The sequence below is a fragment of the Eublepharis macularius genome, chromosome 2 (genome assembly GCF_028583425.1).
Source record: "Eublepharis macularius isolate TG4126 chromosome 2, MPM_Emac_v1.0, whole genome shotgun sequence".
In the NCBI taxonomy this organism is placed as follows: Eukaryota; Metazoa; Chordata; class Lepidosauria; order Squamata; family Eublepharidae; genus Eublepharis; species Eublepharis macularius.
In genome coordinates, this window is record NC_072791.1 from 214,033,383 (window position 1) to 214,177,561 (window position 144,179).

Consider the following 144,179-nt stretch of genomic DNA (forward strand, 5'->3'; position numbering starts at 1 on the left):
CACTATATCTTCAAAGGCAGTTAGTAGCTCTACAGTATGTATTTTGTAAGAGCAGAGTTGCATGAAGAATTATAAATGCTAATTAAAAACCTTTTAAATCTCTGTTTTGCGGAAAATTATTGCCTGCTCTAAAGCTCCTGTTCCAAGTTGGCTGGAGCCCTGAACAGGAGCACTGTTGATAAGGACTGGGGATACACCCTAACATTTTCATGTGATTCATATCTTTCTGTTACTAAATGTTGCATTTTATGAATGTAAGGGGACTTCTTAAGCTGGCGATGCACCAATGCACGAGAAGATTCCTCTCATTGGTGAACACTGGCACTTTCTCTGAAGGAATTACATGTTCCAACTATTGTTGTTACTGGTTTTGAGCCGCCACGCAGAATAAATTTTTCTAGCGCTCCAGTGGCTTTTTTTCAGCCGGACCGCAGTGGAACGGAGTTCCGGCAGCTCTCAAAGAAAATCAACCAACAAAAAGGGAACGACTTCCCAATATACTCCAAGCCAAACCAAAAGAGCACACAGGCTCAAGGAAGTCACAGCAACGTGCAATTTATGCAGTGCAAATTAAATAGCTATATCATACAGTCCCAAGTTGGCAGAACCGTAGTGCCCAAACAATGAACTGGTATACTACAAATTCATACAGTATGAGTTCTGCTATTGTAGGGAAAATGCTCTATTAGCTATATACATGCATAATCAAAGGTGTAATGTCCACGTTTAACAGTTCTAGCAGCCGAAAAGCTGTCCACGGCAAAGGTTATATCCACAGCGGCGACGAGCTGCACCGGTCTTTTTCTCTTTTTCGCTCGTTTCATTGTATTACTGATTGCTGTATGTTTGGAGTTTAGATTCGTGGCTAGTAGATGGTGATAATTAACGGCCTGAAGAAGAAAGTTGGTTGAAACGAGCGTGTTGCTGTGACTTCCTTGAGCCTGTGTGCTCTTTTGGTTTGGCTTGGAGCTCTCAAAGAAAGTCACATGACTTGTGGCCACGCCCCCACTCTCCAGACAGAGAGCAGTTCTGCTGCATGAGGGATGGGTTCTGGGCCAGGAGGCAGGGAAGATCCTCCGGCTGAGCAGGAGAGCTTCATCCCTGGCAGGTGCCACACAAAGGAGAGACCAGGTAGGTTGGGGCAGAGTGGACAGAGGCCGACTGGTGGCGGTGCCAAGACCATGCAGACCTGTGCTGACAAGCCTCTCTGCCGCAGCGCTGGGAGCTGGAGAAGGAGGCAGTGGTGGGCAGGCAGCCAAGTGGGAAAGGAAAGACAGGATTGTCCTTTGGAAATAATGGGAGAGGCTTGGAGGCCCATTGGAGATAATGGGAGCCACAAATGCCAGTTTACTTGTATGGGCTCCGTTGAAAAAAAAAGTTGCAAAGAAAATGTGGAATGGATTTGGCAGGAAGGTTTCTGGGCCCAGATAGACTATTCAGGGACTGGACTGACAGGTCCCAAAGTGCAATGACACACCCTGCGAGTAGCAGAAGCACACTGGGACTCAAAGGATAGGCCCCAGAGTAGAATGACAGCCCCTAGAAGTATCGGAAGGGCTTTGGGACTGGAATGACAGACTATGGAAGGGGGCTCTGGGTCAGTGGTCAATAGAGTGAGCAAAAGTGAACAAGGAACTCAGGCAGGGTGTGACATGTAATGGGAATATGGAGGTCTGGAAGGCTGCAGAATTGGACAGGGGGACAGGAAGGGGGGCAAGGGCAGGACTTATGCATGAAAATAGAGGAGGTAGCTGACAGGAAGGATTAATATAAAGATGGACTGATTTGGTGATAGCTACACATATTCCAGAAATAACAATTAACAGATAAAGTATTAATTCCACTCTATTGTTTGTGACTCCAGTTACAATCTCTACTCCCAGGGGCTGTCATTACACTCGGGGGCTGTTATTCCAGTCACAAAAAAATTCTGTTACTCCCAGGAGTTGTGATTCCAATCAGAGGCCTGTTATTCCAGTCCCAGAATGCTTCTGCTACTCCCAGGGGCTGTCATTACACTCATGGGCCTGTCATCCCAGTCAAACACCCAGGGGCTATCATTCCACTCAGAGGCCTGTGATTCCAGTCCTAGAATGCTTCTGCTACTCTCATGGGCTGTCATTCCACTGAGGGGCCTTTCATTTCAGTCCCAGAGTGCCTCTGCTACTCCCAGGGGTTGTCATTACACTCTGGGGCCTGTCATTCCAGTCCCTGAATAGTCTATCTGGGCTCAGAGACCTTCCTGCAAAATCCATTCCACATTTTTTTTTGCAACTTTTTTTTTGCTGTAATGTATTTCAATGGAGCCCATACAAATAAATTGGCATTTGTGGCTCCCATTATCTCCAATTGTAAGCAGTAGGCCCAGCCTTTGCCATCTTTAATAGCCATTTAGTATGGCTACCTGTGATATAAAATCACAAGGCCCCTGGATTTAAAATGGCAGTTTGGTTTGCAGCCAGGGGAGTTCCAGCTAACAGTTGCTGAGTCCTACCCAGGGGGTTAAGGCATGAATGGAATGCCACATGTAAATATGGAGAGACTAGCGGTGATTAGTTTTACAGTCTCCTCAGCCCCTAAAGGAATCCAGCGCAACAAAGGTCTCACAGAGTCACCCCCACTTAACACATTCCTTTCCCTCGATTCGTTTTCGTTTTCTCGGTCATGTCAAATGCTCCTCTCCGCAGGTCTGGGAGGAAGCGCCTGAGCAGCCTGACCGGGAGGCTGATCTGCGAAGATTAGCCCCCAGGACTCCCAGTGAGGGAGGCTGGGTCCAGAGCGCTGTGGGAAGAGCCCCCTGAAACTGATGCAGGGGGTAAATTGCCCGTTTGCTCCTATGGAGTGCTGTCGGGCCATGGAAAACGGCAAAGAGCAGAACTAGGCGAAAGCCTGTAAGTAAGCGAATCCCTTCTGTTATTACAAGCGTACGTGAAGGATTGGTGGGATCTGAAGCTAAAAAGGCTCGGGTTTCTTCCCCCTCACTGAGTTTCAGAACTTGGTCGGCGGTCTCCCCCCCTAAAATGGCGACGAAAAAACAGAGTCCCACTTTGGGCAAGTCAATTTCGGCTGCCCTGCAGGGAAAAGGAGAGTCTCTTGAGGACTTAGTGAAGAGGTCAGTTATCGAAGCCATAAAGCCCTTTGTTGACAAGTTAAACGAAACGGATCAAAGGGTGGGCTTAATTGAGAGCAAAGTGAAAACCATTAAGGAAGTAGCGGGGGGGCAGAGAAGTCTGCTCGGGAAAATGCGTCACTCGTGAGGGCAATGAACAAAGAATTAAAGCTGGTGGAGAACCAGCTGATCGGGCTACAAGTGGAACGAACACAGACAATTTTGCACCTCCAGAACATGGAAGAGGAGGAAAATGAGGATTTAAAGGATCTTGCCTCGGAATTATTGGCGACACCCGCGAGGGCAACTAAAGAAGAGGTAAAAAGCGCCATTTTGGAGGTCCGTCGGACTTCTTCAAAATATGCAATGAAGCGTCAGCTGCCTCACGAGATCATCATTGATTTTTCATCTAAGAGGATCCGGGACACTATCCTATATAACTCATACAATGCGGATCTGGACTTTTTGGGGAACAAGGTCAAGATACTGAAGGACGTTCCATTTTTAGTTCGGAAAAGAAGATTTAAGTATAAAAGGTTTGCAGCTCTTCTGAGGGAACGTGGAATAAAGTATAAATGGCTATTTCTGGAAGGTATCTGGTTTAGTTACAAAGATCAAGCTTACAAGATAATATCAGAAGATCAGCTAAGGGACTTTGCGGGCAAAAACCAAGAATTTGAGCAAGAGGCCAAGCAAGAAGAAAAGGACTCGAAGTCTGAAGGGGAGGGGAGGAGAGAACGAGCATGGCGGTTGCAGCTGTTCAGAGAGAACTGTGTCCGAGGCCCAGGGGGGGGGGAGGAAGATTTAATTTGGATTGTAATCTGTATTTTGCAAGGTCAACCATTCCATCAGTATTTTACAAAGTTTTAATACTAAACAATGGCAGTATGAAGGGAAAGCATTATTTGTAGTGTAGTGTTGTTATATGGTGTTTTTTTTCTTTCCCTCCCTCTGCCCCCCTTCCTTCCCTTTGTATTGTTAGTTATTGTAAGCAATTAAAAATAATATATATATATATATATATATAAAAACATTCCTTTCCCTCCTTCCATGATGAGATCTCCTGTCCATGATTGAAGAGAGAATCAACTAGCATCCATAAGTATTTATAATTCATTCCTGGGAAGGTACATTCCCCAACTAAATTCATTAGCTCCAGTGGACTTCATTAACAAACTGCTCTTGTGTGCAGAGCCAGGACAAGTTTTGCATTCTCTTTCACACGCCCTGGCAACTACCAATCAAGGTAATCAAAACTTTTGTTACTCTCAGGAACTGACCGTTGGGGTCCTTGTTCCAATGGCCAGGTGGGATCTCCCATCTCAGGGCACATTTTACCCTATAAAAGTTGTGCCCTGGTCCCATTCAAATTGTGCACACTTATTGGATCCAAAGTACTTCTCCCTTGAGTTTGCTCCAAGCCTCTTGCTCTCCTGGCTGAGAACGCTGGCGTTTGAAGCTGCTCTCTTTCCGCATGGACTGGACTACTCTTCAGGATAGGTAGATATACTTTGCCCTCCCTCACTCTATTCCAACTTCTGCCTAGCTTCTGAGGACTCTGTACATGTGTGACCATTTTTACTATTTACCCTGTGTGTGTGTGAAAGTTGGACAATGAGGAAAGCTGACAAGAAGACAGTTAACAACAAGAAGAACAACAATAATATAACATTCAGGACAACTTAATGCCACAGAAAATATATTATTACCCCCACAACAATCACCCTGTAAGGTGGGTGGGGCTAAGAGAACTGTGACTGACCCAAGGTCACCCAGCTGTCTTTAAGTGGTGGGGAATCAAATCCAGTTCTCCATATTAGAGTCCTGCCACTCTTAAGCAGTATACCAAATTGGCTCACCAAAATGTAGTGCTGGGAAAAAGTTTTATGGATATTAAGGATGGCCAAAAAGACAAATACGTGGGTTCAAGATCAAATTGAGCTTGAATTCTCCCTAGAAGCTAAAATGAGTAAATTATGTCTGTCATACTTTGATCACATAATGAGAAGACAAGACTCACTGCAACAGACAACAATGCTAGGAAAGGTGGAAGGCAACAGGAATAGAGAAAGACCCAAAATGGTGGCTCAGTAAAGGAAGCTGCAGCCTCCAGGTTTCAGGAGCTGAGCAAGGCTATGATAGGACATTTTGGAGGTCATTAATTCATAGGCCACCATAAGTTGGAAGTGGCTTGATGACATATCCTCTTTCACTTAAAGCCAGCTGGGTGACCTTGGGCTAGTCACAGTTCTCTGGAGCTCTCTCAGCCCCACCCACATCAGAGGGTGTTTTGTTGTGGGATGATAATAATGGCATACTTTGTAAACCACTCTTGAGTGGGCATTACGTTGTCCTGAAGGGTGGTATATAACCTGAATGTTGTTGTTGTTGTTGTTGTTATATAACACAGAGGGAGAAGAAGCAGAAACTTGTGAATAAACAATCAAATGCACATCAAGGCTTTTTTATTTGTAAACTGTAAGCCATCATTTTAAAGCAGAATTTTGAAATGTTTTTGATAGCTTGCTATATGTTGCTAAAGTTGCAGCGCAATCTTATGCACAGTTACCGGGCTCAGTATGTAGTAAAAGTCTGCATAATATTGCATAGTAAATTCATTAAAAGCTCTTGCTACTGGACATGTTTTACTGACGGAAGAGCAAGATCAGAGTCCAGTAGCAACTTACTGGTAGCTGCTGAAATGACCGCTATGTATAAGCATTATGAACTCTGTTTCATACCGCCAGCAAAGCTAGTCTGTTTTACATCTCCACCACACCTCTTTTTTATTTCTTACAAGAAAATGTTTGTTGTTTCTGATTGTGTAACTTAGCAACCCAGAAACTAAAACCTCAGATTTAGGCATAAATCTGTCTAGTTACCAGGTAGAAATTCAGCTGCAAAACTTGGATTGTGATGGCAGGGTGCCTCTTCAGTTTTTCCCCATCTGTCCAAACCCCAGTAGCAGTGAGCAAGCAGTTTGGGTTTAGGTGTGTTTGCAAGTAGTCAGTAAGGCTAAATATGAAAATAACTGTGCTGAACAATGTGTTACAGTTACAGATGGGGGGCAGGAAGTAGCACAAGTATCAGATAATTTCTATCCCCCCCCCTTTTTTTCCTGGAATGATTCACGACACCTTCTTTGAACAACTCAAGAATAAATAAGAGTTTATGACAGGCAAATAAAAGGTTGTACCAGTGCAGTAACTATTTACTAAGTTTACTTATTTATACTAAAGGGAGCCCGAGCTCTGCTTTTGAAGGGTTATAGTATCATCCATGCAAGGTTACAGAAATGACAGGCTGTTCCTGTTGGAGACAGAGATGGATGGATTTAGCTCGGAATGGCTCACTAAACACAGGAATTTCAGATTCTGGAATTAGTGTTCGCTTGTCTCTCAGGATTTTTCAGACAATCCTCTTACAAGCCACTAACACACTTTTTCTTGAAAGCTTATACCCTGGAAATTTAGTTTTTTTAATTTTATTTATTTATACTCAATTTATATTCCGCCCTCCCCTCATCAGCAGGCTCGGGGCGGAATACAACCAAGTTTAAAATCATATTTCATAGTATATACAATTTAAAACCATAGAACATCTTAAATACATGGATTAAAATTAAATACATACATACATAAATACATACATACAAATACATGTATATACGTGTATGTGTACATACACATACATACATACATACGTATGTATGAGTGTGTGTGTGTGTGTGTATGCATGCATGCATGCATATAAACACAGCGGCACACAATCTAGACAACCACCTTTTTAGCCATCTCTGGAGCACTTTGGCAGAGAAATATGAGAGATGGAGGCATCACTTGTAGGGAGGGCATATGTTGTACTCCCCTGGCTAGGGGGCACCACCTGGCATCAACCATATGCCTGGTGGAACAGCTCTGTATTACAGTCCCAGCGAAAAGCTAACAAATCTCACCAGGCCCTGGTCTCCTTGGACAGAGTGTTCCACCAGGCTGGGGCCAGGACTGAAAAAGCCCTGGCCCTGGCCGATGTCAGGCAGGCCTCCCTAGGGCCAGGAATCTTTAATAGTTGCTTATCACTAGAGCAAAGAGTCCTCTGGGGTTCATATGGGGAGAGGCAGTCCCGCAGATAAAGTTGCAGGGCAATCTTGGTCTTTAAAGTGCTCCTGGAGCTGAATCTTGCTCTTCTACTACAAACCAACAAGGTTACCCACCTGAAACTATCTCCTGGCATGAGATACCTAAACTAGTCCCGACTTTCTACAGGTGCTTGAGCCCTAGCTACTGATTTCTATCTATTTCTGATCTCTAACTACCTGTAACAATGCTTGGACCCTATTTACCCAGCTCTATCAATGCCTGAGGGCCAAGCTACAAGTGACGAATGACACTTGAACAGCAAGTGTATTTCTCCCTGTTCACTTGCCCTCAATCCACTTGCCATTCAAGTGTCATTCGTCATGTGTAGCTTGGCCCTCAGTCCATCTCCCTCTTTCTTTTTTCTGTGTACACTGTAATGGCTGCTTGCCTGAAGTTTACATCATCCAGCTAGGGCTACTCAAGTCAAGGCTGGTCTAGCAAACAGGTGACCAACACCGTTGTGAATGTATAGAAATAGCCTGAAAGAGAAACCTGGTCAATAAATCACTGTATCTGTCTCGCCCTATGAAACCTCCTTAATACAAAGCAAGTTTGCTTTTTAGCAATATTTAGTATTTTTTTGTGTGTTTCATGCTGTTATTCAAATTTCCTGAGTAAAGTAGCTATTTTTGTCTATTGCAGTAATCAGTCTCTGAATTTTAAAAAGTCTACTTTTGTGTTTATATAAATACATGCCATCAAGTTGCAACCTGCTTATGACAACTCCAGTAAAGAGCTTTCAAGGCAAGTGAGAATCAGAGGTGGTTTGCCATTGCCTTCCTCTGCAGAAAAGCCTACCAGGCCTGCTTAGATTCCTAGATCTGATGAGACTGCGAGCCAAGCTACAAGTGGTGAATTACACTTGAACGGCAAGTGAACAGACACTCGTGTATTCCTCCCTGTTCACTTGCGCTCCACTTGCACTCCACTCGATCACTACGTGATCAGACATTGTGCCTGTAATGTTTTGCATAAAATTAAGTTTGAGCATTTTGTTTATGCTTGCTAATGTAGGGTTTTTAACGTTATTGCTGTGGGTTTAAATGCAGGCCTCTCTGAGGAAAGCAGGAGGGAATTGGACGGGTGTGTGGAATGTGATCTGAAGGGTGGGGTGAACTGCAGGTTTTAGTGCTGAGGGAAAGTTCTTCAGTCACCCTTAGTATATCAGAGAGAGGTTATTCTAGTTAAGACAGGCAACCTGTGTGGAGCCTGAGAGTGTCCATGTCTGTTTGTTTCTGAGAGAAAGTATCCATTCCGCCAAGACCAATGGGAACGTGTGTTCCAGAGAGAGTCTGTGTGTTTCTCAAAGAAAGTGTTCTGTCTAAATCAGTGAGCTACAACCCATCCTGGAAAATGATACCTCTCTCTCAGAAGCCCTGGGTGGAACCTTTCCTTGCCTACAGACAGCCCCCCAACCTTAAACGACTTCTCACTCACAACCATGAATCGGCCAGCAGAGTCACCAGCACAGGTACCAGGCCCTGCAACAGACCCAGATGCCAGCTCTGCCCCTATATCTACCCAGGGAATACAATTACAGGACCCAATGGCATCAACTACACTGTCTCTGGCTCTTACAGCTGCTCATCCTCCAATCTGATATATGCCCTCATGTGCCAACAATGTCCCTCTGCTCTGTACATTGGACAAACCAGCCAACCTCTACGCAAAAGAATAAATGGAAACAAATCTGACATTAGAAATGGAAACGTCCAGAAACCAGTGGGAGAACACTTCAATCTACCAGGACATTCCATCAAAGACTTAAAGGTCACTGTAGTTCAACAGAAACCTTTCAAAAACAAAATCCAACGGGAGGCTGCTGAACTGGAATTCATATGCAAATTTGACTCTGTCAAGCTGGGACTGAATAGGGACTATGGATGGTTATCACATTACCACAGGTAACAGATTTCCTTTACAGAGGTGGGGTCTGGGGGAGCTCAGTGGTACCTGGCGTGGGCTTTCGGGAACCACAGATCTCTTTGTCAGATGCATCTGGCAGGGAGAGCTGTGGTTACCGAAGGCCCATACTGCATTGGAATTGGATGGTCTAGCTGTTTGGCTTCTACAAACTAACAGGGCAAACTCCTTTGAAGCCAACTGATACACACACCAAAAGGAGATGTTTACATTTACTAGCAAAGGAATGTTTTGGTTGCATCCTCCCTCTCCCCCACTAATTGCATCTTCTCTCTCCTCCCCTCCTCCCCCTCCTCTTCTATATTTGACCAGTTTCTGTACCATGCATCTGACGAAGAGAACTTGATTCTTGAAAGCTTATGCTAAAATAAAATTGGTTAGTCTTAAAGGTGCTACTGGACTCTTTTTGATTTTGTCTAAATCAGGCAAGCCATGTGGAAGACTGAGCCTAATTCTGTCTAAATCAGGCAAACTCTGTGTGTGCCTGAGAGAGAGAGATTAATTTATCTAGGTCAAGCATAGAGTGGCCAGATGGCGCAGTAAAAAAAACAAGCAAACTTACCAGTTTAGAACTCCATGTGTGAACTCCCAGGGCCAAGCTACAAGTGACGAATTACACTTGAAAGGCAAGTGAACAGACTCACATGTTCACTTGCGCTCCACTATGTGATCGAGTGGAGTGCAAGTGGAGTGCAAGTGAACAGGGAGGAATACATGTGATTGAGTGGAGTGCAAGTGGAGCACAAGTGAACAGGGAGGAATACATGTGAGTCTGTTCACTTGCTTTTCAAGTGTCATTCGTCACTTGCAGCTTGGCCCCCAGTGCCAGCATGATGATTAGGGTTACCAGGTCCCTCTACTCTCCTGCTGGGAGGGTAGAGTCCCTGGCACTTACCTTGTGCTGGGCATGAGGTCCTTCTTCCAGAATTGATTCCCCTGCACTGGCCATGCAAGTGCTCCCTTGCTCCATACGGGGCCTATTTGGCCCATTTGAGGCCCAAATCAGCCCCCAAATCAGCCTGACAAATTCTGTTCCATTTCGCATCCCTGTAGGCGGTCATATAAGGCAATAGAGATAAAACGTTACTGTGCCATTAGGCACTGGTACCAAATGGAGTTGGGTATTGAAACAATTTGCTTCGTTTTTCTTGATTTTAAACCTTTTTAAAATCTTTGCCTTTGGACCTGTAGTTCAGCTTCTCCTGGTCCCAACCAATGCTCTTTTATCTTCAATTTGTATCCAGAATACAATCCAAATCTAAATATTTGTTCCATTATATATTTCAGAGAAACGTTTGGGTTTGTCACTAATATAACAACATCACCTGCATAACTTTTCGTTTTATATTCTTCTTTGCCTTCTTTTATTCTGACAATTCTGGTGTATTGTCTAATTTTCACAGCCAGTATTTCCAAACAGTAGTGGTGATATTGGACACCCATACTGAGTTCCTTTTGCTATTTCAATTTTCTCTGTTAAGGAACCATTTACTAATATTCTGGCTTGCTGATCAATATAAATGCTTTGCATTCAATTAAAAAAATCAGTCCCACAGTTCATATTTCATAAAGCTTTCATCAAAAATTGCCAAGACACATGATTTAAGGTTTCTCTCCAAAGGGGCAGTGAAATTGACAGAGCCTTCGGGAGGTGAAGATGAAATTAACAAACCCTCTGAGGAATGATCTCTGCTGGCTCTGTGTTTTTAAACTACGCTTCCTGGCTAACATTGCATTTCCCTCCACTTGAGCATCCTTGTGTAAGAGGTCTTGTGCAGAGAGACTCTGTGTGATTTAGTGCACAAAACAAGGCTACTTAGATCATCATTTAGGAAATGTGTTTCCTTACTGCATTCTTCCTTGAGATACCCACGTCAGCTGAGTTATGGCCTCAAATGAATTAGATTCATTTTTTAAAACATTGCAGAGTTGAAGAGATTTTTAAAAAGGGTAGGATGGAACATAGTTTACAGAAAGGATTTGTTGTAAATTTAAAAGTCTGCCTTTTCCAAACGCTCCAAAGCACTCCATGCATCTAAATAATTAATGCTTCATTTGAAATTCTCATGGACATGCAGTGATAATTTTAATATCCAATAACATCTGTTGGTAAAAAGGTGGACATTTTTGCATTGTCCTTTTTGTCAAGCATGCTAATGTTTTAGTAGACCAGGAAGGTAAGTGATGTCCAGATAAGAGAACTAGCCCAGTGTTGATTCTCTCAGGTGTAGCAAGTAGGGTGAGCTACCTACCCTGCTTCAGTCCTGCTCTATAGCCAGTGCACAGGAGATTTTGGTGGCTTTGACAATGACTAGTCTCGATTGCTTCCAACTAGCAGAGACCATTTACTAATAGAGAACATTAAGACACTTTGGCACATAAATATGGAATCTTTTTTTTCTCATTAGCAGCTAGATCCATCAAAACTGAACAATAGAAATTTACAACAAGAATTGCAACTATGTGGTATGAGCAGTTGTGGAATACAGCTTTGTTAGGAAAATTAACTTATCAGATTAGATCCACAAAAATCCAAGCTTTCTGTGCTGTTTGGAATCCCTTTCGATCTTTTGTCAATGAACACTGACAAAAGATCTAAATGGACTGGACGGGAGGGGCTGTGGCTCAGTGGTTTAATCTGGCAAACACTGCTGCAGGCTGGCTTTTTTTTCTTTACAGCATGGGGGGGGGGATCCTTCAAGCCTCCATCAGCTTCGTTTCAAATTCTGCAGCTTGTCCAGTGAGCCTCACCCCCTTACTTCAGTTTGGGATTCTCTGGTTTGACATTGGTTCCCTTATAGTTTTGTTCTGTTGGCTTTTTCTGGTTCAGCTTGCATTGGGAGTGGGACTCGTATTAAAAATGGCTTTTGGTCAGCAGCTGCCTTTCCTAAGGTTGCTACAGAGGGTGGAATTTCTTTTTTTTTTAATTCTCTTTTTCCTCTTTCAAAAGAGGATTTCTCTTTGATTTCTCACTTTTTTATTCTCTTTTTTCTCTTTCAAAAGAGGAATTCTCTTTGATTTCTCACTTACTTATCTTTGAGTATTTTAACCATATGATAGTGTAGATTTCTTCACGTGTGAATTTCTGCTTATTGTTATGCCACTGTAATATGCCACAAAAGGTAAAAAGCAATCCAACTCAGCAAGGATGTGTTCCGACAAGACCTGGCTTGTGTTTAATTGTTTCTTTAATGGCTCACCCTGTTCTTAATTTTTCAGCTATGCTCACAGTATATAAATGAATAAATACATTACTTCTTAGAGATCTAAATAAAATCATCCTCCTCATGAAAGAAGAATGGATTTAAAACTGACTTAAATTCCTGAAAAGAGGAGTTGAAATCAATTGCTGGATTTCAGGGAGAAATTTGGAAAAGGGGAATTAAGAGAATTCCATTTAACAACCGGAGGCTTTGCTTAAGGTTTCTCTTTCCCTGGAAAGCTTTGGAAAAGTTTCCCCCATAGGAAAAATGGAGAGCAGCGGAGGGGGTTTTGTCCCATTATTCTGGGACCATTTTCCACAGGTGGTCAGAATTCTAGATTGATATGGCATGAAAAGACATCAATTGTCCTAACAACACCAATTTTGCCACTAATTGTTGGTGATTCAACGTGCAATCATCACAAGGAACAGCGGGTACCCACTCCTATACCACTATCTTGAACAGAATCTAGTTGAGATGCGTTTGTAACAAGGTAATAAAACTCTTGGCTGTGGATGGAAATTCAGGCCATAAGACTTTCAGAGGTGGTTCCATAGACGTACATTGATTATTCCTAAATTTCACTCTTTAAAACAGATTTTTCCTCAGAGAATACCATTTGTTAGAGGTCAGAGGCAAAGCCAGACCTTTTATCGTAATGAATATCATTTCTCACCCATAGCAATCAATATCTTGTCTGCCCTGGGACTGGAACAAAGCCATTACCTTGAAATTTTCATTCCCAAATGAAGCACGGGGATCATCAAATTTCTCATTATCCTGCAGAGCTGAATGCTCGAGCTAAGAAAGTGGGATCGGAAAGCTTTCTCAATCAATAGTGGAAGATCAGATTTCCATTCCCAGATCTTAAGCTGTAATGGTAGCGAGTTGCCCTTCACAACTTGCCTTTCCACACAAATCGGGAACGCTGAGATTTTGACTAGTTTAGAATGTTAGCAACTTGTTTCATAGTTAATGTCAGTCTATGGAAGACAGGATACGTTGAAGCTGACTCTAACCCCTTGCAGCAAGAAATTCAGGTTCTTGAGTAAATGGGTTTTATTGAGATATCTTGGCTTCGCCATACATATGTCCATAGGATACACAGAAGCACAATAAAGGTGTCTGGCTGTACACAGGCTCCTTGTTAAGAATGATGCATTGAGTACATGATACACTATAACTACCCCTCTACATGCCCCCCACCCTCATAGCCCATCCAGCAGAACATAATCAGTAGCGGGGCGGATGGAGCTGTCCCAAGGCCGCTGCGGCGAGCCATCCGAGATAAGGGCTCTGTTGCACTGGAATCTGGAAAGCAACAAGGGAACAGGTGCACAAGGCTATTGCAACATACTATCTAAAACTGTGTAACAGTATGGAGGGACTGTGGGCAACGGGCCTGACAGTTAACTCTTCTTTGTATTGCAGCATGTTATCTTCATCCAACTTCATCCTGGCAGAGGAGGGAACTGAGGAAGATCCAGCTGAGCTCTACCTAGGCTAACTTTTCTCCTCTTCTTTCCGCAGGTGTTTAACCTGAGCAGGCTGGGGCCTATAAAAATCAGCTTTGCCAGCAGCAGCACAACCCAACCCCAATTTGTCTGGTTTTCTTTATTTTTGATGCGGTGGGCATCAGTTACGTGGATGTTCTATTGGAAGGCCGAAGCTGGTGACAAAGTTCTTCATATAGTGGGAGATGTTCATAACCTGGGACTTCAGTTGCCACTGTTGTACCTATACAAAAAAAAAAAATTGGAGGCTTCTTCTTGACAGAAATATCTGACAAATGTTGATACAAAGAAAGAAGTATCTCCAAAACGACTAACTCTCTTGATAAGGCGGTAGCTTACTGATACGTATTTCCAATGAAAATGAAGAAAGCAATGTTAAAGCATAGATACCGATATGTGATTTTAAAACTGTGTTTAAAAAGCAATTGCTATAGCTGCTCCCTAAAACTATTATCTTCCCCATTCCCAGAGTGTCTCATTTGTCTTTAGCTAGCTAAATCAATTATACATGTCTTAATCTTTGGCATAATCTATGAAGATCCCATTTCCCCAGGTACAACTTATTTGTCTTCATTTCATAAAGACACGTCCTAAATTTACATCACCCTGGCTTCTCACACTTTGCATTTTTACCTGTTTCACTACTGTGTCATATTTTTTTACACTGATCCTGGCATCAAAAGAATTTCACTGCACAATTTATATTGCATGCAATACAAAGAAAGACAAGGAAGACAGAGGGAACAAGTCAATCTAGTGAGACAGAAGTCCATGTGCAACTTGGTCTTTGATAACAGGGCTGCTGACAAGCACTCTGGGCCCCAGACAAAGGTCCCCATTGGGCCCCTTTGACACCACCCACGCTCAGCTCCAGGGGTCATTTGGAAGAAAAAGAGCTGGAGCAACTCATTAGCATAACTCATTCACATGACTCATTAGCATATGCCATGCCCCTTGCCACCGCTGGAAGTGTGTCATTAGCATAACTGATTTGCATATGCCCCACCCCCTGACATCACCTATTCTGGCTGTTTTGGGCCCAATCCTGGCCATTCAGGGCTGAAATTCAGCCCATAATGGCAAAAAGAGGCTGAAAATGGCTGAAAAGGGGCCCAAAATGGTCAGGATTGGGCCACTGCTGAGTGGGAGCATGATCCACCACCCATCAGAGGCCTGATCCAGGCTGTTTTGGCCCCAAATCCAGGCTGAAACAGGCACAAAATGGCCAAGTCAGGTGGGTGGGGGCCACCTCTTTGTGACCTCTTTTGGGAACTGCCAGAACTGCGTTCCTGCATGTTCCCCCTCAAAATGACCCCTGTTCAGTTCAAAAGTTTATATGAAAACAAATCACATGACTTTAAATACAACAATTGGATTTGTTGTACCTTTTATTGGGATGACACTGAAAATGGGTCAATTCGGAAAATGGGGAAGCAAAAAGTAAGGATATGTTTCAATTCAAGTATTGGTACAGAGAATGGACAAAAAAAATATGTTAAACATTCAAAGGAATAAAAGATAGAGGTATCATGCTGTTTCGTAACAACATATCTAATTCTCAAGAAAGCCCTATTCTGTGGATACTTAAATCCATAGATCAGGGCCATGGAGAGAGAGAGAAGACATTTCTATAAACTTGGGAGCTTGCAGAAAAATCTGAACAGTTTAAAACAATGGATGGGGGGGGGGTTGACATGCTTCCCAAAATAAAGGAAGTGTAGTGTTGTGCAGTGTTGGAGGGGATGAGAGACTAGCCAGGTCCAGTTGCCCATTCTGGAGAAGTCCTGAATTGTGAAGGTGGCAGGAACTGAAGAGGAGATGACAAAAGCCAAGGATGGAGTTCTTGGTGCCCGTCTGGCCACGGATGATGAGTGGGGCAGCTCAGTGTGAAAGGAGCACCCTAGGCCAACTGAAGGAGAAGAAGGGTCTCAGAGAGGAAGAAGGTTATTGTCCAACTTTCCATCAGTGGAAAGGAAGAAGAGCCCACATGCCCTGAGACAGCACATGAATGCCTCTTCCTGGAAGGCTGATGTGAGGAGAAGGAGTGGGAACCAACTAACCCCTGGTGGCAGCACCAAGGATGGGAATGAGCAGGAGCTACTGCCATGACTACCACCACCCCACTTTAGCCAGCTCAACAGCAAGCAGGGGAGCAAGAGCTGCTGCTGCCCTTTAACCACCAAGCAGAGGGCAGGAAAAGATGGGGAGAACAGATGGGAGCTGCCACTCTCCCCCACCACACCCACACCACTGTGTAAGCCAGAGAGAGGCAGCGGAGGAAGGAGCAGCCAAGTAGGAGGGGAAGACGGGCTCTCCCCAAGAGTGTTGTGAGTCCATTATAATTCTAAATTATAAACACAATATGTTTGCTAGACAATAAAGTCCAGTATATTGGCAAAGAGTGCTTATCTTTTCTAGAGAGGACGACACTTAGCTCTTACAGAGGAGTTTGCAAAAGGCTAGTGAATATCACTGTTGTCCAAACCCTTTTCCATTCTCCTAAGCCAGGAATTCCCAGCAAGGAAAGGACAGGGCTGCAGGCACACAAACAAGGAATTCATTTATGCATGCTTGTAGGCCAGCAGTACTCTTGCTGATGCATATACTGCACAGGTGCACAACATTGCTGCTCAGGCTGCAAAGTGGCAGTTACGGCACACGTGCCCATGTTACAAGAAGGAGCAGCAGTGCTTGCAACTCTTCTCTGTGCTCCTGCAGGGCAAGTGATGCCTGTTCCCACCTTGCCACTCAGACCCAAATCAGCCTGGATTGTGCCGGATTGTGCTGCTGCAGAGTGTGGGAGCACTCCCACACTCCACAGCTGCCTGTTCCAGGCTGATTCAGGCCTGATCTGGACCGATCCGGGCCTGATTCAGCCCAAATCAGACCTGATTACCCCCCTCCCATGGAGCACGGGAGCATTCCTGGGGCAGCTGCAGCCTGCATGATGACATCACTTCCTGGAAGTGACATCATCGCACAAGCCCAGGAGTGCATGCATGCAAAGTACACATGAGATGGGCACCAAAGCAGGTAGGTGCCAGGGCCCCCACCTCCTGCCAGGAGGACAGGGGGACCTGGCAACCCTAACAGGAACAGGTCTTTCAAAATGATACATAGCTGTAAGGTTCTGCCAGGCAGACCTCCACGACTTCACTATATGAGGGCCAAGCTACACATGACGAATGACACTTGAACAGCAAGTGTATTTCTCCCTGTTCACTTGCCCTCCACTCAATCCACTTGCCGTTCGTCATGTGTAGCTTGGCCCTGAGTCCAGAACTGCATGAGTTAAAGCTTTATTGATAATCTACTAGTTCAGCAATAAATTACAGGTTTATTGCCAGGAATGAAGTTCTGTGCCAAGCCTCAAGTCTAAATTGAATTCTAAGTACAGCCCAGTTCCCAATCCCCTGGTAATTTCCGGGAGCACACACACACTTTGCACACACACATGTGATAATAGAGAATTCCACCACCTCTTTTCCCAGAAAAAAAAGCCCTTGCTCTGGACATGGTGATCAAGGGTTCCAAGGCATTCCCAAATGTTTACAGAAAGTTGGCAGGGCTAGGCAGGGCTTTTGCCCATGAGGGCAACTGGAGATTGGATAGACTAAGCAGATTTTAAAAAATGTTTTGGAAGCAGCAGCCACCACAACACAGGGATCTTAACTGAGTAGCTGAAGGAAAGCTGTGTGTTTGCAAGAAAATATTTTAAATGAGAACATCTGCCTTAACTAAAAGTTACTCTGATTTTTTCATAACCTCACTCTCTGACGTTTTGTGGTCTCCTCCACCTCCTACAGCAGCCATTTTGTGGTTGTGTCCACCATCCTGTGTCAGATTTCCAAAGGTACCTTCAGTTTCAAAAAGGTTGGGAACACCGGCTATAAACTTACATAACAAGGAGCTGCAAAATTATACCTCCATCCTGTCTTTTTATGAAGTGCACTGAGGAACACTCCAGCAACAATATTTGGAAGTCATAGCTCTTCAGGGCTCCTGAATCCAAATTGAATGTTGGGGGTACCCAAGCACAATTTGAACAATAACGAAGGAAAACAATTGAAGTCACATTGGCCCATTTAAGCCCCTAGCAGGTTAAAGTATACCAGAAAGGAAGGGCTGTCAACTACCTGGAAGGGGAAAGAAAATGAAGAAGTAAAGGGACTTACTATGTGGCATTATTGAGGATTGCCTGATGCCTTCTATGCTGTCTAGGTCAAAACACATTCTTTTGCCCAAGATTTTCAATAGGGGTTTTATCTTACCAGCTTTTAAAAGTTATCTGCTTCTGGTCTCAGGTCTGTTTTATTTAGGATTGCCAGGAACATGCCTTTTTTTAAAAAAAAATGTAATTCTTTTTATTAAATAAAAAGAAAGTGTAACAATACCAAACCAACACCAGTGTATATACCATCTTCACCTTTGTACACATTCAGTTAAAACATAATCATAAGAAACCCGGAGCATAACAATTTCTGAAGAGTTCTATAAATCTAGAAATTGAATAGCTCTTGACAAAGAATGTCAGAAGAAACAATTTCTTTTTCCTGTAAAAACTGCACAATAGGAAACCAGATTGCTCGAAAATTTTCCCCATGAGCTTCCACATTCTGAGTGCCCATGAAGCAGTTCACTTTACCCAATAAGAAATGGGTCCAAACGGAGTCGTACCAGTTTCTTAATGAGGGCCGTTTCTTGTTTCTCCATTTCTTGGCAATCTCTATCTTAGCAATTGCTAACAAAGTTGTTATTGTAACCAATTTGTTTTTATCAACTTGTCTTAACAAATCTATTTCTAAAAAAAATATTTTCTGGGTTTTTTGGTATCTGTTGGCCCACTATACTCTCTATATAGAGAGCCAGTTTGGTGTAGCAGTTAAGAGCGCGGGACTCTAATACTGTAGAGCCAGGTTTGATTCCCTACTCCTCCACTTGAAGCCAGCTGGGTGACCTTGGGCTAGTCACAGTTCTCTGGAGCTCTCTCAGCCCCACCCACCTCACAGGGTGTTTTGTTGTGGGGATAATAATAACATACTTTCTAAACCGCTCTGAGTGGGCCTTAAGTCATCCTGAAGGGTGGTATATAAATCGAATGTTATTATTATTATTATTTGCAGTAATACTTTATTCCAAAACCTTTTAATGATGGGGCAAAGCCAAAAACAGTGTAAAAAGTCTCCTGTCTGTCCACAACCTTTCCAGCATTTTGAATTCAAGTTATTTTGAAATTTGGCTATTCTCGGCGGGGTTATATAGCATCTATGTAATATCTTAAATGAATTAAAATGAATTGTTAAAATTTTAGAGTTAAAACTTGGAGCCTTCCATGCTTTTTCGAAATCCTCTTTAGAAATTCTGCCTTTACAATCTGCAATCCAAGCTCTTTCAGATGTTATAATAAGTTTATTATGTGTTGATAGTAATAATTTATAGATCTTAGAAAGGAGACCTTTATGGCTTCTCTCGCTTTGCTTAAAAAGTGCTTCTAGAGCCGTTAAAGGCATCACCTAATTTCACACTATACCTAAGGTTTCTAAAATGTGTCTAATCTGTTAATAATTTAACCAAGATATACTTTCTTGCATTACAGCCTCTGTATCTGGTTTAGAAAGAATTTGACCATTTGAAATGAAATCTACCAGTCTAACAAAACCTATAAGATACCATCGTCTAAAACTGGAATTTCCTTGGGCAGGAGGGAACCAAGTTTGATTAGTATAAGGCATATCTAGAGGTTATATGCTTGAAACTCCTGGGAGAACATGCCTGAAACTCCTGGGAGACTTTTGGTGTGTGCGTGTGGGGGGGGGCATGAATGTCAGGCTATGGATGACAGGATATAGCAGACAGATCCCTGGCCCATTTGCAGTAAGACACAGGTACTTAGTCAAATGGATTTTATTCAGAAATCAGATCATTTCTATATTCAGGTCCATAGGTCTACTTAGGAGCAAGACAAGCCTCTAAGCAGCTTGAGTAGAAAATTGACAGGAGTGACAACATGGGAAAAATACATCTCTTTTCTAGTTCACTTTTCCTCCCCTTCCCAATTCCAAACAATCTTTTGCCGCTCTTTCTTTATGAGAACATTTTACATATTTTGTGATATCCCGATGCATTGCTAGGAAGAAAGACATATCATAGTCTGAGAGGAAATACAAGGTCATAAACATTGGAGTCCAACAAATAACCACCTGTGAAAGCCTGAAAAACAGTTAGAGCACTAGCAAAAGGAAACTGAGTTACATCAGGATCATGTTTACAATAACTGGTCTAAGTCTTGGAATCAGAATTAGAATCAGAATTAAAATTGGCATGGATTAATGGGTACAGACATACATGACAATGAGAGAAAAGATGTTGGGGAAGTTACCTCTGAAAAAGACATCTGTGACCACACAAAGTGAAAAAGACGTCTGTGACCACACAAAGTGAAACAAAAAAGTACACTCACAAATAGAGATGGGCACGAACCACATTACGAGCATCAAAACCCCACAAAAATGGCAATTGTGCGATCATGACCCGGCGGATCGTGATAGTCCACGGCCAATGATCCAGCGGTCAGGAGAGGCCTGGATCATGGTGTTTGGGCTCGGTTCGGGAATCCAGACACTCAGGTTCCAGAAATCTATTCCCCTGGCAACGGAGCCAGGGGATTGCCTGAGCTCTCTCTGCCCTCCTTCTGTCGCCCTGGAAACCCAAATGGAAGCCCAGCTTTCCTTGATCAGCAGGGCTTCCTTCCAACCATGGAGCTGCAAAGCAGTTACAAGTTGGGAGAAGACACCCAGGGGAGGGAGGGGGAAGCGGGTGTTCTGTAGCCATGGGCACTCCAATCTCATCCCTGCAAACCCTGATATTCAGCTCTGATGGCTAAACACAGACTTCCTGTGTTGCTGAATGGGACCCATGCTTATAAATAGCCATGGATTGGGAACAGCGGCGCGCCCCGCTGTGTTTTCCACGATCCATGATCCACAATCCGGGTTCGGTTTGGGGAGGGGAGATGGTCGTTGCTGTTTGGGAATTCGGGATCGTGGTCCGCACCGAACCCCAATCTGCTGGTTTGATAATTTTTTTTTGGTTCGTGCCCATGTCTACTCACAAACAATGAAAAGTCTATCTGTAGAAAACTTAGAAAATTATGCACCAGATATAAATCAAAATGAATGGAATGGCTATTTGCAAGAAATCATAAATAGAAAAAATACATGAAACCTGTAAAAATCATTAAAAACACACACTGATCCACTTCATAAAGCCTATGAGAAAAGACAAGAGACCTGGTAAACATCATAGGAAACAATTGCATATTCAAAGCCATGTGGCTGCTAGCAAAGCATATTTCAAATATCTTCTTCAGATAATTGAACGTCGTCCTTGTCTCACTTCTTTTCCTCTTACATGAAGCCACTTGAAACAATTAAGCACTTACAGTTTAGCCATCTCCTATACCACCAAGAAAATAAAATATCTTTAGGACGGAACCCTGATAACAGTCAAAAAGATAACATTCACATACTTCATTCATGTCAATTATACAAAGATAAATAACAAGCTAGAAAAGCCATGTAACCACCCATGAATTCAAAAAGCTAAAGAGAACCAGAGTTCTCCTGCAGGTCAAAACACTGCAGGGTCACAGCTGTGAGATACCTGCTGACTCCTGCCTATTCGTAAGAGACACTGTTTGCATCTTAAAAGGGCCAAAATTAATTCAGATAAAAGGTGACAAATCAACAGGTCATTCAAACCACTCCGTTGTATAGTGTCAAGAATATGTATCAAAAGGCCTCCCTCTGAAGCAATATGAGATTAATATGCCAAGGTGTAAGTTTTAAATGTGTAGCTTTTCCACATCAAAAGGGTGAAAATGCCAAAAATGAGACATGTGGTGCTTCCTGAGATTTTTAAATCAACTCATTACTTTGTTCTGTAATTCTAGTTCTCAAGGGATGCCCTGTGTTGCCAAGAAACAGAAGATGGCATGGACTAAAAATACATAAATACCACAGGGAGGTTTGCAGTTGGAGAAACGTCAGTTCAAATATTCTACCTGTAACTGGGTGCCTAAAGCTGTATAGTGTGAAAGCAATTAACAACTGCCACACTTAAAATGTTTCTTGGGAGTCTACACTATGTTCCTGAACTCTGAGATCTATATCTATTGAGGCATCCCCAACTGACCGAGCTCTATGAAAATCTACTACAGGGCATCTTCCATGTACAGGTATTTCACTAACCGGACGCCAATATTTCAAAATGACATGTTTGACGTTGTATGCTAAGGAAGAGAATTTCATAGAATCTCCCCTCTCCCAAAGGTCTCTTATTTTTAATCAACAGTTCTGATTTCTCTTTAGATTGTCCTAGTTTTAGCTGCCATTATTACCCATAAAGGATATCCATGGGCTAAAAGCTGAGATATTACACATTACATTCAGCTGATACCTATCTGAAGATGTGGTATTACAATACGTAATAGAGCAAGTTCTTAAATAACTGGGCCGGATGATGGCTGACATATTGTAATAAAGAATTCCTGTCCGTTCATTTTTTATAATCTTACCTTAAATGACCGTCATGTACATTTACCGCTGTCAATTCTACTTCACTCATATACTGAGTACATTTTGTGGAGGAATGAAGACTATTAATTCATCCAATAAATTCTTGCACTCTGTATTTACCTTTAAAGACAATAAAAGTGCAATGGTTGAAATGTAAATATACCAACTGTGCTGAACACGAAAGGACTGGAAAATTCCCAAACATGTTTTCTCCATACAGCAGATGCTCCTGATCTGCCCATGGCTACCCCTCGGATCTGGTAGAAAAACATGCTGTGAAATCTAAAATATGATGCTCAGGGCAGATCATATCATTTAAAACAGAATAACATGATTACACACATCAATAAGAAACATTTAAAAAATCCGATCAGTTTTCATAGAAAAATATGAGATATAAAATGTTCAAGATGGCAGCAGTCAATACTTACCTAACTAAACAAAGGATGGTGAACAGACCTGGTGGGGGAGGTTTGGGTCATTCACTTCCTCCTCTTTTCCTCTTACTGAGCCAGTGGTGGCCTGGCTCAGCTGCCACCTGGTGGAACATCTCTGTCTTACAGGCCTGGTGGAAAGATAAGTCCTGCCAGGTCCTGGTCTCAATGGACAGGGAGTTCTACCAGGTTAGAGCCAGGACCGATAACAACAACAACGACAACGACAACGACAACGACAACGACAACGACAACGACAACGACAACGACAATGACAACGACAACAACAACATTCCATTTATATACCGCCCTTCAGGATGACTTAACACCCACTCAGAGCGGTTTACAAAGTATGTTGTTGTTATCCCCGAACAACAAACACCCTGTGAGGTGGGTGGGGCTGAGAGAGCTAGAAGCTGTGACTGACCCAAGGTCACCCAGCTGGCTTCAAGTGGAGGAGTGGGGAATCAAACCCAGCCTTGGATCAGGTTGAAGCCAGGTGGGTCTCCCTGGGACCAGGGACTACCAATAGCTGTTTGTCTGCTAATCAAAGCATCCTCTGGGACATATAAATGGAGAGGTGGTCCTGCAGATACACTGGTCTCAGTCTGCGTAGGGCTTTTCAGTCCACTCTGCTTTAACCATCCAGTCATGGCTTCAAATGTACACTCCAGAACATCTGGGGCTGAGTCAGGCCAGCCGGCCATCATCAGATACAACTGGGTGTCATCTGCATATTGATGGCAGCCAAGTCCAAATCTTCGCACCACTCAGGCAACAGGGTGCATATAGATATTAAACAGTAGCACGGAGAGTATTTGGTGGGACACTGCACACCAAAGAGTGGCAGGATGACAATCTTTCCCCTAGTGCCACTGTAAGGCTGTCTCTTGTATCCCCATATCAGCGAGGCAGTGGGTCAAATGATTGTGGTCGACCATATCAAATGCTGCTGAAAGAGCCAATACTACCAGCAGTGTTACCGGAACTGCTCTTTTGAATGGGGAATTAGCTGTAGCAGTCCGGAGCTAAATTTAGCGCGGATCTAACCAACGTTTACGGAGGTCCTGATTCCAGAAACTCATGTGACAAAGAGGCAGACTACAAATAGATTCAATCAACACTTGTATTTACTAATAGTGTGGCGTAAGCCTGAACTTGCACATACATACAAGAGCTAGGAAATGCAGAGTAAGAAACACAGAGACGGTCGCATGAGCAGGTACCCACGATCGCAACAGCGAGGTGGTCCAATGCCAGCACTGGATCCACAGAGAGACAGCAAGGGGGTCTGGATAGGGATGGCGTACGCGCCTGGCTGGGAACAGGATAGGGATGGCACGAGCACCATGTGGTCTGAGAGGCCAGCTTAAATACCCCAAAACGTACCCTGGAGGTGGTGCTGTACCTTGTGGTTCTCACGGGTTAAAACAAAGGTTTTAATGGTTTTCTGAATGTCTTGGATGGGCCACTTTAGGAATCTGATTGTGTTATAGTGACACCTCAGGAAGAGGGGACAAAGGAGGGAGGGGGAGATCTGGGCATGTTGAATGGATGTTCCAGCGGACAGGGCTTGTCCTGATGTCATCAGCTCTGGAATGCGGAGGCTTCTTTGAGATGCATTCTCTAAGTGCTTGGGATGGTCGGCACTTAGCTTCTTCTCTGGGGCGGCTCTTAAGATATGCAGAGCGGGGCGAAGTTCTCTCGCTGCGGACATGGTGTGCCCGCTTCTCCCGAAATGGCTTCCCAAAGCAGGCTTCTTCTCTAGGTCTTCTGGCTGCCTAAGAACATGGCTGCCGGCTGGGCATGGCTGGGGCTGGCAAGCATGCTGCCCGGTAGCGAGGGCAACCTCGGCGACCGGCCTACAGGAGACTCCAGGTGGGAACTGGCCAGGGAGCACCTGGCCAGGCTCGCTGGGGGTTTCCCCGGCTGGCACCTGGCTGCTAACAGCGCGGCTTGGGCCCGGGTGAGGCAGGCTTCCATGGAGGCAGGGAAACAGCACATAAAACACAGTCCATAGCAGGGAATGGGCACAGCTCGTGGTAGATGGCATGGCAGGCGTGCGGCACACGTGTAATAAAGTCCAAACACACACTGGGAGGTCCAGATATAGGTCTGGGCAGGGCTGCCCAGAAAGAGAGTCCTTTGTGGAGTTATCCAGACATGGTGTCAGGAAACTAACACAGTCTATTGCAGCAGCAAGGTAATTAACAAGCAGGCAGGAAACTGACACGTGGAGGGCAATCTTTGGTGCAGCAGTAAAACAGCAATGCAGGAAACTCTGACACAGTCCATGGCAGGCCTTAAAGCAGGAGAGGGGGCCTACTTGGCAACAGCAGTGTCAAGTCACCTTGACCAGAAGCCTGCAAAGATCATCTGTGAAGGCAACCAGCAGCGTCTCTGTCCCATATCCCAGGCGGAAACTGGACTGGAAGGGATCTAAGGCTGAGATATCCTTCAGGAAACTCTGCACAACTGTTCCACCACTGCCTGCTCAATCACCTTGCCCAGAAACGGGTGGTTCAAAACTGGGTGGTAATTGGGGTGCAAAGATGGTTTCTTTAAGAGAGTTCTCAGCATGGCTTCCTTTAATGCTCTAGGAAAAACCTCGGAGTCTAAGGACAAGTTAACAATGGCCTCCAAGGAAGTCCATAGCCCATCAGCAACAACTTTTACTAGCCATGATGGGCACAGGTCCAAGGGGCATGTGGTGGGCCTCACCCCTCACAGGGTCCTGTCAATCTCATCCTCAGAGAGCAGATTGAAATGATCAAATAATGGCCCAGAAGGCAGCCAAAGGACTCTAGTTCATCCACTCTATCCATTGTGGCTGGCAAGTTGCAGCAGAGAAACAAAATTTTATCAGCAACAAAGCTCCCGAAAACCTCACAGCTGATATCCGAATTCCAAATTTGGTGGTCTCCCTCTGATAGGGAGACCAATGACCGAACCAAATGAAATAGTTTTGCTGGGAGTGGGCTAGATGATGCAGTGGAGGCTGCATAAAATTCCTTCTTCGTAGCCTTCACCACCATCTCATAGGCTCTTTGTCTAGAGATTGTCACCACACTCGCTCAAGCCACCTTAGCTCCCGCTTTTTCTGTTGTGGCTCCTCACTAGCAGAGGACTGGGCTTAGAAAGGGGTGGCAGCAGCAGGGCAGGGTTACCAAGAACACATGGGAGATGGAAATGTCCTAGAGACTTCTGTGGAAGGCGATAATCCCATCACAAAAGGTGACCAACAGTCAGGAGCAGCCCTGCATATATGGCTGACAGGTTCCCCAGTGGGGGTCAGGGGATCCCCTGTTCCCAGCTTCTGCCCCCCCCCATTCACCTGGCCGGCGGAGGGGAAAGGCCTGGGGGATGAAAAAAAAACCTCCCAGTCCAGAGTGCAGTGATGACATCTGGAAGTGACGTCATCATCACACCCTGAAGGAGCATGTGTGCATGAAGCATGCATGTGCAGGAAGAGCAACCTGAGAGGGTAAGGAGACCTGGACACCCTATCTACTTATCAGGAGAGACCAGGGAGCAGAAACTCAAGGGCTCACAGACAAACTCTGAAATTACTGGCCCCTACCGACCAGGGAGAATAAGAACACCACCAGAGAGATTAACACTGTAGATTGAGTCTTAGAAGGAGCCAGCTGTTATATCATGGGGAATTGTGAATTCAAGATGTTCCTTTACTGTATGGTATAGTGATTGTAACATGATCCCTTAAGAAAGAAGCCTTTGTTGTAGTTTCTCTTTTCACTTGCTAAGTTAGTTGCTGCCCTCTATTCAATACAGACCAGGCCTGGCCTATATTCAACACTTTTTTGGTACAAGGTGGTGTGAAATTATTACAGGGGGATTATGCACTATCACAGGAGGGAACAAGGCACCTCTGACCCCTATGCAGCACGTTGACTCCATTTGGACTACTTCCACAGAGGAAAGGTAACATGAAATCCTATTGAAAGTTACTCACTTGGCCCAAAGCACTAAAGCCAAGATTTTCTCTCTTAACTGTCAAAGAAGGACACTGCAAGCGTAAGATCAAAGTTCAAACAATTTCTCCTTTCATGCACGCCTGGGCAGAAAGCACTAATTCAAAATATCCCAGAAGTCTGTACTTACGGTTCCCTTTAAAAGCAGCAATTATATCGGACTTCATCATTTAGACAAAGTGACATGAGCGTGGTTGCTCAGCCCCAGATCATGCCTAGGTATCAGGAGTTTTTCACAGTGCTATCAGGAAGAAACAGCAGTCTGAAGTACAATAATATTTGTTGGTAAATTGCACGGCAAAAACATAGTTTCAGCACTTACGTGATAGAAAATAGGTCAAGCCTATCGAACTGCTTCTAAAGTTTAAGGAATAAAATATGCACCACTTTGTAGGAGTGTATGTTGTTCGGTTGAGGTTTAGCTATGGTAGCTATCAAACAACCAGAGGAAAGTGGTCTCAAACACAGCAAATTTACACGGAGGACCCCGTACAAAGACACAGTCACACTGGGAAATGAACCTTTGAAGGAATACCTTTGCCTGTTTAGAGGATCTTGTCATTGATGATGCAGTCATGATGAGGCTTGAAAAAGCAATGCGAAACGGGCTGTGATAAGGCTGCCGCACCCGTTGCCAACAGCCTGGGAGAGTTTTTCAACCTTAGCTCTCCTGGAGCGTGTCCTCCCACTGTCAAGTGCCGACGGGAGTTTGCCTGCAGAGAAAAGGAAAAGAAAAAACTGGATCATCATATGGTTATGTTGAAAGAACTGTGAAACTCACCAGCGTTGTTTCTTCAGCGACAATTTATTGACAGTTATTGGGACATTGGCTGATTATGAACACTGGTATTAGGCATTGGTTAATTTTTTGTCAGAGAGCTTTGGAATATGATTAAGAGCTTTGATACTGATTGGGATTTTCTTGCACTTTTCACTTTCACTGAGATATTAAATTTATACTTTATGTATACATGTAGATTTCTTGATTTGGTTACACCTTCTGGAAGCTGCTTTAACAAAACAAAACAGCAATTTCCAAGAGTATTTTCAGCTCCTTTTTTGTTTGTTTGTTATGCACCCCACTAGATGTGACATTGGCTGCAATTTTAAGAACATTTTTCTGGGAATAAGACCCATTGACTAACATGGAAATTACTTCCATGTAGACCTGCTTAGACTTGCTCCCATAATCATGGAATTGGCTGCTGCCCAAAGGGCAGGGAGACTCAGGACCTGAAGAGATCCCATCCCACATTGTCATAAAAACATGCATGCAAAAGCTGCAATTGTTGAATCTTGCCCTATGTGCTACTCAAATCTCTGTGCCTCACTCTCCCTGATGAAGTTGTGTGATGGCATCCTTGACTGGAGGCTGAATGCTGTTCTTTTGGTCAGTTTTACCCATTGTGCCCAAGAAAGAGTTTGTGCTGAATTAAATTCTGGAGACTCAGCGTGGCAAAATGAATTTTGCATATGTCACAAAAGTTAAGTAGCCAAATTAGGATACTTATTGAGAAAGACAAGTAACCAAATTCAATTTGTCAGTGTAAAAGAGTCAGTATATTTCAGCTCTAATTAGGTGTTTGTGTATTAAAATCAGTAACTCTGCTATTTATAGTAATATAACTCCTGTATGTAGACCAGATATAGTGCTGGAAAAAAGATAGTGCTGGAAGACCAGACCCTTAGGTGGGATGGCACACAGTTGGCTACTGGGGAAGAGTTGAGAACAAGTATGAATAGCGCTGTCCTTAATTATAGGACTGGATTAAAGCCAAAAGGACATCTAGTTGCGGACATGAATAGATGCAAAAGGAACATCCAAAGCTGTGCAACACACACAATAGGAACATGGAATGTGAGAAATACGCAGCCAGGTAAGCTACAAATAGTAAAATAAGAAATGGAACATTTAAACATTGCAATCCTGGGTGTGAGTGAACTAATGTGGACTGACTCGGGACATTTTCAGTCAGAGAACCACAAAGTGTTTTACTGCAGAAATGACAAACTCAAAAGAAATGGTGATCAGCTGAGAACATGATTGTAATACAGATCCTGAGTTGCTAATATCAAAAATTAGAATAAAGCTAAAGAAAAATTCTAAAAGAATCACAGTGCCAAAATACAATCTAAACAATATTTCTGAAGAATTTAAAGGCCATGTAAAGAACAGATTTGCAATACTAAGTTTAATTGATCATGAGCCCAAAGAACTGTGAGCTGAAACCAGAGATATTATCAAGGATGAATGTGCAAAGACTATTCATGTAGCCAAAAGAAAGGAGAAGCTTAAATGGATGAGGAAACTCTTAAAATTCCTAAAGATAGATGAGAAGCAAAAGATGACAGAAATCGGGTCAAAATTCTAAATGCAGCTTTCAGCTACTTGCACGCAGAGGCAGAGAAATCTTATTATAATAACCAGAGCAAAGAAATAGGAGAAAAAAAGAAGAACAAGAGATCTGTTCCAAAAGATCTGAGAAATCAAAGGGAAATTCAAGCCACGGCTTGGGATGCTAAAAGATCAACATGGAAATACAGTATCTGATCAGGACAAAACAAAGGGAAGATGGAAACAATACAATGAAGAGGTACACAAAAGAGATGGAAGGATGACAGATACCTTCGATGAAGAATCTTTTGATAAAGAACCAGAAATCGTAGAAAGTGAAGGTTGCGCTCACAGCATTTGAGAGAAACAAGGCATCTAGATGTATTGTCGAAGGCTTTCACGGCCGGAGGACGATGGTTGTTGTGGGTTTTCCGGGCTGTATTGCCATGGTCTTGGCATTGTAGTTCCTGACGTTTTGCCAGCAGCTGTGGCTAGCAGTTTCAGAGGTGTAGCACCAAAAGACAGAGATCTCTCACTGTCACAGAGAGAGACTGTGACAGTGAGAGATCTCTGTCTTTTGGTGCTACACCTCTGAAGATGCCAGCCACAGCTGCTGGCGAAATGTCAGGAACTACAATGCCAAGACCACGACAATACAGCCCGGAAAACCCACAACAACCAAGGCATCTAGAGTAGATGGAATACCAATAGAGTTATTTCAAGCTACAGAAATGGAGTCCATCAAAATCTTAACAAGAATCTGTCAACAAAATTGGAAAACAAAACAATGGTCCACAGACTGGAAATGTTCAGTCAACATTACAATTCCAAAAAGGGGGATGCCAAAGAGTGCAGCAAATATCAGACTATTGCACTAATTTCCCATGCAAGCAAAGTTTTTATTTTTATTTTCATTTTATTTTATCAAAATAAAAAAGGATACAGAAAGAAAAAAGGAGAGGGGAGGAAATAAAGATTTTACAACTGTTCGCTACAAGAGTTGTTAAAATACAGCGTGCACAAAAACTTAATCTTTTTCAATGTTTGTCAGTAAAGCAACGGAGATTACAACCTTTATTAAATCCGGTTACTATGTATTTTCCCTCTGTACTACACATACTTAATGCATACCTCCTCCTTCTCAACATTCAGTAATAAAAATTAATGCTCAAAAAGGAAAGACTTATTTCATTATTACTACAATATTTCAACTTATTGCTTAATATAACAACTTTTAGTATAAAAATCATTTCTACTTATCATTATACCAATATTTCCATATCTTACTATCTATTTCACCAATCCCATGCAAGCAAAGTTATGCTCAAAATTCTACAGCAAAGACTCTTACCATATATGGAATGAGAAATGTCAAATGTTCAAGCTGGATTCATAAAAGGAAGAGGCACTAGAGATCACATTGCAAATTTATGATGGATACCGGGGAATTACAATACCAGGGAATTTCAGAAGAAAATTAGCCTGTGTTTTATAGATTACAGCAAAGTTTTTCAGAGTGTGGATCATGAAAAAAAATGGGGGTGCCACAACAACTGATTGTTTTGATGTGCAACCTGTATTCTGGGCAAGAGGTTACTATCAGAACAGAATTAAAATGGTTTTCACCTGACAAAGGTGTCAGACAAGGATGCATATTATCTCCCTACCTGTTCAACCTCTATGCAGAGCATATTATAAGGAAAGATGGATTAGATCTAGAAGAAGGTGGAGTGAAAACTGATGGAAGGAACATTAACAGTTTGAGATATACAGATGACACCACGTTACTGGCAGAAAATAGTGAAGACTTGAAACAACTACTGATGAAGGTTAAAGGAAAAAACACCAAAGCAGGATTACAGCTGAATATGAAGAAGACAAAAGCAATGACCACTGAGAAATTATACAATTTTAAAGTTGACAATGAGGAAATTGAAATTGTTCATGATTTTCTATTCCTTGGCTCAATCATCAACCAAAAGGGAGACTGCAATGAAAAAATCAGAAGATTGAGACTCGGAAGAGCAACAGTGTGGGAGCTAGAAAAGATCCTTAAAGATCTTTTCTATCAGAGCGTCATCAAGGATGCAGTGGCAGGTGGGCAAAACATTTTGGGTAAGTGTTAGCAGCAAGCACCCCCCGCCCCCAAACACCCAGATGGATAAGTCTCCTGCCTGTTGCCAGCCTTGGTCTGGAAACCCTACTGTAGACTAGATGTTTGGGGACATGGAACAGTCCCGCTCCAGCGTAATGTTCACTAGATATCCTCTCAGTCTAGCCACAGCTTGTTATGAGCCTCAAAATTCTTTAGAAAAAGGGTGCAAAAAATAAAGCAACTCTTGAACCTAGACTGCAATCACGTTCAAGACGTAGCTGCCTTTGTCCCTGGAACTCCCTTGAGGTTTACTTCATCCACAACTTGTAATCAGTGAAGCCACCCTCTCTGCACAGAGACACTTCGGAGTCTGTGCCCATCTCCAATTGCAGACAATGTCTCTCTCCCCCCCCCCCTCCCAACTTCTTTCTGTAGAAGCCACGATTTTTAAACCATCGGCTTCTTTAATAACCTCACGCTCCTTCTTCAACATCAATCAAAAGCGTAAACTGTGCTCAGGGTACCTGTTTCATTTTCATCTTTACAGTGGTATTCCATTTCCAATGTTCCACCAGAGGCAGTCAGCTTTGGAGATGAATTCATCTCTCTTTCCCTAGTTACCTTCCACTCTCATCTTTCAGTGTCAAAGGTTTTTTCCCCCTCTAATCTGCTTTTTCCTAGTGAGCTGTGATTTAAAACACACACACAACTTGTAGAAATAAAGTTTCTGTGACTTTTTCCTTCTTGGGAAAAACTGTTAAATTAAGAAAGAAGTCCTGACTTCCTCCAAAAAGTTCCACTTCACATTGCATCAGTGCCCTCAGGGGAGGCCCCACCTGGGCTCCCTTGGGGCCTGATGGGCTGGGGAGGGCAGCTGGAGGCTCATGTAATGTCCTTTCCTTGCCTTTTTAATACACCTACAAATGAAGGTGTGTGTGTATGTGTGTGTGTGTGAGTCCTTGGCAAGTAAATCCCCAAGTTCTCCACAGCAATCATACACGTGCTTTGGTTGAAATAACTTTTATTAGAGATCTATCAGGTTCAAGGTGCTCAGACAGTAGAATTGGCTGAGGTGACGTGTTGAGGGAAAGCCTGGTTAGTAATAGGGTAATGTCCCGCCCTGGGTTAGTAGCCCTTTGAAATTCTGGCATGAACGCCAGAGACAAAATGTATCAGAGTTTAGACTATGATAGGCAACAATGGCAAATTGGGAATGAAATCATCCCTGTTCTCAGGGAAGATACAATTCAGACTAGCTGCCTCTGGCCTCAAGGCCGTCGGCTACAGAAGCGAAAGTATTTAACTTCAAAGGAGAGAGAACACACTGAACTTCCAGATAACAGGCATTGAACGGTACTCTGAACGCTCCATAGTGTCAGAGGATCAATAGGTTGCACATAACATACTCATGGCATGTACTGCAGGTGTGAGGGGTGTCTCCTCAAGGGTGAGGAGTGTGTGTGAAGGGTATCTCCTCAAGGGTGAGGCTGAGTCCAAGTAGCTTAGTGATGCCTTAAAAACTAAGTTTCAGGTGGGTAGCCATATTGGTCTGCAGTAGCAGAGCAAGATTCAGGTCTAATGGACCCCAAACACCAACAAGGTTTCCAGAGCATATGCTTTCAAGAGTCAAAACTCCTTTTGTCAGATAAAAAACTTAAAAATGAAGAACGTTCATTTCAGGTTGAGCTTTTGTGAGTCACCGGCAACCTGCTTCCTCGGATATGTGGAAGGAAATTAAAGTGGGAATTCTATTTAAAGGGAAGATTACAAGAGTGAAAGGGATGAGATAGAGTCTTCCAAAAAGACTTCCACAAAGTCTTCCAAAGTGTAAGGCTCTGCCCAGTAACACTCAAAAGGACTTCACTGTGATCAGTAAAAGTATCTTTGTTGATAAGCCACTAGTATCACGAATGATCTTACTCCATCTTTGCCAGGAATAATGGTTACATGTAAATATCGAGCAGATACAGATTCCAAAAGCGCGGGTGACTTCTAAGCTCCTCCCCGCCAGTCTAACGTCATCTAGCACCAGAGAGAAAGCAGCTAAGTGGGCAAGCAACAGGCAGGATGGATGGGGTGTTCAAGGTCATGCCAGTGTCTCTTCCCAGACTAAGAAAACAGTTTCTGGGGTAGTCCAAAGGAGTGTACAGATAATAGCAAGAACAAACACTCCCCCCTGCATAGTTGCCCATCATGGGTCCGAGAGACAAGGCTAGCAACACCTGCATTTCAGCATTTAACCATAATATAAAGCATCAGAAGCAGGGCTTTTTTTCAGCTGGAACGCAGTGGAATGGAGTTCCAGCACCTCTTGAAAATGGTCACATGGCCGGTGGCCCCACCCCTTGATCCCCAGAGGGGAGTTTAGAGTGCCCTCCTTGCCAGCTGGTGCGGAGGGCAATCTAAACTCCCCTCTGTCTGGAGATCAGGGGGCAGGGCCACTGGCCATGTGACCATTTTTGATGAGGGCGATTTGAACTTTAAAAAACTCCCCCCCCTTGTTCCAGCTGACCCAAAGTGATGTCATTGTGTGGTCCTGAGTTCCACCACCTCTTTTCCCAGAGAAAAAGCCCTGATCAGAAGTATCACCACAGCAGCACTGAGCATGAGCATGACAGGTGATTACAAGCACCTGACACAAAGGTGAATAAGTACAAATGGCACTGTGCCTATGGCTGCAATCCTAAAAAGATTTCCTTCGGCAGTGAGCCCTATGGAATGAAAATTGGCTTACTTCTGAGTAGACCTGCTTAGGCTTGCTTTTTGTGTTTGCGTATGACTGATTTGGATAGCCCCCTTGCACCCACCATGGATTTCCCAACCCTGCACTAATGAGCTGTGTTGCTTATCATATGCCAGGAGTGCTGTGGGAGAATGTGGGACCCAGAGGTCCCCCCTTCCATGAACAGCCACACACACACAACCTAGACCACCTACCAGTCAGCAGAGTGTGTTTGTGTGTGCGTGTGCATGTGTGTGTGTGAGTGAGATGGGACCTTCGAGTACCACTGGACCACTGCTATGTGTGGCAGCTGAACCAGTGGCACCAGAGAGACCAACCACAGCCAGCCCAGCATGGGAGTCAGAGCCCACCCTCTCAGATGGGGCAGCCCTAAAGGAAGTCACAGATGGGGGGAGGAGGAGGTGAGGCTGGGAAGGGTGCAGAGCTAGTCTCATCCAATCACAGTCAAACAGACAAGGACAGTGTTGTTGCACACCCCAGTTGTTATCGAGCTGCAAATCATAAGAGGGCTGATAAATTGGGTTGCTAATTCCCTCTGTTCAGTATGGCGCCTGTGTCTTTGTGAGCTGCTCTCTGGGCCCATAGAGAGAGAGGCCAAGGCATTTTTAGCACACCATGCCTCTGAGTGAGGTGGACTCCCAGGTTGGAAAGCTACCCAAATCAGGATCAGAGATGGGCTGGAACCGGCAGCTGAGCAGAGTGGCAGTAACTGCAGTGGTTGAGCTTCCAGGTCTCCCAGGTGAATAACCACCTGCATAGGTGCAAAACAGAGACATCTGCAGCAATGGCACAACCATACCTATTGGGCACCAGCAAGGTCCACAGTCCCATCCCATGGGAGGGCATTTGCCAGGGGACCCCACTGAGGTTTTTGCCATCCAAATGCCACTTACCCCACCCTGCTATTGCAAATGCTTCATCAGTGCTGCTGCTGCAGCACTTGGCTGGGACTCCGCAAGGCAATGGGTCCCAGGGTTGCTTGGCCAGCTGATCCACGCAGCACAGTGGACAGCTGCCAGGCACCCCCAACCACAGTTGTGCCCTGAACCCTGTCTGGGGGGGGGTCCCTGGCACTGGGGGCATCCCTGGCACAGGAGTGTGCTAACAACCTGGTGCAAGGCTGCTCCCCAATATAGGCAGCTCTTCTCAGGAACATTTCCCCAGGAGTCTCCCCTATGGCACAACATGGGCCATGGAGCCAGGAGGGGCTGCCTCAGCCCACCCCTGCATACTGCTGGCCTCTGTTTTGGAAGGCAACATGACCTGGCAGTGCCCAGGGAATAGAGGAGGCAGGTGCAGACTCCTTGGACAGGCAGTTGGATTCCCACACCTGCTGACCCATCAGTGCATGGCTGCCCATTCTTTCAGGGCCTCTGGAGATGGGTAACCCATTGGGGTTCTGCAATGAGACACGCTAGCCACCCAGTCTGGACTTCACTGTCTCCCTGGTGTGTTACTGCCAAGTGCTCCCTCAACTATACTAAGTATCTTTTCTGTGCTTCTCCATCCATCAAGGTGCAACACTGCGTGCTGTAACTTCCACGTGGCAGAGAGCTCTGGGATAGAGCTCCATGGTGCACCAGGGTCCCTGCTGAATTATGGGTTATTCTTGCTGTTTCTGTAGTGATGGAGGGGCAACGATTGCGTGCCAGAGAGGGGGATCGGCCACTGCTGGAGGGAAGGGGAGTGGCTGTAGTCGCCTTCCCATGCTCCACCATGGCTGCAGCTCTCTCTCTCTCTCTCTCTCTCTCTCTCTCTCTCTCTCTCTCTCTCTCTCTCTGTGTGTGTGTGTGAGAGAGAGAGAGAGAGAGAGAGAGAAAGAGAGAGAGACTTGGCCTTCTCCACTGCATTGGTGCCTATAGGCTATGCCATTGTTGGAGGGGCAGTCTTCGGCTGGAGTGGCTTAGAGAGCCAGTTAACTCCTGCCATGCCCCTAGGTCTACTCCTTTCGTCACTGGCACTGTCATTTGCATGAGTGTTGGTCTGCGGCATGCTGCCCTGGCCTGTTTGTTTGGGAGATACGTTGACATAGCAGCTAGTCCTCTTCCTCTGCATCCACCCCCACAAGATTGCACTTATTTCAGGACTCGATAAACTTATTTCCTTGTCCATGTTTGTAATTGTGACATGAGAGGGTACCGATATCCCAATTAACTCAAAAGCAAGGACTGAATGTTTGTTTACAGATTTGTTAGGACTCCGGAGATAAGCTTTTGTCCTTCTAATTAACTCAGGAAGGAAACTAGGTTGTTCTCTTGAATGTGTTAGACATTTACCTTAAGAAAATCCCTTTTTGTCTTCTGTAATATTTGTCCACTACAGGCACAAACACTGACCGTTTATTGTGGCTGGAATCTAAAATGATCTCAGCAAGTTAGAATTGTTTGCTTTTAGGATAAGCTCTTTTGCAAAAGGATACCTAGAAACCTTGTTTTGCATGTGAACAAATTTTAGCAGATATTTCCACTGCTTCATCTCTTGGCTTTTTGGTAGCTCTTTTCTTGATATGAAAGCAAGGGGGGCTTTAGCTGGTCCCCCCCCATTCTTGGGTGGTTTGAGGCCCTAGACAACTATGGGTATACTGGTGTAACAGCAGAGTTCTCAAAACCTGCTAATCACAAAAAAGTTTACTAACCTGTCTCTATGCACAGAAAGGTCAGTTATTTATATTGGCAGAGTGCCTTTGCAGCAGTCAGGACTCCAGACTGATGTAAGATTATCAAAAGCTTTATCGTTACAACTGACAAAATTAGATACGAAGGTGGAGAGATAAGTCTAGCTGCCTAGCTAGTTTGAGAGAAAATGCAAGTATGGAAAGTTCTAGAAGGACAGCCTAAGATTAACTTTAAGAATGAAAATACTCTGTTACAGTCCTGTATATCTAGAGCTTGCTGCCCCCTGTGAGATCTTCTCTTTTTCTTTGTACACAAAGAGGCAGCTATATTCCAACAATATGGTAGAGTGAAACAAGTTTATTTGCAAATTTGAAACAATGGATCCCCCAGGGTTGAATCAAGATACAGAAGGTTTTTTTCACATTACAGATGCTAATTTTATGCACTTCGCATCAAGGCTCTGTCAAGCTAACTACAGGAGGTATTACATCTAGCTTCCTGACACTAATTTATGATACCCCACTTACCCTCTGCCTGGATTATAAAGACTCCTTTCTTTTTCCACTCTTCAGATCTGGCAAAGGGAGTATTGACTAGAGATGAGCACGAACCAAAATACAAACCAAAATTAAGCACGAGCCAGGCCGGTTCATGGCTCACGAACCACTGTTAATCAGATCCCATTTCTGACGAACCACCATGAACTTTTAGGCTGGTTCATTTGGTTTGTTTTTTGGTTTGTTACTGCAGGAAGCCTGGTGCCAATCAATCAGTTTCCTAGGCAACAGGGGATGGACTTCCTGCAGATCTTCTGCTGACCCAGAAGTGAACTTCTGCTGACCCGGAAGTGATGATTTTCTGACCCCGGATGTGATATTTTCATGAACCAAATGAACTGATTCGCGAACCAGGGGCAGGTTCATAAAAGTTCATGGTTTGTGGTTCATGAAATTTGACGAACCATGAACTACATGGTTCAGTTTTTTTCCGGTTCATGCCCATCTGTAGTATTGACTCTCAAAAGTTCATATTTTGAAAATTTAGTTGGTCTACAAGGTGCTACTGGACCCAGATCTTCCTATAATTTACAGTTTAAAAATGCTCCCTTATATAAAGAACTGGTGATATCTGCACTTGCTCGAAGATCCTGTATCTGTAGTTTGTTTTTGAAAAAGACTTAAAGACTGTTGTGTAAGATATGTTTAGTTGCTGTTTATATTAAAGTTGTTAGTATACTAAAGCCTTTCCTTACTTCCCAGAAATATTACATTTACAAGACAAATCCAGTTTACCAAAGCTTCACTTTCCTGGTTGCTTGGATTATTCTTCATCTGAGGTGGCTATACTAGTGTCTATTTTCAAGCTGGTGGTGGCAGCTCCTTGCTTACTTGTGGTAGTACATAGTTTTGTCTTCTTTTCATTGCAGGCAACTGATGGCAATTCCATTAGGGTTTCAAGGCAAGAGGCATTCAGAGGTGGTTTGCCATTGCCTGTGTAATGATTTTAAGTGTATGCGTGTGTCTTTAAATGCTTGGTGTGGTACAGATGAAGAGTGGGAGAGAAAGAGAAGGGTGAGTGAGTGAGATGACTGGTTGATGACTGAGTGTGGGTGGAGTGAACTGCAGATTCCATTACTGAGTGGAGAAAAAAAGATTCAGGCTGGGGAAAGCTGTGTGCAGTCTGAGAGTGTCTATGCATTTCTAAGAGAAAATATTGAGTCTGGGCCAACCAGACAACCTGTGTGGAAGCCTGAAAGGATTCTCATTCTAGTTCAGTCAGACAATCTGTGTGAAGCCTGGACTGTGCGTTTCTGTGAGAGACTATCTGTTCTATTTGAAGTAGGCAAACTGTGTATGCACCTGAGAGAAAGTCTATGTATATTTGAGTGAGTGATCAATATATCTGAAGCAGGCAAACTGTGTGTGTGCCTGAGAAGGAAAGTTTATGATGAGCGGCTTTAAGAACTGATAACTATCTTTGGAACTATCAAGCTTAATTAACAGTATGAAACCAGTATTCTTCTTTTGATAATAAAAGTTTCTTTTGTTTTTTTCCTATATCCCATTCCATTCCTCAGGGCCACATATTCCCATGAAAAAGCCTGATGCTTGGGCACGTTATTCAAGAGGAAATTTATATGAAATAATTCGGAATATAATTCCTGGTGGTAGCAATCTACCCAGAGGGTGTAAGAAGAGGGTTAAAGGCAAAATCTAACTGAGAAAGAAAGGGGCTCATAACAGCCTGCCTCTGTATAGGGGCCTGAACTTCATTGGTGGTCTCCCACCCAAGTACTCATAAGGGCTGACTCTGCATAGCTTCTGAGATCTGATGTGATCAGGCTAGCCTAGACCATCCAGGTCAGGACATCTTCTCTTTATACTACAACAAAAATATATATTTATGTTTTATATATTGCTATAATTTGTTTGCACAGGAGAAAAAGCTACTTAATAAAATGCCATCTATTAAAAGAGCCAGCCTTTAGTTTGAAATATGGGTTTCCCATACCCCGATAAGGATCATTGTACCTCTGTCAGTGTTCACATTTCTGAGACCTTTTGCTTGAATTCAGAATTGTGAGACAGTCAGCAAATGGCACGAACTACACTTTTGGAAGAATCTGGCTGCTAAATTATATCATTATGGAAGAATGGCAGAAGGTAGTGTAGCATAATTTGGATGATGTAACAGTAATGTGGGACCCATAGCAACATCACAGCGCTCAGTTCAGGTAATGGACATTGGAAGTAGTTTCTAACTGGAAGAATCTTTGGTGGCAGTTACTAATAAGGAGATGGAAACTAAGTAGAAATGTAATTATCTGAATGCTTTCAAATAGTCAAACCTTATATCACATTTCTAGTTCAACAGCATATGGGGAAAGGCCTAAGCCGCCTCTCCCTGTGACCTGTAGCCCCACACGACTGGCCCTCCACACCCCAAGGAATTACATTCTGTGGATGGAACTGTCAGGCCACGTCTATCCACACAGGATATGGAGGACCCAGGGATTGGTGAATTGTCTAAAATTTCAAGTAGGTAACCAGTGACGTAACAAAACCATCTTGCTTAACAGAGGGTTGGCCTTGATGACAGATTGAATTCAGGTAAATGAATAGATACAGTGAGGTTATTTCTAATTGGGCGGATTCTATGGATGTCCAAGTGGCAGGTTGATATTTTCCACACTTGCCTTTCAGCAGCAGCCCAGTCACCACCCAGTGCTCTGTGGAGAGTTGGAAGACACTTGGGTGTAAACTGACAAATGTGTGGACAGCTGCAATGAAGTGCAGGAATGAGGCAAAATCCCTTACTGCATGTAGCGGAGAAAGCATGCCATCAGTAGAAAGAAAAGGGGAGGTATTGGCCCAATAGACCCTCCACTGTGTGTTTCCCATGCCATGGTGTGTTTTTTTGGGGAGGTACAGGCAGCCTCAGCTGAAGAATTGAGATGCATGAGGTTGCTGTTGGGGCACAGAAGGCTGCAGTGGAAGGGGAAAGTCAAACAAGCTGTCTCTGTAAGAAGATTCCACTCACACTGCTTAGAGCTTGTTATTTCAGCAGTTAGTAGGATGCTACAAAATTTCATGACCCTCTTTTGATTCCAAAATCCCACTTTCAAGGGTGTAAGGGTCTTCCAGGTAACCCTCAAAAAGATTTCACTGCATGAGTTAAAAAACTCTATTGATACACTACTAGTTTCAGGATCTTACTCCATCTGGAGTGGAGCCAGTTTGGTGTAGTGGTTAAGAGCGTGGGATTCTAATCTGGAGAGCCGGGTTTGATTCCCCACTCCTCCACTTGAAGCCAGCTGGGTGACCTTGGGCCAAACACAGCTCTTTCAGAGTTCTCTCAGCCCCACCCACCTCATAGGGTGTTTTGTTGTGGGGATAATAGTAACATACTTTGTAAACCGCGCTGAGTGGGCATTAAGTTGTCCTGAAGGGTGGTATATCAATCAAATGTCGTTATCGTTATCGTTATCGTTATCGTTATCGTTATCGTTATCGTTATCGTTATCGTTATCGTTATCGTTATCGTTATCGTTATCGTTATCGTTATCGTTATCGTTATCGTTATCGTTATCGTTATCGTTATCGTTATCTTTGCCAGGAATGGTGTTTCTCTACAGGCATAAAGCATATAAAGGATTCTAAGCACGGGTGAATTCCCAAATCCCCACCCACTTGAGGTAATGGTCAGCTAAGTTTAAGAGGAAGCATCTAGGTGGAAAAAAGCAGAGCTGATGTAGGAAAAGTCTCAAGGTCGTGAGTGTCCTTGCAAGTGTAGGAGAACATACAGATAACTGTGGAGACAGCCCCTCCCTTGCATACTTTCACCTCACAGTCAAGAAATAGCTTCAGCCTTTAGTTATACCCATAGCATCAGAGCACAAACAAACATTACACTTGATCTTGTTGGGTATGACAGGTGAACACCTGACATCAGGTTGCCAGTTCCAGCTCGGGAGACTGAGAAGGGCGGAGTTTGGGTAGGAAGGGGGACATCAGCAGAGATGTGGTGCCATAGGGCCACCCTACAAAGCTGCCATTTCCCCTGGGGAGTTGGTCTCTATTGTCTGGAGATTAGTCATAATTCCAGGAGAACTCCAGGATGCAACGAGAACTTGGCAACCTGACCACTCTCTGATGCAGCATCTCCCACCTTGAGAGGAAATGTTTTTCGACAGCCTTAGTTACACAATTTGATAGAACTATTATTGTAAAAAATGGACAGTTGGTTTTATGTCAATTGCATGTAAATGGCATTAGGGTCATAAAATGTCACAAAAGAAAAAAAAAATATCTAGGAACACGAGAAACTAAAACTGGTAAAGTAACAATAGCAATGAAAAAAAGATACATCTTAGGATATATCTCTGCTTACTGGACTGAATAAAAATGGATTCTGTTGTATTGTTCTGGATGGATATTTTCACACTGCTCGCTATTCTTGATGCAATTTTTAATGGCTATACACATGCCATCACAATAGGAAAAGTTGTGAATGATAGCAACAGAAACATGTATGTGTCTGTGGCAAGGAGGAGAACGACATTTCTTTGCTCCTCCTATTTACTGCTCCTGTTACAAGATTCAGTAATTTATTGCTTTATATTTTGGTGCCTGGAACATTTCCCCCACTCTTCACGTATAGATTTTGTTTTGATGTGAAACTAAGTAGAACTTCATGCCTTAAATTCATTTTCATCCACATTCCTGTTTGTCTGCAGCTGACAATGTCAAGAGAATAAATTGGACAACTTTCCCCCTTATTTGCCCAGTTTTTGCAGGTATGTCACATATGGCTTGCGGCATACAGGAGCTGTCAATTGTGTTGCAACCACTATATAATGTCCTTGTTAGGAAACAAAGATCTGTGGACGATCCCCTGGGCTAATGGGAACATAGCTTAATCCTGATTTTGGTCCCTGGTGGGTATGTTTTAAAAAACTAATAGCAACTTATTAAATCTTCAGTTCATCCATCTAACAGATTGTGGCTGTTCTAAAACTAGGAAGGATTTGATCTCAGTACAGAACAATGAGAAGGGACAGGGGGAAATCCGATAATACCCCAATACAAAATCAAATAAATGAGAGTATGGGTACTGGATGTGCAAATACTCTTTTGAAAATGCAGGGTTGGGGCCACCTGTATATGCCGCTGTCTATTCAATATTTTTATCAATGATCTGGATGAAGGAGTGGAAGGGCTGCTCATTAAATTTGCTGATGATACCAAATTGGGAGCGGTAGCAAACACCCAAGAAGATAGAATTAAAATTCAACAAGACCTGAATACTCTGGAGAAGTGGGCTGCTGTGAATAGGATGCAATTCAACAAAGACAAGTGCACAGTATTACATCTGGGCCACAAAAATGAGAAGCACAAATACTGGATGGGGGATACACTTCTGGGCAGTAGTATATGTGAAAGGGATCTTGGGGTAAGAGTGGACTGTAAACTGAATATGAGCAGTCAGTGTGATGCGGTGGCAAAAAAGGCTAATTCAATCCTGGGTTGTATCAAAGGGGCCATAGCGTCGAAATCGCAGGAGGTCATAGCCCCTCTCTATACTGCCTTGGTCAGGCCACACCTGGAGTACTGTGTGCAGTTCTGGAGGCCTCACTTCAAAAAGGATGTGGACAAAATCGAGAGGGTGCAGAGGAGAGCGACAAGAATGATCAGGGGTCTGGAGACTGAGCCCTACGAGGAAAGGCTGAGGGCCTTGGGAATGTCTAGTTTGGAGAAGAGGAGGTTGAGGGGGGACATGATTGCTCTCTTTAAATATTTGAAAGGCTGTCATTTGGAGGAGGGCAAAGAGCTGTTCCAGTTAGCAGCAGAGGGTAGGACGCGAAGCAATGGGCTAAAACTACATGCTCAGAGGTACCGGATGGATATTAGGAAAAACTTTTTCATGGTCAGAGTAGCTCAAAAGTGGAATCAGCTGCCTAGGGAGGTGGTGAGCTCCCCCTCACTGGCAGTTTTCAAGAAGAAGCTGGATGAATACTTGTCAGAGATGCTTTAGGTTGATCCTGCACTGGGCAGGGGGTTGGACTAGATGGTCTGTATGGCCCCTTCCAACTCTATGATTCTATGATTCTATAGTTCTTGCCAGAAAGGGGTTATACGTACATATATATTAACATACAATAAAGTTAATAAAAAATTAGAAGACAGAGCTACCTATACACTGCTATTGCCCTGGGTGGAAGGAAATCATCTTTGTACCTGTCATGTCCGTGATTGCAATGGGATCACTGAAATGGATCTCCTGCATAGTCCCATTCTTGTCAATAGCATACCAGACTGGTTATATTGGTACCTCCTAACTGTGGGTGGTGTTGCAATCTTTGGATTGATTCTGTATTAATTGCTCTGAAGTTAACTGCTTAAGATGTGTGCTGGAGACACCATAGACTGCTCGAAAACCTTTTTGAAAGTTGGTTTCCTTGAAGAAGTTTGTTCCATTAGTAGTCTGTGGGGCCTTGAGAGGAGATGGGATTTGTGTTGCTGACCTCTAATTCTATCTGCTGGGGAAACACAAAGGTTGCCTCCCCATACATTTCCCCCATTGCGGCAAACAGCACTTCCAGGGATCATTTGAAGCTGGAGAAATGATACTGACGTAATGGAGGATGGTTCATTAAGCTGAATGGGACAATGCTATCCTGTCTCAGACTGTTCCTCGCCCCCGCCTTGCTACTCAGTAGTTCAGGGGTGACAGTACAGTTGCCAACCTTCAGGTGGGGTCTTGGAGATCTCCTAGAATTACAACTGATCTCCAGATGAGAGAAACCAGTTCCTTTGGAGAAGATGGCTGTTTTGGAGGGTGGAACCCCGCCTACTCTGGCTGCACCCTCCAAGAATCTCTAGGGATTTCCCAAACCAGAGCTGGCAATCCTAGATGGAGGCTTTCAACCATGTAATCAATCCATCCAGTTTAGCCTCGTGTCTCTGCCCGCTGCTACAGCTATCATAAATTATTTTTATTTTTCCCATAAGGGAGAAAAGACATAGGATTAGGCTGCTTAGTTGAAGTAATTATAGCTCCCTCCCTGGGGCTGTTTCAGATAAGGTTAGATTAGAGATTCCATCATGGTGGGATTAGTATAGCGTATATTGAGATCCCTACGGGTTTTGCTTTAAGACTTCATCAAGGGATATTCTATACAGCGTTTCAAGCCGGGCTTTTTTCTGGGAAAAGAGGTGGTGGAACTCAGTGGGTTGCCCTCGGAGAAAATGGTCACATGGCTGGTGGCCCCGCCTCCGATCTCCAGACAGAGGGGAGTTTAGATTGCCCTCCATGCAGCAGTAGCACAGCAGTGGCGTGGAGGGCAATCTAAACTCCCCTCTGTCTGGAGATCAGGGGGCAGGGCCACCAGCCATGTGACCATTTTCAAGAGGTTCCGGAACTCCGTTCCACTGCGTTCCAGCTGAAAAAAAGCCCTGGTTTCAAGTATCACCTATTTGTGCTCAAGGTGATACTTGAAACACTGTAGGCAGGCAAGCAAGTCCCTCTCTACAAGGACAGAGGGATTCTCCTCCTGCACCTTAAAGCAAGACCTGTCCACGCCAGAACTTTAGGGTTGCCAATTGGCCAGGAGACAAATATTCTATCCCTTTAACATAGGTTTTAATATTTGGAAACAGGCAGATGAAACTTTTCATGGGATAGAGGAAAACAACATCAAACTAAGGGATAGGATATTTTTCGCCACACCATTTGACTACCCTCGAGTCACAAGTTCATTGGGCAAGCAGCTGTCCTTATTGCTTACAAGTCCTTGGTTGGTCAATCACTTATGGCAAAATTAAAAATGGATCAATCAGGCTCTTTCTCCTCTGGCGAAATCTTACGGCTATGAAAGCCCAAAGGCTGCCTAGGAGTTTGCAAAATGAAACTAACAAACCAGAAATCGCTGTACTGTTCTCTTCTGTTAAAGCAGCTTCTGGAACAGTGAACCAAATTTGGGGAACCAACTTAGAACAACATCCTCTCACAAAAAACTTTGTGCATTTTATTTTGCTTCAGTTCTTATCTTGCAGTGGTGACAGCATATTGTTTTCCTTAATGGCATTCACCAACCATATCCCAAGGGGAGAGAGCTATTAATTAACTGATAACTAACTAATAATAATTAACTAATTAACATTAATAACTTAACGTTATTAATTAATAACTGAAAGCTATAGTCATGTATGCCTGCATACCTGCCATTAATGTGTTTTGCATTTTGTGCTGATCATCACTGTTTGCTAAGGTTGTATTCTGTATACTGCATAAATCATCTGAGAGTGTGTTAACTGCTAACATGTAATGTTCTGGACCAGTGGGGGTTGACTGTTATCGGTTGAAAGTATTTACTTTCACTTCTATGATAAGTGTCCTTGGACACAAGCTGCAGGCAACGAGTGATGCATCTTTTCTCAGAGTCTGAGATTATTTTATTCTGTACTATGTCTAGCCTAAACTAATCAGTTCCCATGTAACTCATTGGAGTTTTCATGCCAGAATGTCAACAGACCCAAAGGGTGGGAAGTTTCCCTATAATTAGTAGTGCCTTTTTTTGAATAGTCACTTCTGCCAATTGCTACCTTTGTGTGAACACCTTGAACTGTATGGATCTCTAATAAAGTTGCTTCAACTGGAACACCTGTGTGTTAACTGTGGAGAACTTGAGGGACCTAACTGCCAGGGACTGACAGCTATAAATTAATTGTTGTCAGGAAGGGTGAATATGTGCAATGAGCCTGAGTGCATCTTCCCCCACCCCCCATTACTACCAAGGCAATGGCATTATCTCTCTGCCAATGGGTCCTTGCAAGAGAGCTTTGCAAATGTTTGGAAGAGGAAATGTGCAGACTTCAATCATAGGCTGCAAATCCAAGACCCTGGAAGTAAGCACTATTGGATAGCATGGGACTTACATCTGAGTTGACCTGTTTAGGGGGGAAGGCACATCTTGGTTTGTTTTGTGGTGCTATCTGGGCACTGGTTTGTCTCTTCTCTCCCCCCGCCCCTTTCATCAGGGCATCTGGATAGTTGGTTGCTGTGAGGAAAAGCACTACTGGGGGTGGGGGCACAAGTGTTCAATCAATTAAACTTGATAAAAGCCTTGGAAGACTTCAATCACAGGCTGCAATTCTAAAGACACTTCCTCTGGGAGTAAGCACTATTGAATAACATGGGACTTACATCTGAGTAGACCTGTAGAGAATTGCTTCCACCCCCTTTCCTGCAAGCCATTCAACTACTCTGCCCTTTTGGAAATGATCCTGCCTGCCTAAAGCAAAAGAAAAAACAGAGGTCTTTTTAGGAATTCAGACAATCATACTGCCTGCTCTTGGGTGATGGAGACTGACAGTGATTTTTCCCATCCAGAAAAAAAGAATAATGGTACATAGTTCCTTTTGAAACCCTGGATCTGAAAGGAAAACACAGTTTTTCTGTGCACACTTCTACAATTGTCTATTTATTGTTAGCAGACTCAGTCTTTATTCAGGTAAAACTCCCTAGAAGTGCCCTGTTACATAGAGATTGCCCAGAATGTTGAAGTACGGTCCTTCCTGAGAGATTATGCTCTAGTTCCCCTCCCCTGTCCAAACAAGTCAGTTGAACTCAGCAAAACTTCTGCAAGAGATGCCCAGTTGAAGTTCCCACGCCTGGTTCCCACACAGCTGCACTGATAAGGTCTCTTAGGAAAGCTTAGGCATAGTGAAGGAAGCTACACTACAGGAAGAAAGCCCATCCCCCACCCCAGTAGACATGCATTCACCGTTCTGGCAGGCAGGCTGGCTTGTCTGCCTGACGTTATTCCCCCACCCCTCCGCAAACCTACATCTATAACAGGATCACCCCTCCCTTGGTTTCTCCGGATAATGTTTGTGAAAAGCTTTGATGAGTCTTTTAACTTTTACATCTTTAGCTTGAACCCACTCATTTTGACCCTGATCAAAGTACTTCCATTTTATCAAGTAAAATAATTTCCCTCTTCTCTGTTTTAAGTCCAACACCTCTTCCACTTCATGATGAGGTTGTCCATCCACCATGAGGGGGGAGGAACTCCAGATTTCAGGTGCCAGGTGTTTGCTTCCGGGGCTTTCTTCAACAAGCTGCAGTGGAATACTGGATGGATATTTCTTAAATTCTTTGGCAGGTCTAGTTTCACAGCTACCCCATTTATGATGTCAAGGATTTTATAAGGTCCGATGTATTTCCATCCTAATTTTTTGCTTGGTTGTTCACCCTTGAGGTTTTTTGTGGACACATAAATCTCATCTCCAGGTTTCAGATCCCAGAGGGGGGAGCGTTTATGGTCTGCATGTTTTTTGTAATCCTGCCTGGCTCTTTCCAGGGTTTTTGTTATTAGAGCCCACTGTTCTACGATAGAGTTTCACCAAGTACTGAGATTGCCCCCCACTCCAGGGAGGGGTCTTTCACAAATGGCAAGGGTTTGCCTTCAAAGCCCTGTGTGATCTTGAATGGGGATGCTCCCATAGAGCTATGAATGCTATTGTTGTAACAATATTCTGCGAACACTAGGAAATCAGTCCAATTATCTTGTTGATAATTAATGTAACACCTTAAAAATTTCTCCAAGACTTGATTAACCCTTTCGGATTTCCCGTCGGTCTCAGAATGATTTGCCGAACTTAACCCTTGAGTCATGCCTATTACTTCCATCAGCTCCTGCCAAAACTTGGCACCCTGATCCAATACTATCTTGTCTGGGAAGGAATGGAGTCTTACTACATGCTGCATGAACAATGTGGCCAACTTTTTGGCTGTCGGCAACTTAGAGCACGGAACGAAATGGGCTTGCTTGGAAAACAAATCCGCCACCACCCAAATCACTGTTTCCTCCTTACTCAGCAGGAGATCAGTGATGAAGTCCAGGGTTGGGGTGGGGTTTCCAGAGGTTGTAATAGGTCTCACCCTTTGCAGCACCGGGGCTTCCATGACCTGCCAGCTAGTGCCCTTCACAGCAGGTCTCTGCCATTTCTCATCGGTGATTTTGATTTCTCTTCATTGTCTAACGAGAGCTCTTTACTCGCATTGTCCCTTCCTTCCTCTGGTGCTGTGGCCAATGCAGCAGCTTCCTTCCTGGAAGTAGTTCAGGATCACCCCATCAGGCGCCTTTCCCGTAGCCTTCTCAGCTTCAGCTCCAACTCTGGATGACTCTTACCTTCACCCGGACACTCGGTGGCAAAGTGGCCCGATTCCCCACATCTCGAACACAGCCCCTGTTTCTTCCCCCAGTCCTTCTCAGGCAGGGTGATGCCATGTTGCAACTTCCCTTGCTTCCAGGCCCATGCATCTGTCGGGTTTCTCCACTGAAGCAAAATTACAGACAAAACCAGGGCTGTGAAGTGAAAACTCAATGAATACACATTAAGAACACTCAAATTATCAAAAATATAGTTATAATGTGTATATACAAAATAATCCAAATACTGAAGTAATCAAGATGTGAGTATTACAACAACCATCCCAGTAAATACATCACAAAAGTGTTCACTGGCACAAAACAGTAAAGGGGGGGGGTGCACGCAGGCACCTCCTAAGAATTATACAACCTACAGGCAGCAACACTCAATTACAAATATACAAGGGTGCACACTGGCACTACCATTCAATTAGGCAGCCATGGAACGGTTTACAAAGAATACCGTCCACAGCAAAGACATTTAAAGGGCGAAAATGTCCAATAACATCAAGCTGCAGTTGAAGAAAAGAGGCTGTGAAGAGCTGAAGGGGTCCAACGCCAAGTCAGCAAATTCAGCCACCTCATCAGCCACAGGACAGGATTTGCCAGCATACGTAGTATTATCCCGTTTCGTGAATGGATCACTTCTTCAGCAGGCACATGTAGTTAGATCCCTGTGGAAGGAATTAGTCACAGACGCTGTGACTAATTGCCGGCTTCACTGAGAGAGTGAAACTGGGGTGGTCCCTATTTTTGCTTCCTGTTCTGGCCAGCGTGATGCTGCAACGTCAGCAACTCCCCTATTTGCTCTCGGTTCTCAATTTCGCAAGCCAGTTGAATCCAGCCAAGGAGAGTTCGGGGGGGGGGGGGTCATCCTGCATCATTGCCTTAGCCACAAGGTTGGGGTTCAGGCCAGTTCTGAAAAACTCAATTTTCACCCCCTCCATCCAGCCCCTCAGCTTGGCTGCATATTCCTGGAACTCTGCAGCATATTCTTGGACCAGACGGTTGCCCTGTCCTATCATCCTCAGGCAGTCTCTTGCCCTCTCTTCCTCAAGAGGGTCCTTGTAATGCTCCTTGAGAGCCTGGATGAACGTCTCCACGCTCCACAGTTCCAGGGCTTCGGTTGTGTACAGAGTCACATACCATTTAGCTGCGGAACTCCCCAGCCATGAGCCTATGTAACTCACTTGGCTGGCTTCATTTGGGAAGGTGTGCCCCATTTCCTCAGGAATTCTGCCACTTGTATGAGGAAATATCCCAATTCATCAGAATTCCGTTCAAAGGATTCAGTTTCATTTTCCCGGCCATGTCGGATGCTCCTCTCCACAGGTCCGGGAGGAAGCGCCCGAGCAGCCTGACCGGGTGGTTGACCTGCAAGGGTTAACCCCTAGGACTCCCAGTGAGGGAGTCAAGGTCCAGAGCGCTGCGGGAAGAGCACCCTGAAGTCGATGCAGGGGGTAAATTGCCCATCTGCTCCTACGGAGGCCGGCAGACTTGCGCAGCACATTGCGTGCTGCCGGGCCATGGAGAACGGCAACAAGCAGAATTAAGGTGAAAACCTGTAAGTAAGTGAATCCCTTCTGTCATTCCAAGCGTATGCGAAGGATTGGTGGGAGTTGAAGCTAAGAAGGTTCGGATATCTTCCCCTTCATTGAGTTTTGGAACTTAGTTGGCGGACTCCCCCCCCCCAAGATGGCGACAAAAAAGCAGAGCCCTGCTGTGGGCAAATCTGTTTCGGCTGCTTTGCAGGGGAAAAGAGAGTCTCTTGAAGAGGTGGTTAAATGGTCGGTTGTTGAAGCTATGAAGCCCTTTGTTGATAAGCCAAATGAAATCGGTCAAAGGGTTGGCTCAGTTGAGAACGAAGTGAAAACCATTAAAGACATAGCATCTGGGGCAGAGCAGTCTGCTCGGGAAAATGCAGTACTCATGAAAGCAACAAACAAAGAAGTAAAGCTTTTGGAGAATCAATTGATAGGGTTACAAGTGGATCGTGCTTAGACGGTATTGCGTCTTCAGAATGTGAAGGAGGAGGAAAGTGAAAACTTAAAGGATTTGGTGTCGGAACTTTTGGCGTCATCCGCAAAGGCAACTAAAGAAGAGTTAAAAAGCGATATTCTGGAAGTCCGCTGGACATCTTCAAAATATGCAACGAAGCGTCAGCTGCCTCACGAGATTATTATCAATTTTTCATTTAAGAAGACTCGGGACACCATCTTATATAATTCGTACAATGTGGACTTGGACTTTCTGGGTAACAAGGTTAAGATATTGAAGGACATTCCATTTTTAGCTCGGAAAAGAAGATTCAAATATAAAAGGTTTGTAGCTCTTCTGAGGAAGCGTGAAATAAAATACAAATGGTTATTTCCGGAAGGTATCTGGTTCAGTTATAAAGACCAACCCTACAAGATAACATCGGAAGTACAGCTGAGGGACTTTGTGTTTAATCATCAAGAGTTCCAGCAAGGAGAGGATTTAGAATCTGAAGGGGGGAATGGGGAGGAGGGAGTGAGCACAGCTACTGTAGCTGTTCAGAGAGAGCTGCAACCGAGACGCGGGGGGGGGGGGGAGAAGACCTGATCCTGACTGTAGTTCGTATTTTATAAGATCTACCAATCTAAGAGCATATTAGAAAGTTTAACTTTAAATGATTGTATTATGAAGGGAATGCAATACTTGTAGATGTAGTGTGTGTTTTTTATATGTTGTTTCTTCCCTTTCCCCCTGTTCCCTTTTTCCCTTTTTTGTAGTATTTGAGGTTAGTAATTAAAAATTAAAAAAAAAAAAAGAATTCCGTTCAAAGCAAGCCTCCAGTCTGCGAAGCTCCAATCGCTGTGGAGGCAGCACTCCTTCTTGTCTCTTAGCAAAGCATAGGCATAGTAAAGGAAGCTATACTACAGGACGAAAGCCCATCACAGTCATGTCAGGCAAGCTGGCTTGCCTGCCTGACTAACAGATTCAAAACTACATAATAAATAACAATCTAAAAACACTTAATGCTCCACCCAGCAGGGTTTTCTGCATTTGCCCAGTCTCTTCTGTCCCCTGCAGTCATTCAATAGTATGGTGGGGAAATAAGGAGGAAGAGATGTCACAACTCTCTAGGAAGTGTCTGAAACTCTATGGCTTTTCTACAGAGCTTGAGGGAAATGCTAGTGTTGTGATCCAGAGGAGTTAGCCGTGTTAGTCTGTAGTAGTTCAACAGAAACCTTTCAAAGACAAAATCCAACGGGAAGCTGCTGAATTGGAATTCATATGTAAATTTGACTCTGTCAAGCTGGGACTGAATAGGGACTATGAATGGTTATCTCATTATCAAAAGTAAATGATTTCCTTTACAGAAGCAAACTGATCTCCATATCAGAAGGAGCTGTTTGAGAGCTGTTTGCATCTACTCCTCCCTCCCCTCCTCTATATCTGACCAGTTTCTTCTTGCCCTCCATGCATCTGACGAAGAGAACTGTGATTCTCGAAAGCTTATGCTACAATAAAGTTGGTTAGTCTTAAAGGTGCTACTGGACTCTTTTTGATTTTGCAAGTGTTGTGATGACACGTCTGGGTTTTATATCACAATGTAGAGTGACACTTCCCCTCCCTGGGTGTACCCTCCAAAGGTCCTAGCAATTGAAGGAAGAGACCAGGAAATCCTAGCTCCAGCAGCCCCAGCAGATACCAGCTGCCACGGATAAATCTCTTTACGCTGTAGCCATAATCTGAATTGGACTCCCTATGGCTGCAACTTACGACAAAAATGCTTTGGCATTCAGTTCACTGATACCTCAGCTGCACTTGGCTTTGATGCTAGCCATCTATATGCAGTGACAAAATAAATTTTTACTTTTAGGGCCTTTTAAAAGGTATATATTATATGTATGTTTGTGCTTGCATTGTGTATGTATGTTTCTATACACCTAAAGTGTATGCCTTAAAAATGAGCAAATGAAAGAAATTCAAACACAGAAATGCACACTTGTAGCCATCAGAGTGTAAAGTTGGAAGAAGGTCTTAGAAGCTATTGAGTCCAATGCAGGGAATCCTCATCAGGCCCACAGACTATTATCCTTTCTTGCTCAGCCAATGTGACTCTGGGTAATGAGACAATGAGACTATGTGACTCTGGGTAAAAAGGTGAAGGACCTGGGAACACAGATTGTGTTTTCAATCGCAGGTTTTGATTTCAATGGGCTTAGACTGGAGTAACTCTGCTTAGGATTTCACTGTAAGACCCTGAGATGCTTTTTACACATATAATTTTATTGTTAGGAGACCATACACTGAACATGAGTCAGCAGCTAAAAAGGCAAATGCTATTTTGGGCTGTATCAACAGAAGCATAGTGTCCAGATCACGTGAAGTGATGGTATTGCTCTACTCAGCTCTGGACAGACCTCACCTAGAGTATTGTGTTCAGTTTTGGGCACCACAATTTAAGAAGGATGTAGACAAGTTGGAATGTGTCCAAAGGAGGGCAATGAAGATTGTGAGATGTCTGGAGACCAAGTCCTATGAGGAAAGGTTGAAGGAGCTTGGTATGTTTAGCCTGGAGTGGAGACAACTGAGAGGTGATATGATAACTATCTTCAAGTACTTGAAGGGCTGTCATATAGAGGGTGGCACAGAGTTGTTTTCCGCTGCCCCAGAAGGTCGGGTCAGAACTAATGGCTTGAAATTAAATCAAAAGAGTTTTTGGATAAACATTAGGAAGGACTTCCTGATAGAGCGGTCCCTCAGTGGAACAGGCTTCCTTGGGAGGTGGTGGGCTCTCATTCTTTGGGGATTTTCAAGCAGAGGCTAGATGGCAATCTGACAGCAAGGCTGATTCTGTGACCCTCAGCAGATGAATAGAGGGAGAGCAGAATGGGTTACATCAGTGCTTAGTTCCCATGGCCACTTCTTCAATGCCCAGGGTAAGGCTGATTGCCACTTTGGAGTCAGGTAGCAATTTCCCGCAAACCAGTTTGGCTAGGGATACTGATGGAGTCTTGCCATCTTTGGGACATGGAGTAAAGGTGTGTGGAGTGGGGGGGGGGGAAGGTATTTGTGAATTTCCTGCATTGTGCAAGGGGTTGGACTAGACGACCCTAGAGGTCCCTATGGTTCTATAATTCCATGATTCCATCCTCAAAGCTTTGCAGCAAACCTCTATACAGCTTCTGCTTGGAGACCTCCAGGGAGGGAGAGCTCTCCTCTAGATAGCTGGTTCTGCTATCAAACATTAGGCAATTTCACCATTTCAGTGGAAACCTGTTCTGCAAGCCCAATACATTGAATCTTGCCCTGGGAGACAGTAAAGAACAATTCACCCTCTTCCGAGTAACTGCCCTTAAGGTAGCTGAAGAGTGCTAGCAAGGGTCCCTTCAGTGTTCCCCAGTATAAACACAATTCCTTCAAGCCTTTCTTATAGAACTTGTTCTTAAGATATTTAACCATCTTTGCAGGCTTCATTTTTCCTCAGAGTCCTTCCTCAGAGATTCAGAACTGATCATGGCCCCTTGTCCCATTTATATTTAATGTCAAACTCATAATTTTTTTTCTGAAACTATATTGCCTTTATGTTGTAGAATATTAGAGGCCTGCGTGTAAAAAGAAGAGTTTATATTATATATTCGCTATGTCTAGCTAAACCCGATGAATTTTGTCACTCAAATGCCAATGTTGATAATGTTTTGAGATTCCAAAAATTTAGGTGGTCGGCATTCATTGGCATATGCTAGAAATGACAAAGATGGAATTTATTTGGAGAAATTGACGCTGTTCATTTAGGATTGTGAATGTTCACGTTTACCCAATTTTGAAAAAAAAAAGTGTATGAACGGGGGGAGGATTTAACATTTTAGCATCAATGTCATAATATTCATAGTGCATAAAGTAAAACATTGAATGTTTCGTTTCTTTTTAAATGGCAGTGATGCTTGGAAGAAATTGTAATAAGTACATTGTTCAGTTTCCATTCTAGGGAGAACTAGGGAACAACTCTGAACATTATACCAAATGTTCTTTTTGTTTCTTACATCTAATATGTATATGGCATCCCAACGAACTGAGAGAGTCATACAGGGTTTTTTTTCTGGGAAAAGAGGTGGCGAAACTCTCAAGAGGGAAATGAGGAAGAAACACACGGGTTTCTTTGAAATATTATTATTTTCAAGCACTATTGTCGAGTATTTTCAAGAGGTGCCGGAACTCCGTTCCACCACGTTCCCCCTGAAAAAAAGCCCTGGAGTCGTATATATATATACTAAGTCATATATACATACTAAGAAGAGTGAAAATTGGTTTGTCGCTATACAGAGATTTATATGTCATTTAACTGTACACCATGAACTTGGAGATCACAAGAATAAAGAACAAATGTTATTTCTATATTCTATTATTTCTATTAATCCTGGTTTTGTTATTCATGAACCTGCGTATGCACCAACAGGCTAATATATCAATAAAAATGAGCCATTGGAAATTTAATTTCCTCCCTCGTTCCCTCACCTCCAAACACATTAATAATTAAATTACTATAGAACACTACATTATTAATATGTCTTAAATGTCAAAGAGTTATATTCCTAATCTGGCTTGTTCTGAAGATTTTTTTTTAACTTTGAAAGTCAATTTAGAACAATTTAAACTTAGCAAACCCTCTTTGCATTAGATCTTCTCAGTGCGATGAGCGTGATTAGATTAATTTACATACAGAACTGTCTACACAGGAAACATGGCTTACAGTCACAGTTGAAATTGCAGCCCAAAGTCTCTCTCTCTCTCTCTCTTTTTAAAGATATTCCCTTTCGAAGTATCATTCATTTATCTGAGAAAGAGGTGTCGTGTGTCCCCTCCTCAGGAAGACATCACTGCACCCCACTGGCCTGAGCTGCTGCCTGGCGGCCTGCATTCCCTTTTGGGGAAAGGTGTTGGAGCAGGTGGGGGGGGGGGTCACACAGCATCAGGTGGTCATGGATTTTCTAGTCTCATTCCAATCCGCATTCAGGCCTGGGTTTAGGAAAGGAAGAGCCTTGGAGCCAAGCTACAAGAGACAAATTACACGAGGAGGAGCACGTGAAAGGAGTCACAATGTTAACCAGGAAGCTGAGTTTTAAAAGAGATCGGAAGGCTTTGTCAATTTCCCCTCTCTACAGAGCCTGCAAAGATGGCTCCTCAGTGGGTTTGTTAATTTCCTCTTTGCCTCCTAGAGGGGGAGGTGAAACTGACAAAGCCTTCCAGAGGCAAAGAGGAAATTAACAAACCCTCTGAGCAGCCATCCCCCTGGCTCTGTAATTGACAAAGCCTTCCCATCTCTTCAATGCCTGATTGGAAACAACAAAGAGGCAGAATCCAGTGAGGGGAGGGCCTTCCCATCCAGCTGAAGTGTATTCCCAGCTCAAAGGAGCATCCACTTCCAGAGCAAGCTTATACATGATTGGCTGCCATTACTCTTCTGGGGAAAAACAAATTGCCATCCTTGTGACGGTGAAGGTGAAATACATCCCCTGCCCTGATGCTGGGTCCTGGGGAAAGTCATACCTTCTGTGTAGATCCCCTTCCTATTGTCATGACGGGCATTCTGCCACTATAAAAAGAATGACTAGTCAAAGCTTCTGCTGTTAACTTCACAGGAGATCTGGTAGAGGAAACTGAGCAACCTTGTGCATAAATTGGAAACACAACAGGACAGTTATTAATGAGTTAATAGCTTGTATCATATGGTGCTTCCATTTGCAGCTGCCTTCATATCTTCCTGACGACTTGAGCACTTCAGAATTGCACAGAAATGTTGGCAGCAATTGCTTCTCAAAAGCAGGCCCCTCGCAGGGGGCACCACAGATCTTATTCTTCCTTCTTACCGAACTGATGGGTAGGGTGGGGAGAACAAAGTGTGGGGAACTTCCTTTTGTTCAACACACTTTCTCTTCACAAAAACCAAGGAAGAAGCCACTGGACCATCATAATTCTGAGCTTTAAAAAAAACCTGTATGGAAAGTTAAATGCTTGAAAAGGTGGGACAGAATGTTTTTCTAATTGCCTTTTTTCCGTAGTTTGAAGAGGGTTGCCAATTTCCAGGTAGGGCCTGACCACCTTCCAGAATTATAACTACAGACTACAGAGATGTGTTCCTCCACAGATTTGAAAGATGGGGTATGGCGGCAATGAAGGCTGTGACTAGGAGGAAAATCATATCTTTGGCCTCTTCCTATAAAAGGGAGAAGGGAAGATTGAGAGGGGGAATCATCTCCAAAACAACCTATTTGGAACAAAAGCATAAATTGAGGGGAAGTAAAAAAAATCTATACAAAGTTGCAAGCTGAGAGGAAGATCTTGGAAATGTTGGAAACTTCTAAGAGCCCAAAATACCTTTTATTCCTCAAACAGAAGTATTGGCATTCTCATCCCAAGTCTTTGAATCTTTTAGCCTGGAAAGTCAGGCAAAAGAAATCCTCAAGTTTTATCAACCACATTATTGGCCATAATAAAAAAAAATGTAACAAAATCTTCTCAAATTTTGAACATATCTGTTAATTACTATAAGGATCTATATGCATTTTCCAATCAAAACTTGCATCAGATTGGGGAGTATTTGTTCTCCAAATTAGCCATTCCCAAACTTATAAAAGAACACAGAGACCTAATAGAAACCCCTATCACAGCTCAAGAACTTCTAACTAGACATGGGCACAAACTGAAAAAAATTAACGAACTGGCGGTTCGTGGTTCGGTGCTGATGACGAACCTGAACCAGCGAACCACAATGAACTTTTCCCGTTGCCGAACCAGTTCGAAGTTCATGGTTTGTGGGCATCAGAACGGCCCCTGTTGGAATTAGAGAGCCCATATTTCCAGGGAGTGTTTAACAAGCTCTCCTCCAGCCATTACCCAAGTTTGGTCAAGATTGCAATAGGGATCCAAGCTCCAATTAAACTCTCTCTGTCTCTCTCCCCAAAGGCCAGCAAGTAGCAAGCAACAGCTCTGTCACACTTCACTGCTCACTGAAAGTGAAACCCAGCCTGGGAGCCCACTGCTTTTTATAACCTGAGGTCCCATTGAGCAACACAGGAGGTCTGTGGTTGGCTGTCAGAGCTGCCTATCAGGGTTTGCAGGGATGAGATTGGAGTGCCCATTGCTACAGAACACCCCCTCCCCCTCCCTCCCCGGGTGTCTTCTCCCATGACCTGCCGATCATGGTAAGCTGGGCTTCCATTCGGGTTTCCAGGGTGACAGGAGTGCAGACAGAGTTCAGGCATTCCCTCGGCTCCGTTACCAAGGGAATTGATTGATGGTGCCTGACTGTCTGGCTTCACAAACCGCAGAAGACCACACCGAACCATGCCTCTAACAAACGCTGGTTCGTTGGCCATGGACACTCACGCCTGTATCCTGAGATAATTTTGCTGTCTGGGGACACGATTGTGCTGCCCTATGAATTTATTCCACAACATTTCTCCTGTTTTGTCTGTATTATTTATGTCAATAAAGGTTGCTGTGCTGTGTGATACACTCACGAACCACTGGATTGAGAATGGAAGATTGGGTGGTTCATGGGTTTTTTTGGTTGTTAATGCAGTTCGTGCACATGTCTACTTCTAACTACTATTAAATCCTTGAAAAACAATAAATCCCCAAGGAGAGCTGGATTCCCAAGTGAATTTTACAAGAAATATACAGATATCCTTGTAGATCCACCAGCCAAGTTTTGCAATGACAACTTATTCTCTGGTAGGGTTCCTCAATCATGGCTGCTTTCCAGAATAGTAGCCATACCAAAACCGGATAAGGACCTATATAACCCAAGTTCATACAGACCAATTTCATTAATAAATCAAGATGCAAAAATATTTAGTCACTATCGCTACTAGGTTAAACTAATTCATCACACATTATGTTCACCAAGAACAAACAGGGTTCATGCCAAAACAAAATATAGTAGATAATTTCCGTAAATCACTTGACACCATAAATTATAACAGGAAAAAGGAAATTGAATCCCTTATACTATCAATTGATATAGAAAAGGCCTTTGACAAACTACAGCCTAAACATCTAATCTCACTCTTGAGTTACATGGAATTTGGGGGACTTTTTTACACACCATCCAAGCCCTCTATTTGCCTCCAGTAGCCCAGATTCAAATAAACAAACCATCTTTGAAAGACTTCCTGCTGTCGTAGGGTACCAGACAAGGCTGTCCGCTCTTGCCATTGCTTTTTGCCCTTTCTGTTGAACCCCTAGCCATAGTTATTCACAAGAACCCCCAAATCCTGTTGATATCTAAGTGTCAAAAGCCAGTGTGCAGAGGCTTTAGATCAGAACGATCAGTATGACAGGTAGACACATCAGGTGACATAGAGTCAGATGGTTAACATAAGGGTCAGGAGACCATGAAGTGAATGACTCAGCTAAACTCATGCATGTATCTGATTGGGTGTCTACATGTATATATAGCTACCATGTACAGTATGGTTGGGGGCTTCTTGCTAGTCCAGGTGTAGGCGAAGCACTTTGTCTCTCTGGACTGTAAACTTGTATATATTGCTCTTTATCCACCTATAAATAAATTGTATTATACACCTTTGCTAAACTAACAAGGTGTGGACTCTTTGTGGATCCTCCTTAAGCTGGTGCAGTCACGCTGAATACACACCATCCAACAGGGTTATGGGCCCAGATAGACAGCGCCAAGGAGGCTGCTGAGGAGGCTCTACTGAAGTAGAGACGCAACAGAGTCGGTGGTGGATGTTGGCACCTGACGGCCGCGATCCCTCGGAGGAGGAATTATTGGCGGTGGAAAGTGTCAGTGACCAGGAGGAGGAGGAGGCAAACGAGCTCCCTCAGACCGGTGCAGAAGCAAGTATGGCACAGAGTACGGTCGTGTTGGTGGAGAAGCTGACCTCCGTGAACTACTCCATTTGGTCGTTGCGTATGGAGCATTTTCTAAAGAGAGAGGGGCTGTGGAAAAGTGTCAGCAACCCCCCAGCAGCCCCCAATGATGCAGAAAAGATTGCAGATGAGCGTGCTTTAGCTCATATCGTGCTGGCTGTGGGAGATGACCAATTGCTTCACATCAGGGACTCGGCTACCAGTTCAAAGGCCTGGCAAGATTTGAAGCTGATCCATGCCAGAACATCTGCAGGGTCATTAATTATGCTGACACGTCGCCTCTACAGACTTGCTCTCAAGCCAGGGGAGAGCATGCAGAAGCATATAAACAGTTTGACGGAATGTTTCCAGCAACTGGCTGCTCGTGGAAAGCCCACGGAGGACTCTGACAAGGCATACATTCTATTATCAAGTGTGCCTGATGTATATTTTCCTCTTATTGCAAGCCTTGAGAGCCTGGAGCCAGATAAACTCACTTATTCCTATGTTACGTCTCGTCTTCTTGAAGAAGAGGCTCGTGTTTCAACATACGGAGGCTGGCATTCAAGGACGCAGCAACGAGCAGACGGAGGGGCCCATCGAGGGGTTTCAGCTACTGACGGCGGAGGAGTTGCTAACAAGCAGCGTGAGGTCACCCAGCTGTCAGCAGCAGCCGTGAGAAGATGTTACAGCTGCGGCTCCACTTCTCACCTTCGTCGGTTTTGCCCGGACAGGAGAAGAAAACAACAGAAGCAGAAGCAAGGACGTGTACAGGAGCCTCGGTTTCCAGATCAACATGCGAGGCTGGTCACTGCATCTACTGTAAATACGCATTCCCAGTGGACAGTTGACAGTGGCGCTACCGAGTCCTTCTCCCGCTCTGAGGAGGTGCTGTATGATTTACAAAGAAGCAACCTGCAGTCCGTGTTGTTGGCAGATGGGAGAGAATCTCCAGTCAGTGCCATGGGAGCTGTACGGTTTACAGCTCTGGAGGAGGACTTTGCGCCTGTATATTGTGTTCCCTCTTTGGACCATAATCTATTATCAGTAAGTAGGTTGACCCAAAAGGGGTTTGAGGTCCGGTTTGTGGGGGACAAATGCCAAATAAGCAAAGCTGGCAAAGTTCTGGTTACTGGGGAACTGAGAAACAATGTTTATATTGTAGAGAATAGGCAGGCAAAGGCTGACACGGTTACAAACAAGTGTAGCCATGACAATTGTGTGCATTTATTGCACAGGCGTTTAGGGCACGCTAGCTTTGGGGTTATAAACAAAACTCTAACACTCCTGAAGGGAGAAAAGGTGTCAAGCTGCTCAGAGTTCCTAGACTGCACTGTTTGCAAAGCAGTCAAAACAAATCGGCACCTCCCGGGGGCGTGCTCGCGCGCTTACCCGGGTGCCGTCCTTTGCCCTCGCGCCTGGAAAAAGCGGGCGGACCTCCCTGCATCCGGGGATATGGGGAGGCGTGGCCGGCAGTTTCGAGCTGGCCCCTGCCTCTTCTGTGGCGCAGTTGCCTTTGCAAGCTCGTGGGAAAGGGAGCGTCCCTTGGCTTCCCCGGCTTGCAAAGAGCGGAGGCTAGGCCGTGCGGGCCTTTAAGCCCCAGGGGCACTGCCCGGGAGTTGGGAAGCACGTTCGGGTGCTTTCCCTTTGGAGCGGCTGTGCGGGTGGGCCCGGGAGCTTCAGCGGCGGCGTCTGGAGATCAGCGGCGTCCCGGCCTCGGCGGCCTCTCCATCCGGCGGCTCTGGCCGCGGCAGGGTTTTTTCCTGGGGCTTGCTTTCTTGCGGGGAGGGTGTTTTGAGCCCGTGCGCACCGCACACGCCTGCCGTGCCTCTGCTGGGGCATTTGCTGTTGGGCCTCCCATTCAGACTCTCCCCCCCCTTTTTCTGGCCCTGGGTTCGGGGTTTTCTGCCTCGGTTTGGGCTGGCTCAGGGCGGCTTTGTGCGCCAGCTGGGTCAGTGTAGCCTCCCCCCCCATATTCCCCCCCCTTCCCACCTTGCTAGGGGATTGCAAAAACTGATACTTAGGCATCAGTGGCTATCCTTATATATAGAGAGAGTGCGAGTACGGAGGGTGGGGAGTTGGAGTGGTGCTGGCCTGTTAGCTTGCTTCAGGCTTGTTTGCCCCCCCTTCTTTCTGGTTTCTATCCGGAGGGTCCAGTTGGCGTGCGTGGTTTCTGCCCTTTGCTTCCTTCTTAGCCATGCCGCCCAAGAAGGGGGTGGGTGTGAGTAAGGGCAAGCAGCCTGCTAAACGCCCCGCTGCTGGGCACGTGTTGCCTGCGTCCTCATCCGATGAGGATGAGGGGGAAGCTGCAAGGCAAGAAATTCTGGCTAAGTTGGCTGCTCTTGAGAGAAGTAAAGGGGCAGGCTATGGGCAGCCTGCTGCCTCTAGGGCGCAGAGGGCCTCTAAGCGGGTCTCCGCTGCCACTTTTCAGAGGGATGTCTTAAATCGTCTGTCCGCTCTTGAAGGTTCCGTGGAGGCGGCCGGTGCAGCGGAAGGTCGGTCTGGTGGCAGTGAACCTGGAGGGGCCGTGGAGCTGGAAGCACAGGCGACCACGGAGTCAGCGGAGGAGCCGCCTGTTGCGGTGGTAGTGGACCAACCGGAAGGGGATGGTAAGCCGCCTGCACCACACGCTTCTTACACTTGGCCTTGGGGTCCAGTCAGTGTTCCCGGGCATCCAGCTGGATCCCTCCATCGCAGGGAGCTGGGTCTCAGGTTAACCCGGTAGGGGGCTTGCAGCCCTGGCCTGGTTACATGTACCAGGGGGCTCAGAGCGGCCCTGGCCCTTGGCAATTATGGGGCTCCCAGTCCCCGTCATTGCAGGTCGGGGCGGGGTCTCCAGCTCCCGGGGTGGCTCAGGCGGGTGTGTCGAGCCATGCTGTGGGCAACCATGCTTTCGGGCAGCCACAGTGGATGTGGCCCCCGGCCGCTGGTATTCCCTATTACCCTGCCTTGGGGGTTATGCCCTACAGGGCCATGCCGTTCGGAGATACTGCGTTGCCATTAGGTGACCACTTGACGCCCGCCACTAGGGACAAGATTTTGCGGGGCGAATTCGTGGACGTCTTTACCCTCCTTTTCCGTGAGCTGGAAAAGAAGGATAAGGAGGACATGGATGACCGTGATAAGGAACGGCTGAAACGGCGGAAAATTGACCGTACCTGGGCGAATTGGTTGCCTGGGATGTTAATTTATGCTGGGGTAATCGCGCGTGCCCAACCTCAGAGGGCTGCCCCTCTGTTCCAATACATTGATATAGTCTATCGGGCACATACGGAGTTCGTCGGGGCTGCTTGGATGCAGTACGACGAAGAGTTCCGTATGCGAGCTGCGGTCGATCCCACGCTACCCTGGGACCGCATTCACCAGCAGCTTTGGCTGCAGCTTATGGCTCCTGCCAAGCCCAATCTGGGCGACAGGTCAGACAGCGGGCACTTGGTACAGCGTCTCTCCTCCCCTCCTGGCTCCCGCACCTCTGCGGGGCAGCCGGTTCAGCCCCGGCTGCTTTGCTGGGACTTCGCTTACCAAGGGGTGTGCGCCAGGAGGGGGTGTGGGTTTCGGCACGAGTGCCCCAGGTGCAAAGGCCCCCATGCCTTTTCAGCTTGTCCTCGCCCCCGTCCGCGAGGAGGTGGTTCTCGGCCCGGTGGCGGACAGTGGAAGCCTTCAGCTGAAAAGGGGTCCAACGCCCATAAAGCTGAGGGTCCTCCATAAGTTGTTACAAGGATATCCAGATAAGGAATCCGCTCAGTTTTTGTTAGAGGGGTTTAGTTTTGGTTTTAGGATACCTTTTCAGGGCCCTCGGGCCCCCTTCATGTCATCCAACCTGCGTTCGGTGGTTGGCATGGAGGAGGTGGTTAGGCAGAAAATTAGGAAGGAATGTGTTGAGGGGAGAGTGTTGGGCCCTTTCCATTCCCCTCCAGTCCCCAATTTGAGGGTCTCCCCATTGGGAGTAGTACCCAAGAAAGCTGCCGGGGAGTATCGCTTAATTCACCACCTGTCCTTTCCCAGAGGTGGGTCTGTTAATGATGCCATCCCCGAGCACTTGTGCTCGGTTCGGTATACGTCCTTTGACGAGGCGGTGGCTATGGTGAAGCGCAATGGTATTGGGGCGGAAATGGCGAAATGCGACATTAAGTCGGCCTTTCGTCTTTTACCTGTCCATCCATTGGATTTTGAGTTGCTAGGATTCTCCTTTGATGGCCAGTTCTACATGGACAGAGCCCTCCCTATGGGATGCTCGGTTTCCTGTTCGGCCTTTGAGAAATTTAGTACCTTTCTGGAGTGGGCATTGCGTCGCAGGCAGTACTGCCGTGACTCCGCCCACTATTTGGATGATTTTATTTTTTGTGGACCACAGGGGTCCGGCCAATGCGAACGGTTGCTGGCTGGCTTCATAGCTTTGGCGGGGGAGCTGGGTGTTCCCCTAGCTCACGAAAAGACTGAAGGCCCCACCCAGGTTTTGACTTACCTGGGTATCGAAATTGATACCGTTCAGCAGACTTTTCGTCTCCCAATGGCAAAGGTGGTTGAGCTTAGAGCACGCTTGGCGGTGCTCAAGGATAAAAGGAAGGCTTCCTTGCTCGAACTTCAGCAGTTGGTGGGCCACCTAAATTTTGCCTGCAAGGCGGTGGCGCCAGGGCGCCCTTTCTTGCGGCGGCTTTGTGACGCGATGGCCGGACTTCGGCTCCCACACCACAGGATCCGGCTGTCGCATGGGATCAAGGATGACCTTAGGGTTTGGGAGGAGTTTCTTACCTCCTTTAATGGGGTCACCTTTTGGCGAGATGATCTGCTTCTTGAAGCGGAGCTGCGTGTGTCCTCAGATGCCGCTGGATCAGTGGGATTTGGGGTTTACTTTCGGGGGCACTGGTGCGCGGAGCCCTGGCCCGCCGCATGGCATGACGGCGATATTCTCAAGGATCTGACGTTTCTGGAATTTTTTCCAATTCTGGTTGCGGTATGGCTGTGGGGGGAAGAGCTGGCCAATCATGTAGTCCACTTTTGGTGTGACAACATGGCTGTGGTCCAGGTTATTAACTCATTGTCATCCCGGTCGCCCAGGGTCATGCGGCTGGTCAGGCCGTTTACGCTCAGGTGCCTTCGTTTGAACGTCTTGTTTCGGGCGAGGCACATTCCCGGTCTAGACAATGGGGTGGCGGACGCTCTGTCTCGCCGGCAGATGGAGAGGTTCCGTCAATTGGCCCCAGATGCCGACGCCTTGCCGGTCCGGATACCCTCAGAGCTGTGGATTCTTGGAGGGCCGAAGCACGCAGGGCCATCCGACTAGCCATCGCTCCTAGCACCAGAAGGTCGTATGATCGCGCGGTGCAACAGTTTGCCAGCTTCCGGCTGGAAGCTGGTTTGGAGCAACACTGGCCCATTCCGGCGGAACACCTGATGCAGTTCTGCGTGGAAAGGAAAAGGGCTGACCTGGCGGTGAAGTCCATTCGGGGGCTTTTGGCTGCCCTGGCCTTCGTTAGTAAGGCTCGGGGTTTCCCGGAAGTTACGGGGGATTTTAGAGTACGGAAAATGTTGGAGGGGTGGTCTAGGGAGGTAGGATCTCGACCTGATACTAGGCAACCCATTTCCCCTGCTATCTTGAGAGGTTTGAGTATGGCGTGGGGCCCAATTTGCTCCTCGGAGTATGAGGCCATTCTTTTCCATGCGGCTTCCCTTACTGCCTTTTTTGGAGCTTTTAGAGTCGGGGAGCTTGTAGCTCAATCCCGGGATGACAGGTCTGGTAGAGCCCTTGGGGTTAGGGATGTGCAGTTTGATGGAGACAGGGTTTCCATCTGCCTTCGTCGTTCCAAGACTGACCAGCGCCGGAAAGGGGTAGTAGTCCAGCTGGGTACGTGTGCTGAGGAGGAGCTTTGCCCGGTGAGGGCTTTGCGAGCTTTTCTCAAAGTGCGGGGCCCGGAGGAGGGGCTTCTCTTTCGTCACTGTGATGGGACACCCCTTACGAGGTACCAGTTCTGGTCCATTACAGAGAGGGCGCTTGCCAGGCTCGGCCTGAAAGGTTTCAAGTTTTGCTCCCATTCATTTCGTATTGGGGCAGCCTCTACCGCTGCTGCTATGGGGTACCCCGAGGCGGCCATTCGCAGCGTGGGGCGGTGGCGCTCGGCGGCGTTCAAGGGATATGTACGTCCCCTTCTGCACCAATTGTAGCTTTGGCTAATTGTTCTTTTCTTCTTTAGGTGCTGTGGTTTGCCGAGGGAGGTGTCGGATCCTCATCTGCGGACACAGTATGATTTTTTGGGCAGCGCATCAGGCCAAGAGGACCCCGTGGGGGTCTCAGCTTGGCCTTAGTCGTTGGGCCCAGGTTGAGTGGCAGGGCCGTCGGGGCCTGCGTTGGCCGGGCCTGTTGCCGCTCCTGTTTGAGGGGCGGTGTTCCCCGCCGCCGGATTTCTTAGTTATCCACCTAGGTGGCAACGACTTGGGATGGGTTAAGGGTAAGGCCCTTACTATGCAGGCACAGGCTGACTTAAAGTTCATTGCTAAGCAATGGCCTGGTGTCCTCATCATTTGGTCTGCCATCCTCCCACGCCGTATCTGGCGGGAGGCTTTGGATCACGACGCTGTTGAGCGCGCTAGGCGCAAGGCCAACAAAGCTATGTTCAAGGCATTGTGTGCAGGGCTGGGGATTTATTTGCCCCACCCTCGGATTCGTGACACGTATGCCAACCTCTACAGAGGTGACGGCATTCACCTGTCCGTCCAGGGTAATGAAATATTTCTGACCGATTTACGGCAAGGGTTGTTGCTTTCCCTGCAGGAGTTGTGGGGCGTCAGGGCCTAAGCAGAGGCTTGGCCCTGTCGGTGGCAGGTTAGTTGGGGTAGGCAGAGCGGGCCGGTGGGCACCCGGTGGCATTTCCCCATTGGTGGGGAATGGGGGCCTGTTACGGATCAGCGGCGGGCTTTACGGCTGCCAGCAGAGAGGGCAGGCTGCCCTGGGTCCCCCTGGAAAAGGCCTTCCCTCGGGCTTTACGGCTGGGGTGTATGGTGCTTTAAAGGGGGGAACCATTCGCCTGGCCGGCTGGGTTACAGCCATGCATGCATGGCTCGCACCTGGGGCAGGGGGTGCTCGCCCATGCAGTTCGAGGAGCAGGTCTGGTTGACCCCTCGCTCTAACTGTACCGCTAGTTACCCTTGCCGTTATTATGCTGTTAGGTTATTCAAATATAAATAAATCGGTCAGAAATGGCCCTGTTTTTACCCAAGCCTTGTGTCCGTCTCTTTGTTCCAAATGGGAGGGCAAATCGGCACCTCCCGGGGGCGTGCTCGCGCGCTTACCCGGGTGCCGTCCTTTGCCCTCGCGCCTGGAAAAAGCGGGCGGACCTCCCTGCATCCGGGGATATGGGGAGGCGTGGCCGGCAGTTTCGAGCTGGCCCCTGCCTCTTCTGTGGCGCAGTTGCCTTTGCAAGCTCGTCCCTCCCACCACTCCCTTGTTTGCAGCAGTACAGGTTTTGCCGGTCGCCGGTTTCGGGGCCAGGTAGGAATTTTTTCGCCCTTCGCCTGTTTGGCTGTTGGTGGGGGGTGTTTTTTGCCTACCTTGTACTGCTGGGGTTAGAGATAGGCTGTTTATAGTTGGCAGGTTAGTTGGGGTAGGCAGAGCGGGCCGGTGGGCACCCGGTGGCATTTCCCCATTGGTGGGGAATGGGGGCCTGTTACGGATCAGCGGCGGGCTTTACGGCTGCCAGCAGAGAGGGCAGGCTGCCCTGGGTCCCCCTGGAAAAGGCCTTCCCTCGGGCTTTACGGCTGGGGTGTATGGTGCTTTAAAGGGGGGAACCATTCGCCTGGCCGGCTGGGTTACAGCCATGCATGCATGGCTCGCACCTGGGGCAGGGGGTGCTCGCCCATGCAGTTCGAGGAGCAGGTCTGGTTGACCCCTCGCTCTAACTGTACCGCTAGTTACCCTTGCCGTTATTATGCTGTTAGGTTATTCAAATATAAATAAATCGGTCAGAAATGGCCCTGTTTTTACCCAAGCCTTGTGTCCGTCTCTTTGTTCCAAATGGGAGGGCAATTGCATTCCCTGTAGCTAAGAAAAGTGGCCGGGTGTCTACAAAGCCACTTGAATTAATTCACATGGATCTGATTGGTCCATTCCCCAAAAGCCATTCTCAAAATTGTTATGCCCTGGTCCTAACGGATGATTTTAGCCGGTACTCATGGCTGTATGTTATGAAACACAAGTCTCAAACGTTTGATTTGTTTAAGGTTTGGGCAAAAAGGGTACAAAAACAGTTGGGGCTGGACATAAAGGCCATCCAGTCTGACCAAGGGGGGGAATTCATGTCTGCACAATTCTCTCACTGGTGTGATAAATATGGTGTTTTGCACAGGGTAGCAAATACAAGTGTGCCACAAGAAAATGGTCTGGCAGAAAGGCATGGTGCCATTATACAAGAAAAAATGGCTGCTATGTTAGCTGATGCTGGTTTGCCAAAAACTTACTGGGCTGAGGCAATTATCTGTGCCTGTTATGTGGTAAATCGTCTGTGGTCCCGTGCTGTGAATGAAATACCTTTTAGGTTACTTTTCAACAGGGACCCTAACCTAAAGTTACTAAGGGTGTTTGGCATGACTTCTTGGGTGCATATCCCTTTAAAACAGCGGAGAAAAGGGGGCCCAAAAGCCTCTAAGATGATATTCATTGGATACCAGAGTGGCATGAAGGCCTACAGGTTTACAAATGAAAACAAAAAGGTATCGTACAGCAGGTCCGCTAGTATATGTGAGCATGGAAGTTGGAAAAGGCTTCACGGGTATGAGAGTGAAAGCCAGATTGTGTTGCCAGTTACCGATGAAATGCCTGAAACAAGTCCAGAGGGGGACGTGAGTGTGAAAGAGGAGATTAGTTCTCCAGCCAGGCAGGTAACACAGGACGCACAGAGGTCTAGTCCTCCTATACGTGTGTCCAGTCGTCCTAATAAAGGTGTCCCACCTCAAAGGTATGGTTTTGAAGCTGCAGCAAACTGTGTGCTGGCCAAAGAGCCAGCTAATTATTCTGAGCTTCTCACTTATAAGGGGGAAGAGAAAAAGGCTTGGCTCGAGGCCATGAAGGCCGAATATCAGTCTCTAACTGACCATGAAGTGTTTACAGTGGTACCTACGCCTAAAGACACAAATATTATTGGTTGTAGGTGGCTGTATAAGGTGAAACGACTTCCCTCAGGTAATGTGCAGAGGAAAGCTCGCTTGGTAGCCCGTGGTTTCTCTCAGGTACAATTCCAAGACTATGACCAGGTATTTTCTCCTACTGTTAGGCCTGAAACAGTAAAATTAGCCTTATGTAAGGCAGGGGCTCAACACAAAAACATAGATCATTTTGATGTCTGTACAGCCTATCTCCATGCTCCTATACAGGAATGTTTATACATGGAGCAGATACCAGGGTATGAGGTGTCAAATAAACATATGGTGCTCAAACTAAACCGAGCCTTGTATGGGTTGCGTCAATCAGCACGAGCTTGGTTTCAATACCTGTCACAATCACTAAAAGCAGCAGGTTTTGAGCAGGGCAAAGGTGATGCCTGCATTTTTACAAAAATAGTAGGAGGTTCAGAAGTCCAACTCCTTATTTTTGTAGATGACATATTGTGTATATATGAAACAGAAGAACAATTATGTTGGTTTAAACAAATAGCTAAGGATATTTGCAAAGTGAAACATTTGGGTCCTATCTCCAATTATTTGGGAATGCAAGTGTCCAAAACTGAGGATGGATTTTTCCAACTGAATCAGAGAGATAAAATTACAAAGTTGCTCTCAGAGTATGGATTAACTGAAGCACATGGTGTGTCCACTCCTATGACTACAGGGTATATCAGGGAGCCAGATGATTTTCCCTGGGAAGATGTACAAAGATATCAGTCATTGGTGGGCAGTCTTTTGTATCTCTCATGTTGGGGCCGTCCAGATATAACACAAGCAGTAAACATGCTATGCCAAAGGTGTGCTAAGCCTTTCCATAGGGATTGGATAGCAGCAAAACGCGTCTTGAAATATCTTAAGGCTACTCTCAATTTCTCTTTGGTTCTAAAAGCCACTGAACCTATGCAGATCACTATGTTTTGTGATGCTAGTTGGGCAGATCGCCCTGACGGTAAATCCACTACAGGACTAGCTATATTTGTAGGAGGTGCTCTCATTGCACATAAGACATTAAAACAGTCTTTGTTAGCACATTCATCGTGTGAGGCAGAGGTCGCTGCCTTGAGTCAAGGTATCTTAGAGCTGGAAGTGATACAACAGCTCATGTCTGACATGAAAATGCATTGTGCAGTACCTATTGCTGTTTATGGAGATAATACAGCAGCACAACAGTTAGCCCAAGATGGTGGAACCAAAACACGCAGTAAACACATCTTAATCAGGTATTTGAACGTAAGATGTGCTGTAGAGCAAGGATTCATAAGATTGTTTAGATGTACATCCGGTGACAATATTGCAGACATGTTTACTAAAAGTCTGTATGCTGTACCATTTGAACGATTACGTGATGCCTTAAACTGCTCTCATACTGGCTTGGAGGAGTGTTGATATCTAAGTGTCAAAAGCCAGTGTGCAGAGGCTTTAGATCAGAACGATCAGTATGACAGGTAGACACATCAGGTGACATAGAGTCAGATGGTTAACATAAGGGTCAGGAGACCATGAAGTGAATGACTCAGCTAAACTCATGCATGTATCTGATTGGGTGTCTACATGTATATATAGCTACCATGTACAGTATGGTTGGGGGCTTCTTGCTAGTCCAGGTGTAGGCGAAGCACTTTGTCTCTCTGGACTGTAAACTTGTATATATTGCTCTTTATCCACCTATAAATAAATTGTATTATACACCTTTGCTAAACTAACAAGGTGTGGACTCTTTGTGGATCCTCCTTAAGCTGGTGCAGTCACGCTGAATACACACCATCCAACAAATCCTTGGTATCAAAGTAAAAGATAAAGAGATGAAACTCAGCCAGTTTGTAGATGATGTAGTATTATATTTGTCGAACCGCTTACAAACCATTTTGGCTGTTAACACAGAGCTTTCCTAACTCTCAGCAATTTCAGGTCTTCAAGTTAACCGAATGAAAATAGAAATATTTCCTATACATATTTCCCAAGTGACTACATTCCAGATCAAGAAGGCCTACGATTACATTCTAGTGTCATTTGGGGATCAAGATCCCTTTTGATTTAAATGATTTGTTCAGACATAATTTCCTGGTCTTGTACCATTCAACATAGAGAAAACAAATTTGGTTAAATAATTTATTCTACCTAAATTTATTTTTTCCTTTAGAACTTTACCAGTTTCCAACTCTTTTCTTAAGGAAGTTCAACAATCTTTTAATGACTTTGTACGGAACAACAAAAAAACCTGGAATTAGTTTTAACACATTGAGTAAGCCTAAGAATCAGGGAAGACTCGGTTACCCAGATCTAAAATTATATCGGGATGCATCACTCATAGCAAGTCTATTAAAAACCCTACATCCAATTCCGACTTTAGATTGGATACACATAGAGCAGAGTTTTGTTTATCCAAAAACCTTGCCTGTAATATTTTGAAAAAATCCAAAGGAAAGACCAAACTCTGTTGATAGTAATTATTTCTTTTTAAATTCACTTCAAATATGGAATAGTTGGCACGCCAAGCTTGCACCCCCAGTATCACCATTTTCTACTTTCATAGGTCAATCATGGTATGAACCAGGGTTGCAGACGCAAGCTTGCAAGTTTTGGAGGAAAATTCACTGGACAAGGTGAATAGATTTAACCAAGAATGCTAAAGTTTTATTTAAGTCTGTTTTAGAGGCCAAATTAGATTCCCAGATCCATTGGTATCAATGCTTACAAATAAGAAATATAGTTAACACATTTAAAGATTGTTTGTTGAAACCCTTGACTGACTGAAAAAATGTTAAAAGTACCTCTAGCAAGTGACAAAGGGATTATCTCAAGCATCTACGCAGTCTTAATAACAGCCTCTAATAATAAACCACCATCATATGTGCAGGCTTGGCACAAAGTCCTTGGTTTTACACTCTCTAAAGTCCAATGGCAAGAGATCTGACAAACTAAATCGGCTACTTCCAGATCAATGAATATTAAAACCCAGATGTTTAAATTATTAATGAGATGGTATCTTACACCAGTCAACCTGCTGGGAAAAATGTGGAGACCGAGGTTTCTATTTTCATACTTGATGGTCTTGTCTAATCATTCTGGTGTCTAATTCGGACTCAAATAATTGCAATTAGAACATGTCTAATTCCTTTTAAGCTGGAAGTAATGTTGTTGAATTTCTTTCAAAATACAGATATACCCCAGTTAAGATTAAACTTAATAGCAAGTGATTCTGCACACGTTGGATAATGCACTTCCAATCCTCTTTATAGATCATTTGGAACAGATGTTTTCATGTGCGGAACAAAAAATCCACCTCAAACGATTGATAAAGTGCATTGAAAGTGCATTATCATTGACCATAGGTAAAGGAACAAGACAAGGTTGCCCGCTGTCTCCGCTGTTATTCATTCTGGTATTGGAGATTTTGATGATACAGATACGGCAAGACGAAGAAATTCGTGGAATAAAAATAAAGGACTTTTCTTATAAGGTCAGAGCATTTGCGGACGATATAATGTTAATTGTGGAAGACCCAATGGAGAACATGCCAAAAGTGATAGAGAAGATCAAGGAGTTTGGAGATTTGGCAGGGTTTTATATTAAAAAGAAGTCAAAGATACTATGTAAAAATATGACTAAGCAAAAACAACAATTGTTAATGGAAATAACAGACTGTGAAGTAACAAGTAAGGTGAAATATTTGGGAATTGAACTGACTGCAAAGAATATAGATCTATTTAAAAATAATTATGAAAAATTATGGACTCAGATAGAGCAAGATTTGATTAAATGGAATAGACTGAATCTGTCATGGTTGGGAAGGATTGCAGCAGTTAAGATGAATGTGTTACCAAGAATAATGTTTTTGCTACAGACAATACCAATTATTCGAGACTCCAAGCAGTTTGAAAAATGGCAGAGAAAAATATCAGACTTTGTTTGGGCAGGCAAAAAGCCTCGAGTGAAGATGAAAGTTTTACAAGATGCAAAAGAAAGAGGCGGAATGCAACTGCCCAACCTAAGACTTTATTATGATGCAATTTGTTTAGTGTGGCTGAAAGACTGGATAACGCTGAAAAACCGGAAACTACTGGCCCTAGAAGGATATAAAAAAATATTCGGATGGCATGCATATCTATGGTATGACAAAGTAAAGGCGAATTCTATGTTTCTACACCACTACATACGGAGAAGCCTATATACAATCTGGAAGTACAGAGATTATCTACAAGAAGGAACCCCCTCATGGGTGGTTCCTTATGAAGTAATAGATCCGAGAACTGTCGGTAATGAACAACAGTGTTTAACATATAAGGAGATAACCTGAATAGAATTTTCTAAACTTAAAATAAAGACACAGGACGAGTTGTCTCCAAATTATGATTGGTTTCAGTATAGACAGATTAGAGATCTCTACAATTCGGACTGTGCGAAGGGTGGGATAAGAATGGAGAATTCGGAATTAGAGCAGACACTTTTACAAGAGGATAAGAAGGAAATCTCTAAGGTGTATAAAGTACTGTTGAAATGGTATACTGAAGATGAAATAGTCAAAGTACAAATGGTGAAGTGGGCCATAAATTTTAATAAAGAAATAACAATGGAGGTGTGGGAATACTTGTGGAAGAATACAATGAAGATTACAACATGCACTAACATTAAAGAGAATGTCTATAAAATGATTTATCGTTGGTATATGACACCAAAGAAAATTGCGCTAGGGAACTTGAATATGTCTAATAAATGCTGGAAATGTAAAAAGCATGAGGGATCTTTGTACCATATGTGGTGGACATGTGAGGTAGCTAGGCAGTACTGGGGGGAAATAATAAGAGCAATAAGTGAGATTTTACAATTTCAAATTAATAAGAACCCAGAACTCCTGCTACTGAACTTGGGAATGGAGGATATTCCAGCTCAACACAGGACATTGTTATTTTACATGACAGCAGCAGCCAGACTTTTGTATGCGCAAAAATGGAAAGTACAAGAAGTGCCAACTTTCGAGGACTGGATATACAAATTGCTGTACATGGCGGAAATGGATAAAATGACAAGAAAACTGAGAAACTCTGATCCAGGACAGTTTAACACGGACTGGGAGAAGCTGAAACAATATCTAATTAAGAAATGGGAAGTGGGAGGAGAACTGTGGCAGTTTGAGAACTACTGAAATATATTAAATGCAGAGGGAGGTGACTTTACCGGGGGGGGGGGAGAGATAAATGTGAATTTCTAAGCAGTTATTTTATTAGACTATTATATATAGTATAACAATAGAAAATAATTAACTATAAGGATAGACTAATTAATATTATTGCTGGTAAAAATTGTATAATGTACTAAACTGAATGAGTTGGTTTGAAGATATATATGGGTCAAATTGGTTGACGATTTTTGATGATAATTATATAGTTGCATAATTGAAGTAATATAATAATACAATTAAAGCAGAATGAAGATAAGATACGAAGAAAAAGTAATATATAGAGTATAAGTTAAATTGTAGATTTATATGAATGTATTGTTTATGGAAGTATTTTGAAAATATGTAAAAAGGGATAAATTGTTTGTCCCATATTGAAGAAGGGATTATAAGATAGAATATAGAGTATTAAAAATAGTTAAAGGATTATTACTAAAAGAAAGATATTATTCAGTTAGGTATTATTATTATTATTAATTAGTTGTTAAAGTAAGTAAGAAGACAGAAAGAATATTGTGTTATATAGATATATAGATAAGCTTAGAAGAAAGTGAAAGTATATGTTTGTTAGATAGAAGGAATTTAAAATGAGTAAGGGTTGGAAAACTGTTGGAAGTCAACAAAAGGGGGGAAAGGGAGGGGGTTAGAATTTGGATATAGGGAAATTGATTGTAATTTGAAACTAAATGATATCTAATCCAATAAAATTTTATTAAAAAAAAAGTGCATTATCCAACGTATGCAGAATCAGTCAGCATCTTTATGTGCTGCAGTGTGCTTAGTCATTGCAGCAGATTGGAAGAGCAGTAAACTCCCTTTGTTATCTGATTGGTACAAGAAGATATGGGACATATTTATAATATAAAACTCTAGATCAACAAAAGCATATCGAGTCAGACCAATATATCTCTGATTTTGCTGAAACGTGGCAACCTATAATTGACTATAGCAAGAAATGAGGCGACATTCCACTTAACCCACCCCAAACAGTTCCTACTTTAATGATGTAGATATATCGTTAGCTGTAGTTCTGTCTATGATTGCAAATTTAGTTGACCAATTGTTCTTTAATTACTTCTGATGTATGTTGTTTTTAAGCTGTTATTGTACAATTTTTCTCTTTTTTAATAAAGTTTATTTAAAGCTGGGGGCAAATAGATTTGGACTCTATGACATTAGATCTGCAGACATTCTTTCTCTCCCTAAACTCCAGGCTCCACCCCTAAATCTCCAGGAACTTCCCAACCAGAATTGGCAACCGTAATTTGAAGTAATAAAGAGAAAATCTCTAGAGTTGAAAATAACAGCTGCCATGCATCGTGTGATCCAGCTACTGGCCTTTAGTATGGGATAAAAAAAATGAAAATCGGCTCCATAAAACAGAAAACTTCATCAATGATCTCTCATTTAGTTTCATTCTTGGGACAACAGGAATTCTATTCTAAGCAGACATAATAATTGGGAAACTACGCTCTGATCTGCTTTTCTGAATATAAACATATTCCATATTTTATAATTATGTAGTTTTCCTCATCTTAAATATTAAATTGTTTATTAGTGATGATGAATCTACTACTACTGCTACATTTTGTTTTCTTCTTTCCAAGCATCCCCCCCCCCCGCCAATGCACACACAATCTAGGTAGTCTAAAAAAGGTACTGAGTACTGACCCATGCGGGACATCGCATCATGACATTTTCTGGGCAGACTTTTTGTTACAGGGTGGCTTGCCATTGCCTTCCGCTTTACCCCCAGGAAACTGAGTACTCGTTTTACCAACCTCAGAAGGATGGAAGGCTGAGTCAACCTTGAGCCAGCTACCTGAACCCGGCTTCTGCCAGAATCGAACTCAGGTCATAAGCAGAGCTTGAGCTGCAGTACTTCAGCTTACCACTCTGTGCCACGGGGCTCTTCTAGATAGTATATAAATGTTTGAATTGATTATATATATTGATTATATATATTAAAATGATGAACAGGGTCAGTCTTAACCAGCAGCAGAACTTGAATTTGGGGCAAAGAACCAGAAGTTGGTGTCGTAACAGGGCTCCTGGAGCACTTGCAAGTTAGGGCGTCTAAGCCCAAGTGCTGCATACTATGGGCAATATGCAGCTGGGGCCCTGTCGAATAATACACAGATACAGCATGGTTGGTAGAAATGGCCACAGCTTTATTGATTACAGCCTTTGGAGCACTGGCAAGCACAGGGCAGTGGATCCACGGCATCAAAAGGTCCCATGCTGTTCGATGCATTGTACCCCAGCAAGCCTGCTGGCCACCGTGGGTTGGCAAATGATGTTCCACTGCTGACAGCTGCTGGATGACCCTTGCCACCTCATTGGCAAGCAGAAGAGCCACACCCACTTTTCCGCACTGCTCACTCTGGTGGATCTGGCCCAATGCCTCAAAAACCGCCAAACCACCTAAAGGGGTGACTAGACCCACAGTACTCCCTGCCACAGAGGGTTGATTGGCAGGAATGCATCCTGTTCATGCCGCGATCCCCTTGGAATGGCAGTGACCACGAGGTGATCCTAGGAAGAGTGACCCCTTTCTCAGCTCTGCCTCTTCCACAGCTATTGTCCTTCGCCTCACCCCAGCCTGCCCTCATCAGCAACAAAGCCCGCAGTGAGTCTGCACACTTCTTTTATAAAATGTAAATGAACACATTGCTTCATAGGAAACTGGGATCCGTTTTTTGGGGAGAACCTGGAAGATCTTTCTAAGTCCTCATTAGCACAAGGAAAATCTGGAGCAGTAAAGTTAGAAGGCATCTATGATTGCAGAGAGATGCAGTATTTAGAAATATAAAATTACATTTATGATTTGGGGGGTGGCTCTTGTGTGATTGAACCCCTAGCTTACCCTAGATGGGGTCAGAGATTCTTTACTGGGTCTTGGCTCTGTCCCAGATGTCCCAAGAGCTCAGGCAATTGGAGACCATAATAGTGGTTGGCCATAGTTCTCAATCGATTCTTTATTAATGCATGCTAGCAACATTTGTGTAATGCTTTCCATGAAGTCCTATTGTGTTTTTGACTGGTTTGTTTGTTTGTTTCTTAAGTTAAAACCTCTTGCCTATCTGGGCATAGCATGATTGGACTCCTGCTCCTGGTATGGAAGTTCTCATGAAGGCAGATAGTTCATCTCTGAAATAGGAGTGATTCTAGACATTCCTGAAATAACAAAATACGTTGGAAGCACATAGTGAGGGCTGAGAGTTGCTGTGTATTAACACAGCATCAGTGCTAAGCAAATCTCCCCCAACTTCTGCTTTAACATGACATAAATGGATCCAGTTCCTGTGGAATTCAAGCAGAATCTGAGGCTCAGCCTCTTTTTGGCTGAATGGCCCAAATGGTCTCTCCCCACTTGCTATTTTGCAACACAACTTGAGGGGGCAGCCCTTTCTCCCCCCCCCCGGGTGGCATTCTGAGACCCTTTGGGTTCTCCTTTATTTTAAACAACCATTCCCCATAGCTGTTGTGTGGCTGTAAGGAATCCAAGTTGGGTCTAGGGAACCCAGACCCAACTCTTAAACACCTGCACATTTAGTTTGACCTTGTGTGATGGCCTCATATAACTTATAACAATGGCCCACAGACTGGAAACGCCCAGTCTACATTCCAATCGCAAAAAAAGGGGATGCCAAGGAGTGCAGCAACTATTGGACAATTGTGTAATTCCCCATGCAAGCAAAGTGATGCTCAAAATTATACAGCAAAGACTCTTACTATATATGGAACGAGAAATGCCAGATGTTCAAGCTGGATTCAGACAAGGAAGAGGCACCAGAGATCACATTGCAAATTTACGATGGCTAATGGAACATACCAGGGAATTTCAGAAGAAAATCCGCCTGTGTTTTATAGATTGGAGCAAAGCTTTTGACTGTATGGATCATGAAAAGCTATGGAGAATCTTAAAAGAAATGGGGGTGCCACAACAGCTGACTGTTTTGATGCGCAACCTGTACTCTGGACAAGAGGCTACTGTCAGAACAGAATATGGGGAAACAGAATGGTTTCCAATTGGCAAAGGTGTCAGACAAGGACACATATTATCTCCCTACCTCTTCAACTTCTAAGCAGAGTATATCATAAGGAAAGATGGATTAGATCTAGAAGAAGGTGGAGTGAAAATTGGTGGGAGGAACATTAACAATTTGAGATATGCAGATGATACCACATTACTAGCAGGAAATAGTGAAGACTTGAAACGACTACTGATGAAGGAGAAAAGCACCAAAGCAGGATTACAACTGAACATCAAGAAGACAAAAGTAATGACTACCAAAGAATTACACAATTTTAAAGTTGACAATGAGGAAATTGAAATTGTTCAAGATTTTCTATTCCTTGGCTCAATCATCAGAAGAAGATTGAGATTTGGAAGAGCAGCTGTGAGGCAGCTCTATAAGATCCTTAAAGATGAAGAGGTCTCTCTGGGAACCAAGATCAAGACAATGCAAACTATGGTATTCCCCATTGCCATGTATGGATGTGAAAGTTGGACAGTAAAGAAAGCTGACAGGAAGAAAATTGATTCATTTGAAAGGTGGTGCTGGAGGAGAGTTTTGTGGATACCATGGACAGCCCAAAAGACAAATAAATGGGTACTAAATCAAATCAATCCTGAATTCTCTTTAGAAGCGAAAATGACAAGACTAAAGCTATTGTACTTTGGTCACATCATGAGAAGACTAGAAGACAATAATGCTTGGAAAAGTGGAAGGCAACAGGAAAAGAGGAATACCTAAAACGAGATGGCTTGACTCAATAAAAGAAGCCACGTCCTCCAGTTTGCAGGATCTGAGCAAGTCTGTTAAAGACAGAACGTTTTGGAGGTCTTTCATTCATAGGGTCGCTATAGGTTGGAGACAATTTGACGGTACATAATACACACAGCACCTTAAACAGCAACTAGATTTCCAGGGTAGGATCTTCCAAGAGTCCAAGCTCCCTTCATCAGATATGTCTGATTATCTGTTTGAACGTGGACAACTTCACTAATTATGGCCAGTTAGGGTCCTTCAAACCATGGACTGAGACCTGATTTAATAATCACTGTTAACGGTGTGTGAATGCAGACCATGGTTTAGCCTTGGTGACACTCTCCCAGGCTGCACAGAGAAGGCAGTGCCGCTAGCATTTGACTCGGCAAATCCAACATTGTTTGATAATCTGAAAGCTAAATCCTGGTTTCACAAACTATGCACAGTTTTGAGTGATGTCCTTTTGCAATTTGGATTGTGTCATTTGATCGGAGGAACTGTGAGGGAATAGAGTGCCTGGGTAGTCTTGGCCCAGGCTGTTAAGATAAATTTCCTTTTTTCCTCTTTACCTCTTCAATTCCTCTTTAATTCCTCTTAGTTCCTCTTTTTCTTAATTCCTCTCTCTGAAATCGAACAATCCTTTTCTTCTTTTCAGTAATTTGGAATCCGTTTCTAATCAATTCCTTTTTGATCAAAGAGAAATTGGAAGAGAGGAGGGGCGGGAAGGAGGTTCAGAATTTCACTCTGTAGATACTCAGGGGCAAGCATTGTCTTCCGAAATCTTCCCCTCTTTCTGCTAGAGCATCAACCTGGGGCATGTAACATAAAACAATTGCAAAGGCTGAGGTCACAAAATAAAAAAGAAATCCTGCTCTTATAAGAGAAAAAAAATAGGGGAAACAATAGCTTTATCTAAAAAAGTGCATTTCAGAAAAAGAAATTCCCGACCTCATAACAACCCTAGTCTTGGATAGAGATGGGCATGAACAGCAACATGAACAAAAAAAAGCCACAAACAGCCCAATCTGCTGTTCGCGAACAAGCTGTTCGATTCTAAACAAACAGGTGGTTGTTGCAAGCCTCGTTCATTGCTGTTCGTCAAGCCAGACAGTCTGGAACCTGCAATCAATTCCCTTGGCAACTTAGGCAGGGATTGTCTGAACTCTGTCTGAACTCCTGCTGTTGCCCTGGAAACCCCTATCTAAGCCCAATTTAGCTTGATAGGCAGGTCTTCCTTTCAAGTGTGGAGCTCTAAATTTATTACAAGGGAACAAAGAGCAGGGGGGAGGGGGGCTCCCAGCTCCGGCTTTGCAGACAGTGGAGAGGGAGAGAGACAGCTGCTGTTGGCATTTTGATAGAGTGCATTGGAGCTTGAATTTTCTTTGGGTGTGGTGGGATAGGGATCTACACGTTCAGGTTCCAGGGCTACTGCCAGGCTCTGGGCCAAGCTATTATTTATTATTGGTACCTTTCCTGCTGCCTGCTCAGGTAAGGTTTCTGGGAGTGGTGCGGTAGGGATCTACCTCTTCAAGTCCCAGGGCTGCTGCCAGGCTCTGGGGCCAAGCTATTATTTATTATTGGTACCTTTCCTGCTGCCTGCTCAGGTCAGGTTTCTGGGAGTGGTACTGTAGGGATCTTGACCAAACTTGGATGATGGCTGGAGGAGAGCCTGCTGGCCCCCACAAACATCCAACCACAAACATGTTCGTGAACAGGTCATGCTTGTAAGTGTTCGTGCATCCCTGTTCATGGATGGCAACGAACAACTAATATCATGTTTGGGTTTTTTTTCCTGTTCGTGCCCATCTCTAGTCTTGGAGAGGAAGCTGATATTGCAATCCTAAGAAGATTTTTCTGGGTGTAAGCTCCATTGACCAGAACTAAGTAGGAATTAAGATCAAGTATGCAATCCTATGCATACTTAATTGGAATTAATCCCACTGAAATAAGTGGGTTTGAGTAAATACATGCAAGATCAGGCTGAAAATTTACTGAAATTACTGGCCTTTCTGTCCACACATTGGCTACAAGCATGACAACGAATAGTACTCGCCTGTGGAATCTGAGGGTTCTTCTTATTGTCTTTGTGAAGCTGGAATCCCTGAGGCACCCCAGACAGAAATATATAATCAGCTTTCAGTAAGTACTTGCCTCTATTAATAATAAACTGTAGGCAAAATCTGGGCTTACAAATGTATATCCTTTATTGCTGTTCCATGTTAATGACTCTGGTTTCGCGTATTTTTTTCCTATTGTTTTTCCTCCCTCAGCAACTATGTAGCACAGATGGCTAAAATCCCTAGCAGGAAGCTAATCAGCCACTGTGAATAAGATGTGCCGAAAATAAATAAAAGATGGGGAAATTACTACATTACTGTAGAAATTAGAAAACTGAAATGATGATAATGCACTCGGGTATGAAGAATAGAATAGAATGAAATAGTCAAAGACACGATGGAAGAATGGCACGTTCAGACTTTGGGTGTACATGACTGCCTTTTCCTAAATGGGCTGTTTCCCTGCAGAGTCGTTTACCCATAGTTCTCACATCTTTTCATTAATCCAAACTTTGGACCCTGAGCCAACTCACAGTTGACACGGGTCACAGAAATTTTGTTGTTGCCAATGATGAGCCAGAACCCTCTGGATAAAGAGGTTTTCCTTTGATAATGGCTGGGCCGGATCTACGGTTGCTGGCGCCCAGTGCAACCCTTGCTCTGGCCTCCGCACGCAGTGCTGCATGATGATGGCACTTCCGTGACATCATCATGCAGGGGCGAGAGGTGTGCCACCCACACAGCAAGCTGGCCGCCCAAGCGCCTGGTGCACTGTGGAGCTGGCAGCAGTGGCGCATGTGTGCATGCGCTGGGGCGGCCGGCTTGCCACGCAGGTGGCTGAGTGCAGGGCTAGGAGGCCCTCTGTGTGGTTTGCCTACCCCGCTACCCTGTGCCACCCACGCGGCAAGCCAGCCGCCCCAGCAGCCGGTGTGCTGTGGAGCTGGTAGCGGTGGCGCAGGCATGCCCTAGGGCAGCCGGCTTGCCACATGGGTGGCTGAGCGCAGTGCTGGGAGGTCCTGCACGCGAGTATGTTTATGTGACCTCATTTTTAGGCTGCTTGGCTCAACCTTCTGGAAGAGGCAGCTGGCTGTCAAATCTGTTCTGAGTTTGGGTGAGAGGGGTGTAGTTAGAGTGCGGTACGGCTGCTCCATGTCTTCCCAGAGTTCTGCTCTAGCACTGTTGAACAGTGTATCTTTAAAAATACAAAGCTTCAAGTATTTAGTCCTTAAGGGTCAGATTAAAATAATATAACAGAAAATAACAGAGCAATCCCATGCAGTTACTCTGGTCAAAATCTACTGACATTAGTTCAGGGAACACTCTACCTATAAAGTGCTTATTCTGCAAAGGAATGGGCAGGGAGAGCGTATCCCTTACTGCAGTTGCAGCAGACTTTCTGAAGCTACGCCTCTAGCAGATATGAGAAGGGAAAGGAGCAGGTGCCCCATCTTGGCTGCACTCCATCTTATCTGACACAGTTCTCCCTTCAAGACAGACCTTCTCATATCTAAGGCTCCAGGAGTCTGTAAACAGTCAGAAGGTAGCTAGATGGAAAACTTGCAAGGTAAGGCTGTCCTTGTTTGCGACTCCTGAGGAAGAGAAATTAAAACCAGTTCTTTGCTGGCTCCTTGTAGAGTCATAGGGGTCTTGGTACCCCCTTTTTGCCTTCGGACACCTGCAGTTAAAGATTAAGAATATTAACAGGATATATCTACAAACAAGACTTTCATAGACTTTATATTTGCACTTATCTTACACCTTACTACGTTGCTTCCTTGCACCTACCTTTGCCGCCGTGTTCGTCTCCATCTGCAGAGACACGATTCAATGCTTCGTATACTTCTTTGATATATAAAAACTCTTGCTTTGTACAATTGACTGTTTATATTGTGTTGCCCTTGTATTGCATTGTTTAGGTTTGGATAAGCAGGTGGCGGCTTGGCTAGGGGTGCTTCTACCAGCTTTCACTGGTTAGCCAGCAACAGCCTTTCCTGGATAGGTAGGGCATGCGTTGGTTACATCTAAATTAGATTATTCCAATGCACTCTACGTGGGACCGCCCTTGAAATGTGTTCACAAACTTCAGTTGGCACAGAATGCTGTAGGTAGGGTATTGACTGGAGTGGGTTTTAGGAACCATATCACTCCAGTCTTGGCCTATCTACACTGGTTCCCAGTTTGTAGTGCTGTTGCTGACTTTAAAGCCAGCATACCTGAAGAACTACCTACTCCCTTACAAACCTGCCTGACCAGTACAGTCATCTTTAGAGGCCATGCTGCAGGTGAGTGGTAATGCAGGACAGGGCCTTCTTGGTTGTGGTACCAAAACTTGGAATTCTCTCCCTAAGAAGACTCACCTAACCCCCTCTGTTGCCATTTTCTGCTGAGGGAGGGGGGCAAAGACTTTATTGTTTTGTTTATTGCATTGTTTGGGACTACCTCAGTGATCCCTCCCCACTCCCCAAGGTTTTAACTATTGTTTTTATTTTTTGTATTTATTTTAAGTTCTGGTTTTAAATTGTTTTAATGATGTATTTGGTTGCTTTTAAGATGAGATTTTAATTTTGTATGGTTTCATTTGTTAGCTGCCTTGGTAGCCTTCAGAAAACAGAAAGGTAGGATTAAAATCATGTTAGTTAGGCAGTCAGTCAGTCCACCCGCCCGCCTGCCCGCCCGCCCACTTACCCGCTCACCCACCCTCCCGTCCGTCGAACATGTGTTTATTCATGTTCGATCAGTTAATATCCAAAGGCATATTCCTAGGTCTCACTCTTGACTTGTAAGACGTTGCTTAAGTGCAGTGGCAGTAGGATAGATTCTACCAGCTTTTCTGCTGGCAAAAGGACCCTTTGGCTCCATAAAGGCTCTGCTGGGGACTGGGGGACCAGTGTGGCCAAAAGCCAGATGAACAGGGACTGCAGTGAGGAGCTGGATGGGGCAACATTGACTGGGAAAGCTGTTAGGATGCAAAGGATGTTTCTTGCTCTCTCTCATTTTTATCCTGCCCTTCCGCCAAGATTCCCAGGCTCCTTATCTGTCTTATCCTCAGAATAGCCCTGTGAGGTAGGTTAAGCTGAAAGACTGACTCCAGATCACTCAGTGAGCTTCCCCAGACATCCCCAGTCCATGCCCAGCATGGCAGGCTTTATCCCACTTCTCATGCAGTGTTGCTCTGGTAAAAGAAGACGGATTCTACGGTTTGAACACCATCCTCACCCATTTCTATGTATTCTGCTTCCCTTAAATACTGAGGCAGAGCCATGCCTCAGTGGCTCCCAGACTGTGACTAGTCAGACTGAAAAATGAAGTCCCCTTTCTTTATGTGTTCCAGTTATCATATTTTTTCTGAGGAAAGATAGTAAGCAGATTGCATTTGGTGTCACGAACTCTTCCTTTGATCAGACTGTATGTGTTATTATGAGAGATCTGGCATGTAAACTTGCCTTATAGCTCAGACCTCTTAATACACCATCTCCAGCAATGAAAGAGAAGGGGAAAAGAGACATACTTCAACACCCTCCATCATACTTATCAGTGGCAAAGTCATTTGTGGATAATTACCTTGCATTGGAAGGCACTTATTGCTAAAGATAATTCCTGAATGATTAAATTAATTGTGTCCTGACTTCTTTTATCCTTCCATGATTACACTATTCACAGCCTAATTAAGTAGGAAACAGGAGGGCATGCCCCAAAGCTTGAAGTCTTGATCTGGAGAGCAAACAGGAAAAAATAAAAAAATGTGGCATGCCCCTTCAAATGTTCGTAAGCTGCCTAGCAATCTTCAAGAGGAAATAAAAGGTTACAGAGGAGTTATAGAGAGCAACAGACTCAACTGGATTATAAAGACAGCCTGAGCAAGTAATATCTTTTTTTTAAAAAAAAATAATATTTGTGCTGAACTAAGCTTGCACACCCTTCAATGTTTTCACAGATAAAAATATGGACCTACTTGTGACATCCCTGCCTCCTAACTAGGGTCATTTTGTAAGTCCCAGATCCTCTCACACAACTAATATCGCTTTCCTGTTGACTAGGGATGTACAGATATGCATTTCTTTTCAATTTTGTAGTAAGGTTGCACATAATGGGGGGAAAGCCAAAATCACACACAGAACTGATTAGTCCTACTCATTAAAACAGCTTCTGGAATGCTGAACCAAACCTGGGAAACAAGAGTATAACACCCCCCCCCAAAAAAAAGTTTTTGTGTTTTATTTTGGTACTTACCTCACAGAGGCTGCACAGGCAGGCCTGTTAGCCATCAGACCCCTCCTCCTGCTGAGGAGAAGGTTTATGAAACCATAAACACCCCGCCTCAAATATCATAAGCACAAGACACTGCCTGACGTGAAATGAAAAAAATGGATGTCAGCCAGGTAAGAGTCTGGAAAATATTTTAGGAAGGAAGTCAGAGCAGCTGACTGACAACATCCTCCTCCATGCCCCAAAGAGATGCATAATTTAGGACATTGGGTCTCCTAAAAAACTCCTAATCTCATCTATGCCCAGTCTCACTTCCCCTCACCCATTTGCCTTTAATTAGGGTAACACCTAATGCTATTCACCAAATCTTGTAGCTTTTCCCATCCAGTACTCACAGGCTTATCAAGCAACATTTATACCTATTATCCATCTCCAGACAACCCATCAAGTTATTGCTTGGGGCGAAAACAACAGCTTGCCCCAGGGAACATTTTTTCCTTATATTTACAATCCCTAGCCACCAGTGCGTGTGCATGTGTTCTGGGATCCATACATATACCCCCAAATCTGTTTGGGCCTTTGCTTCCTCTCTCCAAGAAACACAGCTCATCTTGCTGCTGTCTCCATGGACCTCTATCTTCAAGACTAGTAACTAGAGCCTAGGAAAGTGCTACTGTCACCCCAGTTTTTATAAAGGGGTCTAGAAAGGATCCAGGAAATTACTCGCCAGTTAGGGCAATGTCTGTTCCAGGTAAATTAAGGGAAACTGTTAGTAAAGACAGAATTATTAAGTATATCGAGAAACAAAGTCTGCTGAGGGAAAAGCTGCCTGGCTTCAGCAAGAGGAAGTTCTGCCTCACCAACTTCTTGAGGTTCTTTGAGCAGAATTATTTATTTATTTATTTATTTATTTATTTATTTATTTATTTATTTATTTATTTATATTTCACCCTTCCCCCAAAGGGGGTCAAAAGCAGCTTGCATAATTCTCCTCTCCTTCATTTTACCCCACAACAACCCTGTGATGTAGGCTAGGCTGAGAGTGAGGGGTTGGTCCAAGGCCACCCAGCCAGCATCTCTAACAAGGTGGAGATTCAAACCTGATTCTCCAAGATCCTAGTCCAATACTCTGACTACTACACCACACTGGCTCTCTAACAAGATTAACAATCATGTAGATGTGTCCAACCAGTAGACATCATATACTTGGATTTGCGAAAGACTTTTGACAAGGTACTTCACCAAAGACTCTTATGTAAGCTTAGCAGTCATGGAATAAGACGAACGGGGTCCTCTTATAAGACAGGTCCTCTTAAGGATTAAAAGCAGAGAATCGGGATAAATAGACAGTTCTTGCAATGGAGGGAAGTGAGCAGTGGGGTCCCAGAAAGATCAGTATTGGAACTGGTACTATTTGATTTGTTCATAAATTATTTGGAATTGGGGTGAGCAGAACAGTAGCCAAGTTATAAGTGGTCAGTTCTGGCCTCCGCCATATTTAATACACCTTTAATACAGGCCCGTGATATAAAAAGTTACAGGGCCCCTGGATTAGTGCAGTTTGGTCCACATCAGGGGAGATTCTAAGCTGGCTAGACAGAATGTTGCTAGACCCAGCCCAAGAGATTCAGGAATGCCTGGAATGTATATGTAAATGCAGAGGACTGGAGTGATTGAATTTACTATCCTCCTAGCAATTGGCATGAGATCATGACAATACTGGCCTTCACTGTGTCACACCATTAGCACATTCTGATGTCCTTTCCCCATGATTACATTTCCTACCCCAAACATATGAGCAATCAATCAGCATTGATAAGTTAATTTCTCTCTGGGAACTTATATTCTTTATATCTAAATTCACCAACTCAGCTCCGGTAGAACCCATTAGCAAACTGCCACTTTTGTGCAGTTCCAGGAGATACTTTGCATTTCCTTTCATGCATCCTGGCAACAAGTAATCAAAGTAATCACACCTTTGTAATTCCCAGAGACTGATCTTTATGATTTTTGTCCCAGTGGCTGAGGGGACTCCCACAGCCTCAGGACACATTTTTCCCTATAAGAACCAGGCGTCTTGCCCCATTCAAACTGTTCATGCTGCGCCTACAGATCTGAGTATAGTACCCTTGGGATCACTTCCCTAAGTCTCTCTCTCCTGGCTGAGAACGTGGGATGTTTGAAGCTACTCTCTTCCTCCATAGATGACTCTACACTTGAGGATCGGTAAGTATACCTCCCCTCACTCTATTCCACCTTCTGCCTAGCTTGCTAGGACTCTGTGTAGCCATTTTATTATTTACTCCTGTGTGCATGTGCATTTTCTTCTTTTAATAAAAGATTGCTCTTTGAACCTAAAAACACCAGTCTCATCTGCTATCTTGGGGGAAAGACCCCATATACATTGGTGGAGATTATCCCACAGTTACCCCACTCACATAGCCATCTTCCTTGCCACTAATTCCCCCACATTCTCTTACTTGCAAGGAGACCAGTTCAGGTAACAAAGTCTGTAAATGATATCAAATTATTCGGGATGGTGAAAACCAAGGCAGATAGTGAAGAGTTACAGGAGGATCTCTCTGCATTTTGTGAGTGGGCAACAACATGGCAAATGAAGTTCAGTGTTGGTGATTAGAGATGGGCACAAACAGAAAAAAACAGAACATGATGTTCGTTGTTCATTGCCATCCATGAACAGGGACTCACGAACAACCACAAACATGGCCCTGTTCACGAACATGTTTGTGGTTGGCTGTTTGTGGGGGCCAGCAGGCTCACCTCCAGCCATCATCCAAATTTGGTCAAGATCCCTACTGCACAACTCCCAGAAACCTTACCTGAGCAGGCAGCAGGAAAGATTCCAATAATAAATAATAGCTTGGCCCAGAGCCTGGAAGCAGCCCTGGAACTTGAAGGGGTTCCCACCACACACAAAGAAAATTCAAGTTCCCACGCACTCTCGCTATCAAAATGCCAACAGCAACTGTCTCTCCCTCTCTGCTGTCTGCAAACTAAGCCAGAGCTGGGAGCCCCCCTCCCCCCTGCTCTTTGCTCCCTTGTAACAAATTTGCACATTTGAAAGGAAGACCTGCCTATCAAGCTAAATTGGGCTTAGATTGGGGTTTCCAGGGCAACAGCAGTTCAGACAGAGTTCAGACAATCCCTGCCTAAGTTGCCAAGGGAATTGATTGCAGGTGCCAGACTGTCTGGCATGACGAACAGCAACAAATGAGGCTTACAACGACATCATTTAGAATGGGGCTTCATGAACAGCTTGTTCGTGAACGGTTGGTTGGGCTGTCCATGGCTTTTTTTGTTCGTATTGCTGTTTGTGCCCATCTCTACTCATGACTGAGGACACTGCTTTCCAAACATTGCCATTCATGAAGAGGACACTTGCGTGTGACACTCCCTCTGAGTGCAAGTGCTGTGCTCACAGTTGCCAGTGACCTCTCAGAGGTAGAGAGGAGGGGCCAATGTGCTCATGGCCCTATCTTTCTTTCTCTCTCTCTGCACATTCATGGGTCTTTAATTTTTTTAAAAAAATGGCAGTGAAACAGATGTACTAGTTATTGGCCAAGCTGTGTTACAACTATCTATATTTCATCTATCTATCATGTATCCTTTTGGGAAGCTGGTGAAATTGTGCAAAGACCTACAGTTCTCACCAAATTCTACCTGAAAGGAAAATCCAAGAGGTACTTGCATAGGAAAAACGGCTGAAGAAGGAAATCTGGAAAAGGGGCATGGGGGGAGGGCATTTCAATTAGGCCAGTGAAATTTTACACAGGGGCTGTTCACACACCTTTTCATTGATTTACATTGATAACAGTTCAAACCTGATAACTATTTATTTAAAAATCACAGTTGATTGAGTCAGGAGGAAACATTAGCAGATTAATGGTCCTATTAGAAGAAAATCCATTAAAAGAAAATACATTGGAAATAGTTGGATGTGATTTTTTAAAAATTCTTGTGGCTTCATTTTTCATCCTTGTGGTTGCAACACAAGAATCCCCTTGTGTAAATAAAATTGAGGGTTATTTATTTACATGTCATCACTCTGATTTTCCCCTGCAAAATGTAAGCCTATTTTAATGTTATGGGTAGAGTTGCCACATGTCCAGTTTTGAACTGGAAAATCCCGTATTTTCCCTTTCTGTCCGGTAAATAAACTGAGAGAATGTTAGGCAGATGTCCAGTATTTTCTATTTAAGGAAGCCTGAAAGTGCTGTGGCCAAGCTCCAGCCCTTTGCTCAGCGATAAAGCAGCAGCATGCCTATGTGCTTGCTCTCCATTGCATCCAGCAAGGCTTGAAAAGAACCAGATCCATTGCTCAGCAGCCAGGGAAGTTGTTCACAGAGAAACCCTATTGGCTCAAGTGAAGAAAGCTGGCCCAACCCATCGCTTCTGTGTTGCACTGGGAAGACTTTCATGGCCAACCTATCAGCTTCTCATGTTGGTTCAGCTCACTGTAGGGTAGATGGTGACAGGACAGAAATCTTCTAAAGAAAAGTGTGAAAGAGGTATTGGGGGGTCCTGATGGGAAAGAAGGCTGGAGAGTTGGGAGGCTGTGGGTCCCTCAGAGGGCAACATGTGGACAAGGTGTTTGCCTTGCATTTTTATCTTTTGCCCAGTCCTGGTGACTGCAAACTAGCATTGCCAGCTGTTGGGAAATTCCTAGTATTTGGGGGTGGAGTCTGGGGAGGAAAGAGCATCATGGCATGGAGTCCACCTGCCAAAGTATCTGTTTAATTCAGGGGGACAGACCTCTGTATTTGCGAGATGAGTTTTAATTCTAAGAGACCTCCACACACACACACTCCAGCAGTTGGCAAACCTACTGCAGGAGCTCTATGGCTGTTATGTACTTTAAGGCTGTACGTTTACCCACAAGTAAGCCCCATTGAACTCACTGAGGGTTGTTTTTGCAAAACGTGGTTAGGATTCTGTGGTAGTTCTCCCACTAGATTTAAGCATATTCTATTTTCCTTTCAGGGCGATGAGTTTTTTAGAATATATTGTCGAAGGCTTTCACAGCCGGAGAATTATGGTTGTTGTGGATTTTCCGGGCTGTATAGACCACGGCTATACAGCCCAGAAAATCCACACCAACCATAGTTTTTTAGAATGCTTAGCTTTGGGTACACTTTGGGTACGCTCTTTTATTATGCCTCTTTTATACTGTAAAAAATATCACTTGCTAGACTATCTGCGTAATCCTATGTAGACTTACTCCTTTCTAATTTCATTCATTTCAATGGGCTTCGACTGAAAGTAACTGCACAAGAATGGTATATTATGTTAAATATAATCATATTAGAAATGTTAGGGATTTTTTAAAATTAAAAAAAAGTGTAACTAGAAAGTGACAATAGATTTGTTAGGCTTTAAGGTGTCACAGGACTCTCAGAACTAGTTCTCCCAGATATGGTAGACTCCGGTTTAAAATGGAACACTCTTTCAGATTCAAAAAGAAACAACAGAGAGCCTGTGTGGTCTAGTGGTTAGATTGTAGTTTTGCTGTGTGCACTGAAAAAAATTCCATTTCAATTTTGGATCTGGGATTTTCAAAGGAACTATATACTGTTTCCAGATGGGGCACTGCCATCTAATCTAATCCATTTAGGGTTTTGGTTTTTTTGTTATCATGAGTTTTGGCATCAGTCTTTGCAAAGAGGGCTTCCAGACTCTTTCGAGCAGCTGTTTTGTATTTAATGGTATGAAAATTGCACTGAATCTATTGATCCACTGAGTTTTCCCTCAGTTACACTACACACACACACACTCAATAATGAACCCTGAAGAAGGCGAGTGTCGCTGGGTGCACACTAGGGCAGAAACTGGCCAGCAAAGGGGTAGTAGGGCAGCGGCAGCAGCATTAAAAACAATCCTGTGATATGGTCACTTTTTTCTTTTTTTTATAGTGCCAATAAATTATTTCCTTTACGCCTTGCTGTTGTTGGTATTATGTTTCCTTGTGCTTTGTGATTTTGTTCCCTCAATGAGGGGATGTTCTTGTATTAATCACTGCCACTCTCCATTGCCCAAGTGCAGGCAGGCAGCATGAATGTCTGACCCCCCACCCCCCATAAACAGACCTATGTTTTCTCCATAACTTTTCCTTTTGCTGTGGATAGGCAGGGTTGTTTTTGAAAGGGCAGAGTAGGCAAATGGCTCACAAGATGGGGGGAGCACACCTAAACAGGTCTACTCAGATGTAAGTCCCATGTTATTCAATAATGCTTGCTCCCAGGGGAAGTGTCTTTAGAACTGGAGCCAATGATTGGATTCTTCCAGGGCTTTTATCAAGTTTGACTGATTGAACAGACCATTTGCACATACACCACAATGGCACTTTACCTCAAAGCGACCGACCATCCCAGGCCAGTGCCTGGGTAGCACTGCAGTGCAAACCAAGATGCATATTCCCCTTAAAGTAGTCTACTCAGATATAAGTCCCATGTTATTCAATAGTGCTTACTCCCAGTGAAGTGTCTTTGAATTTGCAGCCTCTGATTGAAGTCTGCTTATATCCCTTTCCAAACATTTCCAAAGCCAACAGGTGGGGGGTCTCCCCTTGCAACTGGTGGGGAGACAATGCCATTGCCTGGATAGCAACTGGGGGGGCTACACATATGTGCATTGTATATATTCCCCTTTCCTGCCAACATAGTTAATTCTCTTCCCTTGGGATCCGATTGGTGAATGCTGTTAACAAAAATGATTTCCAGGTGTATTCCAGCTTGCTTATTTTGTTCTGCATTCCCCTAGCGGAGACCAAAGGAAAGTGATGTATTTCAAGCTAAGAGAAGGTCACATTGGGAAAGGAGTGCAGTCTCAAACAAAGAGGTCCACCAAGTCAAATCAGGCTTAGGACAGAAGGCTGGCCAGGAAACGAGGGGAGCCCTCTTCAGGGTAAGGCAAGCTATTCCTGTTTCATACAGTATTAACTTCCCAGAGCATCGCTTATTTTTCTTCTATCTCCCCAAAAGCATTGTTCGCTGGTCTGGTTTGTCAAAACTGCTAATAAAACTCTTGTCAGCAAAAAACTGACATGAGACATTTAGTCTATGTTGGCCAGTGCATAAACTGTAGTATTCCTCCTCTGCCATCATTCACAAACAGATTTATCTTTTATTAGTTTCAATCTGCAAGGATAAATGAAGATTTTGCTTTGGAAAGTATATTGTGTTGCTGAGTACTACTTTGCCTTCTCAGTTCAGAGTCCACCGTTTGTTTTTATATTTTGTTTTAATTCAAATATTGGTATTCTGTACTCTTGGCATCGCAGATAGGTGTTCTGGGTTCTTTAGTTTTTAGAAAGCTCTAGTGGGAAAACCCCAAACATAAAACATAAAAACAAGGAACTGCTGTTAGTGTTTCTCTTACCTTTCTCATCTTAAAACCATTCTTTTCCAGCAATAAGAATGAGACAATGGGGTGGAGTGGTACAGGAGGTTATCTATAACCCAGGTCACTCCTGATGACATTATTTCTCATGTTTACAGGCTTGTTTTCACATGCCTGTAATGCCTCTGGAAAATCATGCAAAACTCGTGGCACGACAGTGTCTTCATAATGCAATTTCCCATTTAATGGCACGATGACATCAGAAATTGCACCACTAAACGGAAAATTGCACTATGAATATACCATCATTCCGTGAGATTTGTGCAATTTTCCAGAGGTTTTAGGCATGTGAAAATAGCCATGCTACGGTATGCTAGGAGAGCTCAAACTTCAGCAGTAGTAAGGACGGTTTAGACAATTTATTTTGTTCTGCATTCCTCTAGTGGAGACCAAAGGAAAGTGATGTATTTCAAGCTAAGAGAAGGTCACATTGGGAAAGGAGTGCAGTCTCAAACGAAGAGGCTCACCAAGTCAAAATTAGAAACAGAAAAAAGTCAATAAGCCTGTACCTAAGTAGAAAGAAATATTATAAGAGGTGACACAGATGTGTGGAAATTGTGCATTCTGAAGACATTTGCAGTTAAGAAGGGCAATACAACTGGTTGCTCAAGAAGCAAACATGCTTTTCCACCATTCTTTCAAAATATCTCCTCAGTAATTGATCACCAGAGTTTGACTGACAACAGATTGTTAATTACCAGGATAAAAAAGAACTAAATATAGAGGGAGGGAAGAATGGACAGAGAGCTGTAAAGCCACCAAAAAAGTTTAAAGTCTAATAAATTTATACTATTTTAATTCCTGTAGATTTCATCATTTAAATAGATCACCTGAATTAAATAAATGTTACTCGTCTAGGGAGTAGTAACTGGAAGAGTTGTAAGAAAATGTAATCTATGAGAAAATGTGTTTTGTATACAACATGAAAAACCCTTTAATAGTGGTAATAATGCTTAATAATTCATAGAATCATATGGTTCCATCAGCGGTTGTTGAGGGTAGGTACAACAAAATCCCCTATGCAGAAAGGCTATGGGTCAAACTACAAGGTACGAATGACACAGGTTGGACACTTGTCAGCTTCCCTCAAGTTTTTATGGGAAATGTAGGCAGCTTGGCAGAATGTTGGACAAGTGACAGTTTAAAAGTCCATTGGACAGCAGTCGGAGAGCCAAGCTGCAAGACCAGGACGCCTACATTTCCCATCAAAACTTGAGGGAAGCTGACAAGTGTCCAGCCTGTGTCATTCATCACTTGTAGCTTGGCCCTGAGTCTATGCCCTTTGGGAGAGGTAGAGTCTGCCCATTTTATGGAGAGGCTCGTTTAAAAATTATTACTCCACTATTAGATAGGATTCCCAGTCATATAACTACAAATAAAGCAAAGCTCTTCTGGCTCTTCGCCGATAAAAACCACATGATCACATGGCAAGTAGCCAGATTCTGTACATTAATTTTTAAACGTCATGAAATGTATTTTAAAAGTTTTTAAAAAACTGATGGTTTTTCTTTTTACTGATAAGTGGTTTGGTAACATAATTTTTGTATATTGGTCTTGGTACTGTAATAAAAATGATGAAAAAAATGATGAAGAATCATATGGTTGGAATGAACCTACAGGGTCATCTACTCCAATCTACTGCACAATGCACAGAATTCACAACTAGACATGGGCATGGAATGGGGAAAAAGCGAACCATGTGGTCCATGGTTCGTTCATTTTCACAGAACATGAAGCCAAACTTGAGCCAGTTTTGAACCGGTTCGAGGTTCGAGGGAGCCCAGAACGGGCACCTTCATGCTCACAGCCAAACTAAACAAGGCTTTCCCGATGTCCATACCCACCAAATTTGCAGGTGACCTAGTCCTCACTGTCCTCTAAAGACCTCCCAAGATTCAGAGAGATTGAACCCCGGGAAAGGCATGATCCATGGGTCCCCTCCTTTCCTGTTATTTTCTCTTCACAGTGGCAAAAACTGGGAACCCCAGGAAAGGCATGATCCCATTCCTGTCATTTTCTATTCACAGTGGCAAAAACTGGAGTGTCTGCTGGAAGCTACTTTGAGGGGCTACAAACTGACTTTCCCAATGTCCAACACCCACCAAATTTGCAGGGGACATAGTCCTCACTGACCTCTAAAGACCCCCCAAGTTTCAGAGAGATCGAACCCCAAGAAAGGCATGATTCATGCCCCCCTTTCCTGTCATTTTCTCTTCACAGTGGCAAAAACTGGAGTGTTTGCTGGAAGCTACTTTGAGGGTCCGGCTCTTTTCTTGGCTGGATGGGCCACAGTGGGAGCTCTTTAGTTCACAGGGACAGCTGCCAATCAAGCATGGAGGCGTCAGATTGGGGTCAACCAAAAGACTGTCACCCTTGCCTGGGCAATGAATTGAATGGCGCAAAGTGTCTGGCTTCCCGAACCAGGAATGGAACGGAATGGAACAGTAGGAAAAGTTGTTTGTTCCGTAAAAACGCGTACCCATTTATTTGAAAACAAACCAGCCGTTCCATTCAGAATTTTGTTCCATGGTTCATTTTGTACCCATCTCTATTCACAACTACCTCCCCTTCCCTTCCCTACACACCCAGTGACCCTTGCTCCATGCCCAGGAGATGACAAAACACTGTCAGGATCGCTAGCTGAACTGGCCTGGGGAAAATGGCTACCTGATCCCAAGGTGGTGATTGGCATTACCCTGGGCATGTAAGAAGGGCCACGAGAACTAAGCACTGATGTAACCCTTCCTGCTCTCCCTCTCATGATCTGGCTAAGGTCACAGAATCAGCATTGCTGTCAGGTGGCCATCCAGCCTCTGCTTAAAAACCTCCAAAGAAGGAGAGCCCACCACCTTCTGAGGAAGGTGTTCTTCAGTGTCCTCTCAGTGTCATCTCAGAGGAAGGTGTCCTCTCAGTGGAACAGCTTCTGAGGAAGCTGTTCCACTGAGAGACTGCTCTGTCAGGAAGTTCTTCCTAATTATATTGTGCTCTTTCATACAGGTCACCAAAACACTTTATTCAATAGTACTTACAATAAACTGGTCAGTATTACTGATATGAAAGAAGGGACAGACAATCTTCATCAAAATAGAGGGCCACAGCTTGGATTATTTAACAAGATTTGCAGTGAGTTATAATTAATGGTTAACTTCATCACTGAGTTAGGCATGTACAAACCTGTTTCTTTAAGTTTTCATGCAGGAATCCATGTAGGAAATGAATTTCACCCCACTTGTTTTCTTTGGCAAATTTTCCATTTGCGTTTCCTTCTTGTACAGAATGCATTTTATGCCATTTAAATGACACCTTCACATCATTTTGCCATTATGAACAATTTTGATGGTATTTTGTGTGATTTCCAAAGAAACAGGCATCAATTTTAACGGCAATATTTCTGTTAAATTATATTAATGTAGTCCAGAAAAAGGACGGCATGCAGTTTTCTCCTGGATGTGAAGTATCCCTTTAACAGTAATTGGAACTTTCGAATCAAACCAGCGTGATATAAAATTCAGTAATATCCCTACTCTTAACATTTTTCTTAAAAAAATATTGGGAGCTTCTTTTGGAAATCAGCAACAAAAAAAATCAATCAATTAATTTAATTACGGATCAGTACACTTTTCAGTCCTAGGTAGGATTCAACTGTGATAATTTATGCAGTTTTAATTCAAGCAGTTTCTGAAATAGCAATGCCTTTATATACTGGTGCATGTATGATGTGATATACGTGTGTGTGTGGTTCTACATGCCTTCCCAATATTCTGAAGACAATACCCTCCATTCGACTGAGGGAGAAATATTCAAGCCCACAGCAACAGGGGTGCCACTTATAGAAGGCAGGAGAGGGCATTGTGCCTATAGACAGAAAGTGTTCCTCTGCTTAGCTTGGAGCCCTGCTGAAATACAACAAGCTATTGTCAAAATACTTCATTTGAATTGCAGTGCCATCTGGGCTCTTGGAGATCTCAGAACATCCTGGCGCAAACAATGGTTTGAATGGGTTTTTAGATCTTTCCTCCTTGAATTCCCCGTCTTTTCTACCCCCTACCCCCAACCCCATCATGTGCGATGTGGTGGCAGCAGCAGGGAACAGGAAATTCTTCTTTTTTTAAGGATGGCGATGTTTTACAATGCAACGTTGAATATGTCCAACAGTGGACTTTGGACTTTGTTATGAATCTTGCCCTTCTACTGAAATCTTGCTCCCTCAGTCAAGCTCTAGAGCCAGTATAGTGTAGTGGTTAGAGAGGGTTGCCAACTCCAGGTTGGGAAATTCCTGGAGATTTGGGGGAGTGCAGCCTGGACAGGGCAAAGTTTGGTGAGGGGAGGGATCTCAGTGGGGTATAACACCATAGATTCTACCCTCCAGGGCAGCCATTTTCTCCAAGGGAACTGATATCAAGCTCATGGAGATCAGTTGTCATTTTGAGAGATTTCCAGTGACCATCTGGGGGTTGGCAACTGTAGGTTAGCATGTCAGACTAGTTCAGATCTTCACTCTGCCATGGAAGCTTGCTGGGTGATGCTGGTACAATTACTCTCTCTTAGTTTAGCCTAACTCACATGGTTGTTGTGAAGATAAAATGAGGACAGGAAAATGAAGTGTGGCTCCCTGCATTCGCTGGAAGATGGGTGGGATAAAAATGCACTTATTAAAAAACTTTGAAATGGTGACCTTATATCAACCAGATTCAGATCCATCACAGAGCTGAGAGAAACGTTTTCTGTCAGCAAGATTAGACAAAGCAAAGTAACATGACTTTCTTAACTTGGAGTTGTATTCTTCTCTCATATGTTGGTGCTTTGGTGTAAGTCACACAAGGAAGATGTCAGGACTATTGAGGGACATGCTTTGTCATGATGGGCCTGGTACAGACATGGGTCAGCAGCTCTAAGAGAGACCAGTGGGCAGAACATCAGCAGCTGCCAAACATTTTGTGTAATGTGTGGCAGGAAGCAATGGTGTACTTTTGTAGTTTCAAAAAAGGAACGATTAGGGGGGTAAAGGGCATAACCTTGGCAGACACTAGGTCATTATCATTTGCTCGCAATTCCTGGCAGACAAATACTCTCCAGGTGTTCTTAATGAGGCCTATTAATTCTGCATCTTCAAATGACATTAATTGTCCAATACAGGACACCAATGATGTGTCCTCTGAGGGGACGTTTCTTGAATCCAGGCTTAAGTGAATTCTGAACACATATGCAGGCACAGCAGGCAACATGGAATGTTCTGAGAAGATGAAGACGGTTTTTTTCAAATCTCTGAAGAGAAAATGTAGAGAATAGCTCATTCATTTGTTTCTAAGGCAAACATGACATTTTGTGTTGAATTGCCTGTAAGTGGGAAATGCAGGCGAATGAATATGGGGGATCTGTATAACTACATTTGAGGCACTCATCTCCTTCAATTGCAGAAGCAAGATTTGAATGGAATCTATTGGCCTATTGTCATATATGCCCCCTGCATATCTGCCATGAATATATCGGCTCTGCCTCTAGTCTCTGAGAGTATGGGAAGTTCTTTATTGCTGCATGCCAGTAGGTTATCTCGCAAATGTTTACTTTCTCTTTCTCGCTCTGCTGAGTCTGTGTTCTTGACTGCCAGCTGAAACTGGCTCGAAATGTATCCTTCTTGAGAACCAAAGATAAGTTTATCTTTCTCACTGTCTCACTCCAACCCCCCCCCCTTAACGGTCCTCTTTCCCAAGGTGGGAATATTCCCTATAACTAACAATGCTAGCCGTACCTACGTCACTTCTGCCAATTCCACTGTCTAAGCACCTTGTACTGAATGGATCTCTAAAAAAAATACTTCAACTGGAATACCTGTGTGTTAACTGTGGAGAACTGCCAGGGACTGACACCTATGCTCATCTTCAAAATAATCTGGATCTCAATTGTTTAATGTGTGGGGATCTGCAGTACAGTTATGATACTTAGTTATGCTTTATTTGGCTGTTTTCTCCTACCTTGGGGCAATAGAAGCTTAATTTCAGAATACAGTGACTGGATTTATGGCAGATTTGAGATGCTAACAGGAATCCTTTCTGGTCCCTGATATGACAGTTAATCAGTGCTGATCTGAAGGCATTCAATCACAAGAAGCAGCTCGTAGGCCTCCCTTCTAAATCTGTAGCATTCACTTTTTTAAAAAGTTACGAGACTAGGGTTGCCAACAGCGAGCTGTGAAATTCCTGGAGATTTGGGGTGGAGCTTGGAGAGGGTGGAGTTTGGGAAGGTGGGCGCTCCAAGGGATGTGATGCCTTAGAGACAAAAGCTGCCATTTTCTCCAAGGGTACAAGAAGCGCTGGAAGGGAAAACCCCACGGGTAACTTACAAAACTTACGATTCACGCCAATTATTAAGTCAAGTGAAAAAATCTTTAAAGTGCAAGTGCAAGTGCTACTATAACCATTCAATAAATACTTTACAGTTCATTCTCATCCAACTATAAACCACCACTTAATATACAATGCAATGCATTAAACTCTACAATCACGATAGGTACTACAACAACAATTTGTGTCAGGTACAACCGAAAAACATGAAGACGCAACAGTTCTTTTGAATATATTTCTCCAATCTCTTAAAGACATGTAATTCCAATTCCTCAGATAGCAAATCTTCAGTATATCATCCTCTTCCTTCAGATGAAAATAGATGTGCAGGTAAGGAACAAGCCCTTCCTCACGCTCAATCTGGGGCCGGCTACAAACGTCAGATTTCGTGCCCACTTCATCAGGAGCGTATTTCCTAATGAGGATAAAAGTACATCAACTCCCCGGTTCCATAATCATTAGTCCCTTAGCTGTACAAAATTCCCCTATTTATACTTACACATCACATCAGAGGTACATTTTCATAACACAAATTGGTGAGCAGTTGACCCGAAGAAAGGCGGCCGTGCATTCTCTGGCGCACCCACTATTCATGTCAATTACACTCTTATCATGACTGGCTAATTGACTCTCTTCCTCATTAAAGCTACAGAACCCCACTAGATGAATCCACATCACGGCAATCCTATTTACAAATAACAGTTAAGTAATAATTCATTGTTCAGACCCTTTGGTTTAACCGAGTCGAGCTTGAAGATCCAGTAAGCCTCCCGCCGAAGGAGCCAAGACTGGACACCCTCTCGCTCCCCCCTGTTGGCTACTTCCAAGATAATCACCTTAAAGTTGTTCTCCCGGTGATTTTGTTCCTTAAAATGTTGGGTGAGTGGTGCCTCCATCACGTTGTTGCGAATTCGTGAGATATGCTCCAGCACCCTCACTTTAATGGGTCTCAAAGTACAGCCGATATAAATCAAGTCGCATGGGCACTCAAGGGCATACACAACCCCCTTCGTTAGACAATTTGCAAAATGGCCAATGATATGTCTATATCCCTTGATCGAGATCTCCTTGCCTACATATAGCATCGCGCAAATTTGACATTGCCCACATTTAAAGTTCCCTTTTGGTAATCGCTGTGTAGGGGTTCCCCTACTGACATCAGCTCTTACTAATATATCTTTCAGGCTTTTAGTCTTGCGAAAACCAACCCTAGGTTTCATTTTGCACCCTGATATACCTTCCACCAGATTCCAATGTCGAGAAACTATCTTTCTGATCTGATTTGCTCTTGGTGTGAAGTCTATTGCCCACACTATTCTATTGTTCTGTTCTTTAGTCTTAGGTTCAAAAAGGGAATTTCTATCCACCCGTCCTGCCCTGTGCCAAGCTTTATGTATCACATTTTCTGGATAGTTCCTCCCAATAAACTGTTTACATAACAACCTACCATCCTTCTCAAAATCCGATGTACATGATGAATTACGTTTAATTCTAAGTAGCTGTCCAAAAGGGGATGTTTGCATTTGATGAAGAGTTCAAATCGGATTGGGCTGCGATTCTGAACAAATGTAGTTTGGACTTGATGTTGCTCATTATCAGAAGGAGTAAGAAAGAGTGTGTTGAATTGGTTAAGGACATAGAGAAAACAACGGAGGCAATTAGTGCACCCCTTCCACCAGCAGATTTTGAGAAACAATTAAAAGAGATAGAACAGGAAGTGAAGGCATTCGAAGCCCGCACTAGGGAGATTAAAATTAAGAAATATAAGAGGGATATTTTGGCTGGGGTTACCTCAATTATGAGTGATTCGGAGAATACCCCCAAAGATGATTGGGAATCCTTAAAATTCTTGAAGTGCAAAAGGATTCCCTTTTTGAACCTAAGACTAAAGAACAGAACAATAGAATAGTGTGGGCAATAGACTTCACACCAAGAGCAAATCAGATCAGAAAGATAGTTTCTCGACATTGGAATCTGGTGGAAGGTATATCAGGGTGCAAAATGAAACCTAGGGTTGGTTTTCGCAAGACTAAAAGCCTGAAAGATATATTAGTAAGAGCTGATGTCAGTAGGGGAACCCCTACACAGCGATTACCAAAAGGGAACTTTAAATGTGGGCAATGTCAAATTTGCGCGATGCTATATGTAGGCAAGGAGATCTCGATCAAGGGATATAGACATATCATTGGCCATTTTGCAAATTGTCTAACGAAGGGGGTTGTGTATGCCCTTGAGTGCCCATGCGACTTGATTTATATCGGCTGTACTTTGAGACCCATTAAAGTGAGGGTGCTGGAGCATATCTCACGAATTCGCAACAACGTGATGGAGGCACCACTCACCCAACATTTTAAGGAACAAAATCACCGGGAGAACAACTTTAAGGTGATTATCTTGGAAGTAGCCAACAGGGGGGAGCGAGAGGGTGTCCAGTCTTGGCTCCTTCGGCGGGAGGCTTACTGGATCTTCAAGCTCGACTCGGTTAAACCAAAGGGTCTGAACAATGAATTATTACTTAACTGTTATTTGTAAATAGGATTGCCGTGATGTGGATTCATCTAGTGGGGTTCTGTAGCTTTAATGAGGAAGAGAGTCAATTAGCCAGTCATGATAAGAGTGTAATTGACATGAATAGTGGGTGCGCCAGAGAATGCACGGCCGCCTTTCTTCGGGTCAACTGCTCACCAATTTGTGTTATGAAAATGTACCTCTGATGTGATGTGTAAGTATAAATAGGGGAATTTTGTACAGCTAAGGGACTAATGATTATGGAACCGGGGAGTTGATGTACTTTTATCCTCATTAGGAAATACGCTCCTGATGAAGTGGGCACGAAATCTGACGTTTGTAGCCGGCCCCAGATTGAGCGTGAGGAAGGGCTTGTTCCTTACCTGCACATCTATTTTCATCTGAAGGAAGAGGATGATATACTGAAGATTTGCTATCTGAGGAATTGGAATTACATGTCTTTAAGAGATTGGAGAAATATATTCAAAAGAACTGTTGCGTCTTCATGTTTTTCGGTTGTACCTGACACAAATTGTTGTTGTAGTACCTATCGTGATTGTAGAGTTTAATGCATTGCATTGTATATTAAGTGGTGGTTTATAGTTGGATGAGAATGAACTGTAAAGTATTTATTGAATGGTTATAGTAGCACTTGCACTTGCACTTTAAAGATTTTTTCACTTGACTTAATAATTGGCGTGAATCGTAAGTTTTGTAAGTTACCCGTGGGGTTTTCCCTTCCAGCGCTTCTTGTATAGTTATTACGGGTATAGCCATTATTGTTAGTATCTTCATTTTCTCCAAGGGAGCTGACCTCTTTAGTCTAGAGGTCAGTTGTAGTTCCAGCGGAACACTAACCCCCACCTGGAAGCTGGCAACCCTATAATATGACAAGCATGCCAGTTGTATCCTGTGCAGCTACTTACTAAACCTGTGCCTGCCTGCCTGCATTCTTCCTGCTAAGCGCTCATTGTAAGCGCTATACATTCAATTTTATCAATGTGTCATGCAGTGAAATAACTTCAGCCATGTTGAATTATTTGTATTTCAGTTCTGAGTGTTCTGTATTGATTTTCTGCTCATGTATCCTTGGGGCCACTAGCAAAACATTCTGGCTGGAGGCCTGCATTCGGACCATGCGCCAAGGGCTTCTTTCCTTTAGCATTGCTCCATGTGTTATGGATGGAATCTCAGGAGGATGATCTCTGAGAGCCAGTTTGGTGTAGTGGTTAAGAGCAGCAGGACTCTAATCTGGAGAGCCAGGTTTGATTCCCCACTCTTCCCCACTCTTCCACTTGTAGCTAACTGGGTGACCTTGAGTCAGTCACAGCTCTCCCAGTTCTCTCAGCCCCACCCACCTCACAGGGTGATTGTTGTGAGGATAATAATAACGTACTTTTTTAACTGCTCTGAGTGGGCATTAAGTTGTCTGGAAGGGCAGTATATAAATTGAATATTGTTGTTGTTGTTGTTGTTGTTGTTGTTGTTATCATCTGCTGGCAGATTGAGAAAGCAACACTTCTTTTTGATCCTTATGGGCCTTTCAGCTACTTTCCACCTGATTGACCACTCTGCATTATCAAAATTGTTAGGAGTAGGGATTAGTGGAGCTCTCTGGAGTAGTTTAAATCTATTCTTGCTGACTGTGGTGAATAGGACTCTGAATCTGGTTTGGGTTTTAACCTGCAGCACTTCACAGGACTCTATAGTATCACCAGTGCTTTTATATATGCTGCTGAGATTCAGCTAATCAACAGAGACTCTTATGATCTTAGAGGGATGTAACTCTGCTTGGGATTACATGATAAGCCTCCAGAAGCAGTCTTCTCCATAACAGGCTGCTAGCTACCAACTGTGGTTAAATGGCTGAGGAAGAAGAAACCCAAACTGAATCCCAGTGGGACTGGGGTGATGCTGGTTAGCAAGGCTGATGCTGTGAAAGGGAAAGCACTGCCAGCTGTAGCTGGAATGAATTGGATTTTAACTGACATATGGCCAAGCTACAAGTGACGAATGACATAGGCTGGACACTTGTCAGCTTCCCTCAAGTTTTGATGGGAAATGTAGGCATCCTGGTCTTGAAGCTTGGCTCTCCGACTGCTGTCCAATGGACTTTTCAACTGTCACTTGTCCAACATTCCGCCAAGCTGCCTACATTTCCCATCAGAACTTGAGGGAAGCTGACAAGTGTCCAACCTGTGTCATTCATCACTTGTAGTTTGGCCCTCAATTAAGAGCTTGGAAGTCCTAGAAGACCCAGTCATTTTGCTAGAAAAATAGTCTGCTATTGTGGACTAAATTGCTTTTTCCCATTTTATTTTTCACAGAAGATATATTTACTCTTGTGCTCAACCAACCTAGTTGTGCTAAGCCATGCGACAGTAATCTTGAGATAAGACTATGCTCTGTAGTTCTGCCCTTGAAGACAACTGAGAAAACTCAGTTGGTCCATGTCATGTGATCACCGTGGCATGGTGTCCATGCAAAACTAAGTTTCTATGATGAATTCATTACAGATTCTTCTCCTCAGGCACCAGTAATTTAGCAGATGGAGTCCTTAGGGGAGAAGGTTTTCCTTCTTGGAAGGGCAACATGTATAAGGGGGGAAATGTGACCACAAAACAATGGTGCTGAACCAGCCTTTTATTATCATTCAGCTCTAACGATGTGACAATTTTAAAACTAAACAGCAGCTATCCAACCTGTAGGTTGGATTACTGTAACACACTCTACGGGCTTCCCCTGAACCTGATCCGGCGGTTACAGCTGGTACAGAATGCAGCGGTGCAGGTCATCACCGGAACACTGGTACGGGGGCATATTACACCAGTATTGCACCAGCTGCATTGGTTGCCGGTGGAGTACTGAATCAGGTTGAAGGTTTTGGTACTAACTTATAAAACCCTACGCGGACTGGGACCGACGTATCTGCAGGATCGTCTCTCCCCATATGAGCCCCAGAGGACTCTTTGCTCATGCGATAAACGTCTATTAAAGATCCCTGGCCCTAGGGAGGCCTGCCTGGCATCGACCAGGGTCAGGGCATTTTCGGTCCTGGCCCCAGCCTGGTGGAACGCTCTGTCTTATGAGACCAGGGCCCAGCAAGACTTGCTAACATTTCTCTGGGCCTGTAAGACGGAGCTGTTCCACCAGGCGCATGGTTGATGCTAGGCGGTGCCCCCCCTAGTCGTGGGGGGTGGTGGTGGATAAACCATATGCCCTCCCATCCAATGTTACCCTTAATCTCTCACATGCTGTTCCGGAGAAAACTGCTTTATAGATCGTCTAAATTGTGTGCTGCTACGTCTCCCTGTTTTATATGTATATTTATATATGTATTTATATAGATGTAATTTTAATGATAGTATGTAGTATTTTATAATTTTAATGATAGTTGAAGCACGTAATGTGTTTTAAGTTGTATTGTGATCTGCCCTGAGCCTGCTGTTGTGGGGAGGGTGGAGTATAAATCCAATAAATTAAATTAATTAAATTAAATTAATAATAATATGTCTTTGACTAGAAGGAGGAAATAATAATAATATGTCTTTGACTAGGAGGAAATAACTTATTAATTAAAAACTTATTGCGAATTCTGTTAGCATCTGTCCAGTTCGAAAGCAAAATATTATTTGCCGGTTCCAGCAATCTTTACCTTTTACAATGATAGAGTACATCAGCTTCCTCATAGCAGTATCTGAAAAAAAAATGAAAGCATACAAGCATTGCAAACTCTAGGCAGGGAAATTCTTAGAGGTTTGAGGGGTGGACCCTGGGGAGGGTGGGATTTGGGGTATAATCCCGTAGAGTTCACCCTCCAAAGCAGCCATTTCTTCCAGGGGGATTGATAGCATGGAGATCAGTTGTAATCCCAGGAGATCTTCAACCCTGCTTGGAGTTTGGCGACCCTATTTACAAGCCAAGACCTAGTCACCAAACCCTGCTTTTTGCAGTGTTCCCAGTTGCATGGACCAAGTCTGTGGGCAAACATTTTATATGCATTTAGGGTCTTTTGGAAGTGGCACTGAACATGCATTGGGTGGAATCAGTGGGCACAAGTCAGGACACCATTTCTCTGAAGCAGGGACAGTGTTCCTTTTAAAACAGACGCACGGAAACTAAGAGTCTCTTGGTCTATTTCAAAGTAATTCGGCACACCCAGCTGCAGCAATGCTGCACTAGCTGGGGGCCGTGCATTGCAACCTTGCAAGGAGGGAGAGGCAGGCTCCCTTCCCGGGCATATGGGGATTTAGCCGGGGGTGGAGCCATTGCCTTAGCAGGTGGCTCCGCTTCCCCAGCCAGCAGTCGCTTCCTTTGCTCGGCCCACCCACCTCACCCTGTCGTAGTGCAGGATTAGCTGGTTGCTGTTTCAGAGCCAGGCAGGAATGTTTTGCCCTTATGCTTAATTGGCTGAAGAGTATGGGATTTTTTTTGCCTACCTTGCACTGCTGGCAGCGGTTTGAGGTTTTTGGCCTGGGTGGCACCGTTGTTTTCCCCGGGCAGGAGATTCTGGCAAATAGGTAGCTGGCCGGTGAGCACCCAGTGGCACTTCCCCAGCGATGGGAAACAGGATCTGCCATTGGTGCAGAATGCTTGTGACGGCTACCACAGCAAGGGCAAATGCCTGCAGGGATCCCCAGGGGCAAGTCCTTCACTCATGCTGTACGGCTGGGGCGTTAGGAGCTTGATGGGGGGGATCCATTTGCCTGGCTGGTCAGGTTGCAGCCATTCTATGGATGGCCTACACCTGGGGCTGTGGGGCTCGCCCAGACAGGTCAAGGCAGAGGTCCACAGAGGACCCCGTGGCTTGACCTGTACCGCTTAGTTGGCCCTTGCCGTAGTTTAGTTATGGTTATTGTTATCAATAAATGGCCCTTTTCTTCCAAGCCTGTGTCTGTCTCTTCATTCCGGCTAACGTTGCAATGCTTTAACTACTAAACCTGAGACTTGTCCATAAATTTGTACTGGCTAATGTATGTGAACATGGTGCACCATTGCCAATGGCATGCTGAAGAAACAAAAGACCCCTTCACAAGCTTCTGTTAATTAGTTGTTAATTGCTAGTGACTGGATTCTGCTAAAGATGCTGTCCTGAGCAGGTTGTGATGGAAGGGAATTCTATAATTTGGCAGTAATTCACTGTTCCTTTCTAGCGCTGATGTATAAAATAAATTAGAGCAATACAGTAAACACTGGTATAAGTTGCAAGGAACTATGCTTCTTATCAGACTTGGAGATCAACCAGTCCATTTGAGGGTTTGCACGGGAGCCCATCCTATTAAAGTGATGTAAAAGCAATTTGACTAATGACACCATCCAGCAATCATAATTGCCGTGCCTATAAATCTGGGAGTGGGAGAGAGTGCAACCAGTGGAATACATTTGTTCTCAGGCCTCAGTGTTTTTCCCCATGCAAGGGGGGGGGGGGAAGTTGTGCTTCCAGAGTGCAATTCCTCCGTAACCTTGCAATTCTGATGCCTTAGTCCATGGATCCGGGTTGCACTCAGCCCTTGGGGGGGCAGGGTTGGTATCATCCACTGGGTGTTCCTAAACCCATATTAGTAAGAGACAGGGTTGTCTTTGGGACATCAGCTTCCCTGTGGTAATATTCTTATTCCAGGTTCAAAGCAATAACTTAGCATTTCATCTCTATGGATGTGGTGCCATCCCATGAAGATCCCCTCCTTCCACCTGCCAGAGAACATTAGAGAGGACTGCAGTGCTTGGCTGCCCCTCATCTTTTCATGCACACTGAGGAGAGAATGCCCAGAATTATATCCCTATCTTGCCATTCCTTTGTAGAGATGGGCATGAATAGCAATATGAACCAAAAAAAAGCCACGAACTGTCCAATCTGCTGTTCGTGAGGCTCCATTCTAAATGAACAGGTGGTCATTGCAAGCCTCGTTTGTTGCTGTTCGTCTTGCTCTTCATCAAGCCAGACAGTCTGGCACCTGCAATCAATTCCCTTGGCAACTTAAGCAGGGATTGTCTGAATGAACTCCTGCTGTTGCCCTGGAAACCCCAATCTAAGCCCAATTTAGCTTGATAGGCAGGTCTTCCTTTCAAGTGTGGAGCTCCAAATTTATTACAAGAGAGGCTCTGATTTTGCAGACAGTGGAGAGGGAGAGACAGTTGCCGTTGGCTTTTTGATAGAGTGCATTGGAGCTTGAATTTTCTTTGTGTGTGGTGGGATAGGGATCTACCCCTTCACATTCCAGGGCTGCTGCCAGGCTCTGGGGCCAAGCTATTATTTATTATTGGTACCTTTCCTGGTGCCTGCTCAGGTCAGGTTTCTGGGAGTGGTGCAGTAGGGATCTTGACCAAACTTGGATGATGGCTGGAGGAGAGCCTGCTGGCCCCCATGAACATCCAACCACGAACAAGTTTGTGAACAGGTCATGCTCATAAGTGTTCATGAGTTCCTGTTCATGGATGGTAACGAACAACGAACATCATGTTCATTTTTTTTTCTGTTCGTGCCCATCTCTATTCCTTTGTTATCTCTGATGCAGTTGATCTCTGCTAAGCGATAGCGGAAATGGTCCAAGGGAAGAATGTGCTTTAGATACAGGCCCAAAGTCTCTCCTGTGATCCCTCATTAAGATGGAAACATGTTAATCAATCCAATGACTTGCACAGAATATAAGGATTGTCAAGGATGATTCAACATTTGCAAAATGGATGTACAAAAAATAGATACCACATTGTTTTCAGTGCCTCTTTTTTCTGTCATGTAAAGGAACACTCAAACACATTCAAGTTTCTTGGTGTAAGAATGCACATGTGCAAAATATCTTTCAAAATATTTTATAACAATGTCCAGCATTCAAAAAATTAACATTTCTCCCCCTGAATGTTTAAAGGTGTGGCTTACAGAGGTGAGGTTTACTCATCTCTGTTGCTAATTTGTATCATCCTAATGTTCAATGTAGGTCAACACTATTTTGACAAATCATAGGTCTCTTGGTTACTTTCCATACTGACATCTTCTCCCTTAAAGTGAACCACTGCCAATGTGTTAGGAAGTAATCTCTCCCTGCTGGAAATGAGAAACGGCCCTAGGAGTCCTTGTGATTGATTAATTGAATGGAAATATTTATATCCCGCCTTATCTCCTTAGACTCGGTCAGGGCTGGCATGCCCATTGAGGCAAGTAGGCCCCTGCCTTAAGCACGGGGGGCTGGAGGGGGCACCGGGGGAGCGCCGGGGGCAGAGGCATGTGCCATGGAGCTGGTGGCAGCAGTGCTGGCAGCTAAGTGGGGGGGATGGGAAGCCACAGCAGCTGCAGCCTCCCAGTCCTCCTGCCCCGCGCTGCTGCTGCCACCAGTAAATGTATCCCAGCTGGGCGCAGCAGCCCTGGACCAGGCACGGCAGGCATCCAGGGCAGTGTACGGCACCCGCATACCATCCCAGCTGCCCACCGCACCAATGGGGCCAGCCCACAGCACATGCTGCATGATGACATCACACGTGATGTCATCACGCAGTTCCGGTGTGCGTGCATGTGTGCGCATGCGCACCCCCGGCCTTGGGTGCCAGAAACCCTGGCACCATCCCTGGACTGGGTCTCCTATTTCCCAACTAGAAGGAGCACCTGGAAGCAGCAGCAGAGTATGTTTTATGACAAGCTCCCCCCCAACACATTTGTCCTGAGTCTAGCACTGCCACTTTATAACCCAGCAGTCAGCAGTTGGCCATGAGACCACCTGGTCACTAGCAACTGATTGTGCTGACTGTCTGCCCCAGCTCCACATCAAGCATAGAAAAAAGGGTACATTTCAGCACTTTCCCTCATTAAAAAATCCACTGCAAGTGTATATGTTAGGGAATTCCTATGACCTCTATTCTAAAAGACCTATGTATGAGCATTTATTGGAGTTGACCTGTTGCACAAAATCCAAAAGTATTTTCTTGTCAGCAGAATCCTCCTTTTCACTGTGGTTAAGGAAGGCCCTATTGCAAGGACAGTATCTCTCTTGTTTTGACTTTGTAAGCTCTCTCTCGGGAAGACACCCAAGATTCCTTTGTGGCACCGGACATACAGCATGTTTATATTACAGAGAGAGTTTACTATCTTGTCAATCAGGCCTGTTATGGTGCCATGTATTCTGAAGAATTGTTTGTATCTAGTTTTGTATAACAATTTTATCTCTTCTGTAAACAATTAACTTTGGAAAGTATATAAGATTCTCTGCTATGGCTGATCTTTATGCATGTGTCGGAACATGGCACTGCATCTGGGTTTTATGTCAATAAAGGTCATTCATTCTTTATGGATCACAGTTTTTTTGTGTCTTGATTAAACGTGGGTGATGTCTATTAGGAAACATAATCTGAACACAGAGTACCTTTAAGAAATTTTTCCTTAACAGTATATGAGTGATTCCGCACACGTTGGATAATGCACTTCCAATCCTCTTTATAGATCATTTGTAACAGATTTTTTTGTGTGCAGAACAAAAAGTCCAACTCAAACGATTGATAAAGTGCATTGAAAGTGCATTATCCAACATGTGTGGAATCAGAGTATATCAGGGCCGAACTAGATGATACGAGTTTTCAAGGATTGAGACTGGATTCCCCCCCATCACATGCCTATCAGTGCACTTGTAGCCCCCCATTGGGGCACATAGCACCCCGTAGAGCCATTTCAGGTCAGGAGAATGCCACAAGGCTGAAAGCTGCGGCCTATCTCTCCCTGCGGTGCTCTCCAAACCCAAATCCGAGCCCCAACAGTTCTCAGCTGCAGAATATGTGGCTGATGGTGAAATTCAGGTCAGACGGGCAAGAGCCAACCAATGAAAAATTTCTTTCTCTAGTTTGGCTCTCGAAGAATGTATTTTAGCCTAGCCTCCTGGGCTGCTCACTTTCTGCATGCGTGGGTTGGGTTTTTTTTTCTTTCATATGTATGTGAGCCTTCAGTACTCACAACTACAATCTGAAGGCCTTTTCCATATGTTATTTCTGCATGTTTGAATCAGCCCTTAGCCCTTGCCACTTACAATAAATCACTGTCATTCGGGGTCCATAATGAACTTCTGTCTGTGGCAAGCACATATGGTGCAAGTTAAATGTGCCACATCCACACAGATGGCGGAAGTTTAAGTTACAAGGACGTTTCATTGTCTCGTCTAAGCGTAGAACCCATGTCTCCTGAAGTAGAATTTCTTTTATATTTGGATTGCTTTTGAAGCATTTACAATTAATTGGTTTGTGACAACATTATCTAAACACAGCTATCCCCATCTAAGTCTATTGAAATCAATGGGATTAGAAGGGTGTGTCTCAGTTGAGGATTGCACTGTAATAGTCATAAATATGAATATATACAACATTCCTACAGAATCAGGTCTTAGGGGATCATTAATCTTAATTTTCAAGGCAGATACTATGCCATCATAACAAGGATAAAACTTGAGCTGTGGGGCAGGTTGTTTTTTCTAATTACGGTGCTATAACTATTCCAAATAGAGTTTCCCAGGAGAGTTTTCCAGTTTTATCCCCAATGGACATTGAATTCATGGGCAATCCAGTCTTCAAAGTGCTTTTTGCAGGCCCAAAGGAAGCCATGAAAAATGTATAAGGCTCACAGCTATGGAACTCTTTTAAGATATAACTTCAGCAACACAATCTTAAGCGTGATTACATTTCAGCACATTGAATTCAATGGACTTAGAAGTGTGTAACTTTGCTTAGAATGACTAAAAGCAGGGATGCAAATTTTATTTTCTACAAGCAGAAAGCAGGAAAAGGATGTTTTAATTCATGTCAATCCTTTTAACTGTTACTGGTTTCAATGGGAGAAATGTAACGATGTGTTTAAAAGATGGTCATAGTGGTAGTGATCCTAGGACGTTAACCTGTATAGCTCCAGTACTCAAAAGGGATCTTTCAGATTTTGTGTAGTAGCAGTAGCAGTGTTGACAACAGTGTACTTATGTACTGCTCTTCTAGATAGATTAGTGCCTCTCTCAGAGTGGCAAACAAAGCCAGTGGTATTATGAGAGAGAGTTTGGTGCAGGGCTTTTTTTCAACTGGAATGCAGTGGAACGGAGTTCCAGAACCTCTTGAAAATGGTCACATGGCCGGTGGTCCTGCCCCCAGATCTCCAGACAGGGGAGTTTAGATTGCCCTCCGCACTGCTGGAGCAGCACAGAGGGCAATCTAAACTCCCCTCTGTCTGGAGAGAGCCAGAGTTTGGGGCCACCAGCCAAGTGATCATTTTCACCAAGGGCAATTTAAACTTTTAAAAACTCCCCCCTTGTTCCAGCTGACCCAAAGTGACATCGTTGGTCCTGGGAGCATGTGTGCTCTTTGCCCATGTGCATGTAGTACCTGAGGAACCACCTCCTGCCAAGTGTTGCCCCCTGTGCTGGCAACCCACTGAGTTCCACCACCTCTTTTCCCAGAAAAAAGCCCTGGTTTGTTGTAGTGGTTAAGAGCACAGCACTGTAATCTGGAGAACCAGGTTTGATTCCCCACTCCTCCACTTGAAGCCAGCTGGGTGACCTTAGGTCAATCTCAACTTCTAGGAGCTCTCTCAGCCCCACTCACCTCAAAGAGTGTTTTGTTGTAGGGATAATAATAATATACTTTGTAAACCGCTCTGAGTGGGTGTTTAGTCATCCTGAAGGGTGGTATATAGATCAGTTGTTGTTGTTGTTGTTGTTGTTGTTATGAGGAGTGTGTTCTAAGGGAATTTCTGTTTCTGTTTCAGATCTGGGGCTTTTGGACAAACTCTGTTCCATTATTGGTTTGTTCTGGATGGGCTGGTGCCAACTTGGATCTAATCCATTTGGATTTTTCCATTTTCATGAGTTTCGACCTGTTGCGTGAGCCCAAGGCACTGTTATTTTCAGGGGGAGTTGGGGAAACGAGGCTCTGGGGCAGCCGTTTTTGCACAATGGCACTAACATCAATTGGCACACAGTTGTCCCTCCAAATCATTGATTGACCCACTGAGTTTGAGCATGCGCACAACAATGGAATTCAGTCATGGACCCAAAGAATGCTTGGGGAAAGGTGTAAAGTGTGCACTGCCTCCATATCACGTAACACCGAGTTAACAGTTTTGATCAAACCCCAGAAAAGAAAAGTCTTTTTTGGGCAAGATGAAGCATCGCCTTGTACTCCTCTGGCTCATTTTCTTAGGTTGGCTTCTACAATCGCAGTCGGCTTGCAGTGGTACCTAAGCAAAGGACAGCAGCAGGAGGCCACCGAAGTGGTTGCCTACCAGCTTTTTCTTGCATTGCATTGCATGTAAAAGCACACAGAAAGGGAAAATCTCACGGAAAAGGAAGTGAAGAGATGACCTCTCTTTTCTCTCTCTTACAAGTAGAAGTGGGAGACTGGACAGGTCCCCTGGTCTCCATTTTCAACTAAAGCCATTAACCCAGAGCTGAATGAAGGAGTTGAATGAATTAAAGGCAAAGTGAAGTTTGACAGAAAACACAAAAATGTGTCCAGATTGGTCCTCCCATGTGCAGGACTGATCTAGAAATAAAATGAGGCCTGCATGGACTGCTAATGCTAAGACCCTTCTCTCTAACCCAGAGTTAACAGTTTTAATCAGAACATCCCAGAAAAGACAGAAGTCTTTCAGAGCAGAATAAAGTTCCTCCAGCTGCTCCTATGGCCCATTATCTTTGGAGGACTTCTTTAGTCACAGTAGTGGCATGTAAAGGACAGCAGCAGCAGAAGGCCACTGAAAAGGCAACTTTGTCCACACATGCTTAGGCCCTCCACGTCGTGGCTGCCCTTTAACCTTCGTTTATTATGTGCAATTTGATTTTTCACCCTAATCTGCATAGCGTGAGCTTTTGAGGCAGCTGGGGACTTGGAGGCTGGGAGAGACCCCTCCCTCCTCAGACCAGCATGCACATGCTCACATGGACATTTCATGTTGCTTGCCAGCCTTGCGTAAAAGCTCTCGGAAGGCAATGCCGATGGCGGCATGCCATCTGCTGCTCCTCTCTTCAGCACAAAGCAAGCTTTTTGTAAATCTTCCTACAAGGTGAAGCCAGCCACACACTCAATGCTGAAGACAAAATGCACTCATATGCAAGACGCACATTCCACTTCCCACCAACAAAGCGATGCCACACCATGCCACACCATGCCACACCATGCCACATGGGGGCTCATTCTCTCCCCTTGGACTAGTCCATGCAGACAGAGTTTGCATTACGGAAAACAAAATGCTCCTTGCCAGCCTGGTCTTCTAGGGAGATTAGTGCCCACTCAGAGTGGTGAACAAGGTCAGTGTTGTTATTATCTCCACAATCCAGCTGGGGAGCTGGGCTGAGAGTAGTGGATGAAACAAGGTCACCTGCTGAGCTCACAGCAGTCATGGGAGTCAAACCAGCAGAGTGCTGATTTACACCCCAACTACTTAACTGCTATGTTACACTATGCTTCCAAGAAAAAAGAACTGGACCTCAAATCATACATAATTCTGTGAAATTTTATTGCTATGTAGGCTTAACAATAAGAGAATTTTCAAAATACCCCAGCTTCCCCAATACAAAGGGAATTCCTAAAATACACTTGGGCACAGCTTTGTCACTGTGGCTGATGCCACACACATTGTGATGCCACACACATTGGATAATGCACTTCCAATCCTCTTTAGAGATCATTTGGAACTGAATTTTTCGTGTGTGAAACAAAAAATCCACTTCCAAACGATTGCTAAAGTGCATTGAAATTCATTATCCAACGTGTGCGGAATCAGCCTAAGTCTATGCAGCATATATTAATGAAACAAAACTCTTATCTATAATGGGAGAGAGAGAGAGAGACAACAACCAGGCAAGAAAATGGCCAGTCAAAGCAGGAGAATCCTGATGTCAGCAGTTTTGGTTTCCTCAGAAGAATGTAGGGATTACCTCAAAAAAAGAAACTAAGGGGAAGACATCTAGGAGAACCCTTTCTCTGATTTTCCCCGGACAGACATTACTCCATTTATACCTAATTTTTAATTTATTTATTTAGTTAGTTTAGCTTTTCATTCTGCCCTCCCCGCAAGCAGGCTCAGGGTGGATTACAAGTTAAAATCCATCATCTAATTTATATAAAATATAAAAGATTAAAAAAACATTGTAAAAATTACCATAACATAACATACAAGCAATATGTACTAACTAGATGGCAGCAGTCAATATATGCTAATTTAGAAGCAGGATGGTGGACCATCCTAGTAGGGAGGATTCTGATTAGAGATGGGTATGAACAGAAAAAAAGGAACATGATGTTCGTTGTTCATTGCCATCCACGAACAGGGACTCATGAACAACCATGAACATGGCCCTGTTCATGAACATGTTCGTGGTTGGCTGTTCATGGGGGCCAGCAGGCTCTCCTCCAGCCATCGTCCAAGTCAAGATCCCTACTGCACCACTCCCAGAAACCTGACCTGAGCAGGCAGCAGGAAAGGTACCAATAATAAATAATAGCTTGGCCCAGAGCCTGGCAGCAGCCCTGGAACTTGAAGGGGTCGATCCCTACTACACCACTCCCAGAAACCTTACCTGAGCAGGCAGCAGGAAAGGTACCAATAATAAATAATAGCTTGGCCCAGAGCCTGGCAGCAGCCCTGGAACTTGAAGGGGTAGATCCTTATCCCACCACACACAAAGAAAATTCAAGCTCCAATGCACTCTATCAAAATGCCAACAGCAGCTGTCTCTCTCCCTCTCCACTGTCTGCAAAGCCAGAGCAGGGAGCCCTCCCCTCCCCACTGCTCTTTTCTCCCTTGTAACAAATTTGGAGCTCCACACTTGAAAGGAAGACTTGCCTATCAAGCTAAATTGGGCTTAGATTGGGGTTTCCAGGGCGACAGCAGGAGTTCAGACAGAGTTCAGCCAATCCCTGCCTAAGTTGCCAATGGAATTGATTGCAGGTGCCAGACTGTCTGGCTTGACGAACTGCAAGGAACAGCAAGGAACGAGGCTTGCAACGAGCAACTGTTTGTTTAGAATGGGGCCTCACGAAAAGCTTGTTCATGAACAGCAGATTGGGCTGTTTGTGGCTTTTTTTGTCCGTATTGCTGTTCGTGCCCATCTCTAGTTCAGATCTTCCATTTTTTCTTCTTATCAGCCAGAGGAGGCCAAGCCCTGCCTCAATCATATGCCTGGTGGAACATCTCCATTTTACAGGCCTAGCAAAACAATAACAAGTCCTGCCAGGCCCTGGTCTCAATAGACAGAGACTTCCACAAGGCTGGAGCCAGGAGTGAAAAAGCCTTGGCTCTGGTTGAGGTCAGGTGGGCCTCCTTGGGGCCAGGGACCACCAATAGTTGTTTCCCTCCCGATTGGAGCATCCTCCTGGGTACATATGGGGAGATGCAGTCCCACAATTACATTGGTCCCAGTCCACACAGGGCTTTATAGGTCAGTACCAGAACCTTGAACCTGATCCAGTACTCCACTGGCAGCTAATGCAGCTGGTGCAACATTGGTGTTGTGGGCCCCTCTGTGTTCACCATAACACCAAGATCCAATTGTGGATCTTCCTCCTTGTATCTTCAGATTACATGGATATATCCTTAGCATCTTCATTCCCACGACTCATAGCTGCAAAGTCATATTATCAGGTTTAGATGATCACCAACTTGCTGTTTGAGAGTGCTCCAAAAAGATGCATTGGGACTTGGCACAAATTCTTTACATGGATATTCAGCATTATGAGAAAACAGGCAAAGCCCACATGGATTTCCCCTTAACTAATCCCACTTTTCGTGCCAGGTCAGGTTGCTCAAGGAACTCAAAGGTTATCCTTGTTAGATTTGCCAGGTACCTACCTGTGACAGGCAAACTTTCAGTGGTTTGCCCCTCTGCCCAGCTAGTGTTAACAATCAGGTTGCTGAGCAAGCATGCTTTCTGGATCGGTCATCACAGGACCCAATTCTGAACGAGCCAGGCTTAAGACTGTTAGAAATGCTGTCTGTTCATCAGCTCTGCATTTTACATGGCACTTGGTTTGACACTTCTGGAGGTACATAATAATAATACTTCTGAGTGGGTTGCATAGTAATTGACCTCATCTCTTTCCTGTGTCTTTCTGCTAAGCTTGATATGCTTTTCCTATTAAGAAGGGAGTGAGTTGCAGATGAACAACCAGACATATGGACAGCTGACGTCTGCTCTTAGAAAACTCATGCATTGCCCTGTACACCTGTCCTAGTGGGTGCACAAAAAATGCATGCAACAGACTGGTCTTAATCAGAAATTGTGCAGGTTTACATAGTGATTTCTTCTTCGCTTTTAGGCTATACTTTTAGCTTTGAGATCTGTAATAGAACAGAGAGTCACCACTACCCACTGAGACTTTCACTTGGCTTTAGGGATAACATCTTTCTTAAGCTTGTCTCAGGTCCTCTAGAAGGGTACCTGCCTGGTAAAAGGAGACTTAAGTGGACAGCTCCATGTGAACCTAGCCCAATCATTGGTGAAGTACAACTTGTGGTCACGGCACCAAGTGTTATTGCAGGATGGCCTCAACGCTGTTATACATTTTGAGGGCCTAGTACAGCCTCTTAATCCTCTGCTTTCCAGTGACAACCCCCCCCCCAAACTAGAACTCATACCAGTGGCTGGTGGTTTGACCAAGAATGCAGAACTGACAGGAAAGAGTTTGTCCATTATACCAGACAGATTTACCACCTTCAGAAAGGAGCATCTCTAAATCATCTTATTTTATTAAGATCAGCCTACAAAAAAGTTATTGAAACAGAAGCAGTCGGATCACGCCGAACTATTGTGGCAGGAATTAGGCCTGGCAGTTCAGGAAAAGAGGGAGGATCGGTTCTGAGAATTAGTGTCCTTTGGAATAGGTAGGACCCCCCCCCCCCCAAGTTGGACACCCAAATCGCAGCAAAAGACTGGCATGTGCACTTCAGCCAAGTATTCAGGGCTTCCTCTATTCTTCAGAACGAAGTACCCAAGCAGATATCTCCCCCAGTCCCTCTGCCCTGCCACAATGGCCCCCTGTTACTGAGATTGAGATCAGAAGACTTATTTCATCACTTGCTTCTGGCAAGTCCCTCCGGTGAGGATTTGATTTCCCTCGATCTGTTTAAGTCCTTCCCTGGTTGATGGGCACTCCTCTTAGCTAAGTTATTCACCTGGGTAAATTCAACAGGTGTCTTCCCCTTGGGGTGGAAACTGAGTATAGTAGTCCCAGTGTTTAAAAAGGGGAGCAAAGCAGATCCCCAGAACTACCGTGCAATAAGCTTGCTGCACACAGATGTCAAATTGCATAGCAAATATCTTCTGTGTAAGCTGGAGGACTGGGAAGCCTCCACCCAAGTCATCTATCCTGAGCAAGCTGGCTTCCAAAAAGGGCACTGTACCATCGACCAGTGTCAAACCCTCTACCAACTAGTATCCCAAAGTATTAAGGGCCTCACTAAATCTCTGTATGCAGCCTTTGTGGACTTAACAGCAGCGTTCGACTCCATTGACAGAGAACACCTCTGGATGAAGCTGGCTGCTTTCAACATATATAGGCAGCTATTGTTTCTTCTACTGGAATTCCATGCCAACATCTTTGCAAAAATCAGGGTGGGCACCCCAGGCTCTTTAACAGAGGTGACACCAATTTTGAGAGGGGTAAAGCAGGGAGGTGTCCGGGGCCCCTTTGCTTTTTAACCCTTTGCCCACTGATTGCTGGTGATTGGCAGGAGGAGTCAATGTGCTGCTGAGTGATTGTCCGCCTCCTTCAGGCAGCCCTGTGACCTGCCGTGATGACATCATTTCCGGAAGTGATGTTACGGAGGGGCAGGAGCGCACATGCACTTTGTGCCAGGCCCAATTCCTAAAGATGATTACCTTTGTGAGTGCTGCATACACCCCCGAGCCCCCTCACCCTCCAGTCTCCTTCTGGTTGCCGAGGAGACCGGGCAAGCCTAATCCTTTAATCTGATTCAACATCTTTTAAATGGCATGCTTTCTGTCAGAAGCCATTTTAGAAATTATCCCAGATAACATGAGAACTGTCCCCTTCCATGTATCCACAATTCCCTGGTATTCTCTTAGGGTCTTTTAGCTAATCGGAACAGATGTTTAGGGAACATTCTAGACCACACATATATTCCTATAGAGAGTGTGGCTGTAAAGCACACAGGTTTCATTTTCAGATTTTTCTCCAGGAAACCAGGTTAATAATCCACATAGCCTGATTCATTTGACTATTTAGACCCTTGGATGCCAAATGAAGCCTCCTTACAAATGATATTTATGCATCTCAGTTCTATATCTCCACTCCTGATTTAGCTCATCAACACCAGTTTACTTTAATCACAGGGCCTTCAGAGATCGTATTAATGTGAATGAGATATCCCTCCCCAAAATTAAATGTTTTATTCCTATAAAACATTTTTCCTTCTTTCCTTCTTTTTCAAAATGCCACTATTAAGAAATCTTTCTTGGCAGGGTTTCTCTGTCCTGGCTTTTTGCCTGTTCCAGGACTATCTGACCGCCTCGATATTCTTGGACCCTTGCCTACACATTTTCATGAATCATTAATGACTGTTGAACAAACTGAATTCTAAAATAGCATGTTTTTCTGTCTCATCCCCACTAAAAGTATATAATGAAATAATGAAAAACATATATGAATGATTACAGAAACTAAGAAAACATTTTCAGTTGCTCAGAGGTTTTCCTTCTTTGGGTGGCTTCCAAATTCAATTTCCCAGTCCCTTAGACATTTGCCATTGCCTAGAGTAAATATGGGGGCTCAGTTGTTGCCTGAATTTGTCAGACTACAGAATCCCAGTTATCCAGAGTTCGTCTCCCCCCCCTCTGCAAGAAGTACTAGGTTTCTTGGTTTCAAAGGTTTATTGGAAGATTATGCTCAGGATACAGGTGTCCACAATCCAAGGGCTTGAGACCCTTGGCTGAATGAAAGCTTTGTTGAGAATGACACATGAAATGAAAGTAACAACACTTCAAACACCTATAACACCTATTCCCAGCCTCCCCCCTTAGTCCTGTCTGCGAAGGCATGGTCAGACGAGGACGTCAAGGTTGTCGGTCGGAATGGGTTGATAAGAACTCTTTGCTCCCATGGATATATGCGGCTTAGGCACCACCTGGGCCTAGAGGGAGGAAAACTAAATAGCTACAAATTATAGCATGGTAAAATAGCATAACTCTGGCTAGAGAACTGACAAGCAAACTGACACTCTGACATTCTGCTCCCCTTAAGACCCCTCCCCTCACCCTTCAGCCCCTGCTTTCTCAGGGTATCTTTTATGAAATTTAGCAATTAGTTTAGGGGCATTTACATGAGAAGCCTCCACCCACTCACAAAACCCCTCCTGAAAGTCCTTCCACCTGACTAGGTAAAAAGTCTTGTTGGGTCTGCGTTTGGAGTCCAAGATTTCTTCTATCTCGTAGTGGATTTGGCCATCTATCACCGTTGGGTTGGGCACTGGCTTTTCAGGATGCCATTCATCTGGGGGTGGTGCTTTTTTGAGTAGACTAATGTGAAAGGTAGGGTGGACTTGGCGCAGATTCTTTGGCAATTCCAGTTATACTGTTACATTGTTGATTACTCTTTTTATTGGGAAGGGCCCTAAATACTTTAACCCCAGTTTTTTACTGGACTGCTCTGTTCTGAAATTCTTAGTAGAAACATATACTTTATCTTCGGGGTGTAATTTGCACTGCGCCACATGATGGCGATCAGCATACTTTTTGTAGTCTGCTTTTGCTTTGGTCAAAGTTTTTTATAATTACAGTCCATTGCTCTGTAAGGGAGGTCCACCATTCCCCTAAGTCCCCAGAGCACTTGGAATCTGGCTGCACTGCGAGGGGGAACGCCAACAAAATTCTCAACAAAATGTCAGACTATGGAATCCCAGTTATCCAGAGTTTGTCTCCCCCCCTCTACAAGAAGTACAAGGTTTCTTGGTTTCAAAGGTTTATTTGCAAATAAGAGAATTGTGTGTGGGGGGAGGGGGAATTAGCAGCAAAGAAGACGGTTATGCAAGACGGATAATGACAGGATCTTTTCACGAATTTTTACGGAGTCCCTTCCCCAAAATAGCAGACTAGGCTGGTGCTTTTAAGTTCAAAGAGCAATATTTTATTAAAAGAGGAAAAACACACACACATACAGGAGTAAATAATAAAATGGTTGCACACACACAGAGTCCTAGGAAGCTAGCCAGAAGTTGGAATAGAATAAGGGAGAGGAAATATATCTACCTATCCTGGAGAACAGTCCAGTCCATGGAGGAAGAAAATAGCATCAAACGTCCAGCGTCCTTGGCCAGGAGAGCGAGAGGCTTAGGGTAAGCTCAAGGGAGCAACACTTTGGATCCAATAAGTGTTCCCAGTTTGAATGGGGCAGGGATCCCTATTGTTATAGGGCAAAACATGCTCTGAGGCAGAAGAGTAACAAAGGTTTGATTAGCTTGATTGCTTGCTGCCGGGGTGGGACAAAAGAGTAAGATTTTGCTCTCCTGTTAAATTATAAAGGAACGCTTACAAATTGATGTCCCTGGAGCGGAGTTGATGAATTTAGTTGGGGAATGTACCTTTTCAGGAATGAATTATAAGAACTTACGAGTGCTAATTGATTTCTCCTGAATCATGGGCTAGGGATCTCAGAATGGAAGGAGGGAAATGACTGTGATAAGTGGGCTGATGCTGCAAGACCTTTCTTGCTCTGGCTCCACCCGGAGCTGAGAGGACTGTAAACTACTGGTCACTCTGTATTACATTTGGCATTCCATTCATGCCTGGATCTCCCGGGTGGGACTCAGCAATTGCTAGCTGGAATTCCCTTGTTTGCAAACCAAACTGCATTTCATCCAGGGGCCTTGTGATTTTATATCACAGGTAGCTATTAAATAGCTATTAAACATGGCAGAGGCTGGGACGACTGCTCACCCAGTAGGGCCAAATGCTTTCATTGCCAGTGCTTCATTGCGTGCTCCAGCAGGTCCAACACTCCCTCCCCCACCCCACCATCCTGGTGAACAGGGGCAGCAGGGGGGTGGCAAGGGATACCCTGACACAAATGGGGGGCTCACAACCATATTTCACCACAGACATGTATATGTTTCTGATATTTTGAATGTTGGTTTTAGATATTTTAAATATTGGTTTTAGATTTATTTTTAATTATCTGTCTGTGCGTCTGCCTGTCTATTCACAGTGAAATAACTGATACAGGGGAATAATGTTAGAAATAACAATGTCTGGTGTACTGCAGCAGCAAGAAGTAAGAAGAGCCTACCATGCAGGGGGCAGCAAGGATCACTTAGTTAGGACAGTGAGAGTAGCACCTCTCTTGTTTCCTTGAGGGAAAAAAGGGAGAGAGATCCTAGCTATCTGACTACATCTTGCAGAGAGAGAGAAGAAGTGTGGCAGGAGAGAGAAAAAGCAGGATATTGCCCTGTTTAGCCCAATAGGAGACAAGACAAGGAAATGACCTCCAGGAAACAAGAGAGGTGCTGCTCTCACTGTCCTAACTAAGTGATCCTTGCTGCCCCTGCATGGTAGGCTCTTCTTACTTCTTGCTGCTGCAGTACACCAGACATTGTTATTTCTAACAAATAACTGGTACAGGAAGGGTTAAATGGATATCCCAGCAATCAGATATGGCAACCCTTTTGAGGAACTTGGGAAAGGGGAAGTGGGATTGACGACAAGTGGAGAAATAACAATTGGTAATATGAGAAGAAGGTCCCAACATAAAAGTTCCTTCAGGAAACAACAGCAGAAACCCAACAGGGGAAACTCCCCTGCACCAGAGGAAAATACAATGAACCAAAATGTATAGGATTATATCTATTATAAAATGATGTGTGCAAGAAGTGTATAAATATATCCCCCTATACAATTTCATAAAAACAGTTTTAAAATCCATATAAATCACAATCATAGTAAAGTTCTCCCAATAATTCCAAAGGAGACAAATTTCATCCAATCTCAAAAGTCCATACAACAGTCTAATAATAAATTTCTTGCTTCCCTTTCTCTTGACGAGTCGTCCGAGTAAGGTCTTCAAGTAACAAACACCGTCGTATGCAGATCACCGGGTAAGTGCGAAATGATGACGCAAAGGACAAAAAATGGGGAAAGCAAAAAAAAAAAAATTGTAATAAAAGACTGACATTTCTTAGGGCAAAGTGATACAAGGTGATACAAAGTGATAGCCAGGTCCACTCCTGCCACTCACCTGGACGGTGGGGGCTAAAGGTGAGCAGAGGCTGGCCAGAGCACACAGACTCTACAGGCCTAATGACATCATTTCTGATTTAAACGGGAAGCTATGGCATCTCATCAGGGCTAATTCTCTAAGAATCATCCCCAAACATTGTAAAAACACTACCACAGCTTCCAGTTTAAACCAGAAGCAATGCCATAGGGTTTGCAGGTCCTGCATGCAGCAGCATACTTCGTTCTGCTTCTGCTCATCAGGAGAGGAAGATCCATACTTTTCAGCTAGGGGGCCTGACACCCCACCATGCACATTCAGAGTTGTACCTCTTGGAAGAGGAGGATTCAGCGCTGTCCCTTTTCTCATGTTTCAGTGGGGGGCAAACCAAAGAGTTAGAAATCTCTCTACTTCTCCCTCCATCTTGCAACTTGTCCTAGCATCCATGTACATCCTTAGACTAGATAAGTAGTTAGAAATCTCTCTACTCCTTTCCTATCAGAGTATGGAATTCCTACATTAAAGAACTCCTGTTTCTTTTCTAAGTGTAAGCAAGTGTGTGGTTTGTTATTTTCTGTTCTGCACACACACCTGTATTCCCACTTCCACTTTTAAACAATAAACTCTGCTATTGGCCGAAATATGGAATCCATTAATTAAGCTTCTGGGGCCAATATATGATTTATCTATCAGTACCAATGAAGCAACTCAGCCCAGTGCAACTGAATTAGTCATCCCTGCAAAAGTCATGCAGAGTATGGACTTGGTAAAGCAGAGCTCAGGTTGCTGCATCTCAGGCTTTAGATCTGAGGTTGGAGGCTGGAAGATATTGTTGGGCTTAGCATGTCAGTTAAAAACTCAGGGCTAACTAGCCCACATGGTTTCCATGCATGCCCCTTCCGGTAATAAATGCACATTTACATTAGAGATGGGGAGGCAAATAACTAACCGCTCAACAATAGTTCAGTACAATTTCCACGCTATTTGTGTGTGAGGGCTCATGTCTTTGAAACCACCTGAACGTGACCATACACGTCAACAAACACCCTGCAGTATGCTTCCTAGTGGTGTACGGAAGTCCTACCATTAGAACATCTTGGTTGGAAACCTTCAACGCTAGCTAAGAAATTCACCAGCTGATGTGGATCAAGCCAGTATATCCGAGTCTGTGAGACCCAGCTTGTACGGCATGTATTTAATTTAAAATATTATATCTCACTTCTCATCTTAAAAGCTTCTGAGGGAGCTATGAACCCAGTAGATAGGAAAACCATTTTTTGTTGTTTTGCTTTGCTGCCTTCTTAAATTTTCTTGTGATTTTTGTTTTTCTTTAACTCGGAAAGAATAAGAGTTATCGAGAGGAATGCAGAAAATACAAGGTTGTCTTGTAACACAAGTGGAAGGATATTACAGACAATTTAAAGCAACAAGCCATTTAATCAGAAGAAGGCAGAGGGGAAAGTTTTTCAAAAATCATTTGGGTGTTGGATCGGCATCCTCCAGCCTGCTGTGTCCGGGAAAGTGTTTGATGCCAGCTTGTCATCTCGGAGGCTGTTACAATTCTCCTCCAGCAATGCCATGCTTCTTTGATCTCTCCGGCATTATTCTCAATATTGTATTACACAGTTGGAAATTTTCACAAGAAAATAGAAGATGATAAATCTCCTGTGGCTTTTCTAGTCCGCTACCACCTGGCTGAATCTAGCTAGATTAACAGATAGAAAAGTAAAGCTCCAGAAAGCCAGTTAAACACATGTCTTAAAATGTGTGCCTGCTTTCAGGTCCTGCGTTACATTTGTGCAACAGGACTTCGGTCATGGAGTGGGTTTATCCTCATTTCCTCTTGACTGTATCTTTGACTGCCAGGCTTTTAAAGCTGCACATCTTATCCAGGCTGTTTTGTACTCGCACCAATTTGACTGCATTTATTTATTCGACTTCATTTATGCTATATTGTCGAAGGCTTTCAGGGCCAGAGAACGATGGTTGTTGTGGATTTTCCGGGCTGTATCGCTGTGGTTTTGGCATTGTAGTTCCTGACATTTCGCCAGCAGCTGTGACTGGCATCTTCAGAGGTGTAGCACCGAAAGACAGAGAGCTCTCAGCATCAACAGCACCGAAAGACAGTGTCTGTCTTGCGGTGCTACGCCTCTGAAGATGCCAGTCACAGCTGCTGGCGGAACGTTAGGAACTACAATGCCAAGACCACGGCGATACAGCCCGGAAAATCCACAACAACCTTCATTTATGTTGATTGTAGGGTTGGTGGATGTTAGGATATAAGAAGAGTCTGCTGGAGGTCCATCTAGCCCAGGGTCCTATTTCCAATTATATACCCCAAGAAGCCCAAATACAGGGCATAGAGGTAGGGATGGATGAGCAGTGGAAAAGGCCCTAGGCAGGGATCCCTCCTATACAAAGGAGGGGCAAAGGAGGCAGCCAGCCCCACTCCTCCCACAGCTCTGCCAGGCCTAGGCGCAGCTATCTACATGCTGTGCCTAGCTCACATAGGCTGGGAGCAGCCTACCTTGGCATGGGGTCACTCACAGGGGACAGGTGCCACCATCACTGGGTCATGCATGGACTTTGTTGGAAGAGGAGAATTCAATGCTTTCCCTCTCCTCATATTTCAGAGGGGGGCAAACCAAAGAGTTAGAAAGATAGAGAGGTCAGGGAACTCTGTTTATTGTATACTGCTGACTGTCCTTTGATATGTAGATTGCTGTTCTTCCTGGCTTCCTTCCAGGCAACACTTCTCTCCTCCTCCTCCCTCCATCTTGGCAGCATGGATGCAGGCCTTGTCTTGCCATCCATGCCCATCCTTAGACTAGATAGGAAGTTAGGATCTGCCTCTCCTCCTTTCCTATCAGAGTATGGAGTTCCTACAATAAAGAACTCTTATTTATTTTAGTTCATGATTTATTATTTTCTCTCCTGCACACACACCAGCCAGCAGAAGCTGCTCACAAGCACCTATAATCCTATGACAAATTATAGACTCTGCTAACGGCCCAAACAGGGAATCCTTTAATTAGGTTTCTGGGGTCTACATAAAGATTTATTTATCAGATTTCTACTCTGGGCTGGACTGGCCCAAGTGGGAAGACCAAGTCAACACCCTATCGGGAAATTCCCTGGTGGCTATAGTGGCCAGTCCATTCCTGTGAACAGGTAAAAAATTAATTCTCCCCCGCCCTCCCCAGCAACAGGTATTATCATCATACAGCCATTGAACTTGAAAATTTAATTTTGGCATCTTGGCAAACATCCACAGATAGCTACATCTTCTGTTGGTCTATTCCTTTTTATAGGCAGTGACAATCACTAGCATAGCAGTCATAAATTTCCAATGTCTTGGAAAAAATGTGTCCTCCTTTTTTCTCTTATTGATTGACTACAGTAAGTTTGCTCGAGCATACATTCAAACAAACATAGTTTCGATTCACGTGACTTGTACAGCTTTGTTTTTAAGTAGTGGCTTTATTGTATGAATAGAACTTGTTGCTGTATAAATCACACCGAGACCTGTGTTCAAGCTTAAAAATTCATTACACAGTGTACTGGGGGACATACTCAGTAATCCAGCACAAATTACAATACCTTTCAGTCCATATGCATCTTTCCCTTCTTTTTAAGTACATGTATATATTGATAGAACACTGCAAAAAAGCAATCTCAGTTTGCTTGCATTAATGAACATTTTGGTGTGTTTCCTCCCAATACATATGAACATGAGCATCACTAAAACCACCAACAGTTTTGATGCCCTTGTATGCATGACATCAAGGTTGCTTTATTGCAGTGTTTTAACAATGCACACAAGCACAACAATAGTGTAAAAGGCAGTCGAACCAAAGGGACGCGCAGCTGCACCAAACTCAACATTATGCGATTCTGGAAGATTTTCTCCATGTTAAATCCAAATTCCAGAATGTTGTACAGAGGAAAAATTCCCATAAAAAACAGAGGAAGAGAACTGGGGGGGGGGGGGCGCACAGGAATCTGCTCACCCCAAGAGGTAGGTAGGAAGTTTAGGGAACTGTTTAGGGAAAGGAGAGCTTATGAATGCAGATAGGGTAGGCATTAGAGATGGGCACGAACCTGAAAAACACGAACCATGCGGTTTGTGGTTTATTAAATTTCACGAACCATGAACTTTCATGAACCTGCCCCTGGTTCACGAACCGGTTCATTTGGTTCATGAAAACATCACATCTGGGTCAGAAAAATGTCACTTCCAGATCAGCAGAAGGTCACTTCTGGGCCAGCAGAAGGTCACTTCCGGGTCAACAGAAGGTCTACAGGAAGTCCATCCCCTGTTGCCTAGGAAACTGATTGATTGGCACCAGGCTGTCTTCAGTCACGAACCAAAAAACGAACCAAAGAAACCAGCCTAAAAGTTCATGGCGGTTAATCAGAAATGGGATTTGATGAACTGTGGTTTGCGAACTATGAACCAGCCTGGTTCATGCTTAATTTTTGTTCGTATTTCGGTTCGTGCCCATCTCTAGTAGGCATCTTCTGATATATTTTCAACTGTGAATAAGATCTCACATTACGTATTTTTATGTCCTAAAATGCAATTGTTTTAGAAAACTAAGGTTGAATTTGTGTATGAAATGTTATGTCTTAATATACCTTTTTACTCTACCCTAATACTATTAGGATAATTGAAATATTATGTCAACTCTTCAGATATGGAGCTATTTTAGGAACAATCTGAAGGAAATCATAAGTGAACAGTTCAATAAGACCTGAAATATTGCTTTATTGGCAAAATTATCAGATAACTTGAAGGAGCAGAATAGTGATCTGAGAGAGAGACAGAAAGAGAGGTAGAAAGAGAGCCAGTGTGGTGTAGTTGCTAGACCAACAGGTTAGGCTCTCGGATCCCCAGGTTCAAATCTCCACTCTGCCACGAAAGATCACTAGGCAACCTTGGGCCAGTCACAGATTCTCAGCTTAACCTTCTCTACAGGGTTGTTGTGAGAATAAAATAGAGGAAAGGAGAATTATGTAACCTGCTTTGGGTCCCCCCCCGGGGGCGGGGGGAAAGGCAGCGTATAAATGAATTAAAATAAATGGGAAAATGGAAAAAAAAACCCCACTAAATATTTGATAGTGTGTATCAAGTTTTGGAAGAAAAAAGTAAGAGATAAGGTTTATCCATTTGATTTTAGGAACTATTATAAATACTCCTAGAATATTACTTGAATTGAAAGGAAGATTTCACCAAGTAAGTACTGCTTTGAAAGTCGCCCTGGTGATAATCAGTTGCGCATGTCAAGTGCACTGAAAGACCGAAGGCTGGTGCATTTGTTCCAGTCACGGGGGGATGCTTCTGAAATTGTGCTCCCCGTAGTCAACAATTCTCACTGCAGTCATAACATTAACAAGAACTCCCTTTATGATGTTGCTCCATCGCGTTGAGACTCTCCTAAGATCTATTTTCTGTTCCTGGTAACCCTTGAGGGAAGAGGAAACCTGTGACAGGATACGAATGAGTTATGTGGTGAATACATGCACACTGTTTAGACAGGATTGGGGTTGTGGGGGGGCGCATATTTTCAGCAGCAGCTCCCTGGTGACTGTGTGTACATAGTGTACATAGACCATGTGTACATATTGGAAATGGGGGTGGGGGGAGGAATGCAACCTGTGCAGCATTTGTTACAGATCAAAATGTTCTTAGAATATATTCTTTGCTTCATTTATGTAAAACAATAATAAACAGCTCTTAAGTTCCATGAAACTTAATTTCTGTTAAGTATTGCAGCCTTAGTGTCTCCTCTGGACAACATGCAACATGCAGCATGCAACAGAGACTTTGTGTTTATAATAATGTAGTGCAAATGTTAAAATATTTTATTCAGACTCCACCAACAGAGAGGGAGAAAAGAGCGGCTGTGTGATTTCTCTATGTAATATTGTAAGATTTTGTTTTAGGATGTACAGATCTAGTCAACAAGCACTAGCACTTAAAAGTTGATTTCAAGCATCTAGCATTTGATTCTCCAATCACAAAAGAAAAGAAAAGCTTATTGTTCTTTTGAAGTTTCATGCAGAGTCGAGAACGGTGGCTGAGCTACTGCAGAGCTTGCTGAGTCGGCAAACAGGGTTGCTGTGATGTGTCGGCTTGGCAGGAGAGCAAATCGTACTACCACTATCCTTTACCCCAAAGTTGTTCCTATTCTCTCCCCCCCCCACCCCGCAAGATTTAAATATGCTTCTGTTAACAAGCCAAGTTTATTTTGAAGAAATAGCAACCAAGGATGCTAGCAGTAAGGCGGGGGGGAACTCTGTTAAAAAATCGGTTTGTTCTCTCTTGTTAACAAGACCAATGTTAGTCATACCAAGAGCAAATTTAGAGCTGAGCGTTGCCTCTGCAGAGTCTAAAATATGAGGAGGTTACTCCAAAGCAGCTGCAGTACTGCAGCTGTCAACGCGCTCCACAGTGTTGCCAGCTCTACCTTCTTTAGCTAGCTGGAAATATACAGCTCAGTGGGAACGATGCATTCCAATGTTTCATCTCTGGCCCATGAATCCATCATAAATGCCCTCATTGGTTTCAAAATGAAATGCAATTCTAAACGAGGAACAATACATTGAAAACAGGAGTCATGCCAAAATATGCAAGTATTTCCCCTTTCTCCAAATTATTTGAAAATAAAAAAAACACATATTGGCATGGAAGGGGCTCAGACATGACACTACTGGCCAAAAAATTGGAAGTGATGTCATCCCATCTCACAGTGCTCTAGGAATCCTTCTGATCTCTATGTTTTTTACACTAGATGTTGGGAAGATTCCTAGAGTGTTGCATGACAGAGTGATGGCACTTCCTGTTTTCCAGCTGGAAATGATACTCCCCTCCCCCCATTTCCCCTCCTATTCCATTAAGGTCCAGCCGGGATGGGAGAGCACTGGCAGGGGTCCCCTCACTGTTGGACAAATGTCAACCCTACCTGAGTCAAAACACAAGGGGATAAATCTAGCAATGGTATTCTGTGGGCCCTAACGGCACTTCCATTGTTGGAGGTATGGAGGGCAAAGTTTTTCTCCTCCCCCTGTCAGTTTCTTCTCTACCCTATAGCTCTTCATGAGGGTCCCTTGGCCCCCAGAAGCATAATTTGTGAGTTCAGTGAGTTGCAGCAAGAAGGGGAAGGCGGAAAAGTCTTTTGCCACCCCAGCCGGAATGAAGAGACAGACACAGGCTTGGAATAAAGGGCCATTTATTAATTGACCAATAGCATAAAGCACGGCAAGAGCTAACTACGTGGTACAGGTCAAGCCATGGGATCAGTCCACTGACCACCGCCTTGACCTGCCTGGGCGAGCCCCATGCCCCGGGTGTAGGCCATCTCACAAATGGCTGCAACCTGGCCAGCCAGGCCATGGATCCCCCATCAAGTACCTATTACGCCCCAGCCGTCTAGCATGAGGGTAGGCCTTGTTCCTGGGGATCCCCGCAGGCATCTGCCCGTGTTATGGTAGCCGCCACAAGCATACCGCACTGATGGCAGATGCTGTTCCCCACCCCTGGGGAAGTGCCACTGGGGCTCACCAGCCCGCACCCTATTTCCAAAATCTCCTGCCAGCAACTAACTTAACAGCAACACCCAACAATAACTCAGAACACTGCCATTAGTGCAAGGTAGGCGAAAAAAACCCTTTCCCAAAAGCCAATCAGGGAAAAGAGGGAAAAATTCCCACCTGGCTCTGAACCCAGCAGCCGGCTATTCCTGCACTAACACAGGGTGAGGTGGGTGGGCCGATCCAGCGAAGCAACTGACGCCGGGGAGCAGAGCCGCCTGAATCAGGCTCTTGGCTCTGCCCCCGGCAAAGCCCCGTATGCCCGAGAAGGGAGCCTGTCTCCTTTCCTCCGGGCGGGGTGACAAATGATGGCTCCCAGCTCAAACGGCTTTATGCCGCTGCTGGGAGAGCCAAATAGTCTGCTGGAACTGCCTTGGATCCAAACCCAGGCTTCCTTGTTTCTGTTTTGGTGTGTAAAGGTTTCTGTTTCAGTGTGCTTTCTGATGGTGTCATCAAAGGCCAATTTTGATCCCACAGGAACAGCTGAGCGCCACCCAGAGGGTTTACAGTAGATTCTTCAGCTATGCTGAAACTGCTGGCAATGTTGCCAGGGAAACAGCAGCTTTCCCTCTAAAGTCCATAGGGAGCAGTGGAGCGACACCACAGCTACACTGACACCTGGGCCTTCAGATTGGGCTGCCCAGATCCTTCTTTGGTTAAGACTGACCTCTGTCAAATATTCTTCCTCACATGCCCAGACAGGGCCAAGACAGGGCCAAATTACTTGTGAAGGGAAAGGGACAAATCAGTTTGGTGGTGGCAGAGACCGAGGGAAGTATAGCCAGGGGGAGATGGAAGTGTGGGGTTTGCCCACCAGCACACAGCAAGCACGCACAATTTCCCCTGGGCCACAACAAGGGCAAGTATGCTGAGATGCAACCACCATTTGTTGATATGTTTATCTCTCAGTTTAGGCATGAGAATAGCTTGTGAAGTGCTGTGTGAGCCCTTTTTATATTACATCTACTTCTAGCCTAAATGTCTACATGCAGATTACAAATTTTCGAGGAGTAACAGTGCAGCTGTTCTGTTAAAAGAAAAGAAAGCAAACACATTATGACTACACGACAGCAGGCTTGAAGTGCTCTGTTTTATTTAACGTTTAACAAGGAAAACAGATTTTACCTGAAGCCTTCGGCAGTGAGATTCTCATCTGTGTGATTCCTTCAGAAATTTGTCTCCGGGTAACCAGTTTAGCAGAGATGTCCAGTCAGCAAACATTTTTTGTTGGTTGGTTATAAGCCTTTGTGCTGACATTCAAAGCTTTATATCTTCAATATGAAAAAGGCTACAGTATAGGCATTGATTTTGTTATCACAAGGGGGGGTAGAAGGATAAAGTATGATATTCTGTATAGGTGGTCCTATTGTTTCCTCCCAATATGAACATCTCTGTAACTGCGCAGCAGATAAGCAAGCAAAGCATGATTTCTTTTGCTTCACTCCACTCTGCCAATCTCCACTTGTTGGATTTTTTTAGAATTCCTAGGTTGATCTGAAATACAGAGACAAGGAAGAGATAAAAAAACAGAAAAAGGAAAGAAGGCCAAAGAGAAAATTTCAGTGATGACTGTAGATCAAACATAAGTGTATACATATAATGTACTGTAGAAATTACACACAGAGAAATATTGCCAATGGCTACGGCAACTAAATCTCCTCACTTAGGCCGGTTCAAACAATGTTTTAAATAAGGTATAACCTTCTCTTAACAATTGCCACTATGCTATTCAAAAGCATGAAGGAGAGAGAATTCCAAGGAGAGGATTTACTCATAATCCTCTTTATCCATCCAAGTATTTACTAACAAATAAGCCCTATCGAAGTACATTTATGTTTGTTTATGAAAACACAGTTTTTGATACTTGGTTACAGTATAGTACAGTATGCTATTTAAATGGTCAAGATATAGGGAATCAATGGAATGAACCATTCATCTCATTCCATGATAGCGAAAAGAAAAGGTTGCAGGAAATCACGAGTTTAAGCAGGCATTCCTTCATGACTTGATGAAAAACAGTCTGTGGGTATGTTGTAGAGTTACTAGTCACCTGCACAGCACTGGGTCTATGAACTGCCCTTTATTTTTATTATTTTTTTTTCAAAGAGTCATCCACATTCTTTTGGATATGGCTGTTCTGAACATATTTCAGACTACTTTATCTATTACTGTATATGTTGATTTAAAATCTGATCGTGGGTTGCAATAATAGAACTTGACCTTGACTTGACTAGTTTATTGTTATTCTAGTTTATACTAGGACAGAAGAACTTTCTTCTTTGAATTTTTAAATCTGGCCAATACTCTTTCTTGAAAAAGTGGATGCACAGATTGGGGAGCGGTCAGCACTGTTGAAGATTTACTTTCTGAACGGTTTCTTATTCCTCTGAATTATTAAGGTATGGGGTTTGTTACAGTGCTTGTCGTAGTCACTGCACTCTTCCTTTCTAAAGAGGCCACATAATGTCAGTCACAATTAGACATGGGCACGAACAGAAAAAACCCGAACATTGATGAACATGACCTGTTCACGAACATGTTCGTTGTTTGTGGGGGCCAGCAGGCTCTCCTCCAGCCATCAAGATCCCTACCACACCACTCCCAGAAACCCTACCTGAGCAGGCAGCAGGAAATGTACCAATAATAAATAATAGCTTGGCCCCAGAGCCTGGCAGCAGCCCTGGAACCTGAAGGGGTAGATCCCTATCCCACCACATACAAAGAAAATCCAAGCTCCAATGCATTCTCTCTATCAAAATGCCAACAGCAGCTGTCTCTCCCTCTCCACTGTCTGCAAAACCAGAGCTGGGAGCCCCCCTCCCCTCTGCTCTTTGCTTCCTTGTAACAAATTTGGATCTCCACACTTGGAAGGGAGACCTGCCTATCAAGCTAAATTGGGATTAGATTGGGGTTTCCAGGGCAACAGCAGGAGTTCAGATGGAGTTCAGGCAGTCCCTGCCTCCGGTTACCAAGGGAATTGCTTGCAGGTGCCAGATTGTCTGGCTTGATGAACAGCAACCAACAGCAACAAATGAGGCTTGCAATGACCACCTGTTCATTTAGAATGAGGCTTCAGGAACAGCTTGTTCTTGAACAACTGATTGGGCTGTTTGTGGCTTTTTTTAGTTCGCGTTGCTGTTCGTGCCCATCTGTAGTCACGATCCATAAAGATCCCAAGATCTTGTGCAGGCCAATTTTTCTTTACCTTCACAGCACTTTATATTTCAGAACTTCCCCAAGTTTCAGAAGCTGCTCTTCAGGAAGCACAAAGTGCTTCAGAAAATCCATACTGGGGATAAAGAGGCAATAAAAGCAAGAATATACATACCATAAACATTGTAACAGACTACAAACTTAGTCCCTTATAAAAGCCTCTCTGGAACTGTTTCGTTACACTGCAGTTCGGATCCTTTCATAAACATGCCCTCCTGAGCATTACTCTTTTGCACATTCTGCAGAATGATAGAAACACGAGAGCCTTCCAGACCTCCTTAGGCAGATCATTCCATAAGGTGAGGCCACAACGGCAAACACAACCCAGGGTTTTGATTATTGTTGCTTGAGAAACCCTCTTTTGCCACCCTAGTCGGAATAATGAGACAGACACAAGGCTTGGAACTAAAACACCACTTTATTAAACATAACATCAACCATTAATATGACAAGGGCCAACTAGCAGTACAGGTCAAGCCATGGGGTCACCCCTGGACCTCCACCTTAACCTGTCTGGGCAAGCCCCGAAGCCCCAGGTGCGAGCCATCCATGTGTATGGTTGGGACCTGGCCGGCCAGGCAAATCAGGGTCTCCCCTTTCAAGCTCCTAATGCCTCAGCCGTATAGCAGTGAGGGAAGGACTTGCACACAGGGTTCTCCCAGGCAGTCTGCCTGTGCAGCTGGCAGCCATCACAAGCAGTACCAGCTGCTCCTGGTAGACTCCATTTCCCCACCAATGGGGAGATGCCAAGGGTGCTCACCAGCTTGCTCCCTATCCCCAAACGCTATCCTGCCAATGACCATCCTAAGGTGGCTCCACCTTGTCAATTACCTCAAACCTCCACAAGCAGTACAAGGTAGGTGAAAAACCACCTCTTCCTCATGCCAGTTAGGGAAAAGGGGGAAAAATTTCTACCTGGCTCTGTCAACATCAGCTGACTAATCCTACACTGCTACAGGGTGAGGTGGGTGGGCCAAGCACACAAAGCAACTGCCAGCCAGCTGGCTGGAGCTGCCTCATAAGGCTCCTGTCTCCGCCCCCCAGCCTGAGACCCAGATACCATGGAGATGCTCTGTCTCCTTCTCCTTCCAGGGAGGCAAAGAGCAGCCCCCAGCCTTATCAGTGGAGGCTGCTGGCTGGGAGGCCCGTATTGTCAGAATGTGCAGAACTTTAGAGATAGCATAGCATTGTTATGAGGAACTCTCCTAATTCTTCTTCACTGAATTTCTCCCTGAAATCCAACCAATCCAATTCTCCCCCTCTGTTTAGGAATTTGGAATCTGTTTTGAATCAATTCCATTTGGGTCAAATGAGAGATCTGAAGAGAGAAGGGGTGGGAAGGGAGGGTCTACATTGTGCAAGTGCTTGGAGGCAGGCAATGTCTCCCCAGCTCTCTATACCCTGTGGTGTGTAACATCAACACAAAACAAAACTACTAGGGCTGAAGATACAAAAGGGTGCACAGAGGTGTAACAGAAAACTACAATAAAGAAATGAAAGCAAAATTCTTCGGAAAGAAAAAGATTATAAAAGGAATCAACTGTTAGATCTTGAAAAAGCAAATTCAGAAACTCTCCCTAACAACACTTCACTGATTTAGCACTAAGTGAAACTTATTTATGGTTTCCCAGAGCATTTGTTTCCGTATATGAAATTTATCATTCATGATCTGAACCTAGGCAGATCCTGAGAGGGAGGGCAGGAAGGTTTACATCAGTGCTTAGTTATTGTGGCCCCTTCTTACTGTTGGAATAGGTGCCTCAGCCTGCCTTTGGACACTGGGGGGCGCTGCATGTCACTTTGAATGTAATGTATAAGTCTAGCAATCTGCCACTCTCTTGTCTAAGGTGGAAATGCCTACTGACTCCTCCTCTCTTGCCTCTGTGCCTCTTGGGAAATCTCTCTCTCCACATGGTCTTCCAAAGAGGAAGGATGTAAATCCTCCATGCTCCTCTATGGAGCTTCTTTTGTCCACAGACACTCACCTACAACCTCGCGGCCTACTTTTTCAGGCCATGGTATTAGAATAGGGAATGTAACTCTTTAGATTAGGATCTTTCCCTTCTTTTTTACTAGAAGATATTTCTGTGGAAGACATCTGCTACAATAAACTGTAAATTCTATCTTTCTATGATTTTGTCTGAAGACTAATTAATTAGCACGTTTTTAAGGGTTTAAACGCTTCTGACTAAATAACTCTGCTATTACTCTGCTAAGTTATGAAACTAAAACAAACTAAATATATATTCCCAATACTTACATGCCCCAGATAATGCCGATCATCACCTTGGGGTCAGGTAGCAATTTTTGCCCCAGGCCAGTTCGGCTAGGGATCCTAACGGTGTTTTGCCACCTTCTGGGCATGGTTTAAGGGTCACTATGTGTAGGGGGAGAAGGTAGTTGTGAATTGCCTGCATTGTGCAGAGGGTTGGACTAGATGACCCTGGAGGTAACTTCCAACCTTATGATTCTATGATTCTAACAGAATACTATTCACTCTATGTCCTACTTTTGGGGTTTACACCATGTAAACACACTGGTAGCAGGTCTATATGTGGACTGTATTTATGACAATTAAGGAAAGCAAAATATATTCTTTGATCCTTCCTGACTTAGCCTGGAATAGGAACACAATCCTCTTCAAAGCATGGAAGGTGTGTGAAATCCTAATGCTGCACTGTAGACATTCAGATTTGGAGCAAAGTGATGGTCCAGACAACTGAAGGAATGAACCCCTGGGCTTTTTATCAGGGAAACCCACACTCTGTCTTAAGCTGCCACCCCTGGGAACATTCAGGTGGGGCAATAGGCAGAAATGATGTCTGCTAACCCATAACGTCACTTCTGCCTGAAAAAATAGATTTGGTGTAAGTGTATTGAGAGGTGCTGTGGCCATTCCCAGGGACAGCCCCTCACAGAACATTTCTAACAGGATTATGTTTTGAATCAGAGAACTTCATTTAAGCCTCTATCTGAGACATGGATTTTGCTGTGCTGTGACAGTTCCTCTAACTCAAATGTGGCACCATAAGCTGAGCGGGGCCCTTCCCGAAAAAGCACATCATGTATTTATGCAGCAGGATTTCTTGAGGAGGGCACATCCTTGGTGCTGAGCATGTTTCTTGAATGACATGGGGGGAGGGGAGGGGGCTTGGCATTTCCTGGCATAGACTGGATTAACAAGGCTGGCATTAATGCTGGCCACGTTTGGAAGCATGGTGTTGCCCAACATGCTGGCACCCAGTGTATTGTTTTGGTTGCAACCTGCCCTTGAAATTTGAGCAGATAGTTTGATGGTGCAGATCAGCCAATGAATTCCAATTTAACAGATATATTGCTGTCTAGTAGCCAGTTCAGGGAACACACATCCAATCCATGTATGATTCTATGATTCAGTACTGGTCCCTGGTTTCATTCTCCAGGTGAGTGCACATTGGTTCTTTCTTACGATTATTCAGGATGTAGGTTCTTTCTTTCTTTCTTTCTTTCTTTCTTTCTTTCTTTCTTTCTTTCTTTCTTTCTTTCTTTCTTTCTTTCTTTCTTTCTTTCTTTCTTTCTTTCTTTCTCTCTCTCTCTCTCTCTCTCTCTCTCTCTCTCTCTCTCTCTCTCTCTCTTATTTATTTATTTATTTATTTATTTATTTATATCATTTATGCCATTTATAGTCCGCCTTTCTCACCGAGACTCAAGGTGGATTACACAGTATGCGATTAGCACAATCGGCATCAAGGACATTTCCATAAACAATGCCACAGGGCAAATACATACAAGTTTGCAAAGACGTAGCATTGGCAAGAACCCGATACAAGAGTAGAAGAAATGCGGAAACAGAACATAATCAATTCTAGGACTGACATTAAACAACATGAAGCACGGTAATACATAGGAGTACATATTTAAAGCAGCAGATATTATGTTAGGCAACATAGTGGTGAAGTCCACGGTCCCAAACTCATTAGCGAAGCATCTGAAACTCCATCACAATACAGCCCTCCTATCTGAGTCAAAAGCTGGCTTTGCATCATTTGCATCTCTCTCGACCTCATCGGACAGGCCGTTCCACAGGGTAGGGGACACCACAGAGAAAACCCATGTATGGGCGGCTATAAGTTTTGCCCATGTGCTGCCTGGCAACTGCAGGAGACCCTGGCCATTTCCATACTACTCACCTTCATCCGGAACACTGCGGAACATCACGAAAAAACCACAGAAGATAGCGGCCATTTCCACACACATTGAATAATACACTTTCAATACACTTTAGAAAGTGGATTTTTGTTTCACACATGAAAATCCAGTTCCAAATGATTACTAAAGAGCATTGAAAGTGCATTATCCCACGTGTGTGGAAGCAGCCAGCGTCTTCTTGTGTGAGTTTTGCGTGACATTGCGCAAAACTCACGCGAGAAGACACTATCTTCCGTGGTTTTTTGTGACATTCCTCAGCGTTCCGGATGGCGGTGAGTAGTGTGGAAATGGCCCCTGTTCAGGTGAGTGAAGCTGCCGAAGGCTTTGTCCCTTTATCCAGAGGAGCATGCTGGTGCAGACAAGTTTTGTTGCTCAGTAAGGAGTTTGCAAAAGGATTTTTTGACACTGCTGAGGTAGGACCAAGTACTTTACAGTGGAGCACCAAGACTTCAGTCAAGGAAAGGCAGAACATGAGCAGCTGGGGTGGGGGAGGGCTTGTTTCAGAAGGCAAGATTTTGAATTTCTTATCACTGCTCTTTTGATCTGAAGATCCCCATTTCATTTCTCTTGTGTGAACCAAATGTCTTTATTTGTGCCTCCTACCTTGGTTTCCTTGCATCACAATTTTCTTGGAAAATATATTCATTCTCAGCATATTAACTGCATAAAGAATTTTAATGCCAATGCAATGCATATAAAACCAGACAATGGAAGTACAGAAAAAGAGAGTCAGCATTGCGTAGTAGTTAGAGTGCCATACCAGAATCTGGGAGAACCAGATTCAAACCTCCGCTCTGCCACAGAAGCTTGCTGGGTGACCTTGGGCCAGTCACATTCAGTCTAACCTACCTTACAGGGTTGTTGAGAGGATAAAATGCCAGAAAGAAGAATGACATAAGCCCCTTGGGATCCACACTGGGGAGAAAGGCAGGGTATAAATGAAGTAAATAAATAAATATGTTGGTACATCACTGGCACATTTAAGCCTCTTTGAGAGGAAGGGTGCACTGCAACTTCACAAGATATATATGTTTAAAATCAAGACATTTGTGTCAGCTTGTCATGCACTTGTTGAAATCAGGGACGCCCAGTTACCCATGGTATCAGCTCATGACCTGTTCACAAGTTGTAATCACCACTTGTTAATTGTTATATTGTTAAATATCTGGCACATTGTTCATCTGTGTCTGAAGAGAATGAGATCAAATAGGTTGAAGTCTAAAGAAGTCAAATACGTTGGATTGTTTTGGGTTTTTTTTAAGAAAAGAAGGCTGCCCTTTTGTGGTGTGACAATGGCTGGATTCACTGTCATTACTGCTTCACTGAAAGTTTCACGTTTCTTATATTTTCTTACATTTGAAAAAGAAGCAACACGCCCCCCCCCCCGAAAGAAGAGGGGGGGAAGAGACAATATTAGTCCTGTCAATAAAGCTATGCACCAGATTTTTTTAAGTTTCACAATGTACAACTTCCTAGTGAGGCGTCTCAGTGTCCTTTGTAGCAGTATCAATGATTAATTGCTACCAGACTGCCCAGATCTGGTTAAATTTATGATTGTCAGTTCTCACACTGCCACATGGGAATTGTAGTTCTTTCCTACATCCGCAAAAATCTTCCTGAAAAAACTTGTTTGGCAAACCAAAAGGCTTGCTTTATTGCACTGTTCCTTGTGCGTCGTGCCCATGTGAACATTAAAAGGAAAGGCAGCAAAGCAGTCCTGGAATAGGGCATTAGAACTTTTTAAAATGAATTCCAGAGGACTTTCTTCTATCAGTCTTTGGAATGTGAAGTTTTGTCTACACTGGTTGTGGAATTTGAACTGTACTTTGTCAACCACTATTTTAATTTTATGTTTAATTCCAACATTACCATGTGTCTTACATTTTTGTAAGCTGTCTTGAGTGCAGTCTGTGCCAAAAAGCAGATTAAAGTATTTTGCATAAATTATAAAATCATAATTCTGCACAATTTCTAGAAGCTCAAGAGCACTGTCCACCTTTACATCTGGTTACTGTATCTTGAACTGATTGGTTAATTGTCAGGCAATAGAGTTCATTATGTTTGTCATGATTTCAGTGTATGCCCCCCCCTCCCGGCACTCACATCTCTCTGCCCATCTTGTTTCAGTGCCTGAGCTAAATCACTGTGGAGATGGGATTCATGGCGAAATGTTCTCTGGTGTGGGTTCCCTTGGTCAATACTGAATCAGATCCAAGGTAGCAGTCACTGCCACCAGAGAGGTTCCAGTTATTAGAATGTTTCCAGTATGAAGAGATGGCCTCCGGTCCACCTTGGCTGGGTGCATGTGTGAGAGAGAAGGTCAGGTTCACCCTTTGCTCAGCTTCTCACTCCTTCTTCCAAACTAGAGATGGAGCTACCTTCCTGGGAATATTAGTGTCTTTGCATGGTTTAGCATTCTATGGGCTTAAGTGGGCCAAAGTAGTTTCTGTCAGGAATTCCCTCTTCCCCAAGGAACAGTTTCTAGAAGAGCTTTATTCCACTAAACATCTAATTAAAAAGGAAGCACAGATCATTAGGAAGCGTTTTACAGCAAAGGAAGATACAGCAGGGTTTAGCTAGTGAAAGCCAATATAAAACAGTGCTAGAAAGCATTAGCTTACACTTCACTGAACATCCCCTGGCCTCCTTGAGTGGAGGGATAGATCAGTCTACCCATCTTTGAGTAAGTTTACTAAGAACCAAGCTACAAGTGATGAATGACACTTGAACGACAAGTAAACAGACTCACGTGAATTCCTCCCTGTTCACTTGCCCTTCACTTGCCCTTCACTCGATCACTACGTGAGAGCCAAGCTACAAGTGACACAGGACACAGGTTGGACACTTGTCAGCTTCCCTCAAGTTTTGATGGGAAATGTAGGCATCCTGGTCTTGCAGCTTGGCTCTCAATTTAATTGAAGTTTACAGAGCTGCAGTCTACGGAAGGGAGAACAAGCAGTTGGGAGGGGAGTGCAGGCATCGGGCTCTCGCCGGGTGTCCCCCTTCCCCTCCGCTGGGTGTTGGGGGGGGAGGTTCTGTAAACTTCAATTAAATGGAGAGCCAAGCTTTAAGATCAGGATGCCTACATTTCTCATCAAAACTTGAAGGAAGCTGACAAGTGTCCAACCTGTGTCAGGCGTCACTTGTAGTTTGGCTCCCAGCCACTCTTTCCTCTTAACTGGTCCCTCAGGGCCAAGCTAGACATGTAGGTTGTGTAGGTCTGGGTTCCCTGCAGCTTTGGAGAATAGCTGTTAAAAATAAAGGAGACCCTAAACAGCCTCAGAATGTCTCCACAGTGTGTGGTCAAACTCTGTATCAGGCATCTGACGAAGAGAACGTGATTCTCGAAAGCTTATGCTACAATAAAATTGGTTAGTCTTAAAGGTGCTACTGGACTCTTTTTGATTTTGCTACCACAGACTAACACGGCTAACTCCTCTGCATCCACAGTGTGTGTGTGTGTGTGTGAGTGTTGGGGCTCCACCCTCCCTCCTCAAGTCCTTTCCCCATGTCAAAATAGCATGGGAGGGAGGTTTTCCTCCTGTTTTTTCCTGCTCCACCTGGATTATTCTGTGCACACGGAGCAGTAAGAACAGGGGAGAAAAAACTCCTCCCCTGCTATCCTGACACCAGAAAAGGCTTGAGGGGGGAGCGGGGAACCCCTCCTCCTTCCACGGAGGCATTCTGAGGCCATTTGGGCTCTCTTGTATTTTTTAATAGCCATTTGCTTTTTAACTGCTGTATGGCTGCTAGGCATGCAGGTCTAGCTTGGCCCTCAGCGTACAACTGCCCACCCACACTCAAGCAGGAGGCTTACGCATTATGAATTTCTGTTTTGGAAAACATCTTCCTCTCATCTGAGCTGTCCACAAATAAGTGATTAAAAAAAAAACTTTCTCCAACTGCCTATGATCTTTTCCCCAGGGCCATCGCCAACCATCCGCACTAGGCTGGTCTGCCATGTTCCTAAGGGCCCTTTCACGCTCGGTCTTTTAATTGTCTCAGTACCTGTTTCACATCCCATGTTTGCAGGGGTTTCACTCTAGCAAGGGAGTCATGGGACGCAGCTCTGTTCTTTGTCCGTGGCATCCCCGATTTTTCTCCCTGTGCACAATCCACAACTTTTTTTTAAAAAAAATCAGCTGACCAGTCGCTCCTGGCCCGAATAATATCAGTACGAACACTCCTTTCACCTTTTTTTTAACTGAATGCTTCTGTAAAATCAGCTGACCAGTCGTTCCTGGCCCGAATAATGTCAATATGAACACTTCTCTCACGTGTTTTTTACTAAACGCTTCTGTAAAATCAGCTGACCAGTCACTCCTAGCCCAAATAATGTCAGTATGAACGCTTCTTTCACCTTTCTTTTATCTGAACACTTCTGCAAAATCAGCTGACCAGTCGCTCCTGGCCCGAATAATATCAGTATGAACACTTCTTTCACCTTTTTGCTTCTCTTCTTCCCCCTCTCCTCTTCCTTGGTTGTTGATTGGTCAGTGCGGATCTGGCCACTCCCATCCTCAGCAGCACCACACATGCTTTCCCCACAATTGTGTGGGACTACGAGATCTAATTTGGGCTGCTTGCTTCTCAGCATCCTGCTCTCCTTTTACTGGAGCTGATTAGTCTGCAAATCTAATAACATCCACTCTCCTCATCACTCCGTCCACTTTTCTTGTAATTTTTTCTTTTTTGGTTCTCTGTAGAACAGTAACGTTTCAGCATTGTGAATCTTTGCGCAATTGCAGTATAAAGTATTGTTAATAATAATCTGTTTGCTTCACTTCACCGCCCTCTCCTCAGCTTTCTGAACTCCTCTTCTGCCATCTTTTTCAGTAAAGTGAGATAAGGGTCATAAGGCTGCATCTCCATTGGCTTCCCTCCTCCTGTATATGCGTGCATCCTCTTATTTTTTTTCCAAAGCCAGGAATGATTCCTAACCTTGCTGTTTATTCTCTGCTGGCTTTAAAAGACAGGAAAGGGTTAAATGGCTGCATTTCCCCTTCCTCCCCCCCTCTCTTTTAAAGCCAGGAATTATTTGTAACGTTGCAGTATTGCTGTGTTGAAATGTTACTCCGTATTCCCTCCTGGCTTTAAAGGCAGGGAAGGGTTAAATGGCTGCGTCCCCCTTCTTCCCTCAGCTTGGCTTTTTAAAAAATAAATGAGAGTGGCACATGTTTCCCCCCAGAACTTTGCCACCAATTGCCTCTCCACTGGGCAGGGACAGCCCAGTCAGCAAAAGCGGGGGGAATGGGGTCCAACATTGCAACATTAATAAACATGCTTTTTAAAAAAAAAGTATTGCAAAGCCTCAAAAGCCCAAAACTGCACTGAGGCTTCAAAGCCTGTCTAAAATGGAAAACAAGACACCAAACTGAAACTGCCGCAAACAGTGTGAGAAGAGTGGGTGCCAAGCCAAAGCCATTGTGATTGTGGCAACTACTCAGAAATTGTCAGGTCTGTTGCCCACTGTCCCTCCATACTGTTACCCAGCTTAAGATATGTTGCAATAGCCTCATGCACCTGTTCTCTTGTTGCTTTCCAGATTCCAGGACGGGTGAGCCCTTATCTCGGATGGCTCTCCACAGTGGCCTTGGGACAGCTCCTTTCATCCCGCTACTGATTATGTTCGGCTGGGAGAGCTGAAGGGGTGGGGGGGACATGTGGGTTGATATAATGTATCATGTACTCACTGCAGCGGCCTTGGAACAGCTCCTTCTGTCCCGCTACTGATTATGTTCGGCTGGGAGAGCTGAAGGGGTGGGGGGACATGTGGAAGGGTTGATATAATGTATCATGTACTCAATGCATCATTTTTAACAAGAGACCTGTGTACAGCCAGATGCCTTTAATTGCTTCTGTGTAACCTATGCGCATATGTATGGCAAAGCCTATGATATCTCAATAAAGACCCATTTACTCAAGAGAGCTTGGATTTCTTGCTGCAAGAGTTGGGAGTCACCTTCAACGTATCCTGTCTTTCATAGACTGACAGAAATGGTGCTTTAAGTTGCAAGTGTGAAAGGGATATCCTTGTTAGAGGGCCAAATGTCTCCATGAATCTTCTAGCATTTGTGAACTGAGAGCATTAGAAACAGATGAGTTGCATTAAAAATAGTTGTCGGCCTACTAATTCCCATGTGGCAAATTTAAAAGCTTGCAAGTGGCACAAATTTCAAATTTCAGTCCAGGTTTGCTGGATGTATTCAGCACTGAATTGCTGAAAATAATGTTCAAGAACTTTGATAGCTGTTATATGTTTATAGCTCATAATTTGCAGTAATGCTGCCAGCACAGAGAGGGTGACACGAAGGAATGTATGCCTCTGGCACTCACATCCAATACACAGGCCCATGTCATTGTTCATAGCAAACAGCTGCTGGGGCAAATGGCACATTATACATAGCTGTCTTTTGCAAAGCAAAAAGTGAAGGTATGCAGGCACAACTGAGGAGTGGTCAGGTTGCTAATCTGCAAGTAGGCCCTGGAGTTCTCCCCAAATTGCAACTGATCTTCAGGCTGGAGCAATCAGTTCTCCTGGTGAAAATGGCCATCTTGGATTAGTGCCTCATCCTAGCTATAGGATGGGAGTGAGATTAGTGGATGACAATTAGCCAGTAGAACGCTGAGTAAGGGTGGCCTGTGCTGTAACGCTGCCAGCCAGGAAATGGGGAGCCAATGCGCTCTTTTATTTCTGATCTGGGCCTCAGTGGAATATTACCCACTCACCAGAGGGCTTACCACTTCCATCCGAAACTTTGTTATCTCCATCTTTACTTTCTCTGAGACATGATGCATAAATATGTGATCTTCACAGATGTTGGAAAATCTTGTCAAAAATTACGTGCATAAAAAATCAGTGGCACATAATCACATTTCATTTCCAAGGTTGCGTTTATCTGATTTCCCTGCCTATTCCTATCACTTTTAGGCAGGCTTTATATCTTGCCAAATCAGTATATCCCCAAGCGGCGTCTGGAGTGCAACTTGAAATCTGGAGCTCATTACGATGTAATATAGGGTACTGAGTTTAATTACTTTGATACGCAGTTTACTGAGACCAATGCTGAAATGCGTTTTTTGATGGTATAACGTTCAGATACAATTTCTTTCCCAAGGTAGAAATAAGCATTAGCA